Genomic DNA, 144,179 nt, shown 5'->3' on the forward strand with positions numbered 1-144,179 from the left:
ATTGCGAAAATCATAGCGGAGTCCCAGGGCGCACTATCGAGAATTACTCCACAATCAAGAGAATCATACATAAAATACGTAACAAGAATCGGATCGACTTCAACAACTTGGGGGCATCCAAGTGAGGAAGACCATTTCATCATTTAAGACATTTTGTTTGAATTTGTTTTTTCATTTTTTTGTAAGGACTTTTAAATAAATTTATGTTACTTTAAAGATGTTAAACAATGAATCACATTTGCAAACTTGCAATTCTTTGAATATCATCTGAATTAAGAAACTCTGAAATGGTTCAAAGTTACATATCTTTGACGAAGTAACATGATTTAAACCAATGAATTTGACTTTACCCAGAATATACACTCAAACACCGTACCCTGCTCTTGTAATTAACCAATATAACATTTTCCTTTAATAAGGTGCAGACAACATGGGGAATCGCATATGACATTATTATACTTTTTATTTAAGACGTTCAGTGATGATAATGATCTTCAAATATGGAATAGTCGAGTAAGTGAATCTAGTTTAGGTCAGTTGCTTGAAAATTGAACTCTAAAGATGAAATTTTTTACTTTCAACAAACACCTAGACTATAACAGGTTCTTCTTGACAATCTTAAGAAATTAAATCCGTAAAACTGAGCTATTCCAATAAGGCAATTGGTTACATAGGAAACTCGAAAGCCCTGGCTTTATGAATAGATTGTATTCAAACCATGACATTGCTCGGACACTTGGCAATTCGGTGTTTGCTCCACTGCTTTTGACAGGCCGAAGACTTTGTGATGATGAACCCTTCAGTTAACTTGATAAATGATTATAATGAAAGTTGTCCCTCTAAAGCAATTGGTTAAATGCCCCGGCTTTATGGATTCAGCTAGCCAGATAACGGTAAATTAAATCGAATTTATCTAAGCATAAAGTTTCGGTAAAATGGGCTAAGGGAATTAAGGAACACCTGTTATAGTCAATTTCACACGAGCACTCAAGAATTTCATTTTTAGACCGATATTTTTGCACTGCCTTCGTTAGAGGAGCCTACAAAGCTTGAACAAATGGAAGATTTCAGAGGACCGAAATAAAAGGTCTAGTAATTGATCATGCTAGTTGCGTCATTTTGTCCGCACCCAATTGAAATACCAAAGCATGTTGCGATATTTAAAAAATGACATTTTGGGTTACCAAAACCTTAGAAAGGAGGCCAACCTAAGGCCAACTCATCCATTTGAACATTTTTCAAAGCTGTGACTCTAAAAGCATTAAAAAAGCTCTTGATTCCTTTATTCTTTGAACTCACGTTTACAATTTGAGTCAATTGCCAACAATATTTTACAACATTTTTTCTCCTAAACCAAGAAAAAATAGAAAAACATTTTTCAAACAGAGTAGTCTCAGATTTGAAAAGTCTGTAAAGCCAAAGCTCGAGAAGATAGTGGGGCACGATCGATTCTAAGGACCTGATTGACAGACAAAGCACGAGACTCCATCCAGAAGATAACACATAATTCATTCATATTGCATGCATCTTAGGTGCATCACATTCATCATTTTAGCATACACGTTTTTGTAGCTTTTAGAGTCAAGTTTTGACTTCAGGATGAAGGATACTCGATTCTCAAGCGCCTTTAAAGAAGGATGGTGGTTGATTAACTCGGCAGTAAGAAGCTACACTTTGACCAACTCGACAGATTGAAAGTTTCTCTCGAAACAACACATTTTGCTCGAGAGCCAATTTCAACTTCAACGAAGGATATTGGACTCCAGACAACGCAAGTTCAACTTCATGACGAAGGGACCGCTACTTGTCAACAAACAACTTCTCAATTTCAGAGCCAATTTCAACTTCACAGCGAAGGATATTGGACTCAAGACAACGCAAGTTCAACTTCACGACGAAGGGACCGCTGGTTGTCAACAAATAACTTTCCAATTTCAGAGCCAATTTCAACTTCACAGTGAAGGATATTGGACTCCAGACAACGCATGTTCAACTTCACGACGAAGGGACCGCTGGTTGTCAACAAACAACTTCTCAATTTCATAGCCAATTTCAACTTCACAGTGAAGGATATTGGACTCCAGACAACACATGTTCAACTTCACGACGAAGGGACCGCTGGTTGTCAACAAACAACTTCTCAATTTCAGAGCCAATTTAAACTTCACAACGAAGGATATTGGACTCAGACAACGCATGTTCAACTTCACGACGAAGGGACCGCTGGTTGTCAACAAACAACTTCTCAATTTCAGAGCCAATTCAACTTCACAACGAAGGATATTGCCCCAGACAACGCAAGTTCAACTTCACGACGAAGGGACCGTTGGTTGTCAAAAACAACTTCCCAATTTCAGAGCCAATTTCAACTTCACAGCGAAGATATTGGACTCCAGACAACGCAGTTCAACTTCACGACGAAGGGACCGCTGGTTGTCAACAAACAACTTCTCAATTTCAGAGCCAATTTCAACTTCACAGCGGAGGATATTGGACTCGGAACAATATTTGGATTTCAACTCATGACGAAGGATATCCAATTCTTAGGCTCAACTTCCAACTTCACGACGAATGAGTCATCTATAACACAAAACACCAAAGTCCTCAGGTCAAGTTTCACCTTCACGACAAAGTATCTTGAGACAGAAGACGATTCAGAGGCCACTCACCAAAAGCTTTAAGTTCGGTTTCAACTTCACGACGAAGGATATCGTGCTCATAAGCTTTCAGTTCAACTCGACCTTACGATGAGGGAGTCATTTCATATGCACTCCACGTCAGGGATATTCAATAAGGACGAAATTTGTGTCTTTAATCTTTGCTCTATTTTCGTTACACGATAATGAGCAAAGAGGGGCAGCTGTAGACACCAAATTTCATCCCATTATAATATTTAATATAAAACAATTATATATATATTATGTGTTATATTTATTTATTATTGTTTTTTATTATTTTGCAGGCCCCACATGAAACCATCACAATTCAACAACCCCGATTCATAGGATTCAAAAACAAATAATGTATTTGAGTCCTATTGAAACACTAAAACTGAGGCATTTGAGTCCAAGTGGACACTAAAACGTCTCTAAAAATAACCAATCACTAGGCTATTTAAAGGCAAGCAAGAGAAGAAAAAAAAGGATCAAGGGTTTCATACCGGATCATTTACGAAATCGAGAGGAAACGGGGGAACGAAATGGAAAATGGGGGCTCGACACCTCAACATTGCTAAAAACCGAATTTTTCCCTCTTTCGGAACACATCTTGGCTTTTTCACTTCTTTTCTTCATCTTTCGTTGTTGGTTGATTTGTTTTGGGATCTTTGGGTGTTGTTAACCTGGGTATTGTTCTTGTTGCATATGATGTATGCAAAGAAGTGGGATGTGGAAAGGGAAAATGCAAGCCTTCTTCAGATGGAACACTCCCTTATTATCTATGAATGTGATGTTGACCAAGATGATGATTATCCCAAGTTCCACCCTTGCATTTTCCTCAACTGTAAAGTTTAATTTTTTCGTGTTTATTCTCTCTTTCAATTCATACAATTACTCTGTCTATTGGTTATGGTTTCTCTATGTGTATATATCACGAAATCCTCTCTGAACTTGGCATTAATTGATGTTGTACAAGGGAAATATTAATAGTTCATTATCTTAACTAGCTTACTGCTAGGATCCATGCTAATCAAGGTTGTGCACCGAACATCGGTCTATATGTGATGTTCCTAATCCAAATTGCAGAGCTTAATCTCTCTTTTAAGAAAAGTTCAATTGTTTGTATGTGTTATGATCGATTTACTTGAGGTATTGCGTGCAACAAGAAAACACCTCAGGACAAGTTGATTTCAAGATAAACAAATCTGCTACAGTTCAGCAAGATGAGACCTTTGATTCCAAATCCGACAAACAAGTTGATTATGGATCAGAAGATGAAAACAAGAAAACACATACTAAATAATAAAGATCTGAGATGGCGTTGCTGGTGGCGTTTCAAGAGAAGATCGTTTACGTTCCGGTTTTGCCTGGTCTAACCAAGTCTTGCCCGATAACGTCGGCCCGACTCCGACTCCACGAGGACGTTTGGCTCCGTCCTCCGAGGAATCAAACTCCATTATGGTTCATCAAGCTCTTTCCTGATTGCCGAGGTCCAACCATATTTTATTTTTCAAGAGAATGCTGGAAACATTGCTCACCGTCTGGAAATGGTTCGTATAATGCTACAGAGGTTACAATGTAATGTCTTCGTGCTTTTATATCGAGGTTATGGAGCAAGTGATGGTTATCCTTCTCAGCATGGAATTATTAACGATTGCATCAGACTGACATGGGGGAGTAAGTTTTTAAAATGCACGTGGAGGTGTGCAGCCATTTATGGCCATGCATTTGAGTATTTATTAAGTTATATTATATTACACACTTTTAACATTTGTTCTCTTAATTTATTTATTTTTCTCTTCAATTTATTTAGTATTGTTTTATCTAACATTTTTTACTTTCTTTTTAGGAAATTTTAACTAGTTAAAGGTAAATGATTTGAATCGAGTATTTTAATTCTAATTTAAATTTTCACAACTAAGCCGGCAAAATTAATGGTACCGAAAGGGCGGTTCAAGGGTGCTAATCCTTCCTTGGCCGTAACCGACTCCCGAACCGACACGTTTCTGGTACAACGCAGATCATGTAAGATGGTGTCTGACCCACCTAAATTCATTTTAAAGTGGTCGGTGGTGACTCCAATCCACATTTTTTAAGTCGAAGCCCAATTCCGGGGGGGCCAACCGAAAGACGGTTCCGACACGTACCATGGGAGTGATGACTGCCGTAGACAACATACACTCCGTATATAAAATAGGGTGCTGCTTTTTTTAGTATTCTGATTATTTAAAGTTATAAAATAGTCTTTCAATTATACGACATTGTTTTGTTAAGTCCCCGACTATTAAATGTTACAAAAAAATAATCCGAATATTTATATATTTTAAACTCATTATTTTCCATTAAAAACTTGACGACAGTATAAACTGAACGTTAACATACCAACTAAAATATGATAATTGCTTGAGATTCTATTAAAGTCTTTGTTACAGTTACGGTTGAAAATGAGAACAATAACAAATTTAGGATTAAAGTTTTAATTAAAGAGAATCGTGATTTACATGGCCATATTCTCTCGGATTATCAAATGTTTCGATAAGTGTATAAAAGTACTAAATTTTATACATTTTTTCCCATAATTATTGCTAGATTTAGGTTCATTTTATTTGCATTATTAGTATTTCATGCATAATTACATAATTTCCTTCACTACCGAGTTGATATTATATGTTTATTTCTTTTTATGAAAAAGATGTTGCTGGTGTGTGTTATTTTGTACAGCATAATGATGACTGGATAAATCCACCTCATTAGAGATAATCATGTCATAAGGAGATAATTCCTAAAAGTTTGGATTTTCAGGAAGAGATTAAAGATGGAAAGAAGTCTTAATTGCAAGGGATTTAAGGATAAAGATAAAAGATATTTAATTCTTTTATTAAAAGAGATTTATTATCTCTTTATTTAAAAGAGGTTAATAGCTCTTTTATTAGAATTAAAACTCTAATACAACAAGAACCAAACAGTCGTATCTCATATAAAAGAGAGAAGAATACACACAATAAAAGAATACGCCAGGAGAGGCGGCTAGACAGAGAAAATGGAGCACGATCTTCTTCTTCTTTATTTTTCTTTTCATGCAATTGAGAAATATTTATCTTCTAATCTTTTTGCACCCATCCATGAACTGAATTAATTTGCCTTGGGTTATTGGGATTTTATGGTTGTGAAACTTTTGGATTTGTTTAAATTCTTGATTGTTTTTTTAATTCAAAGTTTGTTCATTCTTGGTTCTTTAATTGACTTCGAGTGAATTGGGAGAGGATCTTGAGAGTTTATTCATTTATCTAATACCGAGAGAGTTAGATTCATGAAACGAATGAACATGATCTTCATTTGAACGAATGTTGGTGAATGTTAATCTATCTTAGGGATAGTATTTGGATTTCAATGGCTAAAATGAGCACAAGATCGGTTGTTGTTCACCCATTGTTAACACAGGGATATATCACCAAGGCATGCACAATTGACCAGTCCTTTGAAGTTAGGAATAACAAGAAGTCATTGAAGAATGCTCTGACGAGCTTTGAAGAGGAAAACCAATTGTTTCGGCAATTGAATTATTTTTAATTGCCACGTCAATCAGCTACTCAGACTTTCCAGACAATTGTCACACCACTAATCATGATAACCCGACCTGCTCTCTCACTTGATATCAGTATACTTTTATTTACTTGTTCATTTATTTTATTTGTTTATTCACTCTCCTACTATTACCAATTTATTCTTTCTTAATAGTGCAAGAAGTTAGAATACAGGGTTACACCAATCCCTGTGGAGACAATATCTTTTCTATACTATAACTTGCAACATGTACACTTACCAATTGTGAAGCACTTAAATCATGCAACAACGATAACTGCTTAAGGTCGTATAAATACTTCAGAAGCTTGCAAACTTGCCTTGTATTCGAAGTCAAATATAAGCCTTGTGGTTTCTTTATATATACTTTATCCTCTAGGGTACCATTGAAGAATGTGTTTTTAACATCAAGCTGATAAAGTGGCCAATCTAAATTTGCAACAAGGGATAACAGTATACGAGTGGTGTTGAGTTTTATAACAAGTGCAAATGTTTCTTGATAATTAATCTCGTACGACTTAATAAACCCTCTCGCCACCAGCCTAGCCTTGAATCCTTGAATGCCCCCATCCTTATTATATTTAACTATAAATAGCCATTTGCAACTTACTACCCTTTTTCCCTGAGGTAAATCAGTCATAATCCAAGTATTGTTATCCTCCAATGCCTTAAATCTTTAAAAACAACATTTCTCCACTTAGGATCCTTTAAGGCCTCATCAATAGTTTTAGGAATTTATTAGGTATCAACAGTGGCAGTAAAAGCCTTGAATGCATGCCATATGCCACATACTTTTGAATTAGATATTGTGTACAACTCTTGACATATTTTTTAAGCAATATATAAGTTAGAATAATCAATTAAAGGAGAAATAGTTCTATCATTCAAGTAAACCATACCTTCATCACCATTCAAGGAAATTGGAACCAGACCAGGCTGTTGAGCAGTTTTAGACTATGTAGTATACTGTAAAATAGGACGTCTCTTCCTCCTCGTATAGACACTTAGTTCTCTTGCTTCAGACTGATATGGTAATAGAGCAATTTCAGGTATAAAAGTAGGCTCGATTGATGGTTGTGGTAAATGGGACAGCGGGTTTGAAATGGAAGAGGTACCTAGAACTTCAAGAGGTAAAAGAGCATGTTGGGGCTGAAATTTATTAAAACTCTCCCTCTTAAACTTCAGAACTAAAAAATAAGGTTGGAACTCTTGAAAAGTGACATCCATGGAGATATAAAACTTGTGAGAAGTAGAGGAATAACATTTGTATCCTTTTTTAAGTGAGAAATAGCCAATTATAACAGTCTTAACAGCCCGATGATGCAACTTTCCTCGAAACTGCTTATGAAAATGTACAAAAATAGATGATCCAAGAACTTGAACAGGTAGAGTACCAGTCATGGGTTTAAAATATGGATAGGCTTGATGTAACATATCTCATGGAGTTTTAAACCCTAAAATTTAGCTAGGTATGAGGCTTATGAGGTAGGTTGCAGTAAGTAAGACCTCCCCACAAAATCGTTTAGGTACATTGGCTGAAAACAATCAAGAATGGGTTACTTCTAGGAGATGTTTGTTTTTCCTATTGCCACCATATTTTGTTTTGGGGTATCAACATATGAATTAATGTGGACTATACCTTCGCCGTTAAGAAAATAACCCAAAATTTTGGTAAAGAACTCGCTACCATTATCACTCTTAAGAAGTTTTATGTGGCTGTCAAATTGGATTCGAACCATATTATAAAATGTTGTAAAAAAGGTCCCCAGTTCCAGATTTGTCTTTCATTAAATAAGTCCAAGTTGTTCAAGTGTGATTATTAATGAAAGACATAAACTGTTGGGGAAAAATGTCAAGATTAAAACCACAAAAGGTTGCACAGCGGATAAACCTGTCAAACTATTGAATATTGAAACACAATGGAAAAGAACCGAATAAAAACAATAAAGGAGAGAACACACCAAATTTACGAGGTTCGACGAGAATATTGTCTACTCCTCGGGCACCACACTGGATGATAACTTCACTATATCGCCAATATTACAACAAATGGAATTCTTTGGAATTCCCAAAGTGGGAGAATGAAGAATACAAGAGGAAGAGAGAACTTGTTTTTGGGATGATTTCTAATGGAAATACTTATGCCTATTTATAGTTGAGTTTCAAGAACAATATGTTCAAAGTTTGGCCACCTACCAAAGAATTTTCCAATGTGTACAAGTTAGCCACCAAATATGAAATTCACATGTTCAAAGTTTGGCCACCAACCAAGATGAAATTTCCAATAAGTTAGCCACCAACCAAGATGAAATTTCCAACTTGTCAACTTAATTTCTAGACAAATCTAACAAATCTCCACCTTGGCTTGAAATTACCAAGCCTACTCAACTTCTTTAACTCCCAAATTTATAGTGCCTCTAATTGCGCTCACAAGCGCCACACACCCGAAGGTGTTCATACTTTCAGGATGTTAATCAAGTTCAAACAATGATTGAACTTGATTACTGTTACCACCTTGGTCATCATATCTGCAGGATTTTCTGATGTCGCAATTTTCTGAAGTAGAATCTTTCCTTCTTCAAAGATCTCCCGCACAAAGTGATACCTCACGTCGATATGCTTAGTCCTTGAATGGTAGACTTGATTTTTCGCTAAGTGAATAGCGCTCTGACTGTCACAATAGAGACTAATGTGACTTTGAACAACTCCCAAGTCTTCCATCAACCCGTTAAGCCAAATTGCTTCCTTTACAGCCTCTGAAACTGTCATGTATTCTGCCTCTGTAGTAGACAAGGCCACCGATTGCAATGTAGACTTCCAACTTACTGGGGCTTTAGCAAGAGTAAACAAATACCCAGTAGTTGATCGACGCTTATCCAAATCACCAGCATAATTGGAATCAACATATCCAACCATACATTGACCAAGTGCTTCATCTTGTTCAAAAACTAAACCAACATCCACTGTTTGTTGGAGATACCGTAGAATCCATTTCACAGCTTGTCAATGTCCTTCTCCAGGATCATGCATGTACCTGCTCACAACTCCAACTGCTTGTGAAATGTCAGGACGCGTACACACCATTGCATACATCAAGCTCCCAACTGCATTAGCATATGGAACTTTTGCCATATACACTCGTTCTTCGTTAGTTTTAGGAGATAATTGAGAACTAAGTTTCAAATGAGAAGCCAATGGGATACTTACATGTTTGATATTTTCATTCATGCCAAAACATTGTAATACCTTTCTCAGATACTGCTTCTTTGTTAAACAAAGCTTCCTCATAAAGCTATCAAATCGCTTGTACCACTGCCTCGGAGATTGCTTCAATCCATATAGCGATTTGTTCAGCTTACAAACCCATTTCTCACAACCACCATCTTTGTATCCTTCTGGCTGTGTCATATAGATCTCCTCTTCTAAATCACCGTGCAAGAAAGCCGTCTTTACATCAAGTTGAGCTAGCTCCAAATTTAACTGTTCTACCAAGGCCAACAATATTCTAATGGAGGAATGCTTCACAACAGGGGAAAATACTTCATTGTAGTCGATTCCCTCCTTTTGAGCGTAGCCTTTAGCTACCAACAGTGCCTTGTAGCGAACATCTTTCTTGTTATGAGATCCATCTTTCTTTACAAATACCCACTTGCATTCAATGGCTCTTTTACCTTTCGATAATTGTGCCAGTTTCCAAGTGTCGTTCTTTTGGAGAGATTGCATTTCTTCATCCATGGCACTTTTCCACTTATCACTTTCCAAGCTTTGTATTACTTCTTGGTAAGTGATAGGGATATCATCATCAATAACTGGAAGAGCATAGGCCACCATATCAATAAATCGAGCAGGTCTACGAATTTCTCTCCTTGGCCTTGTAACTGCAAGTGTTTCCGGTGTCTCCAATGGTTTTTGGGTTTGAACCTCTTCATCTTTTGATTCTTTTATTGGAGTTGAAGAATCAGCTGCATCAACTTCTGGGATCATCATCTGCTGAAACTCCACCTGTTTTGGAGTATGCTCCACCTGCTGCGGAGTACTACTTATCTGGACAGCTTCACTTGTTACCTTCTTTACTAGGGCAGATTCATCAAGGTAACATCTCTGCTACAATTATCTTCTTGGGTCTAAACACCAAAGGCGGATCCCTTCACTCCATGGGTGATTCCCATAACAGAGCCTTCTTTGCTCTCAGATCAAGCTTGGATTCCTTCACATGATAATAAGCAGTGGATCCAAATACATGTAAGGAATCATAATCAGTAGCAGGTTTTCCAGACCATACCTTCAATGGTGTTTTTCCTCCTATCGCTGATGACGGCAGACGATTAATGAGATGGCCAGCATATGTCACAACCTCAGCCCAAAATGCCTTGCCTAACCCAGCATTAGACAACATACATCAAACTTTCTCCAATAGTGTTTGATTCATATGCTCTGCCACCCCATTCTGTTGTGGTGTATGTCTAACAGTGAAGTGTCGAACAATACCATACTCATGGCAAACGTCAAAAAATGGGGTCACTTTATATTCCCTCTATTGTCCGTCTAAGATGTTTGATCTTTCTACCAGTCTGGTTCTCGATCATATTTTTCCATTTCAGGAAAATTTGAAGCACTTCATCTTTAGACTTCATCGGATACACCCAAACTCTTCTGGAAAAGTCATCTACAAAAGTACAAAATAATGGTTTCCCCCAAGACGATGTCTTTGAAGGACCCCATACATCTGAGTGAATATAATCTACAATACCTTTTGTATTATGTTATAGTGGTACCAAACTTCACTCTTCTGCTTTCCCAGAACACAATGCTCGTAACCTTGGTAGTAATACAAATTATTTTCCTGATGCCCTTCATCATCACAAGTGCGCCATATGTGACTTTTAAAACTCCATCTCTCATAGTGACTACTGAGCCTTGGATTCTAAGGCTCCCAACGAGATGAGATTTTTCTTCAAACTGGGCACGTATCGGACATTCGTCAGAACTCTGGTTGATCCATCTTGATTCTTCAATCGAATTGAACCTATCCCAATAGTTTTACAGGCATTGTCATTGCCCATATAAAAAACTCCTGCATTTAGTTCCACTAAATCGGAGAACCACTCCCGATTAGGGGACATATGATAGGTGCAACCGAATCTAATATCCACTCATCGGAATGGAATGTTGTTGATGAAGCAACAAATGATATGTCAGAGTCATGTACATCATGCTCTGCAACACATGCATCTGGAGCAGCTTTTCCTTTCTTCTTCAGCTTCGAACAATCTTTCTTCCAATGGCATTTCTCATGACAAAAGGCACATTCATCTTTTCCCACTCTGGACTTCGACTTTGATCTCCCTCTCCACTTTGGCTTTTGACTTTTCGAGCGACCTCTTGCCACCATGGCCTCTGCTGCTTCGTACTTGCTCTCCTTCTTGGTTTTCTTCCTGAGTTCATAACTATACAAAGTAGCAGTTACATCTTTAAGGGTAACATTATCCTTACCATGAAGTAACGTTGTCTCAAGGTGCTCAAATTCATCTGGAAGAGATGATAACAACATCAAAGCCAAATCTTCATCTTTGAAGTTTTCATCCATGCCCAATAAGTCTTCCACTAGCTCATTGAACGCAGTGATGTGTTCATTCATATTGGTGCCTGGTTGATAATCAAATCTGAACAATCTTTTCTTCATATGGAGACGATTTTGGGAGCTTTTCTTCAAGAATTTTTCCTCCAAAGCTTTCCACATCTTACTTGCAGAAGTCTCGTTCTTGTAGCCATACTTCTGCTCCCTGGAAAGACAAGATTCCCCATTCTTTCTCCTCCATATATTCGGGCTTTTCTTCCTCAATGGCGATGTCTAGACCTTGTTGGAATAAAGCGTCTAACACCTCGCCTTTCCACATGCCAAAATGACCGGATTCATCGAACAACTCCACCGAGAAATTTGCATTTGACATCACCCTCCTCACCGGTCCAAACGAAGAGCTTGATGTCTCAACTGATCCATATTTTGGCATTTTAATTCTAACAAACAATATTCAATATCACGAACTGTATCTTTTCAGCAACGGAACCACCAGGATAACCTCAACCGAAGCTCTGATGCCAATTGTTGGGGAAAACGGGTTATTTCCCACACGAACGTAGTTTTAAAATTGACCTAAAATGTCAAGATTAAAACCACCAAAGGTTTCACAGCGGATAAACCTGTCAAACTATTGAATATTAAAACACAATGGAAAAGAACCGAATAAAAAACAATAAAGGAGAGAACACACCAAATTTACGAGGTTCGACGAGAATATCGTCTACTCCTCGGGCACCACACCGGATGATAACTTCACTATATCGCCAATATTACAACAAATGGAATTCTTTGGAATTCCCAAAGTGGGAGAATGAAGAATACAAGAGGAAGAGAGAACTTGTTTTTGGGATGATTTCTAATGGAAATACTTAGGCCTATTTATAGTTGAGTTTCAAGAACAATATGTTCAAAGTTTGGCCACCTACCAAAGAATTTTCCAATGTGTACAAGTTAGCCACCAAATATGAAATTCACATGTTCAAAGTTTGGCCACCAACCAAGATGAAATTTTCAATAAGTTGGCCACCAACCAAGATGAAATTTCCAACTTGTCAACTTAATTTCTAGACAAATCTAACACAAACCATTTAACCCTTGTTACATTATGAATAGGTGAGGGACCCCAAATATCAGTGTAAATAAGAGAGAAAAGATGGGATGGTCGATACATAGATGGTGGAAAAGAGGTTCTTTTATGTTTTGCAAGTTGGCATACATCACAAGTAAAATGTAGTTACTTTTTAATTGATAAAAATGTAGGAAATGAAAATTTAGATGACCTAGGCGAAAATGCTTATTTCATTATAATTTAAGTACGATAAATTGGAAGAGAGACAAATAGAAGAAAGAACATAACTTGATTGAGCTTGTCGTGAAGGAACAACATTCAATAATGTAAAGACCACTACACAGTTCAACACTGCCAAACATATTCTCCAAGCCCATTTCTTGAAAAACACAACCATGATAATTGAAATTAATAAAACAGTGGAGATCATTGCACAATTTGTTAATAGACAACAAGTTTCAATGCAACCTAGAGACATACAAATCAGATTGGAGCAAAAGATACTTAGTAATGAAAACTGCGCCAATTCCTTTAATTACTGTTAAAGACCGATTATCAGTCTTCACAAACCACTGATCAGTAGGTTGTTTGAAATCAATAAATAATTGTTGGTTCCCTATCATATGATCAGTGGCACCCAAATCCACAATCCACGAAAACGGAGTACTGGTAAGAAGAAAAACACTACTAGACTGATTGATGGTTGTAGATGCTAGGTCAACAGCAGACAAGTTTTATCGAATTAGTTGTTAAAGTTCAACAACCTACTACTGATTGAAATTGAGGGTTGACGCTGACTACGTGGCATTGGAAGAAATATAATGTTGTGGTCGGGGGCGTTGAGGTTTCCAATCAGCAAGTCGACCATGTAATTTCTAATAATTTTTCTTGAGATGGACAACCCGACGAAAGTGGTTACACCACGATCGATCAGTCTTTTATTTCCTGGTATTGGCAGAGTGTGTGATCATGGCAGACGTATCCAAGGGCGAAGACTCAATCATCATCAGAGTCTGTTGACTCTCTTCACGACACACTTCATAAAACACCTCACCAATGGAAGAAAGAGGTTTGGTGCTGGTAATTCTACCACGAACAACATCCAAGGTTTTATGTAATCCATTAAAAAACTGAAAAATTCATTTTAGGTTCACCATTGTCTTGTAAAGAGCATCATCTATCACACAAGTCCATGCATTAATCTCATATAAATAAATTTTCTGCCAATACCTGTTTAACTTGTTATACTATTGAGTAACACTAATGTCATCTTGCTTGAGATCAGAGGCTTTACTATCGATCCCAAACAACTCAAATATGTTATCGGTGCTTGAATAAGTGTCATTGACAGCACACCAGATGTCATGGGGTGTGCCATATAGTAAAAGGTTTTCACTAATCCCAGGAGACATCGTGTTGATCAATCAGGACATCACTAGGATGTTGTCTTAAAGCCATCGTTCATAACCAGGATCAGTGTTATCAGGTTTGGCAGCCCCACTTGTCATGTAGCCAAGTTTGCCTCTACTTGTGATGTATATCTTAACTGATTGGGACCATTGAAAGTAATTATGGCCCATCAGTTTGAGAACGGTTACAGAGGTGGAAGATTCAGAAAAAACATTGCAAGTAAGATGATTGCTACACCCGGAATTGATTTCCGAGGATGATGAAGTAGCTATCGGAAATATAAAGTAATGATAAACTTATACTGATACCATGTGAGTTTTAAATAATCTAGAAATTATCTCTAGGACTTTTTATTTACTTCACACTTAACTTACAACTTAGAGAAATTCCTAACTTATAAAACCTTAGAAAACAAACTTTACAACATACTAGAGATAATCTAACAAACTAATTTTAAATTTAAATTTGAAACTTGAACTAACTGCTAATGTTTACGGATATATAACCAACACCTAATATTGTATTTGGGTCACACACTGTTAAAAAAATTAATACAATTGTTGATATGTTATTTTTTTGTAAGTTTCTTTAGTGATGAAGTGATATTATCTTATGGTGATACGTTAGCATCATCGTTGGTCTTTCAATAACAAGTGACCAAAATGAAATCGAAACGTAAATGGATTGTATTATCCTAACAAGTTTTGTGCAAGTGCAGTAGGTGTTGAGATAGAAGATGTTAATTAGTTTTTGAAAATTACTGTGGCCAAATTTAGCTCAACGAAAGGTTGAAGGCTTTGTATGAAAGGTTGTAATGCAAAGAATACCTTCATTAGTGGAATTATATAAGCGTGGAGTTTTGATATTAGAATCGTATATGTATGTCCTTTGTTACAAGAAGCAGGAGTCGATTAACCATCTATTTTACCATTATGAGGTTGTGTGGAGAATTTGACAAAGACGATGCTTGTTCTGGAAACTTAAGATTGTTTTCTTAAGTAACATAAATCTCTCCTAATTTTAAGTCAAATGATTCAAAATAAACTCAAGCTAATCTGGAACATGACTTTTTTTGGGATAATATGGACCATTTGGTTATGTAAAAATGATATTATGTTCAACAATAGAAGTTGCAGTGAAGAGCAAATTTTTTTATTTAACTATCTTTAGGATTGGGTTTTGATGCAAAAGCAAATGGCCCTCATCCATTTTAGATTTTTATTAGTTGTCTAAATGCTAATGCTATTAGAGTTATGTAGATTCAGAGACCTGTTGTGGGATCTTGGGTTGCCCCAACTGTAGGATCGTTGAAATTTGATGTGGACGCTACTGGAATAGGGGATTCTCAAGGACCGTTTTGGAAACATTTTGGTGAGGTTCTCTAAATTTATTAGTTTGTCTAATCAAATTTCTGCATAAGTGTGTGGAGTATTTGAAGATCGTTCAGTATTTTCTACATCAAAATTGTGTGCTACTCATTCTTTAGTGATTGAATTTGATAGTGCACTGGCAGTTAAAATGATTTCAATGCCCAAATTTAGTTTTTGCAGGTTTTTATGAGTTAGTAATGAGTACTTGTGTTAGTTATATTATATGGTTGGCTCTATAGCCTGATTGATATATATCGGTTATACCGCCTGATTGATATATGGTCAGCTCTGTTGCTTGAATGATGTATGATTAGCCTTGCCACCTAAGTATTATTCTGCACTAAGAATTTATAAGATAAAATGCTAACCAACGTTAAAAGTGTTAGTGTAGTTTGAGTGATATATCCTAGGTCCTCTATAGTGGGTGTGTTGAGCTCGTCGAAGTTTCCAACAATTGGTGTCAGAGCATGCGATCCAAGACTGTTTTTACTGGAGGAAAGCTTCGATAAGTGTTGGACACTTACATCGACTTGTTGAGACCAAGGCTCTAAGGGGAGATTCTTTTAGAGCACAGTTAAGATTGTTAGAAATAGTCATTGGAAGCGATTCAACTCCTCCACCAAAGGAATATGGTGAAGCCTTGAGAAAATGAAACATCGAGGCCTAGAAGACTTTATTTATATTAAATACTACAAACGAAGAGGACCTATTAGAGAACATCCATGACGAGAGAGACTGAAGGTAGCCTAGGAGACTTTAGAAAAAAAATATTTTCAAAGAAGAATAAAGCACTCATCTAACTCTTAGAAAATGAGCTTGCAGGTATCTCACAAGGCAACCTAACTATTTCTCAATATTTCACCAAGGTAAAATCTATTTGTCACGAGATATCTAAACTTGCCCATGGAGAAAAGGTGAGTAAGGTAAGGATGAAGAGAATTGTTATCCATGGTCTAAAGCCTGAGTATAACAGATTTATAATCGTTGTGAGGGGATGATCTATTCAACCATCACTTGTATAGTTAGAGAACCTATTGGCTAATCAAGAGGAATTAGCCAAACTAATGAATGGAGTAACCATAAATTACAAAGAAGAGACACTCTTCACTAACAATAAGAAAACCATGCCTTGAAGATAAGAAGTGACGAAAGAAAATTGGACACAAAAAGGTAAGAGTCATCCAAAAGCAAGAAAAATCGTTTTATGAGGAGCTCGACGAGGAAGAGAAGAACATCACCAACAAAATGAGTGAATAATAAAAGAAGAAATGATGAATGCCTCAACTTTGGTAACAAAGGCCATTTTTATCGAGATTGTAGATTACTCAGGAAGCAAACTTTCAAAGGAAACATGTCCACTACAAAATAGGAGAAGAAATATTTCATATTGAAAGCATTCATTAGTGAGGAAGAATGAGATACAAAAGTTGGATTTTCTATTAGAGTTTACTAAGAAGAGATAGAATAATGCATTGAGGAACAAGCTCTAATAGAAACCATGAAGTCAAAATAAACTACAACGATGATTGGATTGTCTATTTTGGGTGCTCCAATCATATGACCAATAACCAGAAGAAGCTGCAAGACAATGATGAATACAAAAGAAGAAGAGTAATGTTGACAACCAATAATTCAAGGTTCTCTATTTCTTATATATGAAAGATAACACTTCCAAAAGAATGCTCTCAGTAGCTCTAACTTAAGAAGGTATATATTATCCTGGCTTAAAGAAGACTTTATTGACGGTGCCATAATTAAAAGTAGAAGGGAATTATGTGCTCTTTGGGCCTAAATATATTATTACATTCAAGAGAATGAAGGTGGTTGGTAATCCAATTATGAAAGCAATAATAATAGAGTCGGTCTATGTATTGTCAGCAGAAATAACATATATGGACAAGACTCATAAAAATGAAATGAGTGATCTTTGGCATAAATGTCTTGGGCATGTGAGCTACAACAAGTTAAATGAGATGATGAAGAAACACATAGTAAAAGGGTTTCCTCAAGTATATATCTGAACAAATATAGTTTGTGTTGGATGTCAATTTGGCAAAGCTCACCAATGTTATTCTATGAGTAAGAGCATCAATCTATAGGACAATATGAGAATAGTATATAAATTAGGAGACATTGATATAAATGATTACATGAATGTGTAAGATAAGTTATATGAGGAGGTTTTATAGGCATGAATGAACCTATAATAAATAAGATATATGGTAAAGATCTATGAAGCCATAGGAAGATGTTATAGGAGTATTTGATGATAATTTATGAAAAGACATGTATATGTGAGAAGCTATGTGAAACTGAACTAAGTAAATATATGGAATTAGTATATAAATGATGTGAGATAAGTAATTATGTAAAACATGGAATTAAGTTTTATATATATATATATATACTATATGAAAATGTGTACATGAATACTTGCATAAGTGACATATATTTATATGTGTTATAATATATGTTACGTGATCTATGTGAGAATAAAAGTACAAACCATAATTTATATATAGATAAGTTTCTATATGCACATGATATATGATATGAGTACATGTACATGTGAATTATCTGGAAATGAACTACGTGTCTGGGTGTGATCTTATGAAAATTTATAATGAACTATGTGAAAGAGCTATGAGATTATGAGTAAATGTGATATGAATATGTGAATGTGTGATAACATAATATTAATTCCCATGTTATGTGTCATGAGAGCTAGAGGTATAGTTGGCATGCCAAGATTCGAGGGTCTACACGGTCCTTCGGGACATATATATATCCTTTGGAACACCTATGAGGTCCTTTGAGACATATACTTGGTCCTTAGAATATGTATATGATTCTTAAGGAATTTCTATATGGTCCTTATGGACATTTTATATGGCACTTTGGTGTATTTCTACGTGGCACTTTGGTGTAATTCTACGTGGCACTTAGGTGCATTTATACGAGCTGTGGTGACAGCATTAGTGCACAACCTCTATAGACTCACATATATATATTTCTCACATATATATAGTTCTCACATGTGTACATGGGCCATTAAAGATATAATATGAGAAAATTCTATTGGATGTGTATGTGTATGCGTATTAAATATAATAATATATGATAATGTTATGAACGTAAATGATGATATGTGTGCATAAGTGTAACTATTCCATAAAAGAATATATGAGTTGGTATGATAGGTACATGTATGTATTTATGTTTTTGATGCATAATGAGTTTGATAAATTAGTAGGATTATATGAAGTGTGCATAGTAGAAATTATAATTTAGATTTTATATTTAAGTTTATTAATGCCTCACTAAGTCATCGACTTAGCGTGTGAGTGTTTCACACGTATGTTTCGAGAAGAGGAAAAAGGGATCGAAGATGAGCATGTCAGGTCAGCTTCTCCTTCCTAAAGATCAGATCAGAAAAGTTTAAATTTTATGTATTTTGTTCTTTGAACTGTAGTTGGCATGTAAAATAAAAGATTTGTATTGGATACGCTCAGATAAGTTTGTAAAACCATATGTTTTTATATAATAGAAGTTATTTGGTTCATTTGAAATGTCAAACTAAATTGTTATTAGATTTTGTCAAATAAACGTTTTGAAAAGCCAATGTGACACCTCGTACTCGGATCTGGGTCGGATACGGGTTGGGGGTGTTACACATGCACTTGAAATAGCTACTTTCACACTAAATTGTGTTCCATCTAAATCGGTTCAAAAGATGCCATACGAGATATGGACCGGGAAGCGTCCTAGTATGTCTTTTATGAAGATTTGGGGGTTGTGAAGCTTATATAAAACATCTGATGTCTACAAATCTCGAACCTAAATCTCATAAGTGTATATTTGTTGGATATCCTAAAGAAAATAAGGGATAATATTTATTAAACCCTAACGAGAACAAAGTGTTTGTTTCTCGAATGAGAGTTTTTCTCGAAAGAGAATTTCTCTTAAAGAAAGAAAATGGTAGAAATATTGAACTTGGAGAAGTTCAAGAACAAAATATCAGTGAACCTGAAGTTGAACATGTATCACAAGTTATTGAGGAACATTCAATAGATTTAGAAACCCAACCACTACGCAGATCCACAAAAGAACGCCATGCACCAGAGAGATTTGAATTTCTCATTACCACACATGGAGATGTTATTCTTATGGATCAAGATGAGCCTATAACTTATCACTCTGAGAAATGGCTTAAAGCCATGAGATCTGGGATGGATTCCATGTCAGTAAACCAAGTGTGGACTTTGGTTGAACCACCTGAAAGGGTCAAACCTATAGAGTGTAAATGGGTTTTCAAGAAGAAAACTTACATGGATGGTAATGTACAAACATACAAGGGACGATTAGTCACTAAAGGTTTTCGACAAGCTCATGGTGTAGACTATGACGAAACATTCTCCCCTATAGCTATGTTTAAGTCCATCCTGATCTTGCTCGCAATAATTGCATTCTATGATTATGAAATTTGGCAAATGGATGTCAAAATCACTTTCCTTAATGGAAAACTTGAAGAGGATGTGTATATGACACAACCAGAAGGTTTTATCACTCCAAGAAATGCTAGAAAGGTTTGTAAGCTATAGAGGTCTATTTATGGACTAAAGCAAGCTTCTCAAAGCTGGAATTTTTGTTTCAATGATGCAATCAAAGAATTTGGTTTTATCAGAATTGAAGATGAGCCTTGTGTTTATAAGAAGGCTAGTGGGAGTATTATTTCTTTTCTAATCTTGTATGTATACGACATACTCATCATAGAAAATGATATACCTACTTTACAGTCTGTTAAGACTTAGTTAGGTAGTTGTTTTTCTATGAAATATTTAGGTGAGGCAGTGCAAAACTTAGGAGTTAAGATCTATAGACATGGATTAAGATGACTTCTAGGTCTGAGTCAAAGCACATATGTAGATAAAGTGATGAAAATGTTCAGTATGGAAAAATCCAAGAAATGATTTTGCCTATGAGACATGGTATTTCTCTTTCGAACGAAATGTGCCCTTCAACTCCACAAGAAAGAGAATGGATGAATAAGTTTCCATATGCATCAGCTATTAGTTATATCATGTATATTATGATATGTACTCAACCAGATGTATCGTATGTTTTAAGCATGACGAGTCGGTATCAAGCAAACCCTGGTGAAAATCACTGGGTTGCAATTAAAAATATCCTTAAGTACTTAAAAAGAACTAAGGATAAATTTCTTTTCTATGGAGGGGAGGAAGAGCTTAATGTAAAAGGTTATACTGATGCCAGCTTCTAAACTGACAAAGATGACTAACGATCGCAATCAGGTTTTATGTTTTGTCTTAATGGAGGTGTTGTGAGCTGGAAAAGTTCAAAGCAAGACACAGTAACTGATTCTACAACATAGATTGTATACATTGTAGCCAGTGAAACAACAAAAGAGGTTGTTTGGATCAAGGAGTTCATATCGAACTAGGGGTTGTTCCAGTATATCAGATGTTGTAGAACTCCGTAGTGACAATAATGGAGCCATTGCACAAGAAAAGGAACTCGGATCTCATCAACGATCCAAACATATTCTTGGGCGCTTTCATCTCATTCGAGAAATCATAGATCGAGGAGATGAGGAAATATGCAGAGTACACACGGATGACAACATTGCTAATCCCATGATGAAGCCTCTTACACAGCATAGGCATGATCGTCACACTGAGTCACTCAGTATTAGATATGAGTGATTGGTCTTAGCGCTAGTAGGAGATTATTAGAGTATGTCCAAAGACCAATCATATGATGATTGTAATAATACATTTATTTACCAATTTTATTGAATAAAGGCATTGCCACTATTATTTTCAGTTATATGTTTGTGTTTAACATAAACTAAAAGATAATAAAGTCCATATAATAACATTATTATTATTAAAAGATCTATAGTCAAGCATTATTATGGGCATGGACAATAATAATACGCTTAAGATTAACATGTTATTGATTGATGACAACGAGTTGTGATTGACATAGAGATGTCATAATTGATACATGATTATATTGTTAGAGAACAATGTATTAGATTGACCCACCATGAGCATATGTCTTGGATTATTATGATCCTCAGACTTGAGATCAATGTTATCCCAACATATATTGTTGTATGTTTTGATACAGTTAAACATGCTCTGTAACTGGTTGCACAATAAAGATTGTTATTGAATATATCTCGATATATGTAGTGGGATGTATGATTAAGATAGGATTTCTCATTCCTACATAATAGGAAAAATATCACAGGCCACTTGATTGAGTGAGACTAGAAATGCATGGTCATGCTAGAATAAGTTGATATGAGATATCACAAATTATTCGTTAATTACAGTCTACTCTAGATATCAAGAACCAATAGATGGGCTATACATGTGTGATTATTCCAAGACTTGTGTCTATTCTAGATATAAAGGACAAAAGGATATAATACATAAAAGAGTTAATCACGAAGATGATATGTCGAATCATAGTTTCTTGTAACTTAGGTGACAATGATATATTGCTAGATGTTACTCATTGTATGTAATATTAGAATTGTTCTAATAATTACTACTAACGTTACAAGAACCTACAAGGTCACACCCTAGGATTGAAATGAGCAAAGATGTACAACTTGTTGTATGTTATTAAAATATATCTAGAGTTAATATATATATATTTGATATACACATGATTTTAATTATCCCGAATATAGTAAGTAAACGTTAAAAGAATGTAATTTTAATTACAACTCTTTTAATCGATATTTAATTCGGAATAATTAAATAAGAGTTTAAATAAATGTTAAATATTGTAATTCAGATTATAAGTCTTTAAAGGATATTTAATTTGAATTAATTAAATAATATTTTTATTAATTCGAAATAACTTAAAATCCCTAATATGTTAGGGTAACTGATATATTTAAAGTGAGGTAAGGTCTAGCAGCCATGACTCTTCAACCTTTTTTTTCAAACCTATTTTTGGGAAAAGTAAATTTTGCTCTCAATCGAGTTAACTAAGTAGAGGTCGAGACGTGTTTTCGTGAAGGCTTACTATTCGAACCGTTCGTGGTCATCATTAGTTGCTATTGTCTTTGCTGTTTTTCAAGGAACCCATTGTATGTATTCGCATCCTTTCCTCACAATTTCGGTTTTACGTACTTGGATCGCTGGTGAGACCGTTGAGTTTTTGTTTTCACTGCGCCATGGGGTGCGTCGATGGTCCTAACAGTATCATGAGATAACCAACAGTATCCTTATCAAGCACCAAAGCAGAATATCGATTGACAACATCAGCAACACAATAAAGTACTTGGTTGAAGCAACTAATGAAATATCTTTATCAGCCAATAGATTATCAAGTAAGACTTTTTTGTGATAACTTATCAGCTATACGTCTAGCAGAGAATGCAACCTTTCATGCAAGGACAAAACATATAGAAGTGTACTATCACTATGTTAGCGAGAAGGTCATTAGTTTATGTATTAGAGGGAAATGTAGTTTAATTGATAATGGTTGTACCAATATGGTATAATAGTTAGGGATGGCAATTCAACCCAAATTTGTTGGGTTTTGACTCGATTTAATTCGATAGGGTCAAATTTTTAAAAAATATTTAGGTTTAGGGGTTCTGGTGGATGGTGAAAAACTCTGAACAGAACCGATCCGAGGATAATAATGTAACGTCCTTTAAAAAATTATTTTTAATTAAATCCTTATTTTATATTAGGTCGGGTTGGCTCAGATTTATACTCTAAAAATTTGGGTCGGGTCGGAGTCGAGTGGATGATATATATAATTTTCTGGTCATGTCATATTCAGATGGAAGATACGTATTTTCGGCTCGGGCCAAATTGACCAAAAACCCTACTTGCTACCATCTTTAATAATAGTGTGGCTTGGTGGGATGTTATGCTTGGTCTTGCTATTTTTAATGTTTGATATTTGTAGTGACTTTGATATGATGCACTATTTTCCCCCAACTAAGACTAGAAATGTTTTTTAACAAGGCTCATGTCCTTCTCCTGTTTTGTATGCATCACATTAATAATATCATATAAAACTTTCTTTTAAAAAAAGTATGTTTTTTTTGTTAAAAAAAAGTATGATTTTAATAAAGTAATTGAATGATTAAAGACTGTGAAAATAATTGAATGATTAAATATGTAGTTTCATAATCTTATGTAAAAAGAAAGTAACGCGTATGATTAAATTTAGTTTGAAGTGTAAGTTAGAATTAATTATCGAATTAGAAGACTAAAGTTATTATATTTATCGTCGATTTCTTTACAAATGTCTTGATTTTCAATGATGATTGTATTTGTTTGGAATTGAAATGTTGTAGTGTTACAAATTGGCTTAATACAAAAATAACTAAACTATGCCTTGAAAAATGTTTTAGTGTCTAAAGAATGTTTCTCTAAAATTAGGTGACTAATGTTTCAAACGTTATATTTTTAGGAGTTCGGGCGTTAATTGTCATTAAATATATCTCGTTAAGTGACGTTGACACATTCTGGTACTTTTGATAACTTTTTTTAAAAATATATATATATATTTAAAAAACCCCACCAAACAGTATCATCGTGTGCTCCCTTTCCCCCTTCCCCCTGCCCCTTCAATAGGTTGCCAGCCGGTCGGAGGAGACCATCACCGTCACTATCATCGGCATCGATGTCAACCCCCGATCAAACTCACGTTGACCTTTCATTTCAAAATGCCACCGTTTTCCATAGAGAAAGCATTCAAAGTTTCGTTAATTTTTAAATCACCGTCTTCGTTTTTCCTCGATTCTGACCGATTCCGGCGTCCACAAGCCACACTGCTGCCACCATTCGAACCACCATGCAATTTCCATCAAAATCTAACCGTTTGGCGACGGCGATGATGGCCGGCAACCGGTTGGATTAGAAAGTTGAAATTGGGAAATTAAGGATTTGAATTTTGGGGGGGTTAGATTTAGGGATTTTTTATCACGATAAGAATGACGATTGATCAATAGGGTGGGTGACCGTTCGATGATGGTGGTCGGAGATGGTTGACGACAGTTGCTAATGGGGTTGAAATGAGAGATTTTAGTTGGTAGGGGTTTTTTATAATTTCAAAAAAAGAAATGTGTTTTCTGTAAATAAATTAATTTTTTCTTTTTTAATTAAAAATAATATTTTTATTATTAAAAAATTAAAAAAAAAATAGATGATGGGCACTTAAAAGTATAATTGAGAAGACATTAGGCACATATTTTTAACAAAATATTCTTTAAACACTAAAATATTTTTTGATACATAATTTGAATACGTATTTTATATTAAGCCTTACATATTTACAAGAGACTTTGGTATCTTTTAATAGCCACCGAATAGGGGTCCAGAAATATAAAGTACAAGAAAATAATTGAACACTAAAAAATGTGAAAATGATTATGTACGGTAGCTTTAGTATACAGTTAAAAAATGCGCTATTGATTTTGTTATTATTTAAATAATAAAATCGGTAAAAATAATCGGAAATATTATTATTTTCATCGATTTTGTTATTATTGGGCGTTTTACCGAATTTAAAAAAGCGCTACCGGTTTTGTTATTTTTTCTATCGGTTTTATTATTGTTGGACACTTTTATCGAAAATATTAAAAAATTAATATTTTAGATAAAAATAATAATTTTTTAAACAAAATTTTATCAGTTTTGTTATTTAAATAATAACGAAACCAATAACTTCTTATTTTAACTTTATATTAAAATGCCCCACTAAAATGGCTGCTTGTTTGGCCTGTTGAATAATTCGTACTCTTTTTCAGTTTTTCATCTAAATTTAGGCAATTAAATTGACAATTAAGTCTAGAAGATTAGGATGCAAATTTCGTATTAATATTAATAACTTATTGAAATTACATATAAAAATCATTTACTGTTGAATTTATTAAACAATATTAATCATAAAAAAATTATTATTCTTCTTAAAAATTTTAAATAAATTAACTATATTTATAAGATGTGTGCATTATAAATGATTAAAAAAATCCTAAAGATAATTAGATTTTACCTTATAATCTCCCAATGTATTTAAAATGTTATTCATTATTTTTTTAAATTAAATAATTAAATAAAAAATAACTGAACTATATATATATATATATATATATATATATATATATATATATATATATATAAAAAGACAATACATAAATCTAAACCAAATCATACATTAATTTTTTTTAAATTAATTAAATTAAATAAAAAATAACTGAACTATATATATATATATATATATATAAGACAATACATAAATCTAAACCAAATCATATGAGAACATTAAAACTAGTAAAGCTGAAACTGGTTTGCTTGAATATTGTCAGATAACAATGGAATAAACAAACTGGCATTTGAAATTGTGAAAAAGTTCAGCAATGAACTTAAATGCATGTGGGATTTTACACTAAGCACCAAAGCAGGAAAAAGCAATGAAAAGAAAGGCGGCAAAGGTAACAGACCGAGAAACATGGAAAGTGAGAATAGATCATGAAACACAAGCTTACACATTGCACACTCTCTACACTAATCTGCCTTCTTTTTCCAATCCAATAATTTATCCACGTCACTGTGAAACAACCTGTTTGTTTGGGGATTCTCAGCCTGGAGAGTAAAGGGTGTTTCAGTTTTCTTCAATCTTCTTCATGTATTCTTATTTTCTTTTGCTTTTCGCAAATCTAGCTTCTCTATGAGAACCCTTTTTCTCTCTGTGTGTGTACAACAGTGACGAGAGCTATAGGTAGAGGAAAATAATTTCTGAGCTAAACTGTCGGTTTGTGGTATTTACAGGTCAGCATTTCGTTTACAAGTTTTTTTTTTTTTGAACACTTGTCACTTGCTGATCTTGGCTTGCATCATCAACCCAAAAGTGACACGGGTCTATAGGATCTAGAGGTTCATCACTGATTGTGTGGTTCATATGGTTCTTTCCCTTTGTTGTCAATGGTGATTTAAAAGAGTTGAAAGAGGAGACTTGTTAAAAAAAACTAAAGTGGGTATCAAATCCAAGTAGGAGGCTTCCATAATCCCAATCTGGTTTTAGTTACTTTTTGAGAGAGGTTTCTTGTTTTGGTTATTTTTGCGGATGTTCCCTGATGATCTTATGCATGTGAGGTTCAGTGATTGATAGTGACAAACTACAACATCCTTTTTCTGGGTTTTTCTGCATAATTTGGACAGTATTGTAAGATTGCATATTGTTTCGAGTTGAAGGTTTATCTGCAACTTATGCCACGTTTCTAGTACTTCAAAGCTTCTTTTGTTCTGTTCTGATTTTTGCCTAGTTTTGCTGCCCTATATGCTTCCAATGACCAAAAGATTCAGTCATCAGATTGTTCTTGTTCTTGTTCTTGTTCTTGCTATGATCTTACTTGTAATCAGTCAGTCAGAGCAGTTAAGAGTTGTCCCAGACTCGAACTCGTTTACGAGTTCGATCGCTATTGAATTATTCAGATATTTTGAGTAGCTGGAATAGCTCAATTGACTTCTGCAACACGGAACCGAAACCCAAGTGGCTGTGGTGTGCTATGAAGAAAGTATAACTCAGTTGCATATAATTGGATGTAAAGGAATTCCTTTGCTACCTAGAAACTTTTCCACGCATTCCTTTGTCAATGCACTTGTTAAGCTGCCGGACTTGAAAGTTTTGGCATTGGTTTCTCTTGGTTTATGGGGGCCAGTGCCTGGTAAAATTTCGAGTTTAGTCTCAATGGAAATACTTAACATGAGTTCGAATTCTCTATATGGGACCATACCTCGTGAGCTTTCAGCTGTCACTGGCCTTCAAACAGTCATCCTTGATGAATGATGATAACATGTTCTCCGGTCAGCTACCCGAATGGCTCAGTTCGTTTCGGATTCTGACAGTTCTGAGTTTGAGAAAAATTTGTTCAATGGATCTTTGCCAAATCGTTAACCAGTTTGGAGAATCTTCGGGTTCTTGCACTTTCACTTAACCACTTCTATGGGGAAGTGCCTGATCTTAGTAGTTTCGCTAATCTTCAAGAGCTTGATCTAGAAGATAATACTTTTGGACCTCGTTTTCCTCCGCTTGGAAACAAGTTGGTTCGCCTCGTTTTGGGAAAGAATAAGTTTCAATCTGGCATTCCTTCTGAATTGAGCTCATATTACCAATTTGAATGGCTGGACTTGTCATTCAATAGATTTGTTGGGCCATTTCCTCCATCATTGTTATCCTTACCTTCCATTACTTGAATATTGCAAACAACAAGCTCACCGGTATGCTATTTGAAAACACTTCTTGCAATGCGGAGCTCGAATTTGCAGATTTATCATCAAACCATTTGACTGGAAACTTGCCAAGCTGTCTCTAGGATTCCAAGGACCGAGTTTCCCTTTACGCTCGAAATTGCCTGGCAACCGTAAAGGAAAACCAACATCCGGTTTCCTTCTGTCACAATGAAGCCTTGGCTGTGGGAATCTTATCTCGTCATAACAAGTCCAAAACTTCTAAAGCAGCCCTTGCCATGGCCATAACAGGAGGAATTGTTGGTGGAATAGTAGTTCTCAGTCTTGTTTTCATTTTTGTTTGGAGGTCAAACGCGGATAAGACAATGAAAAAACCTACAACTAGATTGATTGCAGATTGTGTACACATCGAAGTTACGATCTGATGCAAATAAGACCCTATTCTATCTTTCTATAGTTAATGACAATGACTCCAGCTTTATTACTTGCAATCTGACTACATGACTTTCGGCTATTCGAAAGGTATTTGTTGCAAACAATGAATCTGGGAGCACTGGGACTTCCAGCTTATCGAACCTTTTCGTTGGAAGAACTTGAGGTTGCTACAAACAACTTTGACACAGCTGCTTTCATGGGTGAAGGTTCTCAGGGACAGGTATGTGATACGGTTAACATATACCAGATAATTTTGCCTTGTAGCAAGTTTAAGAAGAGCTTAATTAAAAGTTCACTGATTCTCCGATATGGTACCGAAGTTTTGTGTAGGCCGGTGATAGGATTTCGCAACCCATAGCCTTATCTTTGGTAAAACTGAATCTGATTTTTATGATTTCAGATGTATAGAGGTAGGCTGAAAGATTGAACATTTGTGGCCATTAGATGCCTGAAAATGAAGAAAAGCCATAGCACACAAAGCTTTATGCTCCATGTAGAGCTTATTTCGAAATTGAGAATTTGAGATATCGCCATTTAGTCAGAGCTCTTGGCCACTGCTTTGAATGCTACTTGGACGATTCAAGTGTCAGCAGAATTTTTCTGATCTTTGAATATGTACCAAATGGCACTCTCAAGAGCTGGATATCAGGTAATCCTTAATCTCTTTGTTGAATTTTTCTCGGCTGATATTTTCGAGGCCACACTATTTAACCCTTCTTCTCCACTGAGCCCGACTCGTTAGTTTCTTGAAGTATTCGTGTCTGACGCCCGTGTTTGACTCAGACTTGGGTTTAGGGATATGAAGGTCCTAGAGTCCTTAAAGCAATGTTTATTTTATCATATCTATGTGTTTGGATTGTTTGTTTACATTCTAGTTTGCAGAGGGCCGTGGCGGACGCTCGCTTACATGGGCACAACGCATATTGGCTGCGATCGGATAGCAAAGGGCTTCGAATTTTTGCACACATGGTTTGTGCCTGGTGTGTACCCAAATCATATGAAAATAACTGATGTTTTGATGGACCAGAACTTTGTTGCAAAGATTAGCAGCTACAGCCTGCCCTTATTAGCAGAGAATGCGGATAGGGTATGTACACCAAAGAACAGTTTCATTTTCGACAATTTTTTGCTTTGAATTTCTGTTGTGAGGTCATATTTACGGTTTACCGCCACTCGACCTTGCAGGTAGGCCATGGAACTTCATGTCCACCCAAGGATCCAAGTACAAGGTTTGTAATGAATAAGATGTTTGTCTTTTACATCTAAAACAAGATGTTTTATTAAAACTGTTTCGTTTGGCTGTTGTTCAATGACAGGGCAAGTTACGATGATAAGTCCAATGTTCATGATTTCGGAGTTATTTTACTCGAAATGATTCTTGGGAGGCCATCAAAGTCCAGGAATCAAGTTCAAATTCTTAAAAACCAGGTAAATCATAACTGATATGAACTTAGAACATCCAAAGGAACTCAATGCATACAAATCAGTAACTCACTATGCTTCAAACCTGCCCAGTTGGAAGCAATCATGGCAACTGATGATGCGACGAGAAGACTTATAGCTTATCCAACGGTCCGGACATCGTGTTCGGATCAGTCATTGAAGACAAGGATGGAAATTTGTGTTAGATGTCTGGTGAAGGACCCTGCAGGGAGGCCTTCTGTTGAGGATGTTCTGTGGAACTTGCAATTTGCAGCTCAAGTTCAAGTTGCATGGAAGGTAGATTCCCGGAGCAGCGAAGGATCGCCGGGGTCTCCTTTAGAACTGCCACACCTTCGTGTTGCATTCCATTAACAATATCTAGTTTAGTTATTTAGATACGTTGACAAAGTTGGCAAGTTCTGAACCAAGTTCCCTTGTTCATACTAGTTTTCTGAGAAGTGGAGAGATCTCTCCATACAATATAAACATGAACTTATAGCTCGTACTATTACACCAAATATCTTCCTTTGAACTCAAAGAACTGATTTATGTTATCAGGTTTTTTGTTAATTTGGATCAGAGTTCCCAAAATCAATGTATTTCTAGTTTGGTTCAAGTCAACTCCAGAATGATAGTGCAAATGATTACTATAAGTGGTGGTTAATACATCATTACGTGTATTTGGTTGCGTTGTATTTTTCACTTGTACGTGTCTAACATTCTCGATGTTATTTTTTAAGTATACATACTAATACCACAAATCATTATCTGACACGTGTTACATTTATATTTAAAAAAACTTAAAAATATAATTTTTTAAAACCCTAACCATATCTAATTTCAAACTTCAACATCGCCGATCGGCCGAAACTCCAACGTCATCGACAGGCTGAAAGCTACCAACGTCGCATAACCAAAGCTGCAACGCCGCATAACCAACGCTGCAATTTATTTCAAAAAGAAATTTCAAAAGCAAATTTCAACGATGCATTACAGTGGTTTAATTTGATGCATCATTGCATCATATATCTGATGCATCATTGCATCATATATCTGATGCATTATGATGCATTGCACTCTTCCTCGGTCTCTTGCAAATCTCGTCACTCCAAAACGGAGAATAATTTGATAAAATTAGGATTAGTATTAGGATTACGGATTTGAGTGTTAGGTTTAAGGATTTAAATTTTGAATTTATGAATTTAGGGGATTTGGGATGATGACAAGAGAAATGACCACAATAGATGTCGGACGATGGATGGATAATCGTTTGATAATGGTCGATGATATAATAGGTTTGGAATGATAGATTTTAAGGTTTTGAGAATTTTTTTAAAATTTTTAAAAATATGAGTTTTTTAAAATAATATTTTTATTTGTTAAAAAAATAAATTTTTTTAAAAAATATAAAGATGACATGTGTCATATAACAATTTTTTAATGGGCATTACTTTGTAGGTAGTTAAAACAATAATGTCGGAAACATTAGACACATATTTTGAACGAAAAAAATCTTTAAAAACCTAAAATTAATTTTAAATATAATTTTAACAAATTGTTTTTTACATTAAGCCTATTATAAAAGCACAATCGGAATACACAACTAAATTCAACACTAGTCTAAGAAGTATAATATGTTACAATCTGTCAAAATTTTGACATGTATACATACAAATTTTGAAATTCATTAAAAAATGAAACATATAAATGAAAGAGTCGCTGGCGTGGTAAGCGGAAGAATTTAGCTCTCTCTCTCTCTCTAAAATTCTAAAGTTCTATCTTTTTCTTTATTCTTGGTTGATAGGCGGTGTTTTATTGTTTTTCTTTTAATTTTTTATATCAAATCTTTGTTTCTTATTTGTTTCTTTAGTTTTTAATAAGTTTACCTTTATGAAATATTTTTAATTTTTATAGTATGTTTTTCTCTGTCTTTACGGCATATTTTTTGTCGTCTGTCCATTATTTTAGTTTATTTTTTTCTTAGGATTTGGATTTGAACACTACGACTTATCACGATGACGCTTATTTGTTATTATGTTGGTTTTCCCTGCTTAGGACCCTCGGATTTGATTTGAATATGCTATTTGCGTTCGTGGAAGGTTTTCTCACTTTGTTCAACTCTGGTTTACGGTTTGTTAGTAGTTTTTCAGTAGCTTTGTCCCCTTTTCACCTTCTTTTTCTTTTTTCTCAATTTCTATACTATTATTTTTAATTTTTTATACCTCTTTATAAGTCGTTTGCTGCTTCGGATTGACAAGTCTTCATACTTTTTCTTTTTCTTTTCTATTTTTATCTCCTATTCTCTTCTTCTAGTTTATTTTTCTTCTAATGTTCATCAATTATCGACTTTATTGCCTCCTTTAGCCACTTCTCATTTGAAAACAAGCTTGAATATGAATCGTCGGAGTCCGAATCGTCAAACCCAAAGAAATCGTTCGAGAAATCATAATTAAAATGTTCCCACAAATACATGATTTGATTCTAAAAAAATTTCCCTTCTCACTTTTCATATAAACTTCATCAACTCACTCCACCCCTATTTATACAAAAAAAATACGAATATGACCGTTGGAACTTATCATTCCACATGACGAGTTCCTTGTCAATTTAAAACTTGTCTATTACCCAACGACTATAAACGACTAGTTTTTTAAATCAAAAGGAACTCATCACGGTAACATGACAAGTTCCATAGTTTTTTAAAATAATTATTATGACTAAATATAATTTTTTAAATTTACAAAAAATAATATTTTAATGGAACTCGTCACATGGATATGGTGAGTTCCAAGAAATATAATAAAATATTAGACTCCACGAGGCCCACATACCTAGATCCATTAAAATATACTTTTTACAGGAACTCATAATGCGGGAGTGACGAGTTCTCCCAACACTATAACAATTGTTGTAGTTCCCAAAATAAAATTTATATTGCCCTATTGAACTAAATATTTATCTTGCCTACCAAATTGGGCTAATTTTACCCGATTTCACATGAAAGGCAAAAAATCAACTTCGCATAATTTTGGTTTTTTGGCCCAATACCCCAGGCAGGTGAAAAAATTAGGGTATTGGGCCTACCCAATGTTTATTTAGCAAATTATGACATTTGCTACAGTCGAGGTGACGAATTCCATCGGATATTATTTTTAATTGTCCTCACGTAGTGGGCCCCATGTGGGCCATTATTTAATTGGGTTTATAATTACTCATCACCTCAATGAGTCCATTAAAAAAATTTAAAAATAAAAAAGTAAATTTTATGAAAAAAAAGATTCGATTGAACTCGTCACGTAGAGTTCATAAGTCTGTTTGAATTAAAAAAATAGTCGTTAGCTAGCCGTTGTTCAACGACATGGGCAGCAACAGTCAGTGGAACTCGTCACCTTGAGGTGATGAGTTCATCCGGGCATTTTAAAAAACTAATCGTTTAAATCCATTGAGGGTGAGCCTGTAAATAGGGGTTTGGGGTTTAGGTATTTCACAAAAGCCTGAATCTGAAAAAAAAATTGAAAAAAAAAACATACGTTGTACGAAATTCCCGAAAAATGGTATCCTTATAGTATATGTTGCATCCGGATAATGTTCATATTTCGTCGATCCAACGTGGGTCGTGCAACGAATGAGGTATTCGTAGTCGGCAGATGACAACCAATGAGTTACATCAACGGATGATGACATATTAGCATCAATCTGGTCTAGTCCCGACAATATTTTTACGTGGCTTCAAGGTGTACTCGGTGTTGATCGAAGCTTTGATTTTACGTTGGTGTCCCGAGTCGCACACGTTCCATTCCCTAGTGATGAAGCGATGATTACCCTGGAAAACATCATTTATCAACTTGGTGTTCCAGTGAATAAAGCCCCCGTCGTGAGTCATAACATGTATGATCCCTCGACGTTGATCTTCCAAGACTTGGGAAGATAGCCGCCATCCAAGTTCATGAGGGGCTATCAGGTAATGATAACGTGGATGGAGTCTGAATTCCAAGTCACGGACGAGTCTACTGAGGCGGAGGTTATTTTCGCATCCTGAGCATTTATTCTCCAACTAATCAAAGGGATATTATTACCGGATAAATCTGGTAATTTGGCGCACACGCAATAATTACTATATTCGGGAGATTTCGCTATGGGTCGTAATTCCAGTTGGGGATCGATGATTTTGGCATTTCTTTACCGGGAGCTTTGCAAGGCGCACACTATTTAACGGGGTCAAAAATTCGATGTAGCAGGCGATTTTTACGCCGATTACATACGGCCTGATTGAGTTTTCGCTGGCGGCAAGGTAATTGTTCATTTATTTAACCCTTTTTTAATCTCAAATATTTATTTGTTTATAACATTTTTTATTTTTGAATATTTTAGATGGCGTCATACAATCATCGAGATGAAGTTGGCGGGTACCGATGCACGAGACGTACGGATGAGGATCGACATCGTTGGTCGACACGCGATATGACATAAGAAATTATTATTATTATTTTTAAATCTTTTTAACTTTATATATACTGTAACACCCCGACCCGTACCCGATTCGACTAAGACTCTGAGGTCTCACATTTACTTTTAAGACACTTTGACTCATTTAAAATGCAACGAAAACTTTACAAGGAAAACAAAACATAGTTACAAACATATCAGAGCATCTATGACTTGCACATTTTCGTACATGCCAATAATCAAATCATATACTATTTAGTTTACTCTGATCGGATATCCTTCAGAGCTATGTTGTCCTGCCCTTGCTTACTATGTTGATGTCTCCAAACTTACATGTGAAAACAATCATACGCTAAGTCTATGACTTAGTGAGGCAACATTGAGTATGGTAAAATAATAAAATAATTATGTAAAAGTTTCCAAAAGAATCATTAACTATTATAACACATACTCTTTACAATTTATAACATATATTATTACTCATTGATTAGTTTATGTACATTTGACACTTCATTAATATTAAAATATTGTTACTTATTGTTCAAATTATATCAAGTTTGTTTTATTAGCCCAACTTATATTGCTGAGAACTCAAGGTATGCGAGTACATTGAGGTTGTGCACTAATGTAGCCACCACTGCTCATATAATTTGCACCAAAGTGCAACGTAGAATTTACCCAAAGGATCGCATAGAATTTGTCCCGAAGGACCACGTAGAATTGTATCAAAGGACCACATAGATTTGTCCCGAAAGACCACATAGATTTGTCCCAAAGGACCACATAGAACCCTCGACTCTTGGCATGCCAACTATACCCCTAATTCTCATAAAATATACTTTGGGATTTAGTTTTATAATTAATTTTCAATACTTTATTCCCGTGTCTTTTATCCATATAGAACACTTTCACCTTTATTATTCATGTATCTTTTATTCACCTAAAAGATTTACTCATAGCATTCCTTTTACATTTCTCACTTATCATTTATGTTCCATAGAACATGTTCACTTAGCACGTATTCACATAACATTTCACGTAGAACATTGTCACATAGAATTATCAAATTTTATTATTTATTCACATTCAACCAATTACTCATAGTATTTCATTTCACATAGAATTATTCAATATTTTTTCATTTAATCACATATAACATGCACTCATAATGATTCACATAATTATTTCATGTTACATATCATTATTCAACTTATGCATTTACTTATATAGAACATATTCACATAGAAAAACTTCACATATACTCACATCATTTCATTTTATTCAAAAACAATTAAGGTTATCTCATCGCAAGCATCATCCAGTCATAAATAAAATAAGTAAATAGCACTCACCTTTGACTCACTTAAGTCTTAAGCAACTCTTTTTCACTTTAACTCCCCAACTTTATACGTCACTTCGCTCAGCACTTGCTTTCGATGGAATCTACACATTAACATGATCAATATAAATGTCGGAGCTCAATTAACATCTAACCAATTAACCTTTACTTAAGCGAAATGGAACACCTAATTAACATTTCCGACTGAATATTACGGTACTCTACCCACATTACCGATACTTCTCTCCTATGGTACCGATACCCACTTCAGTACAGATACCATTTTGACATTCTGGAAATCAGATTTCAATTACAGTATCGATTCCTTACTCTTGGTATCGATACCTCCATATCAGTATCGATACTACTTTAATCAGTATCGATATTGTTCATCGTATTCATACTTTCATTTACATTTTAACCTTATAGTATTGGTATTGTTCATCTATTTCACTTAAAAAAATTTACCCAACTTCACTTAAATCTCCTACTTTAAACTCTATCCATACCTTTAAACTCATTTACATTTATTACCACTAACGTATATCCATTAAAATCCCTTTTACATGTAAAATCTTCCATAAAACTCTTGAAACTAAAAATCACTCCAATTCTTCAAACATGTTCTCAATCATTTCTAACACTTATAACATCTTATTAAAACCCTTAACAAGTCAAATATTCATTTAGAATCCAAATATTCCTCATTTTCTAACAATTCCCTTAAAAACCCATTTTACTAATTCACCATTAATTTATTCATCTCTTAGTTTCAACTCATCTTTAAGCTTTATTAAGCTTCTATATTACCCAAAGAACCAAAACCAAATCAAAATGAAAGAATTAACCAACTTCAATTTACTTACCTTAGAAATGAGAAGCTTACGGTGGAGATGAAGAAGAGAAAGCCAAAGCTTCCAGACTTGTCCATTCCTTCTTTCTTTATTTCCCACATGCTTAAATAAAATTTAAAATGAATTTTAAATTCATTCATGCTAAATGACCTCTTTGCTCTTCCATTCTTCCATCTTTGATAATAAGTCCTAGACACAACTTTCAAAATCAGTCCTTGAACTTTCAATTTATTCAAATTAAACTACCAAATTTTAAGTCCTTACATTTCAGTCAATTACTTGATGTTTGGGGTATTAAAATTCTCCCTCTTAAGAAAATTTGTCCTCGAATTTTCACTGTACAAAGAGATGAGGAACTTTTCTCTTTATGTCCTCTACACGATTCTATATCATCTCTTCCTCTTTTTGATTACCCAAAGCACTCTTACTAATGAAATCATCTAAATTACAAATTATTTAACTTCATATAATAAAATATATACTAGTTCTACTTTATAGGTCAGGTCAGATTGAACTGGTGTTATGATATAAGAATGATCTGATTGATATCTCTTGAGCATTGAAATATGGAAGACATTGTGAATCTTTTCCATTCTGGTGACAACGCTCACTGATAGGCTACTAGTCCAACTCTTTTTAAGATATCATAGGGTACAATGAATCTAGGACTGAGCTTTCCTTTGCATCCAAAACAGAGAATCTTCTTCCAAGGCAAAACTTTGAAAAACACTTTATCACATTCTTAGAATTTGATTTCTTTTCTCTTCAAATCCATGTAGGACTTTTGTTGATCATAAGTTATCTTAAGATTATCTTAAATAATCTTCACTTTTTCTTTAATTTCTTTGATCAAATCTAGCCGCACTAAGTATCGATCTTTCAGTTCGAACCAACTTAATGGTGCCCGACATTTTTCTTATACGTAAAACTTCACTTAAAGTTATCTAGATATCTTTCTTAAACTTCCTGCCATACCAAACATTTAAAAACAAATTTAATGATAACTCTAACTATGGCATATAAACATTCATCCGACTTTAAGTCTTTAGTTCTCCTTTTTTTACCTATTTTATACTTAAGAAGTACGAAATTTTCATCTTTCTCTTAAGATCCTGAAATCGATCCAATAACCAAGGCTTTAATTTAATTAAACAATCAAAACACTATATATTTTTAAAGACAAGTACATATTCAGAACTCTCAAAATATAAATATCAGTCAGCTTTGTCATACCAACCACCACAACAATCTTTCATATTTGCAGTTTGAAAGAATATCTTCGATATCCAATGAATTCAATCCATTTCATGTATTTTCACTCCTTCGATTATACATCTACTTTTGACTTTTAGAAATCCGTATAGATATAACGTCATTCACTATGTAGATAGCGGTGATCAATCAACACAGCAACCCCAATCATTGCCAACTCAAGATCGTGAGTCAGTTGATTTCTTCCATAATTCTCTAATTGATTAGTAACATAAACAAAAACCTTTACTCTTTCACAACCCACATCCTAATTATGATACACATAATCTTTTCCAATTTCTACTTATACTGATCTTGAAGCTCATGTCAATATTCTTTTTATCATATCAAAATTTACTTGGTACTAAATAGTCCAAAAATAACATGCATATCCTTAAGAACTTGATCCGAGGGAATATAATAATTCGACTATATCTCAAGATTCCTTAATATATATATAAATTCTTATATCTTTGACAACTTCTACATGGCCAAGAAACACAACCTTATACAAAACCACATCATACTTAGTTAACTTATCTTGAAAATTTCTTCCGATCTTTAACTCTATCAGATATGATTGAGACATATACTTCATGAAATCAAACAATCTTTTAATATAACCACACGTACTTATCCATAGAATATTCACCTTGCTAAAATAAAAGATGCTAACTTAATCAATCTCTTCATAAACATCCAAATTTAGTCTCAAAAGCAAACCTGATACAAAGTTCATAACAACTCTTTCTCATTTTCACTGAGAATCTAAAATTGCTTACTTCCATACCAAACTTATAATGTACACCTCATTATACTCCTTGTCATACTTGATCCTTTAAACTCAATCACTTAAATGCCTTAAGTCTTAACTCTTTAATAAATCGAAACATCCTTGCAACATAGGTCATCTATTTTTTTTCTTCATGCTCTATTACTTTTCTCATATTGGTATGAGAAGCATTATCTCACCACTTATACTCATGACTGATTACATATTTTATTGCATCTTCGTAACTTTGATAATTAACACTACTTACACAAAACCTTATTCTTTATCATTTCTTATACTTATATGTTTTCCGCTTGATTCATCAAGGACTAGATTCAAATACTTACCTAACCATTTAAAATACTTCTCCTACTTCAAATTTCACAATATTTGACGGATCTTCTAACCCAATTCAAAAAATTTACATTTAAACCTAACTTCTTATCAATTAACCATTCCTATCTCTTTAAAAAATTTATTTATTTATTTGTTTGTTTATTTTTCTAAATAAGATTCTCTTTACTTGAACAAACCTCACTTACTTTATTTTCTGTACTACTTCAAAATAAATTTTCAATATTATTTGCTACATTGCACTTATTTGTCCGACTTACTTTTCCCTAATATCAATTTCCAATTGATAAGACATATCTTGCATTTCCTTGTTTCTTACTAATCCAAATGATTCTTGATTCATTACTAATAACTTACTAAGTGGGAAGGGGTCTTTGCGAGTTTCTTCATGAATCTTTTGAAAAATCAGGGAATTCCCACAATATTTCAAATTCAAAATAACTTTTTTCAAACTTCCCCTCAATCATAACTCGTACATATATTATATTTTTTACCATTTCACCATTAACGTTTTTGGAAAGTTTAAACCCTTAATCAAGATTCTACTTCATGTCCTTATTTTATCTAAGGAAATCTATTTGGCTTAACAATGACAATATCTAATCTACAATCAAAATTATTATAAATCCTTGATAACGACTTATATGGTATTTATCATCGCCTTTGTGGCCCTAAACATTTAACCATTACTCTATTTTGATATTCTTGTTTTTCTAATTGAGTGAACTATAGTCTCGCTTCAATTTACTCTTTACCCGATAACAGAACATTCCTTTTTCCAACCTAAAGAAAATTTAGAACATCACTAACCCTTTTAATTGATCAAAAGATTATAAATCCCCAAAATAGGATACTTGTTCTTTTTTGCTACTTTACTTAATGGACTATAATCCATCCATAATTTATAACCCATCTTTCTTTTCACAATAATACTAATGTTTCCTAGACAACACACAAAGTCCTTTAAATCCTTGGTCTTATTAACCCTATATCAATATCTTCATAATAATTACTTCCAAAAATCCTAGAAGGGAATATGTTCACCCTTTTTATCACACTTAATCCATTGTACCCATACTTGACCTCTTAGTAGTGAAACTATTCCATCCAACTCTTCTATTTCAAAACAATGGAGACCCCCAACATAATTTTCTTGTCATTTAATCAAAAATCCACAGAAATATGACCTTCCTCAGCTCAATCCTTAAACTCGGGTACTCTCAAACCTTTTCAACTCTATAACAACATCTATTCTAATAATACAGGAAGTAGATGATTAGAAACACTTCAGAATTGCGTTCAACGTCCAAAAAATACTCCCTGAGGCGTCTGTTATTATCTTTACCAAGTTACTACTCTTATCAACTCTATTTCCCATTTCACTTCGAAAAACCTCTTAGTCTTACATCTATTAAACTATAATCATTTAATTATACTAGCAAGGATATCATACTCATTACACTATCAAATCAGAGATACTTGTTATTTTGTTGGCTTGTACAAACCAAACATTTTTTACAGCCGACCGGCTAGTCTATTTCAAAAACTTGACTCAACCTAAGCTCTAATACCAATAAATGTAACACTCCGACCCGTACCCGATTCGAATACGGCTCTGGGGTGTCACATTGACTTTTAAAACACTTTGACTCATTTAAAATGCAACGAAAACTTTACAAGGAAAACAAAACTTTACAAAACAAAGTTACAAACATATCAGAGCATCTATGACTTACACATTTTCGTACATGCCAATGATCAATAACATACTATTTAGTTTACTCTGATATGATATCCTTCAGAGCTATGTTGTCTTGCCCTTGCTTATTATGTTGATGTCTCCAAACCTACATGTGAAAACAATCACACGCTAATCTATGACTTAGTGAGACAACACTGAGTATAGTAAAATAATAAAATAATTAGGTAAAAGTTTCCAAAAGAATCATTAACAATTATAACACCATACCCTTCACAATTTATAACATATACTATTACTCATTGATTAGTTTATGTGCATTTGGCACTTCATTAACATTATAATATTGTTACTCATTGTTCAAATTATATCAAGTTTTTTTCTAAGCCCAACGTATATCGCTGAGAACTTAAGGTATGTGAGTACATTGAGGTTGTGCACTAATTCACTCACCACTGCTCATATAATTTGCACTGAAGTGCCACGTAGAATTTTCCCAAAGGACCACGTAGAATTGTCTCGAATGACCATATAGATTTGTCTCGAAGAACAACATAGATTTTTCCCGAACAATCGCGTAGAACCCTCGACTCTTGGCATGACAACTATACCCCCTAATTCTCATAAAATATACTTTGGGCTTTAGTTTTATAATTAATTTTCAATACTTTATTCTCGTGTCTTTTATCCATATAGAACACTTTCACCTTTATTATTCTTGTTTCTTTTATTCACTTAAAAGATTTACTCATAGCATTCTTTTCAACATTTTTCACTTATCATTTATGTTCCATAGAACATGTTCACTTAGCATGTATTCACATATCATTTCACGTAGAACATTGTCACCTAGCATTATCAACTTTTATTATTTATTCACATTCAAACAATTACTCACAGTATTTCATTTCACATAGCATTATTCAATATTTTTTCATTTAATCACATATAGCATGCACTCATAATTATTCACATAATTATTTCATGTTACATATCATTATTCAACTTATCCATTTACTTATATAGAACATATTCACATAGAAAAACTTCACATATACTCATAGCATTTCATTTTATACAAAAACATTTAAGGTTGGCTCATCGCAAGCCATCCTCCAGTCATAAATAAAATAAGTAAATAGCACTCACATTTGCCTCACTTAAGCCTTAAGCAACTCTTTTTCACTTTAACTCCCCAACTTTATACGTCACTTCGCTCAGCACTTGCTTTCGATGGAATCTACACATTAATATGATCAATATAAATGTCGGAGCTCAATTAACATCAAACCAATTAACCTTTACTTAAGTAAAATGGAACACCTAATTAACATTTTTGAATGAATATTATCGATACTTTACCCACAGTACTGATACTTCTTTCCTATGGTACCGATACCCACTTCAGTACCAATACCATTTTGACATTCAAGAAATCATATTTGAATTACAATATCGATGCTTTACTCTTGGTATCGATACCTCCACATTAGTATCAATACTACTTCAATCAGCATCAATATTGTTCATCGTATTCATACTCTTCCCTTATATTTTAACCATATAGTATCGGTACTGTTCTTCCGATACCCTTACCCAGAATTCATCTATTTAACTTCAAAAATTTACCCAAATTCACTTAAATCTCCTACTTTAAACTATTTTCATACCTTTAAACTCATTTACACTTATTACCACTAACTTATATCCATTAAAATCCCTTTTACATGTAAAATCTTCCATAAAACTCTTGAAACTAAAAATAATACCAATTCTTCAAACATGTTCTCAATCCTTTCTAACTCTTCTAACATCTTATTAAAACCCTTGACAAGTCAAATATTCCTTTAGAATCCAAATATTCTATATTTTCTAACAATTCCCTTAAAAATCCATTTTACTAATTCACCATTAATTCATCCATCTCTTAGTTTCAACTCATCTTTAAGCTTTATTAAGCTTTTATATTACCCAAAGAACTAAAACCAAATCAAAATGAAAGAATTAACCATTTTCAATTTACTTACCTTAGAAATAAGAAGCTTACGGTGGAGAGGAAGAAGAGAAAGCCAAAGCTTCCAGACATTTCCTTTCTTTCTTTCTTTCTTTCTTTCTTTCCCACATGCTTAAATAACCTTTAAATTGAATTTTAAATTCATTCATGCTAAGTGACCTCTTTGCCCTTCCATTCTTCCATTTTTGATAATAAGTCCTATACACAACTTCTAAAACTAGTCCTTGAACTTTTCAATTTGTTAAAATTAAACTGCCAAATTTTAAATTCTTACATTTTAGTCACTAACTAGATGTTTGGGGTTTGAGGTTTAGGTTTTAGGGTTTTTTTAGGGGTGCCACTTATGGCATGTTGTGACGCCGTTATTGCACCAAGTGATCTTTTAGTGGCATGTAGTTGATAGAGTGATACGCCAGTTAACGGTGCACTAGCCTATTCCTACACCCCTTGAAGTTGATATAGAGAGCTCCATACAATCGATATGCATGGGAAATATGATGAAAATTAGCCAGTACGACACTCATACTACATCGACCTATGGAATCAGTGTGAACTATCGCTCCCCCGACGCCAGGACATCACATCATTTTATCTAGATTTAGATTATTCTCCCTATCTCTGGCTTTATGACCAAAATGGCAAACCATATTTCACGAGACCGAAATAGAGGTCAAAATGGCTACATCATCAAGCCATGCACGCCAAGTCCAAATTGAAGTCCAAGAAGAAAGCATTGTCATCTTCTGCTTCCGCTTCAGCATCTGCATGTCCAATATTTTCATTTTCAAATGCCATAAGATCACATTACCTGCATGTCCAATATTTTACTATAACCAAAACGATATGATATAAATATTATCATTTTTACCAATAACTATAGCCCATAAGTAAACTTATGAAGACCCTAGGTATTCGAGTAATATATGCACCGTAGTGCTTACACATAATATTGTTCCCACCATAATACACATAAGGTCGTGCCCACCATATACACTTAGTGCCCTTACACACTATAGTGCTAATATAAACATGCAACTGCTATACTCTATGGCATGCCAACTATACCCTGTCCTTCAACGACTTACTTGGGCATATAGTCTAATTCATTAAATCATGGTATCACATGGCGGCCATATCATTAACATTAGGGCAGTTCATACCCAAAATAACATTCATGGAAAAATATTACATTTATTCGTGATCAATGCATTATAATTTCACAATCTGACATATCAATTTCATGTCGAAGTTATGAAAAATGACATAATATCATGTTGATATAAACAAGGTAGACTTGTCGCAAGTCTTTCTCATTATGTATAAAACATCTATGTACAATGTCATGCATATATTGCACTCACCTTGACACTTTATATATCCAAAAGATGTGCCTCACAATGTTCCACAATAAGTCCTTTTATACTTGACTTACTTCGATCACAAAATCAATCATGATTTGTTCAAAATCACATATTGATATCGATACATATGTTAGTATTGAACTAACATAAACACATATCCAAAACAAAATCCATAATTATATTTGAAACATATTCTCTACCAAAACAATTCAACACTCAATAATTCTTTTAATATTGGCACTAACTTTTCCAATTATACTTGAAATTTTTACCATACAAGTGCATTTACAAAGGTACAATTACCTTTAAGCAACCCAACTATACGAGTATTGCATTTCAATCACCAAACTTTTCAACTTTCCAAAATGGTCATATTTCACATCTTATCACCGATTTCAATTCCAAAACAGTAATTTCCAGTATAGTACACAACTATTAAATAATTATACAAATATTCACAACTTTCAAAAATTACCAAATTGTTCCCCCAACTTTTCAAAAATTACAAGATGGTCCCTAAATGGATACTGGTATTCCATGCAGTCAAGTTATCTCATTTATATAAAACTTTGCATACTTATCCAATAAATAGTTCATTTGCACTGGAATGAAATGTACCGACTTCGTTAACCGGTAAACTATCACCCAAATGGAATCCTTCTTATTTGATGTCAAAGGTAGCTCTGCAACAAAATCCATAGTGACTCTTTCCCACATCCACTCTGGAATAGAAATTTGTTCCAACAATCCCGAAGGCACTTGATGCTCAACTTTTACTTGTTGACACATCAAACATGAAGCAACAAACTCAGAAATGGCTCTTTTCATACTCGGCCACCAAAATCGACTCTTTACATCCTGATACATCTTGTTCCCACCTTGATGCATAGCCAGTGAACTATAATGTGCCTCAGAAAGAATTTCTTTCTTCAATATATCATCATGTGGAATACAGATTCTTCCTCGGTAATACAGACACCCATCATACTTGACTTCAAAGTCTTTAGTCTCACCTTTTTCAACGAGTGCAAACTTTTTCAAGCATCTCTCGTCTTTTCTTTGTATCTCTTTTATCCGATCTAGAAGCATCGACTTTATCTTTAATTTGGACAACAGTGCGCAGTTTTCTTTCAACAATAATTGCACATCCATCGTAAAGATGCAAAAGTTTTCCGACTAAGTGCATCTACTACAACATTTGTCTTCCCAGGATGATAATCAATGATCAAACCATAATCTTTTAAAAGTTGTTTCAATCTCATATGTCTCAAGTTTAGCTCTTTTTGAATCAACAAGTACTTCAGACTCTTATGATCCGTGTAGATGTAGCATCGCTCACCATAAAAATAATGATGCCAAATCTTTAAAGCGAAACCCACTACTACTAACTCAAGATAATGAGTGGAATAATTTCTCTCATGCATCTTTAGTTGTCGGGAAGCATAAGCTACCACCTTACCTTCTTGCATAAGTACACAAACCAAACCATGATGAGATGTATCACTATACACCATATATTCTTTGCCAAACTTCGGTTGTACCAGCACTGGTGCTTCTGTTAAAATCTTCTTTAGAGCTTCAAAACTCTCTTAACACTTCTCAGTCCAAGCAAATGAAACATCCTTTCTCAAAAGTTTGGTCAAAGGATTAGCACTCATCGAAAAGTTCTTCACAAACCTTCGATAATAACCAGCAAGTCCAAAAAAGCTTCAAATCTCTGTAACATTCTTTGGGGGCCACTCCACTATTGCCTGAACCTTCTTAGGATCAACTCTTATGCCTTCTGCAGAAATCACATGACCAAGAAAAGAAACTTAAGACAGACAAAACTCACACTTTGACAGCTTGGCATATAACTTTTTATCCTTAAGTATCTCGAGTACAATACAGAGATGAGCATCATGCTCTATCTTTGTTTTCTAGTATACCAGAATATCAACAATAAATACCAGCACAAATTGATCCAAATAAGGATGAAATACTCGGTTCATCAAATCCATGAATGTTGTTGGGGCATTTTTCAAACCAAACGGTATTACTACAAACTCTTAGTGCCCATATCGTATTCTGAAAGCTATTTTTGTAATATCTTCCTCTTTAATCTTTAATTGGTGATATCCTAATTAAAGATCAATCTTAGAGAAAACTGTTACTCCATTAAGATGTAAACAAGTCATCAATCCTCGAAAGAGGATACTTGTTCTTGATAGTCACTTTAACTGCCGATAATTTATGCGTAAATGCATGGATCAATCTTTCTCTTTCACTAACAACACCAGTGCACCCCAAGGTGAAATTATCAGTCTAAAGAATCCTTGATCTAGTAGTTCTTGCCATTGAGCCTTTATTCTCTTAACTCAATCACGGTCATTTGATATGAAATCATATAAACAAGATCAATGTCGTGAGAACCATAATTCTTGAATTTCACCTCTCTATCTGGAGGTAACCCAGATAATTTATCTAAAAAAACATCTGGAAATTCCCTAGTTGTGGGAATATCATAGATAGTTGTGGGAATATCATAGATCTTACTTCAGATACTTGAGTATTTATCACCTTAGCTAGAAAAACTATGTATCCTTCTTATATCATTTTAATCATAACCATTGTTGATGTCACGTTAGTGATGATTTCATTTTTTTCATCAATCTCTAAAATTTCCAATTTCTCCGCATCTTTCTAAAATAATAGCTTCTTGCGACCATTAATTCAGCCTTAAAGCAGAGACAACCAACTCAGGTCAATAAAATATAAAACTCATTACATGGTAATCCCATTAAATTCATCAGGAACATAAGCTCCTAAATCTTTATTAGACATTTACTACCTGTCCGACTCACACTTGCATCATGACCTATAGGTCTTCCACTATAATATCACTCGATATCAAGTCAAAATAAATATCTCTACTTTAGAATTCCTTATTTCATTCTTAATGTAATTTATATAACTTTACCATAACCATAAAAATTATTCTCTAGCAGTTGAAACATTTTCCATCTCAAATGAAAGTCTAAATGTTCACGTCGTTCAATAAGAAAACTTGACAAATATGTAGTAATACTTCATAGAGGTTAATGCTAAAATCACACTATTAAATAAATTTACTCTTTTTCCTATCACTTCAAACTTGAAACTTTTCAAGTTCTTGATAATCAATCTCAATCTAAGCAATAATTCATTGTAGCATGGAATGGGTAGACGATCCATTTTTGTAACTTTACCTTAATAAGGTAAATCTATCAAGTCCATAAAACTTAACATCTACTCTCATTCAAACTCATAATCATTTGATTCACTAATAACACAGCTTTCTTTAAATTTTTAGCATACAACTTATTTACTGCTTACTCAAATCAATAATTCTTTAAACAATTTAATGTTTAACTTAAATATTCCTCAAATATTTAAGCTTACTTGATGAAACCTCAGAGTTGTCAATAGATTCAGTAATCTCCTTTGGATCCTCATCCGATTCAACTTCTCTTGTATTTCGGATTAAACTTTTTAATGGATTCCTCTAATGCAGAAACTTCATTAAAAGCTAGGTCATTCTTCTACATAATGGAAGAAAATCACTAACAACTTCGACTATTCTAAAGTGTGATACTAAAAAAATGTCGGATCCTTTTGGATCGGTTTCAATCTCGACATTCTTTTCAACATTATCGACTTTCTTACCTTTTTCCTTAGTTTCTAACGTCTGAACATAGTCAAAATCATCTTACATTAGTAAAGAGTAGCTTTACTCACTAATAAGCATCATAATATATATACAACTATTAGTAAACTTTTGACATCATAGTGGCATGTATAAAATTTTAACTTAATATATACTCATTTCATGTCTAGAAACGTCTAAACATGTAGCTCTGATACCAATAAATATAACATCTAAAACCCGTATAATTATACCAATATAGATTATAGATGTCACTTGAATTTATTAAAACATTTCTCAATTCAAAAGTGATTAAAAAATTATTTTCTTCAAATGATAACTGATAATATGAAAATATTATCTCAAGTAAAACTGTCACATGATATTTAAAACATATATATATCATAATCAAATGCATCTACTCAAATTAATAATATTGGTTCATATGATTCATATTTAAAATATCATAAAATGATTCAGTTTATCCATTACAAACCAGTTTTTAAAATAGTTAAACAGAGCTAATAGTACATTTGTAAGTACATGCCACTAACTACGTCAAAATTATATCATAGGATGTCTTATTGATATTGAAGTATATTCCTTGATGCTTGAAGTTTCTATGTACTCTTTAATTCTAATCCTGGTTTTTACCTACGCATGAAAATCATCACACGCTAAGTATATACTTAGTGAAGTAATTAAAATAATAAATAGTGCAATACAACTCATGCATGAAATTTAATGTCATTTTCAAATGTCATAAGATCACGTTACCTGTATTTCCAATATTTTACCATAACTAAAATGATATGATATAAATATTATCATTTTTACTAATAACTATAGTCAAGAAGTAAATCTATGAAGACCCTGGGTATTCGAGTAATATATGCACCGTAGTGCTTACACATAAGGTCATGCCCACCATAATACACATAAGGTCGTGCCTACCATAATACACATAAGGTCGTGTCCACCATAAACACTTAGTGCCCTTACACACTATAGTGCTAATATAATCCTGCAATTGCTATAATCTACGGCATGCCAACTATACCTTGTCCTTCAATGACTTACTTGGGCATATAGTCTAATTCATTCATCCATGGTATCATATGACCATATCATTAATATTAGGGTTGTTCATACCCAAAATAATATCCATGGAAAAATACTACATTTATCTGTGATCAATGAATTATAATTTCTCATTGTGACATATCAATTTCATGTCGAAGTTATGAAAAATGACATAATATCATGCTGATATAAACAAGGTAGACTTGTCGCAAGTCTTCCTCCTAATGTATAAAACATTTATGTACAATGTCATGCATGTTTTGCACTCACCTTGACACTTTATATATCCAAAAGATGTGCCTCACTATGTTCCACAATAAGTTATTTTATACTTGACTTACTTCAATGACAAAATCAATCACGATCTGTTCAAAATCACATATTGATATCGATACATATGCTAGTATTGTACTAACATAAACACATATCCAAAACAAAATCCATAATTATACTTGAAACATATTCTCTACCAAAATTCTTCAACACTCAATAATTCTTTTAATATTGGCACCAACTTTTCCAATTTACACAAAATGGTCATTCACCATCTTATCACTTAAATTTTTAATACCAAAATTCCAGCATTGAAATAATTACCATACAAGTGCTTTTACAGAGGCATGATTACCTTTAAGCAACCCAACTATACGAATATTGCATTTCAATCACCAAACTTTTCAAATTTCCAAAATGGTCATATTTCACATCTTAACACTCATTTCAATTCCAAAACAGTGATTTCCAGCATAGTACATCAACTATTAAACAATTATACAATCATTCAAAAACTTTTCCAAAATTACTGAATTGTTCCCATAACTTTTCAAAAATTACAAAATGGTCCCCAAATTTTTTAAGGCTTGTAGAATACTTCCTACATCATTTCCAGCCCTTACATAATTTTCCATAATTTTCCTCAGTCAAACATACCATGGCCAATTGCTTTAAACCTTTAAAACCAAGTTTTAATGATTTGCCTTGATTTTGATTCGATTCAAACATGAAATCAACTTCCAATCAACCTTACAACATATCTAAAATCAAAGCCCTAATCAACTGTCATCGAAACACAAATTTCTACAATTTCTTCATTTGGTCGAAAATCATAGAAGCATTTCTAGGAAGTTTGAACATGTTTTAATCATAAATCAAGCTTGAAAATGAATCTAGAGCCTCAAAAACATCAAGATTCGTCATAAATTTTATGAACCCTAGTGTGAACAAAAACCTTAAAATTTGGGATCTTTGAAATCAAGCAAGTTGAGCAAGCATAATTGGTACCAAAAGATAGCGGTTTCGAATATAACAATTTTCTATTTCACGGCATAACTTGAAATCCAAAGGAAATTGCTTAAAAATAGAAAAAAATTTCCCTTACCTTAGGATCGCTCACGACAATTTGGAGAAGAAGATGAATAAGTTGGCATGAATTTATATTAATTTCATGCTAATTTACCTTTAATTTAAACTTTAATGAATATTAAATTCATTTAATTGGGAAAAGACCAATTTACCCTTACTGAAACTTCATATTTACCATAAACCAAGACACCTCTACCTTATCATCTTCCTTAAGTCAAAGATGAACAAATAAAATCCTACTTTACAGATTTTCCCTTGTCTTTTTCCAAAAATCACAATCTTGCCACTTTAATCCACTGGTCCAAATTAAACATGGAATTAAATCCTCAAATCCAAAGATTTATATTATTTTCCAACATTTAAAAATGTGGAAATAATATTTTTAGGTCTAAATTATCATCCTTCAAATTTTCCTGAATTTTATATTCGATCTTATTTACCAAAATTTTCCTCAACTTCATTGTTTTATAACTTTTAATACAAAATCCGTATTAAAATTATGATTCCCACATAAACGTTATTCTTGAGATAAACTATTTATTTTCGGGGAAAATTTGTGACTTTTCAAAATTATAATTTTGGTCCTTAAACTTTTCCAGAGTTTATACTTTGGTCGCTAAACTTTCAAAATTTGTATTTTGGATGGCTAATATTTTAATTTATCTTTAGGGGGTATGCTTATTTGTTGTTTTCTTGCAAAAGTTGAATTTTCCAAGTTGGGGGAATGACACATGATATTTATTTATTTTAATTTTTTTTACTTCAGAAATATTTTATGAATCTAGAGCTAGGATTAACTTTATTAGTAACCTTAGTATAGATGAGTAGTAAAATATGTACATCTATATTATTCTTATTATTTACTTGAATTAGTATAAAGAAACTAGTAGTTTTAACCCTAAGTTTTCTAAAGTTCCACCGTTCTTACTCGTTTGTTCAGCCCTAATTTATTGATTCTTATTATTTTCTTTCTTGTTTATTTGCTTCATGTACATTTTGTACATTCTCCTTGATTGATTCATGTTGAAGTTGAACATTTAAAGAATTATATTATTCGTATCACACAATTTTATTGAATGTAAATAATTTTGAAATGATGTTTAATACATAAAATGTTGATGATGAATACTCTTTGATGTTTACATTGAAAGATCTATTCTTTTTGTTTGACTATACAATTGAAAAAAAATATGTATATATATTTTAATTTTCAAAAAATGCCTCACTTCAATAAGGCGGGCGTCTTGTGCCTTGCGCCTCGAATATAATACCCCTATCGTCTTGGTGCGCCTTGCGCCCTTTCTAACATTGTCACCGAGCCTTGACACCATAGTCATTGGTATATTAGATTTCTTGTTTCTAATTCCTGGATACTCTTTCTATTTACCATCTTATTGATATTTTAGTTTTCATGTTTTTAGGATAATAAATTCATTTTTTATTTCTCACGTGACATGAGTACTTTCTTGAAACTTCTCAGGTACGTTCAAGTTGTAACTCCCTAGACCCGGTCTGTGAGTTAGACCCAAACCTAAGTGGTCACATATCCCATTCAGAGGTTTTTTTTTTTTAATATCTTACAATACATTATATTAATAATACAGATATGTCCAAAATTATAGCAAATACATGTCACCAAACATAACTGAAAAACATATAGAAATATATGTTCGTACAAAATAAGTAGTTGATTTCCACTGATGCCAAATCTGCTAGCTTACTGTCTGCTACTATCTGAAAAAGGGTAAAAACTACAGAATGAGCTAAAAAGCTCAGTGTGCTCCATACAGTATATAAGAAAAATATACAGATAAAATCTTTCAATGAAATCGGTTTATGCAACATGTTTTTATTTTTTTTTAAAACATGAACACTACCCCCATTCGTTCACATCATAGTTGTGTAGGTTCCCCAGAACCATACACCCAACCGCACATGCCATTTAGACCCTGAGCACAAAGCCGAGAAGTCTGCAGATAATCTTCCTTCAACAATACCCCCCCAAATGACAATGAATGTATTCAATTGAAAACAATGATTAATCACTTAAAACATAACAAATATTTCATACTTAGAAACCATATGCAGAAATACGGAAATCAGAATTCAAATCAATAATTCAGATATCAGATAAGCAGATCTCAGAAATCGGTATGAAATACCTTAATTCAGAAATTATATCAGAATATACAGCAAATCAAAATATCAAATACTCGGTATTCAGATAAATTATTTAAATCAGTAATATAATACTGTTAGGAAACACACCTGTAACAGTCTGAGAAATCAGATAGGGAAGCCTATTACTGGGTCTGTCGATCACGTTCTGCTGCAGCGCTAGATCCTACGAATTGGAAAAATCCATATTGGAATCCTAATATAAATAATCTAAATATTATTTAAATAATATACGGAAACCTACGGGTAATTCTCGTAGTACGCGGTTCAGGCTGATCTAACGAACGGATAATACCGGACCTAATTGATCCTTGCTCAGGTGAAACACGAGTACCTTCATAAAATATTTTATTGAATAAATCCTTGACCAAATCTCATTTAAATAATCAAAATATTAAAATATTAAGCCTTTTGGGTTTACAAGCTCGATTCGGGAATTTCGGGTTAGAATTTGACAAAACGGACTTCGGAATCAAATTCAGGACGTCGAAAAATATAAAGTATGACCTTCCGAAATTTCGAATTCTTGGTCAAAATTAAAGTCAACGGGGTTGATTGACGATTTGGAGACTTTCAGGTTTGAATTTAGAAAAACAGACCCCAAAAACAGATTCGGGACGTCGAAAACTATTAGGATAGGTATTCTTGGTCGAAAACAAAGGTCGTTTAATAGCTGGTCAAAGCCGGTCAAAGTTTTGGTCAAATGAGGTCAACAAACTGTCAAACATTTTACACAAATAGCATTTTTTTATAATTACCAAAATAGCACCCTTTTCGAATTAATTCCCAAAATAGCACCAATTTCGAATTAATTCCCAGAATATCACCTTTTTCAAAAAATTTACCAAAATAGCACCCATTTCGAATTAATTCCCCAAATAGCACTAAACTGAATTAATTCCCAAAATAACACCGGTCAACGGTCAACGGGTCGGGTCAACGGGTCTGGTCGGGTCAACGGTCGGATCGGGTCAACGGTCGGGTCAACGGGTAAACGGGTCGTGACCGGTCAAACCGGTTAAACCGGTTTTCAGCGTTCACTCGCCTGCGGCAGCGCGTGTGGCGCGTGCGACGTCCTCCGGGGCTCTAAAAATCACGGAAAAATTTCTAAAAATTATTTTGAGCGATTTCGAGATACTTACAAAGATCGGTTCAAATTTTTGAACGGCGGAGAGCTCGATTTCGACTTGGCCGAATCTTTGACTGATCCACCTCCCCACGCGCCACTGTCCACGGAGATCGAGGATGACACCGGCGGACTCGGAACGGCACAAGGAACACGATGGTGCGGGAGGTGTCGTAAACGGAGCAACGATCGGCGATGAATTTAGGATTTTCTAAGCGATTGAGCTTAAAAAACGTCGATGCTTTGACTTGAAATTCACGACGTTTGGCAGCGTTTCGCTTCAATTAAATTGAAGGGTTTGTTCCTCGCTCGATGATGAACACGATGGTGGTTTTAAAATGACGATCGGAATTCGGACGGCGTCGGGATCGTCGTCGGAAGTTGAGGTTGGGAGAGGGAATTTGGGAGGAATTGGTTTCTGATTTTCAGAAACCAATTCACGTATATAACAACCCAAACCTAACATTTTAGGGTAAATTCAGGGCTTAGTCCCTGAATTTTCTTTAACTCTAAAACAAGCTTCAAGTTTTAAAAACTTCCAATTTAGTCCCCAAAAATCCACCAATTTTCATAATTAAAACCTCAATTCCCAATTAAATATTATTTTAAAATTTTCGGGTTGTTACAATTCTCCCCCTCTACAAGAAATTTCGTCCTCGAAATTATTATGAAAACAGATGAGGAAATTGAACCTCCATTGACTCCAATGTCTCCCAAGTAGCTTCTGAGGGGCTACGATTACTCCACTGAACTTTGACCATTGGAATACGCCTATTCCGAAGAACTCGCTCATCCCTCTCTAAAACCTGAACATGCTCTTCCTCATATGACAAATCAGGTCTTAGCTTTACCTCATCAACCTGAATGATGTGATCTGGATCTGGACGGTATCGCCTCAACATAGAAACATGAAAAACATCATGAATACGACTGAGCTGGGAAGGCAACTCAAGCTGATAAGCAACAGGTCCAACTTTCTTCAGAATACGATACGGCCCAATAAATCGCGGACTCAGTTTACCTTTACGTCCAAATCTCAATACCTTCTTCCATGGAGATACCTTGAGAAAAACCTGATCTCCAACCTCAAACTCGATATCCTTACGTCGCTTATCTGCGTATGACTTCTGCCTATCAAATGCCTCTCTTAAGCGATCACGGATCAGTCTGACAGTATCTTCAGTCTCTCGAATCAAGTCTGGACCCAAAGTTTTTCTATCATGCAACTCTGTCCAACATATAGGAGTATGACATCTACGTCCATACAGAGCCTCGTACGGTGCCATGCGAATACTCGCCTGATAACTATTATTGTAAGCAAACTCAGCTAACGGCAAGAAATCTTCCCAACTACCACGAAAATCAATCACACAACCCCGTAACATATCCTCCAACACCTGAATCACTCGCTCAGACTGTCCATCAGTTTGAGGATGAAAAGCTGTATTGAAATTCAAACGAGTACCCAGAGCCTCGTGCAAAGCTTTCCAGAACCTGGAGGTGAATCTCGGATCTCGATCAGATATGATAGACAACGGGACACCATGAAGTCTAACGATCTCAGAAATGTACAACTTAGCCAGTTTGCCTAGAGAATAATTAACCTGAATAGGAATAAAGTGCGCTGACTTGGTGAGTCGATCAACAATCACCCAGATAGAATCTTTTTTGGAAGGAGTTAGAGGAAGACTAGTAACGAAGTCCATCGTAATTCGCTCCCATTTCCACTCAGGAATCTTAATTGACTGTAACAATCCAGACGGATGCTGGTGCTCTGCCTTAACCTGCTGACAAGTCAAACACCTTGCCACAAAATCTGAAATAGTTTTCTTCATACCAGTCCAAAAGTAGCGCTCTTTGAGATTATTGTACATTTTGTCCCCACCAGGATGCATAGCATAAGGACTACTATGAGCCTCCTGAAGAATAACCCGTTTCAACTCATCATCTTTAGGGACGCAGTAATGACCGTGAAAACACAAAATACCATCCTAGTCCACAGTATACTCTGAACTCGATCCTTGCTTAACTTGTTCAATAATGGGAAGCAACGAGTTATCAAGGAGTTGTTTAGCCTTAATCTCCTCGGCCAAAGTAGGTTTAACCTGTAACTCTGCTAACAAACTATTATCATCAAATAAGCTCAATTTGGCAAATAAGGCTCTGAGATCTGATATCGCCTTACGGCTCAAGGCGTCTGCCACTACATTAGCCTTCCCTGAATGATATTCTATCTCAAAATCATAGTCCTTTAAAAGCTCCAACCAGCGACGCTGTCTCAAATTTAATTCTTTCTGAGTAAGCAGATACTTCTGACTCTTATGATCAGTATAGATATAACACTTTTCTCCGTAGAGGTAGTGTCTCCAGATCTTTAAAGCAAAAACCACAGCAGCTAATTCCAGATCGTGAGCAGGATAGTTACGCTCATGCGGCCTTAACTGACGTGACGCATAAGCGATAACCTTCCTATCTTGCATCAAAACACATCCTAATCCAGAATGAGAAGCATCACATTAGACAGAAAAATCCTTCCCAGATTCAGGCTGAATCAACACTAGGGCTTGAGTTAGAACAGTCTTTAATTTCTCAAAGCTAGCTTGTTGGTCCTCAGACTAGACAAATAGAACATCTTTCCTTAATAGTCTCGTCAGAGGAGCTGTAATAAGGGAGAACCCCTCAACGAAACGATGGTAGTAACCAGCAAAGCCCAAGAAACTACGGATCTCAGAGACATTTCTGGGTTGCTTCCAGTTCATAATAGCCTCCACCTTGCTCGGATCCACCTGAATACCATCAGCAGAGACGATATGTCCAAGAAAAGTCACTTCGCTGAGCCAGAATTCACACTTGCTCAACTTAGCGTATAGCTTATTCTCCCTTAGAGTCTGAAGAACAATCCTTAAATGCTCCTCATGTTCTGCTTCACTTCTAGAATACACCAGTATGTCATCAATGAATACAACTACAAACTGGTCCAAATAAGGTCGAAATACCCTATGCATCAGATCCATAAAAGCAGCAGGGGCATTAGTTAACCCGAATGACATCACTAAAAACTCATAGTGCCCATATCGAGTACGGAAAGCAGTCTTCGGAATATCTGAATCTTTCACTTTAAGTTGATAATAACCAGATCTCAAGTCTATCTTTAAAAAGATAGAAGCCCCTCGAAATTGGTCAAATAGATCGTCGATTCTGGGCAGAGGATATTTATTTTTCACCGTGAGCTTGTTCAGTTTCCTATAATCGATACAGAGTCTCAACGTCCCATCTTTCTTCTTGACAAAAAGAACTAGGGCTCCCCACGGTGATACACTGGGTCGGATAAATCCCCTGTCCAACAACTCCTGGAGTTGGATTTTCAGTTATTTAAGCTCCTTTGGGGCCATGCGATAAGGAGCCATTGAAACCGGGGTGGAACCAGAATAGACTTCAATCACAAACTCGACTTCTCTATCTGGAGGTAATCCAGGCAACTCCTCGGGAAAAACATCGGGAAATTCCTTGACAATTCGGATGTCTTCAATATCGGATTGCGATCTTCTAGTGTCCAAAATATAAGCAAGAAACGCCTCGGAACCCTTCCTGATCATCTTCTCCGCTACTAAAGCAGACACAACATTCATCAGAAATCCACGTCGTTCCCCGATCATTACAATCTTTCGATTATCTGAGGTCTTCAGAACAGCACTCTTAGTCTCAAAATCAATATTTACTCGATGTTTGTCCAACCAATCAACGCCGAGAATCAAATCAAACTCTTTAAAGGGTAACTCCATCAGGTCAGCCAGAAAAATCTCCCCATTGATCTCTATAGGGCACTCTCTAAAAATACGATCCAACACGATGGATTGGCCTAAGGGACTTTGAACTATCACTGAACGCTCAGTATTCTCAACAGGAATATTTAGACCCTCAGAAACGGAATGTGATACATAGGAATTTGTAGAGCCACTATCAAATAATGCAAAGTATGGAACTGAATAAATAGTAACAGTACCTGCAGTCACATTAGGCCCATCACGATCTTGTCGAAGTCTAGCAATGTAAACCAATGCAGGTTGTCTGGCCTCAGATCTGACTTGACCCCTACTCTGAGATGCTTGGCCCCTATTAACTGATCCAGGTGCTCTCTCCTGAGTACGACCACCCGTAGGAGTCTGAACAGTACTCTGAGTACGAGCGGGAGTACGAGCTGGTGTCTGAACTGTAGAAACTGACACTGTGCAATCCCTTATAATATGGTCACTAGAACCACATCTAAAACATGTGCCAAATTTTCTTCTGCATTCCCCAAGATGATATTTCCCACAGTAATCACATGTCTGCAAAGGTTGCAACCCAGAAGATCCACCATGTCTATTAGACTGAAAAGTTGAAGCACCAGATGCAACAGGTCTGACACTCGCACCGCCTCTCTGAAAGGAATCACCCTTGCCTCTCTTGCTAGGATGTGTAGAAGAATTAACAGAACCAAAAGGCCTCCTGAATCGGGTTTGAGCTCGATCACTATCTCTCCGGTGCTCCATACCCAGTCGCTCTATTTCCTCAGCAGTCTTGGTTATCTCAACCAAAGCATCAAAATTCCTCTCTCGGTGGGTAGCGACTCGACTCCTGATTTCATACCTGAGTCCATTCTCGAACCTCAAGCATCGATCTATCTCAGTATCCACAAGTCCAGGAGCATATCAGCTCAATCGGATGAACTCCACCTCGTAATCCATAACAGACATATTACCTTGCTCCAGGTTCTGAAACTCCTGGCGTCGCTCCTGCATATATCTCTCTCCGATGTAGCGACTCCGGAAGCGCGCGTCTTGAAAAGATCCCATGTTAATTGGTTCCTCGAAATACTACCAGAAATGGATTGCCACCATCTGAAGCTTTCTTTCTTCAACATAGTTAGGGCCCCCTTTAACTTTTGCTCAGGTCTGAGGTCCATCTCATCCATAATCCTCTCTGTGTCCTCCAGCCAATACTCAGCGTCTGTCGGAGGTCCACCAGTAATACCCTCAAATGGTACTACACCAACAGCAACCAGAGAATTTGAAATCTCCACTGCAGTCATGTTACTAGGGGCTCTAGCAGCTCTCTGAAACATGTGGAAGATAGCTCTATTAATGGCGTCTTCATTCATCTCAGTATCCTCATCTTCAGTGACGGGAGGGTCTCCCATAGGAGTAAACTGATCATCATGAGAAAGAGTCGGATCTACTTACGGAATAGGAGGATCACGTGCTGACATCGGATCGTCTATCGTAACAGAAGGTCGAGTGACTCGCCCTCTACCACGTCCACGTCCTGTCCTACGACCTCTAGCAGCATTCATCGTTGAATCTATAAAGCTCTACAGAAGAATTTGAAACATATGTCAGATTAGCATCAGGGATCTCGAGAAAACTTTAAATCATAACATAATGTGACATTTTTTTTATTTCTTAAAAATTCAAAGTTTAGGACCCATATACAGTCCGAGTGTTTAAAACCGAAAGCTCTGATACCACCAAATGTAACCCCCTAGACCCGGTCTGTGAGTTAGACCCAAACCTAAGTGGTCACATATCTCATTCAGAGGTTTTTTTTTTAATATCTTACAATACATTATATTAATAATACATATATGTCCAAAATTATAGCAAATACATGTCACCAAACATAACTGAAAAACATATAGAAATATATATGTTCATACAAAATAAGTAGTTGATTTCCACTGATGCCAAATCTGCTAGCTTACTGTCTGCTACTATCTGAAAAAGGGTAAAAACTACAGAATGAGCTAAAAAGCTCAGTGTGCTCCATACAGTATATAAGAAAAATATACAGATAAAATATTTCAATGAAATCAGTTTATGCAACATGTTTTTATTTTTTTTAAAAACATGAACACTACCCCCATCCGTTCACATCATAGTTGTGTAGGTTCCCCAGAACCATACACCCAACCGCACATGCCATTTAGACCCTGAGCACAAAGCCGAGAAGTCTGCAGATAATCTTCCTTCAACAATACCCCCCCAAATGACAATGAATGTATTCAATTGAAAACAATGATTAATCACTTAAAACATAACAAATATTTCATACTTAGAAACCATATGCAGAAATACGGAAATCAGAATTCAAATCAATAATTCAGATATCAGATAAGCAGATCTCAGAAATCGGTATAAAATACCTTAATTCAGAAATTATATCAGAATATGCAGCAAATCAAATATCAAATACTCGGTATTCAGATAAATTATTTAAATCAGTAATACAATACTGTTAGGAAACACACCTGTAACAGTCTGAGAAATCAGATAGGGAAGCCTATTACTGGGTCTGTCGATCACGTTCTGCTGCAGCGCTAGATCCTACGAATTGGAAAAATCCATATTGGAATCCTAATATAAATAATCTAAATATTATTTAAATAATATACGGAAACCTACGGGTAATTCTCGTAGTACGCGGTTCAGGCTGATCTAACGAACGGATAATACCGGACCTAATTGATCCTTGCTCAGGTGAAACACGAGTACCTTCATAAAATATTTTATTGAATAAATCCTTGACCAAATCTCATTTAAATAATCAAAATATTAAAATATTAAGCCTTTTGGGTTTACAAGCTCGATTCGGGAATTTCGGGTCAGAATTTGACAAAACGGACTTCGGAATCAAATTCAGGACGTCGAAAAATATAAAGTATGACCTTCCGAAATTTCGAATTCTTGGTCAAAATTAAAGTCAGCGGGGTTGACTGACGATTTGGAGACTTTCAGGTTTAAATTTAGCAAAACGGACCCCAAAAACGGATTCAGGACGATGAAAACTATCAGGATAGGTATTCTTGGTCGAAAACAAAGGTCGTTTAATAGCTGGTCAAAGCCGGTCAAAGTTTTGGTTAAATGAGGTCAACAAACTGTCAAACATTTTACACAAGCATTTTTTTTATAATTACCAAAATAGCACCCTTTTCGAATTAATTCCCAAAATAGCACCAATTTCGAATTAATTCCCAGAATATCACCTTTTTCAAAAAATTTACCAAAATAGCACCCATTTCGAATTAATTCCCCAAATAGCACTAAACCGAATTAATTCCCAAAATAACACCGATCAACGGACAACGGGTCGGGTTAACGGGTCGGGTCGGGTCAACGGTCGTGACCAGTCAAACCGGTTCAAAACCGGTTAAACCGGTCAAAACCGGTTTTCAGCGTTCACTCGCCTGCGGCGGCGCGTGTGGCGCGCGCGACGTCTTCCGGGGCTCTAAAAATCACGGAAAAATTTCTAAAAATTATTTTGAGCGATTTCGAGATACTTACAAAGATCGGTTCAAATTTTTGAACGGCAGAGAGCTCGATTTCGACTTGGCCGAATCTTTGACTGATCCACCTCCCCACGCGCCACCGTCCACGGAGATCGAGGATGACACCGGCGGACTCGGAACGGCACAAGGAACACGATGGTGCGAGAGGTGTCGTAAACGGAGCAACGATCGGCGATGAATTTAGGATTTTCTAAGAGATTGAGCTTAAAAAAAGTCGATGCTTTGACTTGAAATTCACGACGTTTGGCAGCGTTTCGCTTTAATTAAATTGAAGGGTTTGTTCCTCGCTCGATGATGAACACGATGGTGGTTTTAAAATGACGATCGGAATTCGGACGGCGTCGGAATCGTCGTCGGAAGTTGAGGTTGGGAGAGGGAATTTGGGAGGAATTGGTTTCTGATTTTCAGAAACCAATTAACGTATATAACAATCCATACCTAACATTTAGGGTAAATTCAGGGCTTAGTCCTTGAATTTTCTTTAACTCTAAAACAAGCTTCAAGTTTTAAAAACTTCCAATTTAGTCCCCAAAAATCCACCAATTTTCACAATTAAAACATCAATTCCCAATTAAATATTATTTTAAAATTTTCGGGTTGTTACACAAGTTAACTTTGCAGTTTACAGAGGATTATCCAAATAAGCCTCCGTTTCGTCTTACGAATGTTTCATCCAAATAGTATGTACAGAATATTCATTTAGTTTACTTGTAGTCTTGTGTGCTAATATTCCTGTTTCTGCTTCATTTCCCATAAAATGATCGGTTTTCGTTTGATCAGTCTATGCAGATGGGAGTATTTGTTTGGATATTTTACAAAACCAGTGGAGTCCTATATATGCTGCTGCTGCTATACTCACCTCCATCCAGGTGCAGCATTTTATGCCAATTTTACCTTCTTTTTTTTTCCTTTATGAAGAAACTTTGTTTCGTCAATGGTTTCCCCTAAACCATGATGGTATTCACAGTTTGCTGAATTTCAAATGAGTTATCCATGTCTTTACTTGAGTGATTGTTTTCCGTGGCGCATCTGTTTTCCTGCAACATAACATGTGGCTTTTGCTCAAGTCTATCACATCACTAACATCAATACGATAAGCATGCTTTGTTAAAAGTTTCAAAGTTTGGCAACCAACTTTGGAAAATGTTTTTTCAAAGTTTGATAAATGTTTCTTTGAAAAATGTTTTTCAAAGTTTGGTAAAATTTTGGTAGATGTTTGTTGAAAATAGGAATGGGTAAATTCACTTTAGTCATTGCACTTTAGGGTATTTTCAAAGATTAGTCCCTAAGTTTCTACTATAAATACCCTTACCCATTTAGCTTCAAAATCATCCCAAAACATTTCTTTCTTCCTATACTAGAGAGCTTTCTTGTGAGTAGTGAGTGTTTTGTAAACACCTGTAAATTTTCTCTCTTAGTAAAAGATCTGCAGCAGCCCGGAGACGTAAGCACAATTGGCTGAACTCCGTTATCAATTTTCGGGTATTATTTTTCCGCTTTTATTTCGCATTCTCACTAATCTGGTTATAGGGAAATTACTTGTACTCGGTTTATTTTCCTAACAACTGGTAATCAGAGCTTTTGGTTGTGAATTTTGTCAAATTTTCTGCGAGGTTACTATTCATTACTATTCACGTGAATAGTGAATTTCGTGAATAGTGAAATTCGGTCGGCGATACGAGTTTGTCGACGGTGGTGTTCTAATACACGGTGATTCGCAAGAATTGTCAGAAACGATCCAAACGAAGCCAGATTCGAGTGGGAGCGATGGCTGCAGACGAAGGGAAGGTGAAAATTGAAAAGTTCGATGGTGCGGACTTTGGCTTTTGGAAGATGCAGATTGAAGATTTTTTGTACCAGAAAAATCTATATCAACCTCTCTCAGGAAAGCAACCAGAGGGCATGAAGGATGAAGATTGGGCTCTTCTCGACAGACAAGCCCTCGGAGTTATCCGACTGACGTTATCCCGCAATGTTGCTTTTAACATAGCAAAGGAAAAGACCACGGCGGGTCTTATGGCGGCTCTCTCCAGTATGTACGAGAAGCCATCGGCCTCAAACAAAGTTCATTTGATGAGGCGATTATTCAATTTGCGGATGGCGGAAGGGGCATCGGTGGCACAACACCTAAATGAACTCAACACAATCACAACCCAGTTGAGTTCAGTGGAAATTGAGTTCGATGATGAAGTTCGAGCTTTAATTCTCTTATCATCTCTACCAGACAGTTGGAATGCTACTGTTACAGCAGTCAGCAGTTCGTCGGGAAACAGCAAATTAAAATTCGACGATGTTCGGGATCTGGTATTGAGTGAAGAAATTCGACGAAGAGAATCGGGTGAAGCATCAACCTCCTCAGCCTTACACACGGAGTCTAGAGGGAGAACTTCAGAAAGAAATTCAAATCGTGGCAGATCAAAATCTAGAAGGGGCAAATCAAGAACAGGAAATAAAGATTTTACCTGTTATAATTGCGGCAAAAAGGGTCACTTCAAAAGAGATTGCCGAGCACCGAAGAAAAATACCGGCACACAGGAATCTGCCAACATGACGGAGGAGACAGGTGATGCCATGATTTTAAGCGTCAACAGTCCGATTGAATCATGGATCTTGGATTCAGGGGCATCTTTCCACTCCACCCCATGCCGAGAAATCATGGAGAACTATGTCAGTGGTGATTTTGGGAAGGTTCATCTTGCTGATGATGAAACCTTAAAGATCGTCGGAAAAAGGAGACATCCGACTAAAGTTGCCAAACCAGACCACCTGGAAGCTGACAGGAGTGAGACATATTCCTGGCCTCAAAGAAATCTGATTTCTGTTGGACAGCTTGATGGAGAAGGATATAGCACAACCTTTTCAGGCTGTGAATGGAAGATTACCAAAGGAGCACTCGTCATTGCTCGTGGTAAGAAGACTGGTACTCTCTATGTAACCTCAAATTTAGAGAATATCATTGCAGTAGCAGATGCTGATGGAAAATCAAACCTATGGCACCAAAGGCTTGGCCATATGAGCGAGAAAGGGATGAAGACACTTTTGTCAAAAGGGAAGCTGCCGGATCTAAAAAATGTAGATGTCGGACTATGCGAGGATTGCATCTTTGGCAAACAAAAAAGTCAGTTTTGCAAAGATTGGCAAGACACCCAAGGCAGAAAGGTTAGAATTGGTTCATACTGATGTATGGGGACCATCCCCAGTTCCATCTCTTGCAGGCTCACTATATTATGTCACCTTCATCGATGATTCAACAAGGAAGGTGTGGGTTTATTTTCTGAAGAAGAAATCAGAAGTCTTCGATATCTTCAGAAAATGGAAGGCCATGGTGGAAAATGAGACTGGTTTGAAAGTCAAGCGGTTGAGGTCTGACAATGGAGGAGAGTACATAGACAGTAGATTCAGAGATTTCTGCGCAAACAATGGGATCAAGATGGAGACAACAGTTCCCAAGACACTGCAACATAATGGTGTAGCAGAGCGCATGAACAGAACTCTGAATGAACGTGCCAGAAGTATGAGGATACATGCCGGCTTGCCCAAATTTCTATGGGCTGAAGCAATCAACACTGCAGCTTACTTGATCAACCGTGGGCCCTCAGTTCCTTTGGATGGCAGAATACCAGAGGAAGTTTGGAGCAAGAAAGAAATAAACCTTTCACACTTAAGAGTGTTTGGTTGTATTTCTTATGTACACATAGACTCTGCTGAAAGAAGTAAGCTTGATGCTAAGTCCAACAAATGTGCCTTTGTTGGTTATGGCGGTGATGAGTTCGGTTACCGGTTTTGGGACTATGAAAATCGGAAGATCATCAGAAGCAGAGACGTCATTTTCAATGAAAATGTGATGTACAAAGATAGATCAACCGCAGAATCAAGTAATACCGAAGCTGAAACAAAGGAATTTGCTGAGTTCGAGGAGATTTCTGGAAATGATGTTCAGATCAATCCTGAAGCAGTTCAAGAAGAACCAGGCACACCAGAACTGAGACGCTCCTCCAGAATTCCTAAACCAACCCAACGGTATTCTCCTTCTTTACACTACTTGTTGCTGACTGACAATGGTGAACCAGAGTGCTATGATGAAGCAATGCAAGTGGAGGATTCAGTCAAGTGGGAGTCTTCCATGAAAGATGAGATGGACTCGCTTATGTCAAATCAGACATGGGAATTAGCTGAATTACCACCAGGCAAGAAAGCGCTCCACAACAAGTGGATTTACAGGATCAAAGAAGAGCACGATGGGAGCAAACGCTACAAAGCAAGATTGGTTGTCAAAGGCTTTCAGCAAAAAGAAGGTATTGACTACAATGAAATTTTCTCTCCAGTCGTAAAATGTCTACAATCAGACTGGTGTTGAAAATTGTAGCTGCAGAGAATTTACATCTTGAGCAGTTAGATGTAAAGACAGCTTCCTTCATGGTGATTTGGAGGAAGAAATCTATATGAGGCAGCCAGAAGGCTTCATAGAGGCAGACAAGAAAAACCTGGTATGCAGGTTGAAGAAGAGCTTGTATGGTTTAAAACAAGCTCCTAGACAGTGGTACAAGAAGTTCGATAGCTTCATGAGTAGCAGTGGTTTTATCAGATGCCAAGCAGATCATTGTTGCTACATCAAGAGGTTCGACAACAGCTTCATTATTTTATTATTGTACGTTGATGACATGCTCGTTGCAGGCTCAGACATGCAAGAGATTATACACTTGAAGCAAAAATTGTCGAAGCAGTTTGCTATGAAGGATCTGGGCGCTGTAAAGCAGATTCTTGGGATGAGGATCAAGAGAGACACAAAGTCGGGGACTTTGATGTTATCACAGGCTGAGTACATCAACAAAGTACTCTCCAGGTTCAACATGCAAGATGCTAAACCAGTAAGTACACCTTTAGGTGTTCATTTCAGACTCTCCAAAGACCAATCACCAAAGACGGAGGAAGAACGTGCACACATGGTGAAGGTGCCGTATGCCTCAGCAATTGGAAGTCTGATGTATGCCATGGTTTGTACCAGACCAGATATTGCTCATGCAGTGGGAGCTGTTAGCAGGTACATGAATAATCCGGGCAAGGTACACTGGGAAGCAGTCAAATGGATCCTCAGATATCTTCGGGGTACCACAAACAAAGCACTTTGTTTCAAAGGTGGAGATATGATACTGACAGGCTATGTAGATGCTGACTTAGCCGGAAATGTCGACATCAGAAGGAGCACTACAGGGTATGTCTAACTCTAGGAGGAACTGCAGTGAGTTGGGTTCTCACTACAGAAGATAGTTGCTCTCTCCACAACTGAAGCAGAATATGTCGCTGTTACGGAAGCCAGCAAGGAGATGGTTTGGCTCCAAAGTTTCTTGGAAGAGTTAGGCAAGAAACAAGAAAACAATATCTTGTATTGCGACAGTCAAAGTGCTATCCATCTAGCAAAGAATCCGTCTTTTCATTCCAGGACAAAGCACATACAATTGAGATATCATTTTATCCGGTCTCTTCTGGAAGATGGGATTTTGAAACTTGAAAAGATTAGTGGAGCTCAAAATCCGGCAGACATGTTGACAAAGACGGTGACTACGGACAAACTGAAGTTGTGTTCAGCTTCAGTTGGCATGCTAGAATAACAAGACCAGACATGCTGCTGCATTGATCGAGGTGTGAAGACATATTAAAATCAGTCTTCAAGTGGGAGATTGTTAAAAGTTTCAAAGTTTGGCAACCAACTTTGGAAAATGTTTTTTCAAAGTTTGATAAATGTTTCTTTGAAAAATGTTTTTCAAAGTTTGGTAAAATTTTGGTAGATGTTTGTTGAAAATAGGAATGGGTAAATTCACTTTAGTCATTGCACTTTAGGGTATTTTTCAAAGATTAGTCCCTAAGTTTCTACTATAAATACCCTTACCCATTTAGCTTCAAAATCATCCCAAAACATTTCTTTCTTCCTATACTAGAGAGCTTTCTTGTGAGTAGTGAGTGTTTTGTAAACACCTGTAAATTTTCTCTCTTAGTAAAAGATCTGCAGCAGCCCGGAGACGTAAGCACAATTGGATGAACTCCGTTATCAATTTTCGGGTATTATTTTTCCGCTTTTATTTCGCATTCTCACTAATCTGGTTATAGGGAAATTACTTGTACTCGGTTTATTTTCCTAACATGCTTCCCGTTGATATTACAGTCATCAGGATTAGCTTCTTAAAGCATATCCTTCTGAGAAGCCTTAATTGAATATTTTTCAGTTGTTAATATTAATGTTCACTGCACAACTCATTCATGTATTGCTGGTGTGTGTTTACATTTAGTTTTTATGTTTATTTGGACTATTTGTGTTTATGTTTAATCAAAAAGGGAAAAGATCAAGGGAAAGAAGATATGACATATGCAATACATGAAGATATTTTCACGCCATAGGCAATTGACAAACATAAACAGTTTCTAAAGCCAATAATCGGACTTCTTGAAAACAATTGAACCATGGAAGTGTCCAAATCAAACTTTTATAAAACAAAGACATTTGAATGGACTTGAGTGGCTGTGAGGATAATGCAGAATAAACTTCAAATAGAGGATGATGTATGTGTGGTTGAGATACATGCTGCATAAGCAAGCTATAGGTCTATGAATTATGATTCAGTGGTAGGCCAGTTTGCAAATGAGCAACCCGTTATATTTCTCATACCTTAACTTTCTTCTATTTCTCCTTTTTAGCTGCCCCTGTAGCTTTTGTCCATGCAGAAAAGTTGATAAGTAGCCATTGTTAATTTTTTTCATAGGTAAGAATATCTGTTCTTTAGCAAAGTTCTTATCTAGAGTGGACCACAATTAAGGGATGCAGGCTTTTTCCTCGTATGTGTGGAAATTTCTTATCTTTATAACTAAGTCCATAAAACAAGAGAGTGAAAAGAACATTAAACCCTGCATCCCTTATTGTGCTTCACTCTGGATAAGTTGATAATTGGGGGATGGTTCGGAGGAAACTTTGGCCCTAGATTTTGTTCTATTACTCTTCATCATTTTCTAATCAATGGAAGTAAAATTCATAATGTAGAGAAAGGGTGCCTATTTGTTATGCCTTCACATAGAAGGGAAATGTACAACAGTGCGCTGAAAACAGTCAACAATGAGACAATTAAACAAGTGTTATTCTGTAAATAAATAAATATAAAGTACATGTATAGAAGCCAGTTTCTAGGAGGATCTTTAATATCAGAGAAACAAGAATTAAAGTAGTTACATATTGTGGGAGCCATGTTACATATATAATCTTTGACTAAATCTAAACATGTGAATAACGTATTGTCCTTTGTCCATAGCTCGGTTTTAGAATTTATCGAATCTTCACATTTTTCCTTTTTTGTTGTTTCCTTAGTTGAATACCTTTCTTACCATACCTTGGCATCTTGATCATTACATCATATTGCCGCACGAATGTTTAGTGAGAATAAGCGGGAGTACAACAGAAGAGTCCGTGAAATTGTGGAGCAGAGCTGGACCGCCGATTAAGTACAGTGCAAGTGACTGTAAACCTGGCATCATTCCATGAAAAATGCTGATGGTGGTGTGGGGGGAACTCAAAAGATTATTGTGTGTTTTAGTTATGTTGATGATTTCTTTGAATTGGGTTTGATTTTCTGCATCTTAAAACGGCTCTGTTTTATTTAATGGTTTCTTGATGTTGATTTCTATTCTTTCATCTTCTCTTTATATTCTGTAATGTAGAACTGCAGCAATGTCGCTATCTTTTAGTCATTGACAAAGCACATGTTCTGCAAACCTGAAGCTTTTAGGAAAAATAACATTCTCTTTAATCACTAAGATCGTTTGATGGGTTCGATTGTGCTAGAATCTAGTTTGATTTGATGATGTTTTGCTTTGCTAATTTTTCTAAAAAGATACTTGAGCTCGATTTCATTTGGCAAGGAGGTAATCTCAATACCAGTTTTTAGGTAATATAATATTCTCATGGTAGTTTTTGGTAATATGTGGTAAAATGATAAATTTAGTTTTTAATATTTACACTTTTTATTAATTTAGTTTTTATTCAATTTATTTTGAATTAATTTCATCACATGTCCTCAAAGTATCACCCTTCATTTTAACTTGTCTCTAAACTTTTAAATATTTCAATTTCAGCCCTAAATTATGTATATCATTCTAAATTAGTTTTCAACTTTTGAACACTTAAATTTTATCCCTAAATTATGACCTTTCATTTTAAATTGGTATCTAATCTTTTAACATTCTAATTTAATCTCAAATTATATGTGTATACTAATCAGTTCACATGTCAATAAAATTGTTGGGCCAAGTTATATTATTATATGTTTTGAAATAAAATTAAAGCTAAATTGTGAAATTAATTATATATTTGAATGAATTTGGAGATGGAATTAGAATATTAAGAGTTTGTAGACTAACTTAGAGTGTCATAGTTTAGGGATGAAGTTAGAATGTTTAAAAGCTTAAGGACTAATCTAGAATGAGAGTCATAATTTGATGATGATATAGGAACATTCTAAAGTTTTTAACTATAATTTAAAATGATGGTTATAATTTGAGGAAATATGATGCAATTAACTTTCTTTCTTTCTTTTTTTTCCTCCCCATAAGTTCTCTCTTAATCTTTTGAAAGGAGACAAATGTGATCTTCAAGTTAAAAGAGAAAAAGAGATTGTTTTATTTTCAATAGAAATGTTGATTAAAATAATAATTTTCTTTTTTTTATTTTTTTAATATTTTATATTTTTTAAATTATCTTTTGACAAGGAAAAAGAAAAATAGTGTCATCACAATATAGACACGTGGATTACCATGCATGTTGTTACATCATCATGTTGAAAATTTAATATATTAGTTAGAGCTTTTGTTATCATAGGATTTTGTTATAAAGGATATGAATAATTATATGATACACAAATTGTGCGAAATTTATTTTACATAAACTATATATTTTAATTTCAAATCCTAGAATTTAAATTCTTAAAATTTATACTTTAAAACACTAACTATAAACTGAAAATCTAAAATCCTACACTCTAAACCTTAAAACGTAAAACCATAAAATCCTAATTCTAAACTCCAAAATCTAAAACCCTAACTATAATTTTATAGATCTAAAATTTGAATCTCAATTTTTAAAATCTAAATAAAAGATATGACATTAAAGATAAATTTATGGTTTAAGCATGCCTCGAGTTCGAATCTTTGTGTATGTAAAAAAATTCGTTGAGAGACTTATCTACCAAAACTAGGTATACCATGTGAGTCGATCCAGATTAATTAGGACGAAATCTTGGAATCGGAAACAACCAAAAACATTTATTGAAGTTTTAGTTTACACAAATGTATATCAGATAATTTTTCGAAGAATGTTATTAGCAATAATGTTTGCTTGATAAAATTGTGAAAATATCATTCACTTCCACGGTAAAATTTGTAGGATAATGATTTGAAAAATAATAATAACTCGAATAATACTAAACTGAAATTATTTACTCGAGTTGAACTCTAAGGCGCATGAACTACAATGCGACACCACCTGAGTAGTATGGATCACCATGCGACATCCACCTTGCTAATTGCTAAATTTTGAGATTTATACCAATTACGCAGCTGCTAATAGCTAAAGTTACTTAATTGAATTCAATTTTAGGGTAAATTATTGGAATGATCACTTTAGTTTCAGTGTTGTTCACTTTTGATAATCATTTTTTAAAACATTACTTTTGTATCATTTATATTATCGATTTATTAAATTTTAGTCACTTACGTTATCAATTGTTATATTTTGATCACTAGATTGTTACCTCCCTTTAGTATGATGATGTGGCATATTAGTAAAAGAGGTTAATTAATTTGACTCCTTAATTTTAGATAAAATAATAGTTTGAGCTTTGAACTTTAGATGAGAAAACATGTTAACCCCTTTTACTAATATGCCATATTATCTGACTAACGGGAAGTAAAATATAGTGATCAAAATATAACAATTGATAACATATGAGACTAAAATTTAATAAATCGGTGATATAAATGTTGGAAAATGGTGAATTTAATTGATGGATTTAATATTCATATTAAATTCATAGTCCTTTTGACTATTGCAAATTAAAAGATATTTTTTTTAATTTGAATATTAGTAGAATAATTACTCTTTTAATAAGTCAATTCAAAAAAGTATATGTTATCTTTTTAATTTTGAATATTAAAAGGTAATTACATACTTTTGTATATTTCAAATTAAAATAATATATGTTTAATTTTGAATAGTAAAAGGATTTTAACTTTTGACCATTGCAAATTAAATATACTATTTAATTTGAATATTAAATATAATTACTCTTTGAATATGTCAATTTAAAAAGGTATTTGTTATCTTTTTAACTTTGAATATTAAAGATAATTATATATATATATTTTATTTCAAATTAAAATAATATATATTTAAGTTTAAATGGTAAAAGGAGTTTTATATTTTGAATATTTCAAATTAAAAGATATTGTTATCTTTTTAATGTTGAATATTAAAAGATATTTGGTTGGATAAAATCTCTCTTGAAAATCCTCTATAAATAGTGAGCAAACCTGCTAGGTTTTCATATCTCACATCTCATAATTGAAGATATCTATTGTTGTGATACTATAGCTGATCATAAGTTGTTGAATCATGGGAGACAGAAGACCAACAAACTCGAGCACCAAAGGAGTGGCTGAAAATATGTCTTAAGAAAACTGTGTATCGACATGCCTCAACTGATGAAAATAAAAGAGTATTTTTTTTTCTATTTAACTTTGATTTACTTTAGGAAGTTTAACATCTTTGTTTGATTTTCTCAAGTTTGATTTCGTCGCAGATGTTATATTGGTCAACAATCTTAAGATAGTAAACTCGTTCACTCTATTTAAATTTTATAATTATTTTATTATCATTATTATTTTCTATATTATTCTCGGATTAATGCGATATTTTTCTAACATAAATGATACAAAACTTTTTAAAAATTGATTATCAAAAGTGAACAACACTGAAACTAAAGTGACCATTCCAATAATTTATACTAAAATTAAATTCAATTAATTAAAAATACAAATATAGTATAATATAATAGGAACTTTAGCAATTAGCGACTGTGTAATGGGTAAAAATCTCTAAACTTTCGCAATTAGGAATTAGCAAGGCGGGTTGGACAAAAATTAAATGCATTATTCGTGCAAATAATTTTGATTTAACATTATTCGATCAAAAAAAATTTGAGATCTTTATCTTAAAATTTTTGCACTTCACATCCGTTCATTAATTTTTTTAGTCAATGTCTATGATTTTTAGATAAAATTTCTCTCTTTCTCATATCCCTTCTTTCTATTCTTATTGTTGCTTCATTTTTATTTTATAATATATTTTATATTTATTGTCATTAATTTATTTAATGTTTGAATAATTTATAAATATTCTTACATCATATTCCTATAAATTATGATATTAATTCTATATTAATTAGTAAACTTTAAAATATTTTAATTACATTTTTGAATTATCCATTTATATCAATTAAATCATTTTATTATTAAAATAATAAATTCAATTATAAAATTTACCATTTTATAAAAACCTACTGAACTTCGGTGTTGATTTTTTTTTTTTTACAAGTTCCACTCCGTTTGGGAATGTTTCTCCAAACTAGCTTTTCTAACACAAAGTATTGATTTTTTAGTTTCTTGGTTTGAGTCAATAATCACTTTTCAAACTTTATTTTTTTACTAAAAATGAGGTGTTTAAGATTGTTTTTGTGTTTCAAACAGATTTTTTTAAGTCAAAAACACTGTCATAAGTATTCCTAGAAGGGAGGTGAAGGGAGGTGAAGGGAGACTCTAAATGAAGCAAGATAAACACTCTTAATAGGTCTAGAACTCATGACCTAAGAGAATATGAGGGAACAAAGATAAACAACTCAATCATTCGCTCAAATGTGTGTTGATGATTTTAAGTGTTATAGAATATCTATATTTGATATGACAATTTGATTCTAAAACTAATGCAAGGTAAATTACGCATTTAATATCTAAATTATCAGTTTTAGTTTATTTTAGTGGGTAAGTATCCCAACAAGGATCTTCTTCATACACAAAGACACAAACCAAATACCTTACTTAAGCGATATTAAGTTGTCTACCACTTGAATCAACACCATTGGTGACTATAGTTAAGTTTTGATTAATTAACGTGGTATTTTGTATTTATTTTTCTTATTAAATTAGGCTAAAAAAGAAAAAATAACAGAAAATACTAATTTTTATAGGGGTCCAAAATGATGTTATTTTTTATGTGAGTTTGAGTTTTTGTAGAGATTTAAAATGATATTATTTTGGCACGAACTAATTAACCTCAGTGGTTAAAGGAATCGTTGTTGTTCCTAAAGGTCATGGGTTCGAGCACCTGCGAATGCAGTAGGGTGATTGAGTGTTCATTGTTCCTAGAGATCTTGAGTTCGAGCACCGATATATGAGTGTCCATTGTAAAATGGTTGAAAATCTTTGAACAAATACTACTTATATTCATCTCAGATTTATCAAAAAATGATATCATTTTTATATGAATTAACATGTCAGCTCGCACCATTTGTGATTTAACTATGGAGTGACAGTAACATTTTATCTTCAAAGTTGAGTGATTAAAATGAATCTTTTTAAAATTGGGTGATCAAAGAATATTGCGAAAGTTAAGTGATGAAAAGCACAATTTACCCTTAATTTTAAAATTTTAGGGTAAACTATATAAAAGTCACTGAACTTTTAGGGCGCTTGCATTTTGGTCACCCAACATTTGAAACTTGCACCACAATCATCGAACTTTTAGTTCGTTTGCATTACGGCTACTATCGTTATCGGCTGTTAGCTACTGTTAGTAGAGAATGACTTTCATTTGGGACTAAATAAAAGCTCATTTATTCAGCATCGAACTCAAATTTCATCCCTAAATTAAAAAAACATAAACCCTAAATATCAAATTTTCTTTCCTTCTCTTTGTTTGATCATCAATTCGTAGTAATCGATACACCACCAACTGCAATCCCAACATGTTTTTGTGGAAGTTCAGTTAGCTTACGCACAACTTGGATGAATAATAATGCTGGAGGGAGATTCTTTGGGTACAATAACTATGGGAGTGGTAGGAGAAATTGCAATTTTTTTGTTTGCTATGATCCCTCATTGAATCCACGTTCATGCACTGTTATTGTTGGTTTGCTAATGAAGATTAGAACCATGGAGAGAGGAAAAAGGCTTGAGCGAGTGATTTGGGTGGGTTGTTTAGGGATTTTGTTGTTGTTGATTGTGTTGGGTTGATGAAGGGGTAATATTTGATTTAGGGCTTTATTTTTTGTATAGGGTTTAGGGTTTACTATTTCAAGTTCATATTGATAAGATATATTGATGTTTAGGGATTTTATGGGCTATTTTTTTAATTTTATTTAGGGTTTACTGCTTTAATATTCTGCCATTGATGGCCAAAACTTTAAGCAAATGTAATTGTCACATCAAATGTAATTGCCAATTGAAGATGAATTGTCATATCTTTTCGATTGAATGTTGTTTTACCAACCATAAAATATTCATTGAAAATCAATCACACAAGTGTCTTGAAAAAATGTAATATTTCAATTAACATGTCTAAGTAATAATTCAAATAACTTTTTCATTGATAAAACATTAAGAGAAAAATGGTATAAGTTATATAATATATGTAATGTTGTACCTTGTACCATTTCGTTTCTCAAAATACATGAAAAAATGTCACCATATATCATGGTATATCTTTTTTACAGCTTTACCATTATGACTAAGACACTAACCCATATACAAAAAATGGCCACTAAGGCATATACAAAAAATGACCAAGCCATAAAAAATACCAAGCCGTATACAAAAAATGACAACTAAGCCTTAACATCCATCAATTGTTCTGTGGTTTGAAACTTGAAAATGATTCTTGTGAATTTTGCATAATTTGAGAGGGAGAAGGTGATTGCAACATCCATATAACAACCTGATATGTAGTTGGTTGTTGTTGTGGTGGTGGGATTTTTCTTGTTGTTGTCTGCTTGATCTTCTTCCTTTGCTCAGTTGATGTGGATTGACTTGGCACTTGGGCAGTTGCTATAGCCTGCCTCCTAAACTGTTATGGGAATATTGAATACACTTGTAAGTTAAAGGAAAAGCAATAATATAGTGAAATGTAGATAATTAAATACTCACATGTATTTTTGGTACTATGCTAGCTGAAGATGATTGAAACCCTATAGGTGCACCAATTGAAGATGGTTGAAACCCTGGAGGTGCATCAATTGAAGATGATCAAAACAAATGAAGTGTTGGATTTGAAGCAGCTCGATTTGTTGTTATTAAAGGGGATGGAGGTGCACTTGATATATATGTAGCAGTAGGTGGTTTGTTAAGCTTGGAATTCCCTCTGACCTGACTTGACTTCTATAAGCCCTTATATTGTGGCCCACTTTACCATATTTATTGCACTTAATTTCTAGGTTTCTTTTTCCTCTACTAGGACCATTTTCTTGTTCATCAGCAGCCTTTTCTCTTTTTTTAGACCTACTAGGTGACCTCCTTTGAATTGAAGGAAGTATTAGCTCCATTGATGAGAATAGTTCCCACTGATTTGCTCATTCGATAGGGTAGATAAAGTTAGAGTAAAGTTGGATTTGAGTTGACCTATGGTAGTAGTTGTCAACATAGTTCTCTGGCCTTCTTGAGTCAATAGCATGACTGAAACAACATGTGCACATAGGATCCCTGTTGAGAAATATGAAGGTATTATATGCACCATATATAATACCATCCAACAACAATAACAGATGAATTCCCTAGCTATAAATCCAAAATCAGATACAGTCAATACCCATGCAATTACACATCAAACTCAATCAAACAGTAACACTAACTTATCAAAAGTTACAACTCAATCAAAATGCTTATCCTGGGATTTCAGATTCCATATTTCGGATTTCCCCAATTTAAACATAAATTTATGAAAACTAACAATAACTCAATTTCATATTTCAAAAGATTTCAAAGTGAAAAAGAAAATTTCAGAATATAATAAATTAAGCCCTTTAAAAACTTATGAATCAAAACATTCAAAGATTTTCAAATGAATCAAAACAGTCAAATATCCTTTAAAAACTTATGAATCAAAACATTCAAAGATTTTCAAATGAATCAAAACATTCAAAGATTTTCAAATGAATTAAAAAAAAACTTAATGTTCGTCATAATTGAACAAACCATCGATTGACTCATTCTCTTCCTCATTTCGATTGAATAACAATCAACAATCTTTAAAAAAAATCCCAAATCTAAAAACCCCAAATCAAACCAAACTTTTACTTATGCAATTTTTGGGAATTGTTTTAACCTGATAAGTTAATACTGAGTAAACCCATTTAACTTTAGGGTAAATGTAATACGGTGCCATTTCAGAATCTTTATTTTATGTTTTAAAATTCCCAAACGGCATACTAACGTGCCACATCATGCCACATAATGATCTACTAACGACTGATAACGACATGGACTGTGGTGCAAGTTTCAAATGTTGGGTGACCAAAATGCAAGCACCCTAAAATTTTGGTGACTTTTTATATAGTTTACCCAACATTTTATGATATTGTAAACTCAGCTTTCGTATTTTATTCGACGTTTCTATTTACAGGTCACAGATAAAAACAAAGAGAGGGGAAGAGGGGTGTCGATAATGGCTTCCTCTTCTTCCTTATAAAATTTTTCCCTCTTTTCATGTGCTTCTCAAGCCACCATAGAATTTAAAGGAATAACTTTCTTATAAATTAGCTGACCCTATTCCCATATGTAATGGGATAAGGGAGGTAGGGTAGTAGGCTGCCCCCAACGTCAGGTTGAGAGCAGCTTCCGTGGAAGACCTCCATTATGAATTGCCCTCAGTGTGACTCGATCCCACGACCACAAGGTTAAGAGCCTTGCGCTTTACCAACTGAGCAACTTTCTTATAATTTCCTTTTCTTTTTCTCATTGGATTTCAACTTTGTGTTTTTCATATGCTTAATATCGTTTTGTTTGCTTTTCTGAGAGAATAAGGAGAAAGGAGAAATTGGATTTTTCTCATTTCTTTTAATTGCCTGTTGTTCAATTGGTTTAGAACCCTTCATCGTAACTGCTTCACTTTGTTTGTTTCCAAAGAAATATGTACGGATCAATAAGAATATTTGCTTGTATTTTGAGTTTAGATGAATGGAAACCCTGTCTAGCACTTCCTCTCCACTCTTCTTTGGCTTCTTTAGGGAAGTGAATCTGAAATCTATACCTTCAAAATATAAAATCAGGTTGTTTTGTCAAAAGCAAAATGTGACTATATTGGGTAAACTACATATTTAATATCTAAACTATTATTTTGTTTTGTTTTGATACCCAAACATTGTTCTTATTTCAGAACCAAACATCACGTTTAGTTTAATTTTCAATTTGGTATCCTGATGTTAAAAATAATTGAACAACTAATATGACCTTTTTTTTTTTTTTTTCAATTATGATCTGCATTACCTTATGGTGACACGTCAATATCATCATTAAGTTTTTAACGTTGGGTATCAAAATGAAACATAAACTAAAAGTTAGGTATGGTTTTGTAAAAAATAAAGTTTGAGTACTAAAACAGAACAAAAGTAATAGTTCGAGTAGTAACGTGTAGTTTAACTTATTATATTAGCCTTAAAATATATTCTTCAAACGCTGGTAAAAAGTAAGACTAAAATCCTCGAGCACGCCTAGTAAGAAGTAATGATCTCTGATTTCATTTTTTATGGTATCCTTTGCTTCGTAGTAATCTTGTCATTGGCTTATTTTCTCATTTCGTATAAGTAATAATCAGTTTACCAGAGGTTTCTTTAGGCTTTCCAATAAAGATTGACAGCTAATATTTTTTTTTCTTTTGAAAAATAAATTACTAAGATTAGATGTGCCATACAGTAGATGCTATTTATTGTTCTAGACTTAGAGGTCTTCATAGCTATGGGGGGGAATTTTAGTGAGTAAATAAATGTTTGGATTGAATGATGACTTGAAGCTTCACAATCACTGTAATTTAAAAACTGAGCTCTATCATTGTATCATTTAGTTATATCCTATAGGAAGTATATTATGCAGTTTTTTAAATAAAGGCTAAGTTGGATTGTGTCAGCAACTTAATGGAATCTTACAATGTATCACCGTGTTTAATGTCTTTTGGTTCTCTCCCACGCCCTGCCATACACTTTTGTGGTGTTTTCAAAGGTTTTAAAATTGGAGGCATCGACTTGGGAAGTCCAGCAGTAGATGTCACCCCTACTCCCCTTTATGGTCATTCATCTGCCCATGGTTCAAAAGACGTTTTATCATGTGACCGAGTTCGAGTTTCTGGTCACTCAAGATTGAAACTTAGGAGTTATGCCAATTCTGTTCAGGTTACTTTGGCTCCATCTGTCTTAATTCCAGAAAGAATGCACAGCAAAATACAAGTTTGCTTTCATCAGTAAGTTTTGCTCTCAGCCTACTTACTTGTGTTCTGCATGAAATCACTTCAGAAGTTTGTTCTCACTTTTGGCGACTGAAAAAGTCTTGCAGGAATGCTTCACTTGGATTATGCAAGTGTGAGCATTAATATCGGAAGAATGTGGAAAACGGTTTATGGCATGCTGTCATGGCACCTTATGATGATAGATTTATAGATGTGAAGTTTACAGGTGACGTGTCTGGCTCTGTCACGGTTTCTGTTGAAGAAGGTATGATTATGCATTATTTACATTTCTGTTTTTCGTTTCTTTTGCTTGCAGCTTGTTATTGTTAGTTCATTGAAATCAAACTTTATTTTCAACCTTGATTTGTGATCTTTTTTTTTTCCGTAGATTTTCACCGATGGCGAATCGTGTTTCTAGCTTTAGGATTTGTTTTGTTGCTGTTGGCTCCAATTGTCAGCAAGTGGGTTCCTTTTTACTACAGCAGTTCAATGGCTATTGGCATTGTTCTTGTCATTTTGATCCTTCTCTTTCAGGTATTTTGGCGTTCTTCCCCAAATTTCTTATGCTTTAATTGCTTTTAAAATATCCCACATTCTTGCTCCGCTGTTTTCTCTCTCCAAATCTCAGTGCTATCATAAATATCTTACAAAATTCGAAGTACCTTACTCTGTTGACTACTGTGAAGATAGCTATTGTTTTCCATGTATTCTGAAGAACATGAATCTGTGTTGAATTTCCAGTTCTATGCAACTTTGTAACTGAAACCTGTCTGTTTGCTTTCTCACATAGTGCTTAAACTTAAATCAATTGATTTTTTATTTCCATGCTGTGTCATCGGATGTTCATCGTTCACATACTATGATTGGATGACTTGGGAGTTGGAAGCTAACAGATATTAGTTTCCTTTGTCAATACCTGAATTACCGTCTTATCTTCATCTTTTGATGTTACAGGGAATGAAATTGTTGCCGGCGGGAAGGAAAAATATCTTCTATCTTAACATATATGTCCCAGTGGTGAGTTTTTATTTTCATTTCTTTATCGGTTAATTAATGCTTCATCTACTTTGGGCTGCTGGCCAATAAACTCACTGTTCCATTAATTTTTCGGCTTGGGGTTGGATCTTTTCTTTTGCATCAATTGTCTGTGTTGGTAAATTCAATTCTTACCAATTATGGGCTTAGTGAAGAGAATGCACAATCCAGTAAGTTCGTAGCAACTGCCAATCAGATCTCCCTCATTTCCCCTCATTTGAGTTATTATTTTCAGCAAATGATATTTAATATGGTTCCCTTATCCACAATTTGCGTGCCATATGATTTATACGGTAATGACTTCTTTGTAGTTATGATCTTTTTCTCTTTAAAAGGAAGTATTATTTCAAAGTGAACCAAGTGGTTTATTTTTGTTACAGGTTGCTATATTTTTATTGATTGGAATTTTCCTGTTGGGAGCTGCATTAGGGTACTGGATGGTAAGAAAATTTGTGATCTCAAACGATGGAATCGTAGATGGTGGTGTTGCCGAGTTTGTAAAATGGTCCATGCGCATCATTGCAACTACGTTTATTTTCCAGGTATGCTTCTACCAATGGTGGTTGTATTACCTGTTATGCAACCTAGGTTACATGCCAAGTTTTCTCTTCTTTATTTGAAACTTCCAGGTGGTAGCTTCTGAAGTATTTCGAATACGGTAGATTATTTGTTATATGCACATTAATTGCTCGAGAGCGGCTACATGGATCAATTGGATCCCACTTTGAGAAAACCTCAATGCCTTTTCTTTTAATGGGAACCCCAAAAACTATAAATTAGATTATTGTTTTGCTTGGTTTCAAGTTGGACACATGATTTTGAGACCTTAATAGATATGTTAAGATGTTTTTCATGAGCTCTTCCATTTCTCACCTGCCCTGGTCTAGCTTCTCTTATAATTATATAAATAATTCCCCTGGGGAGAAAAAGTATTAATTTCTTTCAATCAAAGGTGCAGTGGTATCTTATGTTTTTGTCAACCACCATATGGCTTGTTGATAGAGTGCTAGATATTAGTTCCAATTATCAGGGGTCAAACCCTGTCAACCTCTGTTTCTCAAGCTCGGGTGTATCGGATACAAGTATGTGTCCGACACGAGTTTGTCCAATTTCCCCCCCTAAGTTTTACCATGTATTTGGAGGGTCCTTGTAGAGTCATTTCCCGGTGCCATGTATGAAATATGTATTGGAAATGGGTGTCAAACATGGATGCATAAAGAAAAAAATGAAAGATTCGAGGTTTTCTTTTTAAAAAGGATATCTTATGTTTATTTTTCCTATCTTGCACTCCTTTTCTGCTTTCTCTAGAGCACTCGTGATACTCGGCTGGCACTGGTGGTATTGGCTTTGTCTTCCGCTGTATGTTCTCTCGTCACATCAAGAAGGAATAGTCATATGTAAGTGAAACATAGCAGCTCCCTTCAATCCTTTTCTTGTTTATGATGCATGTTTTCCAGAAGAAGGTGATTGCGTTAGTCTGTGTTTGTTAATGTGTTTGCTGTGCAAAATTTATTCATTCCACTAACTAGTCGTGTAATAATACTGCCCCCCAGTTCGGTTTGATATCCATTAGTACACACATAAGCAGTCACACTTTATGTCGATTATCGTAACCAGTTCAACTTCTAGTAACACTAAGTCTTATTGAAAGCTAAATTCAACAAATGATTGTAGATCTCAGTTTTCGTTCATAACCTTGATTTATTCGAACCATGGATTCGACATTTTGGCTTATGTAGGCACCAACAACATTCTTGGGACAGGAGTCTTTGGGTACAGCAGTCGAGACAGGGAATAATAAACCAAGGTCGTGCCGGATTTTTAATCGGTCTCCAAAGCATGTATTCGGATAGAACAATGTGGAATAGACATACTCCAGTGCATTCACTTGCATGGACTAGATTTCCTGCAAGAGGTACTTTTGCTTTTCAAGGTACTTCACAGTTCAGACCAGTACATTTATTTTTCTTCCTTGGCTCGATTAATATCATCGACAAATATGCCATGGCAGAATTGGCAGCAACCCCAGAATTCACAGATTGGATGATTGAAAATGCTGACAGGATAAAACTCCTTCCATGTGATAGTTCAGAAGAATCATTCTGAAGCAAATTGTGTTCATCCAATTACGAAGAGGAAGGAAGCTCCGGCTTGTTCAGATTATTTAACTTGTAACAGCTGAGGTAGATTGATTGTAACTACTGAAACTCTTGCATGAAAAGGGTCAGCTTTTGAAATTTAGTCCCAGTCTAGTGTGAATGTCGGATACGAGGATAATTATATCTAGATATATGTCGTACACGAATACTTATAGAAAACGAAGAGTCGGAGTAATACAGTTAAACTGTTTCTTTTACATGTAAATTGGTTGATCCATGTTCAATTATTGGGAAATATTTTGTATCCATTTGAAGATAGGTTGTAGAAAACCCAGTATGATTTTCTGCGTCACGTACAGATGACACTGAAAAAACAAAATGAAGCTGTTTGCTTACTTTGATTTATTCATTTCTATTTTATTATCTTTGTTTCATATTTGGTTTATTGATTCTTTTGGAGTATTACGTGAGAGAAAACTAAGTACTATATTTTCATTTGTTTAATTTTTAATTTTTTTATATAATCGATATCAAATCTATTAATCGACTAATCTAGATTGAGTATTGCAGATGTCACACCTCAAAATAGGGCTTAAAATTTTCTTAATTTTTTTGAGGATAAATTGAATTTGGGGACCGAAGTGAAATTTTGATTAAATTTGGATTCAAATTCAGAAAGTAATTAAAGATGGAGGATCTATGTTATGATTTTGTCATTTTTTAAGGGTTTATATAACCCCAAATGGGAAAATAATAAAAATTTTCTCTCCTTAATATTTTTTTTTAGAAACAAATCTTTGATCGCCATTTCGTCGTCGAACGTTGCTCCGCTTTCGACACCTCTTGCACCCATCATGTTCTTATCTCTATTGTCACCGGCGTGTGAGGGGTGATGAATATCAAGTTTTCGACGTTTCGAAATCAAGTTCTCCGCCGTTCACCGTTGTGAACCGAGTTTGGTAAATGTCACAAAACCCCCAAAATAGTTGTACGTTTTTTTTCTGAAAACTTTCCGACCCTCTACGACCCTGCACGCGCCCCCACGTGCCACCCATGAGAGTGAGGAAAGTTCACCGCCTGGTGGACTGTTTGAAAGTGGGCTGATCCGACCCGACTCGTGTCCGACTAGACCCGCTGACCCGATCCGACCCGGTAATCCAACCCGCCTGCCCGACCCGATCTGACCCGGTCCAATGTTGACTGTTGATCGACCGTTGACCATTGACTTTGACAAAAAGTCAAAATTTTTGAAAAGTCATATTCATGTTTTTCGACATCCTGAGTCTGATTATGAAGTCTGTTTTGCCAAATTCTGACCCCGAAAGCCCCGAATTGAACTCGTTAGCCAAAAAATATTTTTAGCATTTTTGCTTATTTATTTGAGATTTGGTTATGAAATCGATCCAATAAGATATTTTTATGAAGGTACTCGTATTTCACCTGACTGATGGTCAGTTAGGTCCGATGTTTCCCTTCTGTTAGATCTGCTCGATCAGCGTTCTACGAGAATTACCCGTAGGTTTTCGTAAATCATTTAAATAAAGGTTAATATTATTCATATTAGGATTCCGATATGGATTTTCTGATTCGTAGGATCTAGCGCTACTGCTGATCGTGATTGACAGACTCAGTAGTAGGCTTCCCTATCTGACTACTCAGATCGATACATGTGTGTTTCCTTATGGTGTTACATTATTGTTTTAAACTACCTATTTGAAATGTTTCAGATTTTTTATAATTCTGAATATTTTTACGACATGATACCTGATTTCTTAATACTGCTTATCTGACATCTGATTTACCGTGTATTACTGATTTGATTTTTTATTACCGTATTTTTGTAAATGATTTCCAAGCATGAAACATTTTCATGTTTTAATGGATTAATTATCGTTTTCACTTGAATACATACATGTTTATTATTATTATTGGGGGTATTGTTGGAGGAATTTCTGAAGGCTCCTTTGTTATGTGCAAGGTAAGACCTTACTATTTATGAAGGCTCCTTTGCTACGTGCAAGGGTAAGACCTTACCATTTCTGAAGGCTCCTTTGCTATGTGTAAGGGTAAGACCTTGTCGTTTCTGAAGGCTCATTTGCTATGTGCAAGGGTAAGACCTTACCATTTCTGAAGGCTCCTTTGCTATGTGCAAGGGTAAGGCCTACCATTTATGAAGGCTCCTTTGCTATATCCAAGGGTAAGACCTTGCCATTTCTGAAGGCTCCTTTACAATGGCAAGGGTAAGACCTTACATTTCTGAAGGCTCATTTGCTATGTGCAAGGGTAAGACCTTAACATTTCTGAAGGCTCATTTGCTATGTGCAAGGGTAAGACCTTACCGTTTCTGAAGGCTCCTCTGCTATGTGCAAAGGTAAGACCTTACCGCTTTTCGCAGGCTCATCGGCTTTGTGCTCAGGGTAAGTCCTTACTGCATGCTCCTATGCTCTGTGCACAGGGTAAGTCCTTACTAGGTGTACAGGTGGGTGTATGGTTATGGGGAATCTACACATTTTGATGATCGGATGGGAGTAGTGTTCATGTTTTTAAAACATGTTTGATAAATCGATTTTACTGAAATATTTTATTTGTATGTTTTTATACATCGTAAGGAGCACATTGAGCTTTTTAGCTCATTCCCTAAATTTTAACCTTTTCAGATAATAGCAAACTAGACTAGCAGACTTGGCATCAGGAGGATCGACTAATCCTACTTTTGTAGTATTGTATATCTCTATATGCTTTTCAGTTATATTTTGGTGACATGTGTTTTGCTACCATCTTAATATATTTGTATTACAGATATTTTATTCCGTAAATGTTTTATATTGTTTTCGGTGTTATTTTGATATTTATATGTTTTATATAGTTTTCTGACATATGTATACATATATGTTTATCATATGAATATTTTATATGGATTTTAATGTTTGTTTAAATATGAAAAGAATCTTTGAATGTGATATGTGACCGCCTAGGTTTGGGCCTAACATCCAAGCCGGGTCTTGGGGGTTACACTTGGTGGTATCAGAGTTTTCAGTTTTAAACACTCAGACTGTGGATGAGTTTAAAAATCTGGATTTTCAAGATATTTTTTCAAAAACTGTGTCACCTTATTTATGAGTTTTAAATATATTAGAAATGCTTGATGCTATTCTGATTTAGGTTTAAAATATTTATGTAGAGCCTTATATATTTATGTGATGAGTGCTGCTAGATCGTAGGCCAGGCTATGGTCGTAGTCGAGGGCGAACGACTCGACCTTCTGTTGCGATAGACGATCCCATGTCACCTTCGAGATCCTTTTGTCCGGCATATAGATCCGTCTATTTCTAGAGATGACCTGATTACTTCTGCGAGAGACCCTCTTGTCACTGAGGACGAGGACACTGATATGGATGATGACACCATTAATAGAGTTGTCTTTCACATGTTCAGGAGAGCTGCTAGAGTCCCTGGTAATATGTCTGCTGTTGAGATTTCAAAGTCTTTGGTAGTTGCTGGAATAGTTCATTTTGAAGGCATTACTGGCGGACCTCTGACTGAAACTGAGTATTGGTTAGAGGATACAGAGAGGATTATGGATAAGAATTTGATGCCTAAACAAAAGTTAAAGGGGGCTCTAGCTATGCTGAAGAAGGAGAGTTTTCGGTGGTGGCAATCAATTTCTGGTAGTATTCCAGGAAATCGATTGACTTGGGATCTATTCAAGGCACGTTTTCGAAGTCGTTACATCGGAGAGAAATATCAGCAGGAGCGAGGTTTCAAGAGTTTCAGAATTTGGAGCAGAGTGATATGTCTGTTATGGACTATGATATTGAGTTCATCAGACTGAACCGCTATGCTACTGGACTTGTTGACACTGAATCGGATCGATGCTTGAGTTTCGATAATAGACTCAGGTATGAGATCAGGAGTCGAGTTGGTACCCAACAAGAAAGGAACTTTGATGCCTTGGTTGAGATAGCCAAGATCGCTGAGGAGATCTAACAAGTGGGTATGGAGCGCAAGAGAGATCGAGATCGTGACCGATTCAGAAGGCCTTCTTGTTCTGTTGATTCTTATGCACACCCCAGCAAGAGAGACATGGGTGAGTCTTTTCAGACAGGCGGTGCGAGTGCCAGGCCTGTGGCATCAGGTTCTTCAGCTGTTCCACCTTCTAGACATGGTGGTTCTTCTGGGTCGCAGCCTTTGCAGTCATGTGAGCATTGTTACTATTCATTCAGTTCCCTACTTTGTATTGTTTGATAATGGTTCTACCCATTCCTATGTACCACATTCCATTTCACAGACTCTTAATATTCCCATTGAGAATACTGAGAATTCGGTGACAATTCAAAGTCTCGTAGGTCAGTCCATAAAGTTAGATCGTATTTTTAGAGGGTGTCCTATAGAGATCCATGGGGAGATCTTTCTGGCCAACCTAATGGATTTACCTTTAGAGAAGTTTGATTTGATTATTGGCATGGATTGGTTGAACAAGCATCGAGTTAATCTCAATTGTGAGACCAAGAGAGCTGTTTTGAAGACCTAGATAACCGAAAGATTGTGATGATCGGGGAACGTCGTGGATTCCTGACGAATTTGTGTCTGTTTTGGTAGCTGAGAGGATGATTAGAAAGGGTTCTGAGGCGTTTCTTGCTTATATTCTGGGCAATAGGAGTACCCAATTGATATTGAATGCATCCAGATTGTTAAGGAATTTCTCAATGCTTTCCTGAAGAGTTGCATGGATTACCGTCGGATAGAGAAGTTGAGTTTGAGATTGAAGTCTATTCCAGTTCTACCCAGTTTCGATGGCTCCTTACCGTACTTAAGGATCTGAAAGTCCAAATCCAGGAGTTGTTGGATAGAGGAATTATTCGACCGGTGTATCACCGTGGGGAGCCCAGTTTTCTTTCTCAAGAACAAAGATGGGACATTGAGACTGTATTGATTATAGGAAACTGAAGAAGTTCACGGTTAAAAACAAATATCTCTTGCCCAGGATCGATGATCTATTTGAGCAATTTCGAGGGGCTTCTATCTTTTCGAAGATAGACTTGAGGTCTGGTTATTACCAACTAAAGGTGAAAGATTCTGATGTCTCAAAGACTGCTTTCCGTACTCGATATGGATATTACGAGTTTTTAGTGATGTCATTCGGATTTAACTAATGCCCCTACTACTTTTATGGATCTGATGAATCGGGTGTTTCGACCCTATCTGGACCAGTTCATGGTTGTGTTTATTGATGACATACTGGTGTATTCTCAAACTGAAGCAGAACATGATTAGCATTTAAGGATTGTTCTACAGACTCTAAGGGAAAATGAGTTATACACAAAGTTGAGCAAGTGTGAGTTCTGGCTCAGCGAAGTGACTTTTCTTGGACATATCATTTCTACTGAGGGTATCCGGGTGGATCCGAGTAAAGTGGAGGCTATTCTAAACTGGAAGTAACCCAAGAACATCTCAAAGATCCGTAGTTTCTTAGGCTTAGTTGGTTACTACCGTCGTGTTGAGGGGTTCTTCATTATTGCAGCTCCTCTAACGAAACTATTGAGGAGAGATGTTTCATTTGTCTGGTCTGAGAACCAACAAGCTAGCTTTGAGAAACTGAAGATTGTTCTTACTCAAGCCTAGTGCTGATTCAGCCTGAGTTTGTGAAATATTTTTTGTCTACAGTTATTGTAACATCCCTAACCCGTATCCGACCCGAATATGAGTCCGAGGTGTCACATTGACTTTTCAAACTTTGTCACTCAAAGAAACACAGGGAAATTTTAAACTTCCATTTAAAACAAAATACGTTAATTTACATAAAAGAGATCACGAAATACAAAATCGACCAGAGCATTCGTAATTAACAACTTATTACATGCCAACACTCTATACACAACCCAAAATACCTACTCTGCCAATTACTTCTGATCTGATCTTTTAGTAGTGATGCTATTCTTGCCACTTCTAGTACTGTTCTTCTTGTTTCCTGGTACCTACGTGTAAAATCACTTACACGCTAAGTCGTAGACTTAGTGAAGCAATAAATAAACATGTAGCTATAGATTCATGAATATGCATTCTTACCATTTGATCATGACATTTCAATATGCATGTATATATTTCACTATAACCAATATAATCATGTCATGTACATATGAAACTTATCTTCTTGTATCACTTTCACCTTAATTTATCTTTCAATTGCCCATGTACATTATTGAGAACAAAGGTATTTGAGTACATTGAGGTTGTGCACTAATGCTGTCACCATAACTCAATCTATTCCCTCATGGGGCACTGAACATTTATTCAGTATTTGTCCCGAATGACCACTATGTCCAGAATGACCACTGGATACGTCCTGAAGGACCACTGGATACGTCCCGAAGGACCACTGGATATGTCCGAATGACCACTGGATACGTCCCGAAGGACCACTGGATACGTCCCGAAGGACTAATATACCCTCGACTCTTGACATGTCAACTATACCTATGGCTCTCGTATCATATAACATGGGCTTTAATATGAATACATTTCTCATTTCATATCTCTTTCATTACTTTTCATATAAACCCATAATCTTTTCCATTATTTCACATACCTGGATTATATTCTCTGGCAATGACATTCGTTCATTCAATGTTATATGAACATATAATGAATTATGCATGCAATCACTATTACAATAGTATATGTATGCATATACATGGGTATGGAATCATTAATTCAACCATCAGAGATAGACTTATCACAATTCTTGTCTCTATACACTTTAACTATAAAATGCACTCACCTTAGCCTTGCTTTGATTCGATTCTAATCATTCGATTATTCTGGAATAATATTACGCTCTAAATCTACATAGTAATACATTGATATTTATCAACATACGAATTGATATATTCCAAACTATAAATCCTTAGGCTAAAAGAAAGCTATTTCCATCTCTTACTGAAGGTATGCATCGATGCACTACACCATGTATCGATGCATCTCTTGACGGGTGCATCGATGCACTACCCATGCATCGGTGCATAAATCCTATTCGATGTTTGTATTTTAAGCAGGTGCATTGATGCACTCCTTATGCATTGATGCACTAATAGCATTCGATGTTCATTTATTTTAAATGAGTGCATCGATACACTTCATGTGCATCGAAGCACCTTCAACAAATTATGGGATTTTCTCTTGATGTATCGGTACACGTTGAATATGCACCGATGTACTCTGCCTATAATTCATTTCTTGAACTCGAAAACTTATCCATTTCAGCTTAAATCTTTCATGTTTCACCCTTTTATATTCTTAACTCCAGTACACATACTTAAACCAATCTATACTTATTTATTTCATCTTAAACCTCAGAATCCTATCCTCCTTGTGAAATCCAAGAATTATACCAACTTTGCAACATGATTTAATTCACTTCTAACCCTTAATATGTCTTAACTAGATTGATGACAAGTCAAATTTAACTTCCAATTCTATATATGAACTCTATTCCAAGATTTCATTCAAGAGCCTCTAATCTTTAATCTCTTCTAATTCCATCATCTTTTGATTTTAAGATAACCTAAGCTTTACTTAAGCTTAGTTATCATCTAATAATCAAAACCCAATCTTAAATTTAACAAGAAACTCAATAATCAGAAAACTCACCTTTGTTTTACTTTACACGTACAAGGAAGAAAGAAGAAGAAAAGAACTCTCGAAGCCTTTGTGTTCTCCCCTCTTCAACCCACGTGGATACATATATAACCCTTCTTTTCTTATTTCCTTATAAATGACCTCTTTGCCCTTCTATTCCTTTTTTCTTTCAATTCAATACCATACAATAATTTACAAATAAATATTTATACTATTCAACCATTCTATTTTAAATCACCAAATTATGAGACTTTACAATTTAGTCACTAACCCGGTATTGAGGATGTTACAGTGATGCTTCTCACTATGGATTAGGATGTGTTTTGATGCAAGATGAGAAGGTTGTCGCTTATACGTCACGTCAATTAAAGCTGTATGAGCGTAATTATCCCATTCGCGATCTGGAGTTAGCTGCCGTGGTTTTTGCTTTGAAGATTTGGAGGCATTATCTTTACGGAGAAAATGTTATATCTATACCGATCATAAGAGTCTGAAGTATCTGCTTACTAAAAAAGAATTGAATTTGAGACAATGTCGCTGGTTGGAGCTTCTAAAGGACTATTATTGTGAGATAGAGTATCATCCAAGGAAGGCTAATGTAGTGGCCGGCGCCTTGAGCCATAAGGCGATATCTGACCTGAGAGCCTTGTCGCCATTTGAGTTTATTTGATGATGACATTATGTTAGCAGAGTTGCAAGTTAAACCCACTTTGGCCGAGGAGATTAAGGCCAAACAACTCCTTGATATCTCATTGATTCCCATTATTGAACAAGTTGAGCATGGATCAAGTTCAGAGTATAATTTGAATCAGGATGGTATTTTGTGCTTTCATGGTCGTTACTATGTCCCTTAAGATGATGAGTTAAGAAAATCTATTCTTCAATCAAGCTCATAGTAGTACTTATGCTATGCATCCTAGCAGGGTCAAAATGTACAAGAATGTCAAGGAGCGCTACTTTTGGACTGGTATGAAGAAGAATATTTCAGATTTTGTGGTGAGGTGTCTGACTTGTTAGCAGGTTAAGGCAGAACACAAGCATTCGTTTGGATTTTTCCAGTCAATTAAGATTCCTGAGTGGAAATGAAAGCGCATTACGATAGACTTCGTTACTGGTCTTTCTTTGACTCATTCAAAAAGGATTATGTTTGGGTGATTATTGATCAACTCATAAAGTCAACTCACTTTGATACTCAGGTTAATTACTCTTTGGATAAGCTAGTTAGATTGTATTTCTGAGATCGTTAGACTTCATGATGTTCGTTGTCTATCATATCTGACCTAGATCCGAGGTTCACTTTCAGGTTCTGAAAGACTTTGCACGAGGCTCTGGGTACTCGTTTGAATTTCAGTACAACTTTTCACCCGCAGACCGATGGTCAGTCTGAGCGATTGATTCAGGTGTTGGAGGATATGTTACGGGGCTGTGTAATTAACTTCCGTGGTAGTTGGGAAGATTGCTTGTCCTTAGACGAGTTTGCTTATAATAACAGTTACCAGACAAGTATTGACATGGCACTGTATGAGGCTCTGTATAGACATAGATGTCGTACTCCTATCTGTTGGACAGAGTAGCATGATAGAAAAACTTTGGGTCCAGAGTTAGTTCAAGAGACTGAGGATATGGTCTGATTGATCCGTTATCACCTGAGAGAGGCATTTGATAAGCAGAAATCATAACGTAGATTAGTGACGAAAGATATTGAGTTTGAGGTTGGGATCAAGTTTTTCTCAAGTTATCTCTGTGGAAGAAAGTTGAGATTTGAACGTAAGGGTAAATTGAGCCCGGATTTATTAGGTTGTATCGTATTCTGAAGAAAGTCAGATGTTGCTTATCAACTGGAGTTGCCTCCCCATCTCAGTCGCATTCATGGTGTTTTTCATGTATCCATGTTGAGGCGATACTGTACATATCCAGATCACATCATTCAGGTTGAGGGGGCAGAGTTGAAACCTAATTTGTCCTATGAGTAGGAGCCTATTCAGATTTTAGATCGGGATGAGAGAGTTCTTCAAAATAGGGGTATTCCGATGGTCAAAGTTCAATGGAGTAACTGTGGCCCCTCAGAAGCTACTTGGGAGAAATTGGAGCCAATGATGGCTCAATTTCTGCATCTGTTTACATCAGGTAAATTTCGAGGACGAAATTGCTTATAAGGGGGAGAGTTGTCACACCCCAAAATAGGGCATAAAATTCTCTTACTTTTTTTAGGATTAAATTGAATTTTAATTGAATTTGGGGACCAAAGTGAAAATTTGATTAAATTTAGATCCAAATTCAGAAAGTATTTAAAGATGTAGGACATGTGGTATGATTTTTCCATTTTTTTAAGGTTTATAAAACCCTAAATCTGGGGAAAATTAATTAAAATTTTTTCTCTTTAATATTTTCTTTTTTAGAAACAAATCTTTGATCGCCTTTTCGTCGCCGAACGTTGCTCCGTTTTTGACACTTCCCGCACCATCATATTCCTTGCATCGTCCCCAGTCCACCGGTGTCATTCTTATCTCCGTTGTCACTGGCGTGTAGGGGTGAGGAATATCAAGTTTCCAACCTTTCAAATCGAGCTCTTCGTCGTTCACCGTTTTGAACCGAGTTTGGTAAGTGTCTCAAAACCTCTTAAAATAGTTGTACGATTTTTTTCTGAAAATTTTCCGACCCTCTACGGCCATGAACGCACCCCCACGTGCCACCCTTGAGAGTGGGGAAAGTCTACCGCCTGGTGGACTATTTGAAAGTGTGCTTCTCCGACCCGACCCATATCCCCAACCGACCCTGTAATCCAACCCGCCTGTCCGACCCGATCCAACCCGGTCTACCGTTGACTGTTGATCGATCGTTGACCGTTGACTTTGACAAAAAAGTAAAAATTTTCGAAAAGTCATATTTTATGTTTTTCGACGTCGTGAGTCCGATTCCGAAGTCTGTTTTGCCAAACTGATCCGAAAGCCCTGAATCGAGCTCGTTAACCAAAAAATGTTTAGTATTTTTAGCATTTTTGCTTATTTATTTGAGATTTGGGTATGGAATTGATCTAATAAGATATTTTTATGAAGGTACTCGTGTTTCACTTAACCGATGGTTAGGGCTAGCAATTATCCATGGGTGAGTGGATTATCCACCCACCCGCCCCGAATAAATGGATGAAAACCCGCTATGAAACGGATGATTGGCGGGTGATGGATGGATCGGGTGATGGGTCGGGTCGGATATGGATGAATTTTTTTGACTCATCACCCGCAACATCCATCCACCCATTAATATATCCATCCATCCATCCATCTATATATATTTAAAAAAATAAACTAATGATTGTAAATATTCTTATTCTCTTAATTCTGACTTTTATCCCATTGAAAATATGTCTAATTTTTTAATATTGGTTTATCCCTATTGATATTAGGATGGAGAGGACTTTTGAGAAGTGATAGTTTGTTGATGAAGATTTGAAGATTATATTTGGTGTACAAGACTATACATGATGCATCTATTCACTTGAAAAATGTATCACAAGCATAGTGCACAAAACTATATAAATTGTGTTCCATTTTGTTTTTGTTTGAATTTGATGAAAATTTGTTGTTCATGTTTTGGTTTCTATGAATGTTTGAGTATCAATGTTTGGTTTCTATGAATGTTAAAAGAATTTGAGCTTATGATGTAAAAATAGGTTTTGTTCATAGTATCATCCATTTCTCACCCGCTCCACCCGCGGATGATGGATGGAGCGGATATGGATGAAATTTTTGGTGGGTGATGGATGGTGTGGATGGAGATTTGGAGCGCGGGGGATGGGGCGGATGAAGCTCCACCCGACCCATCTCCGATCCATTGCTAGCCCTACCGATGGTCAGTTAGGTCCGGTGTTTCCCGTCCGTCAGATCGCTCGATCAGCGTTCTACAAGAATTACCTGTAGTTTTCGTAAATTATTTAAATAAAGGTTAATATTATTCATATTAGGATTCGATATGGATTTTTCGATTCGTAGGATCTAGCGCTACCACTGATCGTGATCGACAGACTCAGTAGTAGGCTTCTCTATCAGACTACTCAGATTGATACATGTGTGTTTCCTGATGGTGTTACATTACTGGTTTAAACTACCTATTTGAAATGTTTCAGATTTTTGATAATTCTGAATATTTTTACGACATGATACTTGATTTCTGAAAACTGCTTATCCGACATCTGATTTATCGTATATTATTGATTTGATTTCTGATTACCGTATTTTTGTATATGATTTCCAAGCATGAAACATTTTCATGTTTTAATGAATTAATTATCGTTTTCACTTGAATATATACATGTTTATTACTGTTATTGGCGGTATTGTTGGAGGAAGTTTCTGAAGGCTCATTTGCTATGTGCAAGGGTAAGACCTTACCATTTCTGAAGGCTCATTTGTTATGTGCAAGGGTAAGACCTTACCATTTCTGAAGGCTACTTTGCTATGTGCAAGGGTAAGACCTTACCATTTCTGAAGGCTCCTTTGCTATGTGCAAGGGTAAGACCTTACCATTTCTGAAGGCTCCTCTGCTATGTGCATGGGTAAGACCTTACTGCAGGCTCCTATGCTTTGTGTACAGGGTAAATCCTTACTGTGTGTACAGGTGGGTGTATGGTTCTAGGGAACCTACACATTCTGATGATCGGACGGGGGTAGTGTTCATATTTTTAAAACATATTTGATAAACCGATTTTACTGAAATATTTTATATGTATGTTTTTATACATCGTAAGGAGCACACTGAGCTTTTTAGTTTATTCCGTAAATTTTAACCTTTTCAGATAATAACATACTAGACTAGTAGACTTGGCATCATGAGGATCGGCTACTTCTACTTTTGTACAACTGTATATCTATATATGTCTTTCAGTTATATTTTGATGACATGTGTTTTGCTACCGTCTTGATATATCTGTATTACCGATATTTTGTTCCGTAAATGTTTTATACGGTTTTCTGTGGTATTTTGATATGTATATGTTTTATACAATTTTCTGACATATGTATACATATATGTTTATCATATGAATATTTTATATGGATTTTAATGTTGGTTTAAATATGAAAAGAATATTTGAATGCGATATGTGACCGCCTAGGTTTGGGCCTAACATCCAGGCCGGATCTTGGGGTTATAACAGAGACAATGACGATCATTTTAATCCAGTTTACTCCATTTACAAATATTAAAATTTAAATATTTGACTTAAGAGATTTAACATCTCATTTCACTAAATCAATTAGTTAATTTTTAATTGATAAATAGACAATATACAATTACTTCAAAGCTTCTAGTTTAGAATTTCGACGAGCGGCAGCACAATTTTTGACCTCAAATATATCGATCCATTATTATATATTTGCAAAAGATTAATTTTATATATATTTAAAACTGTAAAAAAAGAAAGAAAGATGAAATTATTATTTTTTCAATAAATATTTTTTTTTATTTTTACTGTTAATTCGATCATCTAATTTTACTAATTTAATAATCTTGAAAATTGAAAATCGAATACAAATTGGAGTGACACTATTATTATTATTGTAGTATCAGAGGATGTGATATTCGATGGTTATGTATTTCACAAACAATTTTTTAGTTTAATCGGTCCTTTATAACCTCTAATCGATTGTTATTATTGCTATTGTAACTCAGAAATATATAATATCTAATTATTTTATGTATTTTTTACAACCAATATTTTATCATTGAACGGGTCATTTACAATATTTAATCAACAACTACGAGTCTCTCATAATTAATTAATATCATTGGCAATCGGTTGATTTAATTAGATAAGGTACTAATCCCTGAAATAAGGTTAGAAATTTAAATTCTTACGATTGTGAATGGAGCAAACTGCACTGAGAGGGTCGTCCTTACTTCTGCAATACCCGATCCAGTTTAATCAATCAATAGATCGGATACTAGTCGTTATATATAAAAATAATCAATTAATATCTAATTAAATAAATAAAATTAGAATCAAGTCAATATAATATACTAATAAAATTTATACTTATAACAAATCCTAAAAAATGCATACAACAATTATTATAATATGGCAAACTTGATTTATTATTTTACTTATTGCCTCGCATTTATCATTTAATTTTTTTAAACTTATAACATCTTTATTGATTGCTTTAGATTCTCTTATAAAAAATTAATATTTTTTAATAAAAATTTGGAAGAAGTTTTTAGTTTTAATTTCTAAGAATTTTTTTAACTTTTTAGAGGTACTTTTTTTCAATTTTCAGAACAAACAAGGATCTAAGTGATATTTGTACCATTTTTAAATTAATTAGAGTCGTTTAAATTTATCTCGAATCAAATAAAATAAAAAAATTAAAATTATTTATTCAAATTAATTTGGAAAATTCGAAGACTCAGTTTTAATAAATTTAATTATTATTTTTGAGCCGTCAATTATAACTAGTTGTTTTGTTAAGTCTCTCAACTATTAAGTTACAAAATATCATTCGATTATTCATATGTTCCAATGTGTTATTTTTCATTAAAAAGTGACGACGTCTAAGCTGAACGTTAACCTACTGATTGTGATATGATAAATTTAATATTAAAATCTCAAATAATTATCATATCTCAGTCATCATGTTAACTTCTAACTTCGACAAACTAATTTTTAATAAAAAATGATGAGTTTAAACATATGAATAGTCGAATAATTATTTTATAACTTTTAAATAGTTCAAGGATTTAATCAAGTAACGTATTATAGTCAATGTATTCAACAAAATATCACCTTATAGTTTGGGACAATTTGTGTATTTTACCCGGATATTTATTTGGCTATTCACACCTTTCGAGGCAGAGCCAATAATCTCCCCATCCCACACACAATTAATCATGAAGTGATAAAATTTCTTCCAAACAATCAAAATCAGTACCCGTTTTCCTTCACTTTCCCGAGAAAATCACCCAAATCCGGAAACCCTTAAAACTCCACCCCCAAACAAAAAAAGAAAAAAAACTCCATGCCCTCTTCTCCATTGGGCTCGCCCACTAGCTCCCGGTCCGTAACCCAGACCGTCAATGGCTCCCACCGGTTCACAATCAAGGGCTATTCCTTAGCAAAAGGCATGGGCGTAGGCAAACACATAGCCAGCGAGAGCTTCACCGTTGGAGGTTATCAATGGGCAGTTTACTTTTACCCCGATGGAAAAAACCCAGAGGATCACTCCACGTATGTCTCGGTTTTCGTGGCTTTAGCTAGCGAAGGCACCGATGTTAGAGCCCTTTTCGAGTTAACTCTTTTGGACCAAAGTGGGAAGGGGAAACACAAAATTCATAGCCATTTCGATCGAGCTCTTGAGAGCGGCCCTTATACGCTCAAGTATAGAGGAAGTATGTGGTAAGGAAATTGCTTCTTCGTTTTTAATTGTTTATCTTTTGTGTGTCCTTTTAATGGTCATGACCTTTGTTTCTTTTATTTTTTTGGGTAGGATTTTTTAATGTTTTAGGGAAATTAGGGTTGGAGAAATGTTATTGAAGAAAATAAGGAAATTGTTGATTTCATGTTTAAATTCTTAGCTAGATTTTAGGGTTTTTTGGGATTTTTCTGGTGGTGTTGGGTTTGAAGAAATTTGGAAGTGGGTTGAGGAATCAAGTTTTAGAAAAAAGGGGGGTAAATGAAAAATATTGATGCTTTTGAAGAATTAGACGTGGATGGGAAATGATGATTTGATGAAGAATGTTTGATTAATGCACTGGAAAATGATTATCATTTTTCTGCTTGGTCTCAGCTCAAATTCGAATGATGAATGGTATGAGTTCAAATTTTGGGTTCAAGTCGTAATGCCCCTTTTTTTACCGACCAAAATCAAAGATAATTTTGATAATTCATACTTTATTGGTTTGTGATTGTTGTTAAGTTTTTGTTTTTAAGCTTCGTGATGAATATTGTGCACAATTTTCTTAAATGACAAAAATAAATAATGGAAAAAAGCTAGTAATGATTAATGAATTGAAATTTGGATCCCTGTATGAGGGTATTCCGTGTTTTCATATGTATTGGGTGTTTTATTTAATGAAATATGAAGTACTCTTTTCTTCCTTCCAATGTTCGTTAACATACTTGTTAGTATGTGGACGAATACAAAGGTAGTTTTTAATGAGACCTCCAACTTTTATCAAAAAAATTAATTGAAATTTGGGATTGTTAGGTTAGGAATGATTAATAGATGGGATTAATTGGAATAGGTTGTAGTTAGTACGCTGATTGGTACTGATGGAAACTGTAAAGCTTGTAATTGCAAACCCAAGTGTGATATAACTTTTTACTGAGTTGCTGGTACAAATTTTAGAGTGAGTTCCATCATAAGTTTGCCAGTAAACATTCTTAAGAATTAAGATAAGCATCTGCCTTAAGTGTTAGATTAATGAAGATAGCCACGACATGCAAATTCTGTTAAAGCTTCTCGGTCGGAAATTAATTTTACTTGAAAGCTAAAGTGGACTTCATTTCTTTTTACAAAGGAGGGATAAAAAAGAAAAACAAAAGATAGTGAAGTTTAAGGAGATATAAATATAATAAGACACATAGGATAATAAATAAGAAATGTTCAACCAAAAGGAATAAGATAGTAGAAGAATTACTGGTGCAGATAAATACTTAACCAGCTTCATAGGTACACCACGTTGCATGGGATGTATGCATTTATTGGGATTATCTGTCACTGTCACCTTAGAGCAAATGAGAAATAAAAGGTCCTTTCATTTAAGAGATCCGCTTTCCGGTGTTACGCTTCCGTAACTGTTTCTGCATGTGTACTCTCTCTTTGCCTATACGTGAAAGTGGAAGGAGTAAGTTATCTCAATGCCTTTTTAGTTCTTTGGAGTTTCGCTACCATATCTATCTCTATGTGTCAGCTTGTTTGTGAGGAAGTCAAGGAAGGAGAGGAGTAGCAATTTCTGATTTTTTTAGTCCTTGCACCACTAGCATATCTCGAGTTAAATACTTGGTTGCTTCAAGTTAACATTTATTGTTTCTTCACAAGATGAAATCTTAATAGATTTTACTTTCTAAGTTATTTTTATGATCATTAGATTTCAACCATGTGGGAATCACTTCTCCTAATTCACCTTGATGTTACCTTGTTAACTTTTTAACTTTAATGCGTATTTTTTTTTGATAGGATTTAATGCATATTTATGGTACTCAGACTTGGGTTTAATGCCGGATTCATGCATCCGTTTGACAAGTTGCTCATTTTTTCTAAGTTTTCCCACTTATTTAGAGGGTTGTGCTACCCTGTTTATATTTGAATGTGTCCGCCACAAGTCCTTCAGCGAAAATGAAGTGTTGGAGCAACATGCAACATGACCATATAATTATTTTACATGGCTAGTAATCTTTTACGAAGAGTTTATTGCCTTAATTTGTTATTTATTGTTAAAAAAGCTAACTATAAAGTCAACTATGGATAATATTATTTTTTGTTTCCTATTTTACGAGCATTCTACTGGCTTTCAAATATGACAGATTCTTGTAATATTTACATTTGCTGTATTTATATTTTTTGAGAAAGGATACAAGTACACAAATACAAGATATCCAAATCAAAACAAGTAAAATTAATCAATATAAAGCACAAATCGGACAAACATAGACTAGAAAGTTCTGGATGAAATCCGTAATGACGGGATTTTAGTACATTTACAATATACACACAGCAAAAGTTAAATGTTCACACAACAATCGATACTTCTTTCGGAACCAGTTTTTTCCCCTCCTATCTTATTTGAAGCATACAATTTGAATGCAATTGCTCGTCTGAGTTTTGACACGCAACTCATTTTTACTTTCAATCCTACTTTATTTTCAGGGGATACAAGCGTTTCTTCAGGCGGGCTATGCTCGAAACATCTGATTTCCTCAAGGATGATTGCTTAAAGATAAATTGTACCGTTGGTGTTGTGGTTTCAGAAATAGACTGCCCAAGGTTGCACTCCATACAGGTCCCTGAGTCTGATATTGGCTCCCATTTTGGCATGTTATTGGAAAATGAAGAAGGTTCCGATATAACTTTTAATGTGTTTGGGGAGAAGTTTCATGCCCACAAGCTGGTGTTAACTGCTAGGTCTCCTGTGTTTGAAGCTGAATTTTCTGAGCGGATGGAAGTAGATGATAACGAAATAGTTGTTACAGATATGGAGCCCAGGGTTTTTAAGGTAGCATTTTCTACCCCATTTCACGTACCTTGGATTTGGTTGTAATTCTGCTAAATTCATGTTCTCTCTCTTTATAGGGCATTAAAATGTTGGTGTGCTTGTCTTATATTCCTGACACTCTCTGCAATTTTTCATTTGGGCAGGCTTTGCTGCACTTCATATACAGAGACAGTCTTATTGACGATGAGGGGTTTGTTGGGACTAGTTCATCTTCTATGCCGTCTATATCTGATGCATTAGCAGGAAAGTTGTTGGCAGCAGCAGACAAATATGACTTGCCTAGACTTAGATTGATGTGCGAGTCTGTACTCTGCAAGGACATATCCGTGAATTCAGTTGCAAATATTTTAGCGCTCGCTGACCGTCATCATGCTATGGAGCTAAAAGCTGTTTGCTTAAAATTTGCTGCAGAAAATCTTGTTGGTAATTCTTCAGTTCTTTTATTGCCTTTCCAAAATTTACATTATATAGACACGCTTGATGTTGCCATATTCTGGGTAAAGTCAGGAGGCCGTTTATGATAAACTACTTGTTTTTAAGATAAAATGTTTTGAGATGATGCTTAGCATTCACATTTATGATGACGTGGAAAAATATGATATTTCTCTTTCATAGCATGTTTGTGTATTCCAAGATGATGCGAAGCATTCAGATTTAGGTGAAACTTGGTTTTTGAGATGAGTCGTACTTTCAGTTTTTTGTTCTGTCTTGGTTCCGGCCTGCCTGCTGGCCTTGCCTGTTTGAGGTCAGGCTTTTGATGTGTTTTTCAAGCCTAAGCCAGCCTTTCCCAGCCTGTGGGTAAGGTCGACATCGAGTATTCTAGATAATAAAAAGATGTCGGCTATGATCTCTTGTGGGAGTTTTCTTCTGTTTATGAAATTTTTCGCTGTTCTAGGGTCCTGAAATTAGTGAAACACTTTTCTCTGAGGATCCTAACTTGCATTTATGACTGTTATATTCGATGCAGCTGTTATGCGCTCAGATGGTTTCGAGTATCTCAAAGAGAACTGCCCATCGCTGCAGTCAGAGCTGCTCAAGACAGTTGCAGGATGCGAGGAAGAATTTAGCGGCGGGGGAAAGAGCCGAAGCGTGTGGGCACAGTTTTCCGATGGCGATGATACGATTAACAGGAGTGTAAGGCAACAAACCTGGGAAAATGGAGGGGAACAAAATCAAGGTCTGTGGGTTCAGCTCGAAGGCGGTGGTGATGGCGGAGAGGGGAGTCCAAGGCAAGAAGAATGATGCTGCCACAGCCGCCGCCGCTGCTGGAAACAAGGTACATTGTTTTTACAACTAACATTTGAGGACATTATATGGGGAGGCATAGCAATAGAAAAGGACATGGTGGGAATGAAAATGAACATTATTATTAATTAGTGAGGGAAGCATTAGGCTTCTGCCTCTTTTTATCTTTGTCATCTGAATGTCTTTTCTTTTAAATGTTTTATGTTGTATCTTGTGTCTGTGACTAAGTTACCTTTGCAATGTACTTATGTTTGCTTATATGCTGTCACAGTGCATAAAATACAGTATAATTTGCTCTTTAGGTTGTATGAGAAAATTAAATAATCTGTGGTTTTTCAAAAATAAAAAATTACAAAACCTCTGGAAAACATGGTTATACCAACCATACAATACTATTAATCTGCAACTCTCTGCAATATATAAGTTGTTGCTCGTGTCTTTTTTCTTATATTGTTGTGTAATTGTATTTGTTATTACAAGATGAAAGACGTACAAATATTTAGTATTGTGAGCCTCAAAGTGAAAAAATGGGAACAACAGGCAAGGTAGCCCCGGAATCAACGATGAAAACGTTACCGGTTGCGTATTCCGAAGAATCATGGAATAAGTATTTGATTAGCGATGTTAATGCTGGGTCTACCCTACCAAGCCTTCTTAAAGGGACCGCTTTCATCACCACCTCTTTTAGCCACTCCTTCATAAGCTCTTTCGTGATCTCCGATTCGAGAAGCCCTGGTGATATCGAATTCACTCGGATTTTATGCATCCCTACTTCCATGGTCATGGTCTGCATAACAGTTGCATGAGTTTTCGCACAACAAAACCACCAAGACAACATGTTGAAACAACTAAAAAGTAAGTACTATTGTGAGGGTGTTTAGGGCAGCTTTGGAGGAAGCATAAGCCAAGGCTCCGGGAAATTGGGCACGGTTCAGATCGGCAATGGAAGAGATATTGAGAATGGACCCTCCTCGATTTACATCACGCATGTGTGCGCCAACATATTTGGACACCAACCATAACCCTCTTAAATTGGTTTTCATCCCACTCCTCCCACGACAATTCCAAAGGACCCTTCACTTTACCTGCCAATCCTTATTACATGCAAATCATGAACATATTTCCCACACAAACATCATGAATTCATTTAAAAAAACATGACCAGCAGTGGCGTCTGACGACAGATTGGTGGATATTTAACGACCTTGAAAACAATCGGAGGTAATAATAAACTCTGAGATTAGAGATTTTTTGGGATTGTAATATTTTAAAAAAAATTAGACGACAACAACAACAAAATCCAATTCCCATATGCAATTGGGTAAGGGGGAGGTAGGGTAGTAGGCTGCCCCCAACGCCAGGTTGAGAGTAGCTTCTGTGGAAGACCTCCGGCAGTCAGAAAATTAAAAATATAAATAAAGTGCAATGCATGTATAAATAAATACATAAATACAGAGTTGAACATTATTCATATGCAGACATTAATATCATTAATATCATATGCGCGTTTGTACTTGGGCAGTAATCCCTGCAAATAAATCCATACGAAAAAATCTCTGCATATAGACAGAAACGTAAGACCCGACTAAATTTAAAAGTGAAGAGAATGTTACACAGAAGTCAACGAAAGCAAGCCCAGTTCTAAGCCTTCATAAATACCAATAACAGAAACGTATAAAAAGTAGAAGTTACCTACACTACTCAACTACCCTAGTTTTGAGTCTCCATACTTTCCTATCAGAGGTCATGTCCTCGGTAAGGGCTAAATCCATCAAATCAGATCTCAAGCAGTCTTCCCACTTCCGCTTTGTCGTCCTCGCCTTCTGGCACCATCGACTGTAATCGACTCTACCCTTCTGACCGCATCCGACGGTAGTCGCCTAAGGACATGCCCAAACCACTGTAGTCTTCACTCCCTCAATTTTTCGGAAACAAGCACCACCCCAAGGACATCCTAATAGCAGAGTTTGTTGTCATATCCCACAGAGTCCTACCGCATGCATCGAAGCATTCTCATTTCTGCGGCCTCTATCCTCTTACATGATCCTTCTTGGTTGCCCAACATTCTGATCCATACAGCAGTGCTGGTCTTATTGACATTCTATAAAATTAGAATTATATATATATATATATATATTTTTTTTGGGTGTTTTATGAAAAATAAAACATGGCCAGCAGTGGCGTCTGACAACAGATGGATGGATATTCAACAACGGTGATAAAAATCGGTGGTAATAATAGACTTTGAGATTAGTGATTTTTTTGGGATTGTAGATATTTTTTTAATTAAATTAAGAGAAAATAACCTCAGTGACCGAAAATGTCTTATAATATTCGATTTTAACCAACTTTTTTTTGGATTTGCCAAAATGACCAACAAATTCGCGACGCGATCTCAAATTCGCAATGCGAACTCCAATTTCGCAACGCGAATATGTAAATCGCAACACAAAAGTCAAATTCTCAACGCGATAGTCAAATTCGCAACGAGATAGTCAAATTCGCAACGCGAATCTGTGAATCGCAACGCGAATCTGTGAATCGCAATGCGAATCTGTAAATCGCAACGCGAATTTGTAAATCGCAACACAGAAGTCAAATTCGCAACGCGATAGTCAAATTCGCAACGCGGAATTTCAAATTCGCAACTGAATTTCGAATTCGCAACTAGATTTTCGAATTCGCAACACGAATTTAATTTCGCAACAGGTTTTAGTTTCGCAACACAAATGTTTTGGGTATATAACAACGCAGCAGCAGCAACTCATAACCTAAATCCCTAAATCGCAACTCATTCCATATCCATTTATCACTCTCTCCGGCGACATCCGTTCCTATATCCAACGACATCCTTCCCCATCTCTAATTTTTTTACATAATTTTATTTCTATATAATTTTTTAATGATTTCTCTCCCAAATTATCAACTATCAACTTAATAAAGGTATGTTTTTCTCTAAGTTAGTGATGATATGTAGTTTATAGCTCGTTTGTTTAGTAAATTAATTTACAATTTGTAGAATGAAATCATCTAATGTTGATCATGTTTGGATAGATTTGTATTTTGGAGGGTCATGGGAGAATGCTCATGGTGTTTTACAATATGTGTCTTTACCCATGAATCTTCAACTAAAACTGTCATTAAAAAAGTTAACTTATGAAACTCTAATGTTACGTGTTGCAAAGAAATTGAATTTAGAGCCTCTAAGTGAATTTAGGCTATCTTATCAGAGAAAATGTAAAGTTTATTTGTTAACCGACAATGAAGATGTTGAACAATTCATTGCTTACATTAGTGTTTCGCAAGAAAATGATGTTACATTGTATGTTGTTGAACCTAGAAGTAGTGATGTTGGGTCAGTAGCGGGTAGTAATCAACTAAGTTCTTCAACCCCAGTTTATGGTACTCACAATGTACAACGTTGTTATCAACCTCAAAATTAATGGTTCCACCACAATTTCATCACCAAGAAAATTTTGTTTCACCACATTTCCAAAACCAAACACAATCTCAAAACCCACAACCTTTTCCTAATCCAAATCCCAATCAACTTTCAGCACCAAATTCTGATTTTCGTATTGACCAGTTAAACGATTATGAGCCAACAGAAAAAATTGTGAGTACTAATCAGTATTCGAAATTTGATCTTGGTCAATACCCGGACTTTGATCTTGGTCAATACTCGGATTTTGATGATGTGATGGAAGAAGAAACAGACCCTGCATGTAATGATTTTGATATTGGTCAATACCCGAATTTTGATGATGAAACAACCGCTGTCGAGGAAGATGTTGTTGATGATAATGAGGAGGAAGTTACGACTGTGAATGAACATGTTGAACATCCATTCTATAATTCATATAACCCTGAAGAAGAAAAAGAAAAAGAAGAAGTCCCCAAAGAAAAGAAAAAGAAGAAAATGCACGGGAGTATAACTGAAATATGCCAGAATTACTTCAGATATCGGAAGAAGAGTTGGTAAAGATAGCAGTTGATTGTTACACAAAAGTTATTTGTATCAAGAAAGATGATTGTTTTGATACAAAGGAAGACTTTAAGATAGCTTTGTATACGAAATATGTGGAAGATGGCTATCAACTAAAAGTTAACAAATCAAGCAAAGATCGTTTCGAAACAAAGTGTATGATTGACAAAAATTGTACGTGGCGTATGATTGCAAAGATGATAAAAGATTGCCTACCCATGTCCACATCCTTCTGAGTGGGACATACCAGATGACTTACAAACAGTTTTGCCACCAGTCATAGACAGCAGACTACCTGGCCGACCAAAAAATCACGATTGTATACCGTCTAAGGGTGAAGAGAATAGGATATCGACATGTAGTCGGTGCAAGGAAAGTGGTCATACAAGGTTGACCTGTGGATCACCAGTACCATTACAATCATCTTTTCCTCTACCAAAAGATGGATCCTCATCAAAATCCAAAGCTCATATGGTGTCAAGCAAAAGGAAATCAAAATCACAATCAAAATCAAAATCCCAATCACAACCGGCTTCACCTTTTGGGACTTATTAACTTAGGTGATTTTTAAATGAAAACGTTGTATTATGTGTATTTTATGTGTAAATGCATACATTTTCAGTTAGACATTCATTAGTAACTTGAGTTTGAACATTGCTATAATATGTTCAGTTGTTATCATGTTGGGATTTTCTCTTGTGTTTGATTGCTTGGATAGTTGTTCTCTTGCTTCTTCAAGTGTCCTTAGCTTGTATTTATAGCTTGGAATGTGTTTGATGTTGTATATAACTTGATGTTGTATGTTGCGATCAACGCGAAAGTCAAATTCGCAACGCGAAATCGCAAACCGAAAATCACAATGCAATGCGAATTTGACTTTCGCGTTGCGAATTTGACTATCGCAACGCTTATTTCGCGTTGCGAATTTGACTTTCGCATTGCGAATTTGACAAAATCGCAACGCGAATTTTACTTTCGCGTTGCGAATTTGTACCTTCAACAGGTCTTTTTTTTCCTTCAATATAATGCAGATTGAATTTAAAACAACAAATCAACTTTTACAAATCAATTAAACAAGTAAAAAAATAATTCTTATTTACACATCAAATTAAACAAATCAATTAAACATGCAAAAAATAATTGTTATTTCCTCTTCAATTAAACAAATCAACTTTCAATGTAAAATTCAATTAAACAAGCAAAAAAAGTGTACCCTAGACTGTTGTTTATGCACAAATACATCAATTTCACGCAGCTAACTTCAGGAATAACCTGCAGAAACCAAACATTTGCTCAAACAACACTTTCTACACATCTAAAACCAACAAACAACAAATTATTGAATTCTAGGTACTTAACCAAACATTTTCCAGAATGCAATATAAGAAGAATATAAGACTTACCAATTGCTCAAACTTGCTCAAACTTTCATCACGCGGATGCATGTAGGCAACGTCTCACATATATCGCTCGAGCCATAAAATGCTGAAACCATAAGTCTACTACACCTCTATCTCTATCTGTGGGAGGTAGAAGGTGTTTACTTCCTGTCGTCAAACGCTCCAAGCACATGCATACAAGAGGACCACAATCCCCTCTGGCTCCCTCCATTTATTGTGGCGTGGTATCGTCTCTGATCATTGTAACTTTGAACTTTTTTGGCTTCTTGTTTCCAGAATTAGTCCAATAATCAATCGCGTCCAAGTATTTCGCCAAATGAGCGTTCCATCCCTTACAAATAATATCTCTCAAATCAGACAATGGTATGTAATTCAATATGCTGTCGTATAACATTGTCTTCAGGGATAGGAGCTGAAGCTCGACGAGAAGCCAATGATGACGTTCCAAAACAGGGACAAACACCTGCAATCATAAATAATTGTGCGCATCAAATAAAATTTATGAAAACCTTTAAAATATTCAAAAAATAAATATTAACCTTATCGACCTCCCACCACGCAGGATAAAGTTTAGCTTTTCCATTACCCAACGTATATGAAGCATCTCTTGGATCCTTCAAGTGAGCTACGTGAAAAGACATCGGCATAATAGTTCATCGAGTATTTCTTATTTTCCTCAATTTCCTTATTATTAGAAGACGGTGACACCCATGCATCAATATGTTGTTTTATAAAAAAATACATATATTAGTGAATTTATTAATAATTAAAAAAATATTAATCAAAAATGCAATATAAGAAGAATATACGACTTACCACCCCTTCGAGATAGCCATTATCTTCAACCCCTAATAAAATACCCCACCAAGACCGATCAAGAAATAATGCATAACATCGTCGAGTTGGCATAGGTCGGAATAACACCCCTTGCTCCGCTCATGTAGATAAAAATCAAATGCGGTCTTAGCCCAAAGGGTATTATCCGTAATTGTGTCCGGTAGTGTTTCCCTCTCCTGCTGAGGAATAGTACTGGCCGGTAACACATACGAAAGCCAACTCGCATCCATCATATCGGGCACGGGAGGGGGTTTATCAATATGTCGACATATGACGCCATGTGAATCGGGCTCTTGAACGGCGGGCGAGACATCTTGAATGATGACAGGGGCCTCTTGAACTGTGGGAGGGGCCTCTTCGATGATGAGATGGGCCTCTTGAACGATAGGAGGTGCCTCTTGAACGATGATAGGTGCATCGGGCTTCTTCTTATGGAGTCTTGACACTAGTGGGGTGAACGGAGATGTAATGGCACGTGCACGACGTTTGATGCGTGAACCCCGTCATGCAAGAAAAAACCAACGTAAAGCATCTATCTTATCGGACCGTTGAAAATAAATTAATACATAAATCAGTAAATAAATAAATAATGCCGAAAAAAGGTTATTTGCATTTTTAGTATAGTATTAAACAAATTTACCTCATTGCGTAGAGTATGAACCTCATTCTACAACGATGAAACATTTCTCGCGTAGAGCGGCAACCTCATCACGTAAAGTAGATACCTCACCACGTAGCGCACCATTGTCATCGCGTAAAAAATCCACCTCACCACGTAAAGACCGAACCTCATCACACCATGCACCATTATCTTCACGTAAAGTACCGACCTCATGACGCAAAGCACCGACCTCATCACGTAACTCCCCTAACTCATCCTATGGAGGTGGAGAACATGGAGATAAATGTCGTGGCCTCTTTTCCGGTCGCCTATCATGAGGTGATGGTGGAGAAGAGGCTCGATGATGTGATGGAATAGGTGATGGTGGAGGTGGAGAAGAGGCTCGATCAGGTGATGGCTCCGGGTGTCGAGCTGTAGAATCGGCCCGATCAGGTGATGGCTCTCGAAGTGGGGGGTGCTCATCATCCGTCCCATCAAAAAACCACTTACTAGCTTGCCACCAATCAGTGGCAAGCTCAGCCTCTGTGGGTGTCAGCCTCTGTAATGGATAGTTGGCCTCCTAACAATATAAAAGCTCAAACAAAGTTAAACTTGTACTAGTAATAACTTGTTTATATGTGGTATTATTTATGTGTTAACTTACATCATTCATCGTCGTATATGGGAGTAACTCTTCCTAATCCAATATGCGGATCCTCTTCCACGTAATAGCCCTAGGAATATCATTTGATCTTTTTATCGCATATGTCCGCATGCTGGGGAAAGCCTCAAATATCCAAATCTACAAACAATATAATACACAAACATTAGTAATTGTTAAATAATTAATTATAATTTTTGAAACATTATATAGAAATTCTTACCTTAAAGGCCCAAGTAAAGCCTGCCAAAATGTATTTAGAACCATCTCCCCGCAAACTTTTTCGGTCCTCAAAGACAGACGACAACTTCTTCCATGTAGCTTTCCATAAATATGAATCCCACGGAAACAGGTTCCATGCATTTAGGTCCTCTACCAATAATATTAGGTCCTCAGAGATAGGTTGTCTGCCCTCTTTGCCTAAAAAGCCGGCATGCAAAAGTAATAAATGGCATACTCGGACAACATCAAGGTCATCCATCCGAGTAAAACCATCTTTAACAAATAATCTCTTCAAGTCGTCGACGTGTAAACTTGGCTTCGATTTTGCCAGCTCAGGAAAAACCCAAGACAACCATGATGGGCGGGAGATATGACTAGTGTACCGGGTTACTTCATCGTGTCCGAAGCGTAGACCAGTGATTAAGCAAAACTCCTCCCGCCCAAAACAAGTATACGCCAGTGCCGGAGGAAAATGAAACCATATCTCTTCATCACCACGTTGTATCCTCTCGGGTAGATCGTTAGTCATGGTCTGAAGAAACAAATGTTTCAACATAGCATCTCCACCCGTATGTTGTACTTTCAGCCATGGCCCGAAGCAAGTATCCTCAAACAATTTTCTTTGTAGAGGTGTAAGCGTCGACACAATTTTAGTGGCTAGGCTTAAGTTATTCCTTAAGGTCAATGCAGCCGAAAAAAATTCTACAAAAACAATAAACATACCAAGTTAGATATACCAAAAACTACAAATTATATACTATAAACAAACATGATATTAAACAGTGAAAACAAAGCCAAATATGTTTCAAACTAGCACGGTATTCACCCAAGTCATTATTCCATCATAGTTCACAAAATGTATCAAATAATATTCCAGAAGTAAGCACTTATATAAACATTTAAAAGGATAACATATAGGTTTAGTGCAGGTTCAAGGACAACATAAAGAGTAGTAGTTTATTCTTGAAACTTAAATTAGCAACACTGTGAAGTTAGTATTTGTCTTTGTTTTATCTTTTTGTTGAAGTAATGCAATTCATTCAAGTTTCAATTTGCAGAATAAGAGTAGTTTCTGAAACTTAAATTCGCAACGCGAAAATGAAAACCGCAACGCGAAACTAAAATCGCCTTGCGATTTTCATTTTTGCATTGCGATTTTGGTATTGCGATTTTCATTTTCGTGTTGCGAATTTAAGTTTCAAAAACTATTCTTCTACAAATTGAAACTTGAATGAATTGCATTTCTTCAACAAAAAGACAAAACAAAGACAAATACTAACTTCACAGGGTTAAAGACTAAACAGTTTAGTAGTATTGGCAGCAACCGAATGAATTTACTAAGCAATCTCAGTGAAATGGTTAATCTTTATATATATTGAAATTACCAGTAAATTTATCATCAATATAAGAAACATCTAATCATAATACAAAAATTTCAAAATAAAAATAAGAGATTAAAAAACTAACCCTCGGTGGTTGATTTTCCATTTCTGACCGTGAATGGTTGTGAGGGTTGCTCTGAGAGATGGAGATAGATGAATTTCGCTGGAGATGGGGACGGATTTCGTCGGAGATGGGGACAGATGTCGCCGTAGAGAGTGAGAGATGGAGATGGGATTGAGTTGTGATTTAGGGTTTTAGGTTATGATTTGCGATAATATTGTTTACATTTATGTTGCGAAATTAATATTGTGTTTCGCGTTGCGAATTTGACTATCGCATTGCGAATTTGACTTTTGTGTTGCGAATTTGACTTTTGTGTTGCGAATTTGATTTCTGTGTTGCGATTTACAAATTTGCGTTGCGATTTACAGATTCGCGTTGCGAAATTGGAAATTGGGTTGCGAAATTTGAGATCGCGTTGCGAATTTTTTGGTCATTTTGGAAAATCCAAAAAAAGTTGGTTAAAATCGTATATTATAAGGCATTTTCGGTCACTGAGGTTATTTTCTCTTAAATTAATCGTACCACGAACTTTTCATTCTGGATTAATAAAAAAATCACAAAGTCTAACATATCTTATAGGTCGAGTTTGAGTTAAATTATAATCCCTAAAAAATAATTGAATTTGAAATGAAATTTAACACAAATGATAAGATTTTTTTAAAAAAAGAACAAGTTTTTTTTACAAAAATTTTATATATATTTAATTTGACTCGTACCCAACTTAACCCGAATTGACTTGAAGATCTAAAGTTGACCCAAACTGAAAATAATTGATCGATACTGACCCGACCCGAAAATCAACCGATTTGATATTGACCCGACTCGATACCCGAATCAAATTGACTTACTATAGACTCAATTAAAACTGAAACCTGGAATGACCCGACCTATCCCGAACCCAACTCGACTCACTTTAGACTAGAATAAAATTGAAACCCAAAATAACTCGACCCAAACCAACTCAAATTAAGTCTAAACCCAAAATGACATGAACAAAACCCTTTCCGAATGACCCATTTGTCACCTTTAAAAATAATAGAGAAAACGTTATATACATATTTTGAAATAGTTTATTAATTTATTTTTCAATTAAGCTTAAAAAAGGGTAAAGTATACAAATCCCCCAACTATATGGTGTTACTTTGTTGAATCCTCTATGTATTAAAAAGTTATAAAATGGTCTATTAACTATATGACATTTCTTTATTGAATCCCTCGACTATTAAAAGTTATAAAATGGTCACTCGACTATTCACATGTTCAAAACTTTTCCTTTTCATTAAAAAAATTATGACAGTTTGATTTGGACGTTTGTCTGGTGACAGATATATGATAAAAGCATATTTTAACAATGTCTACTGGCATTGTCGTTGCTTTCAAGCAATAGCTCGATGACATAATGTAAACGAAGAGTTGATCCACAAAATATAACTCAAACAGTTCTGGAATCAAATTTTATCATATCTCAGTTAATAGGTTAACGTCTAGCTCAAATGGTTTCCAAATTTTTTAATGAAAAAAAGACAAGTTTAAACATATAAATAGTCGGGTAACTATTTTGTAAATTTAATAGTCGATGGACTATAAAGTAACATCCTATAGTTAAGGAAACATTTTATAATTATTAATGGTCAGGGGGACTCAACAAAGTAGCACCCTATAATCAGGGGACAATTTGTTTACTTTACCCAAAACAATTTATTTCGCTTACATACTTTTTTTCAATTCTGTTGAAAATGAACAATGGAGGAAGTAATTGAAACCCTGCTAATTTTACTACAAGTGTGATCGTGCAAAACTAATTAAAGAACATAAAAAATTTGAAAAAAAAATGGAGTACCTTTAATGCCAGCGTTATTTATTAAAGCATCGATCCTCCCGAAGGCATCCCAGCCGATATGTTGAGCTCGATGGCGACAACTACTGTGGTCATTGTACTAAATTGCGTCGGCAACGTGACATAACAGCTGCATCATAATGATTTTAGAGGTCATGAAACATTAGAGCAACGCGATAAAGGAATCACATCACAACTTTTGCAGTCTAAAATTGTTACGTAACACTGCAATAGGCAAAAAATTGTGTCGCGATACAGCAACAACGCTACAACGAACATCTAAATTGCCCGAAATATAAAATTACATAGACAAATACTTGAATATTTTAACTTAACAAAAAACTAATATCAAATATTAACAAACATTTAACTTATAATGCATCTTTATATAATAATTGAAGATTGACTATAAGAATATGCCATTAAACAATAGTTAATATTAGAATATTTAAATACGAATGTAAAATGTATAAATATAATGTTTCAGAAATAATGTGATTCTTTAGAAACAAATCACGCCGCAGCAGCCGTTGTGCGTTACACAACGTCCGTAGTGTCTTGCAATCGCATCCGCGACATACACTAAAACCACAATTTAATACTATGACTATGGTTCCAGAGAGCTGAGGCGATTGATATCATCACAGAGAGATTTAAGGCGATCGAAGTGGCACTATAGGAAAATAGAGTTTTAGTGGTGTTTTTTTAGTTCTACAGCGGCGTTTTTAAGCGTCGCTAAAAGCACTCACGGCGATAGTAAAAACACCGCCCATACCAGCACAGCTGATGTTGGTGGCGTTTGTGATATAAAAACGCCGTAAAAAGTCAAGATCTATAGAGGCGTTTTTGGAACAAACGTCGCAAAATGTCGAGATCTATAGCGGCGTTTTTGGATACAAACGCCGCAAAATGTCGAGTTCTCTAGCGGTGTTTTTTCCAAAAACGCCGCAAAAGGGTAGATATATAGTAGCGTTATTGGATACAAACGCCACAAAAGGTCAAGATCTATAGCGGGTTTTTGGAAAAAAATGCCGCAAAAGGTTAGTTATATAGTGGCATTTTTGGATACAAACGCCGCAAAAGGTCAGATATATAGCGGCGTTTATTGGATATAAACGCCTAATTACCATTCTTTAGCTAAAATTAATTGATATTTTGCATATTACATTCTTCCTATACATCACCTAAATTTAATATCATGTAACTTTATATAAATAACAACCACCATAAATTTTAACAACAAAATAAATTAAAATTTATAAACATTAAAATATATTCATTACTTCGAAAATATTGAGTTCAAGTCCACATATGGAAAGAAAAATAAATTAGTATGCATATAATATAAGCTAAAAATGCCATTTGGCTGGATTCCTGACCTAAAAGCCATTCCAAATTTTCTTGGAGATTTAACTTCTGCAACTCCTCCCATTTTTCTCCGTCTGCAACCATTTTCAAGGTTATTGGACATTTCTTAATGGAAAGCATAAGCAAATGATGATCTATTACAACCTCCCTCTATCTACTGGCCAAGTCTTCCAACATTTTTGAAATTTCAACGAATTCGGGTTTACAAGATGGATCCTGTTGCCAGCATCTCCCCAGCATCTCCATAAAATTTGGGTGAGTATGCGTAGGAATAAAAGGCATTAAACCCTGAAATTCACACAAGGAAGCTGGCATCAGTTACAAAAATTAGATTGATTTTTCCTAACCTAAACCATAAACTACTAGAAGAAAAGATAAACCATAATGAATCAAAAGAAAAGAGCCAGAGAACTTCAACGACAAGTTTTTCAAAATCTAAATACGACATCTATGCAAGAATGTCTTCTTCATCATCGAAGCTCAAATTCAATGTTTGTAACTTGAATCCTGCACCCTGTATGAGCTCCACCAAATTGGATGCCACTCCGGTAGCTTGGACCGTCGTCTTTTTAGTTAACTGAGAAAGAACGGAATAAAGACGGGAAAACTCTATGAATTAATAGAATGTAGAAAACTCGATGAATGAACCATGGATCAAAGTTAGGAGTCCTAGAGAAAAGGGTCTTGTAATAAAGACAAGAAAAGCAGACTGATTGTTTTGTTTAATTTTTGTTCGTTCAACTATGAATTTGAGTTTTATGACCCGATAGATCAAAGGTGCTCATGGGAAGTGATCTGAAAGCTTAAATACAAGACATATCAATCAACAACAAAAAGAACACTCACCTCAACAGTACCAATACCCTCAAGGACTTGAACCTTCAAGTTAGAAACGCCTTCGGCTCCCTGCAACAAACAAATAAATCATCCCATCAGATTTGTTGAATACATTTTAATAGTTCGATATAACAAATTAAGATTAAAACTTAATTTTACACTTGAGTAAGGATTAAAAATGACTTTTGAAAGATTTAGAGTAATGTTTTGATATTCGAATAATTATATCGAATATACTTAGAAAAACATTTGGAAAATCTTAAAATTCGTTTATCTTAATTTGTTATATTGAAATATTAAAATATATTCAACAATCTCCCCCTTTTTGATATAACAAAACATTTTAGTAATTTTAAGATTTTGAAATCAATTACTCCCCCTTACTCTCCTCATTTTTCGTTTCTTCCTTTGATGATGGTTCTCCAACGTCATGTCTAACACATCATTTGTATTTATAACACTACATCATCATTCACACAAGAATCCTTCCTCGGAAGGGGATTATCATCGAAAACAACATATATAGACTCTTCTACAACTAAAGTTATTTTATTAAATACTCGATAAGATTTAGAATTTAAGGAATAACCCAAAAAAATTCCTTCATCACTTTTAGCATCAAATTTGCCAAGGTTTTCTTTACCGTTGTTTAAAACAAAACATTTACATCCAAAAGGATAACAACTCGATCTTCTCTTAGAAATATTTGTAATTATGTTGCATTTATTTCAAGAATAGAGCCTAAGAATATTAAAGAAGCATTAAATGATGAATATTGGATTATGGCTATGCAAGAAGAATTAAATCAATTTGAGAGAAGTAAAGTATGGACATTAGTTGAAAGGCCTAGTAATAAATCTACTGTAGGTACTAGATGGGTATTTAGGAATAAGCTTGATGAGAGTGGTAATATAGTGAGAAACAAGGCTAGACTTGTTGCTCAAGGGTATACTCAAGAAGAGGGCATAGACTATGATGAAACATACGCTCCCATAGCTAGGATGGAAGCAATTAGAATGTTATTAGCATTTGCATGTTTTCATGAATTTAAATTATATCAAATGGATGTTAAAAGTGTATTTTTAAATGGTTTTATAAAGGAAGGAAGTGTATGTGGAACAACCTCCAGGTTTTGAAGATTCAAAATTTCCGGATCATGTTCTTAAATTGACAAAAGCTCTTTATGGTTTAAAACAAGCTCTTAGAGCTTGGTATGAAAGATTGTCAATTTTTTTAATTGAAAAAGGTTTTTCAAAAGGGAAGGTTGACACTACATTGTTTTTAAAGCATAAAGGTAAAGATTTATTAGTAGTTCAAATTTATGTTGATGATATAATATTTGGTTCTACTAATGATGTTCTTTGCCAAGAATTTTCTAAGCTAATGCAAAGTGAGTTTAAGATGAGCATGATGGGGGAGCTCTCATTTTTCTTGGGACTCCAAATCAAGCAAAGAAAAGATGGCATCTTCATCAATCAAGCTAAGTACGTCAAAGATATGCTCAAGAAATTTGGACTAGGTAAATAGGAAACCTCATGACACTCCAATGAGCTCTTCAACAAAGCTTGACTTAGATGAAGGAGGTAAATGTGTAGATGTTAAATTATATCGGTCAATGATTGGCTCTTTGCTTTATCTAACTGCAAGTAGACCCGGACATTATGTTTAGTGTCTGCTTATGTGCTAGATTTCAATCATGTCCTAAGGAATCACATTTACTAGCTGTTAAGAGAATCTTTAGATACCTTAAGGACACTCCTAGTTTAGGACTTTGGTATCCTAGAGACTCTAGCTTTAGCTTGCATGCTTTTTCTGATGCGGATTATGGAGGATGCAAATTAGATAGGAAAAGCACCTCCGGTACTTGCCAATTCCTTGGAAATATGCTGATTTCTTGGTTTTCAAAGAAACAAAATTGTGTTGCATTATCTACCACTGAAGCGGAATACATTTCAGCCGGTAGTTGTTGTGCATAAGTTTTATGGATGAAATAACTTTTTGATTATGGAATTGAAGTAGGTACTATTCCTATCAAGTGTGACAATACTAGTGCTATTTGTCTCACTAAAAATCCCATCCAACACTCTAGAACTAAGCACATTGAAATAAGACATCACTTCATTAGAGACCATGTCACTAAGGAAGATGTAGTTCTAGAATTTGTTGATACTTTGCACCAATTAGCGGATATCTTTACAAAACCTTTAGACAAAGAAAGATTTTGGACACTTAGGGAGAGAATTAGGTTTAACTGACCTATCTTCACTTAGTGTTTAAAATAGTTTTAGCACTTTTAAGACTAAATGAAAAAATGCTAATTTTTTATTGCATTCCTTGCTATTAGTTAGGGGGAGTTTATGATGAAAAATTAATTTTATGTTCAAATATCGTTTAAAGATTAATTTGATTGTTTGAACATGATTAATTTTCAATATATGAGTTACCAATACCACTAGAGAAAATTAATTTAGCATTTTGTGTGATTAAAATCGGATTTTAGCAATTTAGTACAGAGGGAATCGATACCCCATGAGGGAACCGATTCCCCCTTTGAAGGGGAACTGATTCCCCCCACAGGGGAATTGATACCCCCTGGGGTACTGGTTATAACACGGGCATAACCCTTGGTTTTGACTCAAAACCCTCTTCTTCTCTCTTTGCCGCCTATCACTCTCTCCATCTCTCAAATCTCCATTTTGCCTCAAATCAATGATTTTAATCGGAATTCACTTCAAATATCATCTTCTAAACCTGCTAGCATCATTAAAATCCTGCAAACAACATCAAAATCCACTCAATCTCATCTTTCAAGGTAAAATTTTCTAAACTCTCTTTTTCATTGATTTTGAACATAGGACTAGTTTTAATTAGTTCTAGATAGAAATAGTGATCGGACATTGATTGTTTAGTGATTAGAAACTAGATATTACAACTAATTTCATAAAAACATAAGGATTTTTCAAAAAATTTCGAAATAATAAAAAAAATTCAAATTATTGTGTTTTGATTGAATTATGTTGTTGTTATGAAAACTATACATATATTGTTTTTCAAAACCTTATTTTTTAATAGTTTTCAAAACTTTGCCCATTAGGATTAATTTAGAGAACCTTGAAATATTGAGGACTCAATTGAGTTTGGGATTGATTGAATTGCATACATTTGTTTTCTAAATTGCAGGTTATCCATTCTATTCAGTTTTACTAAACCATGTCCAATCCTAAACGTGCTAGGTCTTCATCTAGTCGCTCACACCGTCAACCAAATCCACCTCCAAATCCTCCTCCTATTCCTGAAAATCCAATTCCTAATCCTGATCCCAATATAACTATCCAAAATTCCTGCTTCAATCATCCTGGTCCTAGAAATCATCGTTTTTGGTATTATCAATATTTCGACTCTTACAAAATTAGAGAAGAACGTATCCCTTCTCGTCAAGCTATGTTAGATATTAATTTTAAATATCTTCCTCTTTTACAAGAGTGGAAATTTGACAAACTCTTTGAACTTGAACCCATTGTCTACCATCAACTCGTTCGTATCTTTTATTCTAATGCTGTTTGTGTTAAAAATCGAACTAAAACCGAAACCATAGGAGTTCGTTCCTACCTCCTAGGACAATTTTTATATATTGACTCGGCTTACATAGCCAATGCATTCGGATTAGATAATGATGGTATTTCAAATGAAAAACAAATTTTAGGTTCTCGTTATAAAAGAAGGGATAGTGCAAGTGTCTTAGACCTTCATGAACGTTTTCTTCATCTAATGATTTCTTGGTGGTTTCGACCATCCGGAGGTCGTTATTCTACGCTTAGAGCCTTGGATATTTGGTGGTTACGTTGTTTTGAAAACAATATTAAAATAAACCTACCTCAGATCATTTTTGCTGAAATTGTTGAAACCGTAAATCTTGTTCCTAACAAGAAACTCTGTTCATCTCTAGTTTACGGTTGCATTTTGAGTAATCATTTTTCTAAAGCCGGGCTTAGAGTTGGTCTAGATGCCTCCTTTCCTCTAAAGAGACAAATTAATCTTCTTTCCTTAACGAGAGCGGGATGGATTAAGGATAAGGAAACCGGTGAATGGGTTCGATCTTCTGAAAATACTCCGGGAGCTAGTTATTCACGAGCACAACCAGAAGCTGACGACGATCCCAAGCTTGAACAGTTAATGCGAGACATCGATGAAGCCGAAGATGAGCCTGAGCAGCCCGAGGAGCAAGAACAACAAACGCATCAAATGCCTCCATATTTTCAATCCTTTATGGAGACTTTTGATTTCCGATATGCTACAATGGATTCGCGCTTTACCTCTATAGAATCCCATTTATCCACAATGGGAGCTCAACTATTAGAAATTCTTCGGGAGATGCGTGCAAACAATGAAGCAACAAACGCTCGTATTAATGAACTCACTCACGAAATGGCCGCTATGCGAGCTCGTTTTCCTCCTCCTGATCTGGATATTTGATTATGTGCTTAGCTTTAAAAACTTTGAACTAAAAGATTATTGTTTCAACATTTTGAATATTTTGGATTATTTAACTTTGGATTTGTTTGGATGTTTGAATTTATATATTTGGTTTAGTTAAATTTATTGCATCATTTTAGCAATATGACCAATTTTGCCATGTCACATTACTTATGAATTGATTATGAAACTAATGGCTAACGTTTCTCTTGATTGTGATCTTAGCAGCTTAAACTATATTCAATTGGCTAAATGATTTCAAAACCTTGTTTATTTAACAAAAGGGGGAGAAGTATGTTTTAAAAGGGAGAAATGTTAGAGTAAGGGGGAGTAATTGATTTCAAAATCTTAAAATTACTAAAATGTTTTGTTATATCAAAAAGGGGGAGATTGTTGAATACATTTTAATATTTCGATATAACAAATTAAGATAAACAAATTTTAAGATTTTCCAAAAGTTTTTCTAAGTATATTCGATATATTATTCGAATATCAAAACATTACTCTAAATCATTCAAAAGTCATTTTTAATCCTTACTCAAGTGTAAAATTAAGTTTTAATCTTAAAACAATTTCAAAATAATTTTACAAAGTATTTCGAACCATTTCAAAGCCAAAAATTACAGCTTGCCCAGAGGGAACCGATTCCCCCTGAATGGTTTGGCTCCAAGATTTCTAGTATGCTCGGAGGGAACTGATTCCCCCCCAGGGGTATCGATTCCCCCCCTTTGTGTAACGGTCGAAATATTTGAATTTTACACTTAGGGAATCGATTCCCTGAGAGGGGTACCGATTCCCCCCACGCTCCAAGCTGTTTTATTAATTGATTTCACACTAAAACGGCTATATTATCTTCACTAATCATCCCCAATGTTCAGAAGTGATTCAAGGTGTATTTAAGCAATCTTAGGAGCCATTGATCAACAACAAGAAACATCAAGCAACTAGAATCAAGAGAGAATCAAATAGAAAGCATCAAACCTCAAGTTTGAGCATTTCAAGCCTATTTTTCATTCAATATTCATTTTGCTTTCAAGAACACTTATTGTGCTTAATTGTATTCATTCTTGAGTGTTCTTTTCTTTGTTCTAGAATTGTGCAAACAATCTACCTTGTGAGGATTTCCTTGTAAGTTTGCAAAATTTGTATTGTTCTATTTGGGAGAGAGTATTCTCAAGAATTTGGGGTATAATTCTTGAGGGTTTGTAAGGTTACTCTTTGTCCTCAAAAGAAAGACAAATTAGTGAATTTTTGGAAAATCCTTAGTGTGAATAGCTAAGGTAGTGGACGTAGACTTTGGTTAATAAAGTCGAACCCCTCTAAATCGATGTGCAATTACTTTCAATTTTCTTCAAAAGCTTCCACCAAAATTTTAATTACCAATTCACCCCCCTCTTGGCCAATTTCGTCGATCGATTAACTCAACAAGATTCAATTATAGTATATACTCTAAACAAAATCAAAGAACCTGCCATCAATAATATCGACAGAAACATAGTAGTACAATTAAACAGCAATATGATTATAGATTTTTCTCTTTTACTTTTCGGTGAGAGATAACACAAGGCAACCATGTGAAATCTTTTTCTCTGCAAGAAGCCATTTTCTAAGGGATCGAGTGAAACACTGGACTATGATCGGGACACCGAATAAAGTAAGAAGTTAGATTCATCCCCTTCATTTAATCTGAAGATAAATCTACCAAGTTGCCTGTCAAAATTATCATTTTTGTTTGCAAAACATAAATGTTGCTATAATTTGCTTGAAAGTCAAAAGGTTGATTATATACCTCTAATGCCTTACTCACCTTTGGAATTTCAGCTTCATTCAACATTACATCCGCCTTCAAACAATCAAGATTGATTGTCAGTGACCTATGAATGAATAGTTCCAAGGGAAAAAATTTGCAGACAAATATACAATTTCAAGCAAAAACTAGTCAATGGAACCGATTTTGCCTAATTTCAAGAATTCAAATTATATGCAATAAGTAATTGAAGATGCACCCCTAGTGGAGTTCTTTAAGCACTACTATGAAACATGATACATTTTTCCAGAATTCAGTAACAAATAGATAAACATCTAAGCAAAACTCAAAAAAAGAAGTTCAAAATCCAGCATTATCTAAAGCAACCTTTGACAAAGATGATGACAATTCCCCCTTAGTTAATGAAAAACAAATTGAACTTTTTTCATAATTAAGTAGCAAGTGAAAACAAAAACCCATACCTGGAAGTACATTCTGAGAGTGTCAGAGGGAGAGACAGGAACAGAAACAGAGTTTGTTCTCAGCAACATTTTTTTCTCCTTCTTCAACAGACTTGAGTTTCCAAGTCCCATGAAGAGTTTTGGTCGTTTTGGAGGACAAGGATAAGTTGTTGGACGAATAAGAATAAACTTAATATAAACAAGATCGAAAATAATTTCATGTTATTGATCAAAATTAATATTTTAGGGGATAAACTTATAATAATTCAGAAGAGATGAAAATAAGTTATTAATAAAAAATTATATAAAAATAGATAAAATATGAGAATTTAAAATTTTCATGAGAGACCGTTCCTATCTCTTAGCAGGTCAATAATACATTATTTCTCAAAAAATGAGAAAAATATACTCCATTTATAATATAATGATCCAAATATTAAATATTATTTAAATGATCAAACACTTAATTTTACTAATCAATTAATTGTTGATAAATATTTTACAATAATGAATAATAAAATGAATCCTTCAGTCATATTTAGTCTTAAAAAATTTATTAGAACTGGACGAAATGATAATTCTTTATTTTCTTTATTTTTATTTTTGAAAAATAATGAAAAATTAAAGTTTTCCGCCTAACTAATCACATTAATTACGCTAATTCATACAACTGCTTCTGTTCTATTAGAGGACGACTTTTGAATAAATCCAGCTTGACCCTTTAAAATTTTAATCCTTTATTACATAAGTTTACTCATTCACCTTCCATGGACCAAGAGCAGATAATATGTCAGAGAGTTGCATGAAACTGCTTAGGCAAATGATGTTAATCATAATATAATCATGGTCTGGAATGTCATCAAAAGTGTCATCCCTCATAAATTCATAGGTGCTTGCTCAATGAAATAGTTATAGTTTAAAACAAATTGAATAGGTTATGCAACTCCTATTTGTAGTACTGAATGAATTGTAATCAACTTCGAGTTTCAAGGTCTGCTTTGCCATACTTGTAAACAAGAATAAATACAAGAAACATAAGATCCACATTCTTTATCCAGAAAAAAAAAGTAAAAAAAGAAACATAAGATCATCTTAAAACTGAGCTCAAATTCAGAATATGCAAAATAAAGTTTGATTTTAGAAATAAAATTACGGTATGCTATTTGTTACACATCCTTTCGAGTCTCCTAGATACCTCTATGTACAGATAGCAAGTTAAAAAGTCGTAAAACGAAAATGACAGAAGCGTACCGAAAATCGGTTGATGGATTAACACCTTGCCCCATCTCTTTCTACTGTTCATAGATCAAGTCTGTTAGAAAAACATTGGGAAAGGCAATGTTCCACAATTTCATGAGAGCTTTCTGTCACACCAAAGGATCATGAGATCAATAGTCTTCTAATTTATATGGCATTTCAGCTCTGTATAACCATGTTTGCTCATATTTAGAAAAGATGGAAAACAATATGGATGTTAAAAGAATGAAGAAAGTGCATGATGGTCTCATATTTAGAAAAGATTGAGAATGAATAAAACTAAAACTTAAAGAATATTTGATAAATAGAATAGTAAAATTTGAAGAAAAAAGAAAAATACGATTAAATTTAATTTAAAATTAAACGAATAAATAAGAAAAATGGAAAAAAAAGGGTAAAAAACTAAACATTATATGAACTTACAAAAAGTATAGACCTTAATTATAATATAAAAAATTAGTTAAATCTAATTTAAAATTGGATGAATTAATAAGAGAAAAGGATCAAAAACTAAAATTTTATGAAATTATAGAAATTAGGGACCTCATTATAAATATAAAAAACTGGGGCCCTAATTATAAATACAAAAAATTAGGGCCCTGAGCGGTTGTTCATGGTGCTCCCTCTTAGAGCCGGCCTTGTTCCTCACCACCACTTTATCGACTTGATCCCTGATTTCATCTCTTACTTCCTTTTCGAAACCCAGAACAAATTCTCCCACTCGAACCGACTTGGCTTCCGGTCTTCAAACCCGGCGAGCAAGATTCCGTTGGATCTAAAATGGAAAGGTTTGAGAATCGTCGCGACGGGCGGAGCAGATTCCGACAGGAAGTCGTCGAGTCTCTGTTACTGGAAGTTGACCAGATCTACCACCTCGCTTGCCCGGCTTCTCCAGTTCATTACAAATTCAACCAGTCAAAACAATCATATCCTTTTTTCAAATCACATAGCTTTCGTTTTGATTATCAAAATGATGAAAATGAAGAAAAAGAATCAAATGAAGAGTTTTGAACCAAATGATACTTAGAAAGAGAAAAAAAAAGCCTAACTACTAATAATTTGACCAACTTATGATCTTATAATTTTAACCAAAATAATATATATGTTAAAACAATTTGATTTGTTTAATATATAATTTACAATATTTAATCGAAACAAATTTCTTAAATTACATTCAATCAAAACTTAGCTTAACAAACTATAATTTCTTGAATATCTAATATACAAGTGCACAAAAAAATAGAAAATAAAAAAAAGATGTGAAAGAAACCAAACAAACTCAAATTATATGTACAAAATTAATAAATAAAATTAATATTTTCATATTAAAAATAATTATATTTTTAAAAATAATTATATATATTAGTTATAAAGTTATATTATTAAATAAATTAATTAATATCATTGTAATATATTATAAAACTATTTTGTCAAAATTATAATTAGAATTTAAGTTGGCTTAGCGTTTAGATGTTAAACTTTTTATCTAATAATTATTTGTTCAAATCTCTTTAAATGCATTTGATATATTTCTCGATTTCCCTCTAACAAAAGAATGTCGTTTTGAATATTAAAATAGTCACACCGAAATGATAATTTTTGTTAGAATATTTACATTAGCAAATGTCATCATGTTATCGTGTCGTTATCAATTAATCATCCAACTATATAATTAAAAATTAAAATTTAATATTATAATTGAAGTAATTAAAATATAATTAAATAAGTGATATAATGTATAAAATTCAATGACATTTAGTACAATTCACCCTCTAGTTTTTTGTCAATTCCCTTATCCATTATGGCGGTGATTAATTCAGTGAACTTTAGTAGTTCAGCGAATAATGATTAGCATAAGTTTTAAATTTAATATTTGAATTTATATTTCTTTTTAATTTTAAGATTTCAGTTTGGTTTAAATAATACATAGATAATATGATTAAATTATAAAAAATTTGACTATAATTTAATCGTATTATCTATACAATGTCAAATTAGATTAAAACTTTAAAATTTTAAAAATATGAAAATTAAAATTAATTTGTATGAAATACAAAAACGAATGATTTTTTTTACCAAAAATTAAAAGTGGATAAAAAATAGACATAAGCCACATTACACAAAGGGATTAAAATGTACACTTTAATGTAACTATATAAAAAGAAAATACTTTAATGTACCGTATAAAAGTGTCCTTTAGCATTCCCGAATGACATTTTGCTCTCTTTATTAATAATATTGCTTAAATGATTGGTAACTACTAACTAGGAGTGAATTATAGGAACAAGATGAACACCTGATTTATAGACTAGGGCACCATGTGCATTTTTTAAAATTTACTATCATTTTATTTGTTTAATGTAATATTTCTGATTTTTTTTAATTTATATGATTTTTTATAAATTAAAACTCGGTTTATGTTATTAATGTATTTTTAAGTGAAGTTTATGCTTTTTTAATATATTATTTTATTAATACTTTATATATTTTAATTATGATATTGTATTTTAATTATGTTACATATGTTTGTATTACATAATTAATTTATTTAATATTTCATAGTACAATTTATTATTATAATGTGATTCTTTTCCAAAAACATCACATATCACCTGAAGCCCATCTAAGCTGGGGTAAGCGTTCGATCGAGTCGAGTCAAAAAATTTCGAGTTATTCGAATTAACGAGTCGTATTTTACAACTTGAACTTGACTTGAAATTTTTTCAAGTCAGGTCAAGTTTAAGAAGTTTGAGTCAAGTTATTCGAGTCGATTGATTTGAGTTTCTATATATTTTATATTCTTTTCACATTTTAACGTTATTTAATATATCAAATACAATATAAATTATAAATATATTCATAATATTATATTTTAAAGAAAGTATTTTGAGAGTAAAACATTAATGAGAGTAAAAAGGATCAAGGAATTGATGGGACGAAAGAATTTACAAACAATTGTAGTCAAAAGACCAAATTGAGTAAAATGTCAAGTTAAGGAATTAAATAAATAAAAAAGAGAGTATATTTTTAGTGAAAAAGTAAGAATTGAAATTACAAAGGTATTCTACTATGGTATATGAGCATGTGGTTCAAATTTGGTAAAAACGAACTTAAAATAAATCATGAATTGAAGAAATAAAGAAATTATGAAAAATTAAGGGACTAAATTGAAAAATAATTTTTTTATCAAAAAGAGGAATTGAAAGTACGTATATATTCTACGATGGTTTAGGAGAACATGGTTTAAATTTGGTAAAAATGGACTTAAAATTAAGGAAAATTGAATGAATAATGAAATCATGGACTAAATTGTAAAACTGTCAAAACACTTGGTCAAATTTTTAGTTTTTCTAGTAACTAATTTTAAAATTTCAACTCGACTCGAGCTAGAAAACCAGATTGTTAATTCAAGTTGACTCGAATAACTCGGCTCAAATAACTCAAAATTGAAAAAAAAAAGCATTTTTTCAAGTCGAGTCGAGTTTTACTCACCATTATCTAAGCCACCCCAAAAAATTTAGGCCCGTTTATTAAATTAATAACAAAAGTTATATATTTTATTATTACTTTTTATAAATTACAATATTTATAATTTTAATTTCAAATTAAAATTTGTATCTGAAACAAATTCAAATGGAAAAATGCTCCGATGGAACTTCGAAAATAAAAAACGGTTGAAATGGGGGAATGAAAATAATTAGGGGTTAACCATGATACTCTGGAACATCCCTTTCCGTATCCGTTATCGAACACGAGTTAGAGATGTCACATGAAATTTAAAAAACTTTTCTTATCGAAAATCGGTAAAATTTTATTTCTTTAAAACTATTATTACCAACGTAAACTAGTTTAAAACTTATTATGACTATGTCTAAGCAAAGTTTATACCAAATACTAATAACATATACATGCCAACTAGTAAAATCTAATAAATCAGATTAATGTTATTATTGATATCGTAAGCCTGCTTCTTGGTAGGTAAGATGCCAAGTACTCCTTACTCTGATCTTTAATTTTTACCTATGTGTGAAAATCATCATACACTAAGTATACACTTAGTAAGGCATAATCAATATTATAAAGTAAAGCACATCTATGATATGAAACAAATCATATAATATAAATACAAAACATATCATATGATATTATAGGAACATATAAAATGAACTTATACCAAATTCATTTTTAAATCAAGATACCTGAAATCATCAAATCAAATATAAAGCATTTTATGCTAAATCACTTATAATGAATGGAAAGTTTAACTTTTCCACTTATCTGTCATAACTTGTACTTTTCGAATCTTTTTTATGTCATAGCCCAATGTATATAAATGATAATGCAAGGTATGCGAGAAAGACGAGTATGCACAATTTACACCAATAATCATCAGGAATACCATAGTACCAAAATCACGTCGTACTATCTATTATATTCTTAATATCACAATAGTCCAAAATCGCATCGACTATGTACTCAATGCAACTACATACAATAGCTCCAAATCACGTCGTAATATGTACATAATGTAGCTGCTAATACTCTACCTCTATGGCAGTCAACTATACCAAAGACTCTTAATGTACATACAATGGGTATTTCCATTAACTATTACTTGTTCTTCAATCATCAAAGAATAACAGAATTTGTGCACTTGAATATATCATGGTGTGTTCACACTTGAATTTTTGCTTTAGAAAACATTCTAAAGCTTGTTCAACATTTAATCCTCCATGATAAGCATTAAAATAAGTTGGAATAATTTTCCCTAATTTTCTTTTTAATGGCCTAACCTTGTATATCAATTTATTCATAAAATTCATCTTGATTCAAGCATGGAAAAGCTATATAAACAATTAATCCTTCAAGTTCAAGCCTTAGTCCAATTTAATTCATAAACTGTAATATTTCTTTCTTCAAATCCCATAGCTCATACCAACCAAAACCATAAATTAATGGTACCAAATTGAAGAGAATTCAAAGAAGAACAAAATTGTATTTCATGGCTTCATCGTAAATCTTAACCACAAATACTTAAAAACCCAAATGAAAGTGTTTTCCACTTACCTTAACAATCCATGACAATGAAGAGAAAAGATGAAGAAAGTCTTTAAATTTCCAAAATAATTAATAAAGCCATTTGTCATCTTTTAGATAAAATGAATTTAAAATTCATTTGATTACAAAATGACCACTTTATGATTAAAATCCAATTCTCACCATTATGACACATGCAAAAATCTCCATCCAAGGGTTAAGATTAACCCATAGAGTTAGTAGTTACCAACTTTGTCCTCGTAAAATTCCATAATTACAATCTTGTCATTTTGTATCTAACAGCTTAGATTTAACATGAAAAATCAACTTAAATTCAATGACCCATATTAAAACTTATCATTTTAAAGCTTGGAAATGACATATTTGTCCTTGCTCTATCATCTCAATATCTTGGATTTTTTGATTTGATCTGATTATCCGAATTTTTCTCGAACTTTAACACTTTATAGACTTATACACAAATTTTGTACCGAAAATCGGAGTAAGACCAAAACGTCATCCTTGTGGGTAAACTATTTATTCAGGGGATAAAATACCTATTTTGGAAAAATTACCATTTTAGTCTCTAAACGTTTCCCAAATGTATACTTTGGTCACTAAAACTTTCAATTTATTCATTTTGGTCACTAACCAAAATTTTAGGGTATTACAACTCTCCCCCTAAAAATTCGGACGAATTTTTATACGTACTTGATCAAATAGATGAGGTTACAATAATCACATAACTTTCTCGTTTTCCCTAGTAGCTTCTTCTACTTGATGATTCCTCTAAAGAACTTTGACAAGTGAGATTGTCTTATTTCACAGTTCTTTGATTCCATAACTTAGAATCATTATCAGGTCTTCTTCATAAATCATATTTGATTATATTTCAATTTCTTTTGGAGTGATGGCATGAGAAGAATTTGAATAATACCTTCTAAGAATCGGCGCGTGAAAAATATTATAAAACTTATTCATCTCTAGAGGTAAAACTAGTTAATATGCTACATGACCAACTCTTTTCACAATCTCATAATGATCAACAAATATCAAACTCAGTTTTCCCTTTTCATCCAAAGCGTAATACCTTCTTTCAAGGTAATACTTTAAGAAATACCTTTCACCGACTTGATATTCAATATCTTTTCTCTTTAAATATGAATAAGACTTTTATCGATCAACTATCTTGAATAACCTTCACTTTATCTTTGACCTCTTTGATCTAGTCACGACTGATAATAACACTATCCTTAAGCTCAAGCCAATTTAATGGAGTTCGACACTTTTTTCCATAAAGTGCTTTATAAAGAGTTATCTTAATACTCACTTGATAACTATTGTAATAAACGAACACAATTAAAGGAAAATATTTTTCCCATAAACCTTTGAAATTGATTACACATTCCACAAGCACATGTTTCAAAATATGAATGGTTCGCTCAGACTGTCTATCCATTTAAAGATGAAAGACAATGCTAAAATTTAAGCCGAGTTCCTAAAGCTTTATGCAAAGACTTCCAAAATATTGAAACAAACCTCGGATCTCTATCACACACAATCGATAATAGTATCTCATGAAGTCGAACTATCTCTTGAATATACAACTCAACATACTTATCCATAGAATTATCAATTCAAACTGGAATAAAGTGTGTTGACTTATTCAATCTATCCACAATTACCCAAATCGAATCCTTTATACTTGGTGTCAGTGGTAAGTCCGATATAAAAACCATTATAACTTTTTCCCACATCCACCGAGGAATGAAAATCGGTTGTAACAATCCTAAAGGCACCTGATGTTTTGTTTTGACATGGTGGTAAGTTAAACACTTAGAAACAAATACAGTTATAACTTTTTTCATGCTAGTCCACCAATATCAACTCTTTAAGTCTTGATATATATTATTTCCTTCGGATGTATAGTCAAAGGACTACAATGTGCCTCTGTATGAAGCTCTCTCTTCAATTCATCATCATTTAGTATACATCTCTCTCTTGAAAAAACTAGCATCCATCTATCTTAACTTCAAAGTCTTTGGTTTAGACTTTTTTGTTTCAATTTGCTCCATTCTTGACTAAGATTTTTCATCTTTTGACTAAAGATCTTTGATTCGATCTAACAAGGTAGGTTTAAACTTAATTTAGCAACCAATACACCATCCTCTCTCTAAGACAAATGTGAAATCAATGTTCTTTAAGGAGAGAATCTATTCTGACTTAGTGCATCAACCAGAACATTAGCTTTACTTGAATGGTAATTGATAATAACATCATAATCTTTGAGAAGTTCTATCCATTTCACATGCCTCAAATTAAGCTCATTTTGAGTTAACACATATTTAAAACTTTTATGATCAGTATAAATATAGCATAATTCACTATATAAATAATATCATCGTATTTTTAAACCAAGCATAATCGTAGCTAATTTGAGATCATGAGTCAAATAATTTCTCTCATGAGTTTTTAGTTTCCTTGACACATACACGACATTTTTTCCTTCTTGCATTAATATATATCCTAAATCATTATGGGATGCATCACTATAAATTGTATAATCTTTTATCGAATCAGGTTTTACTAACACAAGAGCTTCTGTCAATATCTTCTTCAATCTTTCAGAACTTTCTTGACATTTTTCATTCCAAATAAATAGTACATCTATCTTTTTCACATATAATATCGGGGGGCCTAAGATGGTATGCTTGGTCTTATGAACCCCGATCTAATAGTTCTTGTAGCTATTCTTTTAACTCCCTAAGTTTAGTAAGAATCATTCTATACAAAACCATAGATTTTGGTGCATTTCTTGATAAAACTTCAATTCCAAAATGCTATTTCTCTATCTGTTAATAATCTAAACAATTCATCTGGAAACACATATGGATACTCACAAATAGTTGGGATACTTTCCAACTTTACTCTTATGAGGTCTGGATATCCACTAAACAAGCTGGATAAGCTTAACATCCTTGTATGAATAATTTCTTAGTAGTAACTACTAAGATCACACTAGATAAAGGATTTGATCTCTCATCAACTATTATAATTATGGTTTTTTTCAAAGTTTGTCGCTTGAAGCGATAATATATAAAAGCATGGTAAATAAATAATAATACCATTCAAAAGGTAATCACATAAAGCTTTGTAATACCCCAAAAATTGATTAGTGATTAAAATGTAAATTTGTGGAAGTTTAGTGATTAAAATAAAAATTTGGAAAAATTTAGGGACCAAAAGTGAATTTTTAAAAGTTATATATTTTGGTCCTGTAAATGGGTAGTTATATCCAAGGGTGACGTTTTCATGTCGCTTAGATTTTTTGTCCTGGATTTGTAGAAGAAGCTATTAAGTAATAAAATTCGGTAAAATATTTGGATAACCAGATCGAATAGAGGATTCAGTAAAAATTGGAGGATGATGAGAAAAGGTTAGAAATATTATTTCTATATTTTAGAATGGTAAAATTTGACATGAATCCTTGAAAATTAGATGAATTTTCTATGTTAATTTGAAATCATTAATTATTGTGACAAGTTTATAAATTTTAAAAATTGTAAGGGTAAAATGAGAAAGTATGAGATATTTTGTTCATATTTGACTTTTAAAAAGATGTAGGAAGATGATGTCACAAGAATGACAGTTGAAATTATCATGATTGTTAAAGGGCAAAATAGTAATTTTGTATTAAATGGATTTTTATTCATTAAATCATGGATAATAGGGAATTATCTAGAAGTTTTCCCCTTATTCTATATATATGCCGTGAGCTTTATGCAGAAAAGAAGGTAAGGTATGTTTCTTTCTTTTCTTTATTTTTTTAGTTTTTTTCTTTAATAGTTGAATTAAGTTTACATGAATTAAAACGAGGACAATGCAAGAATGTATATACTTCATTTTATTATGATGGAAGACCAGAATTATATAATTTTAATATTATAAAATTGAAATAAAATAAAATAAAATAAATAATAAGTTTTCATCCTCAAATTTTCTTTGAGTATTTATAAGTTTTAAAGGTTTAGTTTATCATATTAAGTGTTCAAAAGTTTACGTCATAATCAAAAAGCCACTAATAATATGTTATAATTTTGTTTAATGAAGATTCAATGCACTGTTAGATATCTTTAAACAAGGGGTTTGCTTCATGCTTTATTATAATGAAACGGTGAAAGAAACATTTTTAAACGGTAAGTTTTTTAATGGAATCCTTAATGGTTTTATTCCATCAAGCTTTCATAGTTTTTTTATGGGAGTTTCGTGACATTTAATTTATGCATTTGCAATGCATATTACATGATTTTTATGCTCGAGCCAATGGTTTGCTTGTTAGAATGGATGATGAACAAGTTGGAATTTATTAACATACTTTAATCAATTCGGCCTAAGGGAAGAACATAGAGAAAAATTATGGAAAAATTATACAAAGTTTAGAATTTATATAAGAATGATTCTACATGTTTAGAATGTAATTTGGGCCAACTTGTAAAATTGTGAAAATATAGGGACTATTTTCATAAATTGAAAAAAATAGTGATTAATGTGTAATTGCTTAATAATTGAAGTACTATGCTGGAATTTAGATGTTAGACTATTACATTCGATGTTAAAATGTGAAGTTGGACTAATTTGGAAAGTTGGTAAAGTTTGAGGATGAAATTGTAAACATGGAAAAGATAGGGGTTTAATTGAAAATTTTGTATTGTTGGGGTAATTTGTTTTAACTAAACACTGTAAATTTTGGTTATGTTAATTAAAGCTTGTGTTGAAGTTAATTTGTAAAATTTTGTTAAGATTGGGGACTAAATTATATATTTGTATAAAATGGAATTTGGAATAAAGTTGATGAGTAGAATTTGAATATGTTGTTGGAATGTTCGAATTTGTTATCTGATACTTGAATTTGGGATTAAATGTAAAAAGGACTATATTGAATAAAATGAAAAGTTGAGATGAAATTCTAAAAGAATTTATTCTATGGCTAAAATTATGGATTTCGAATCAATATTAAAATATTGATTTAATGTTGGAACATTGATTTTGGGCTAATTTATAAATTTGTTAAAATTTGGGAGCCAAAAATGTGAATTACATAAATGGTAAGTCTTAAATAAATATTGAATAAATATGAGTGTTAAAGTAATTGAGTAGTAAATAATATGACGGTGGTTTTAAAGTTAAATATTAAAATGGAACTGATTTAGAAATTTGAATAAGTTAAAAAGCTAAACTGAAAATATAGAGAAATTAAGGATTAAAATAAAATTTGAGTATAAGATCATTTGTGAAATTTAAAGTGAATATCAAGGGACTATTTGGAATAATTTTTAAATATTAGGGTATATTTAAAAAAGAAAAGTTTATTGGTAGTTAAATGTGAAATGTTGAATAAATAAGTAAATTATTATTAGAAATAAGTATTCATGGAACCTGGAAAATTTATTTGATAGAGTATTAGTATCGAACATACATTAATGATATTTTTAGAATAGCTATACGAATATGAATTTCTTTTATTAGTTGAAGTATTAGTATATGATTAAAATAGTATATGAATTTTATTATCTTTCTATCAATATTATGTATGAAAAATGATATAATATTTAAATAAAGCCCATTGTATAAGACTTGAGAGTCAATGGTACATGATTTTATATAAAGCCCATTGTATCAGTGCATTTGTTACACTCCTGTATTAGTATCGTTGGGTACTTCTGTATCAGTGTTTTATGCACTCTTGTATCAGTGCCATTGTGCACTCTTGAATCAGTGTAATTGTGGACTTCTGTATTAGTGCGAATGCACACTCCTGTATACTGCAACTGTGCACTCCTGTATTAGTGCAACTTTGCACTCCCGAAATTAGTGCATTCATGCACTCATGATTCTAGTACATTCGTGTACTCTGGTATTATGTGGGTGAATATGGGATTCATAAGTTTTGACATTATGAATTTTCATCCAAATAATTGGTATAATGATTGAAATATAAAGGTATGAATCTCGAACTCTAGTTTCAATATTTGAGAAATTATTTGATTTAAAAAGTATGAGTTAAATAGATTAAATACGAAAGTAACTTTTATGAGTATCAACAGTTTCTTTAAATATTATTGGCTGGAATAAAGAAGATTTGATAAAAGTATTATGGGATGAGGGTGGTGAGACTGATAATCATATGATCTAAAATTGTAGATTAAATTGAGAACAAACCATGTGTACTTAATACGAAACTATAATAATAGTTGTTAGCGGGGGACTATGTGGCAGTAGACAACAACTATAAAGGTTACGTTTTGAATAAATTAGATGATAGAAATATAGACGATTTATAAATAGTGAGAGAACGGATATTATAAGAGTTGTGTTAAAAGGTGAAATAAAATAATGATGTGAGAAGATTCAATAAAAGGACGTGAAAATACGATCAAGTTGCTAAGCGGTTATATATGAGCATAATAACAAATTATGTAAAAACCATAATCGGTTGAGTTTTAATTTAGGCAAATTAAATTGTGACATAAAATAGTATTAAAATGACGAGTTTTTTTTATATATATATTAAAATGCCGAGTTATTATTAAAAAATGGATTTCATTTAGAAATTAAAATTTATAATAAGAATTTATAAGAGTAAATAATTTGATAGTAAATGTTAAAATTGAAATTTTAAAAGAAACAAAAATTCTACTAGTTTCCAAACAAGAAATACTATACAGAATCTTTGTGACACCCTTAACTTGTATTCGGGTATGAATACTGGTTAAGGGTGTTACAAGCTTACTAGAAACTCGATCCCTTGGATATTTAATAGGAACTATGTACAAACTTGCTTTACTCTCATACTCAAATCTAATACAAATACAATCAATTTAAAATAGTAAGGAGGAGCATCAAATCATACAAACATCGTATTAGTAATCATGACATCCTAATAGCATGTATACATTTTCTGACTAAAAATAAACTCATTTTAGTTCGAGAATTGACTAAACATATAGGTCTAATTCCAATAAATGTAATACCCCCTTCTTTATTCAGTCATAAAAAATGAGTTAGAGATGTCACATGAAATTTACGAAACTTTCCTTATTGAGAATCGATAAAAAATTATTTTTTTAAAACTATTATTACCAACATAAGCAAACTTATTACAACCATGTCTAAGCAAAGTTTATACCAAATACTAATAATATATACATGCCAACTAGTAAAATCGAATAAATCATATGAATGTCATTACTAATACTGTAGGCTTGCTTTTTGATAGGTAAGATGCCAAGCACTCCATACTCCGATCTTTTCTCTTTATCTACGTGTAAAAATCATCGCACACTAAGTATACAATTAGTGAATCATAATCAATATTATAAAGTAAAACATATCGATGATACAATAAATCATATAATAGAAATACAAAACAAATCATATGATATTAGAGGAATATATAAAATGGACTTATAGCAAAGCCATTTCCAAATCAAGATACCTGAAATCATCAAATAAAATATAAAGCATTTTATGCTAAATCACTTATAACGAATGAAAAATTTAACTTTCCCACTTATCAGTCATAACTTGCAATTTTCGAATCTCTTTTATGTCATAGCCCAATGTATTTAAATGAGAATGCAAGGTATGCGAGTTAGACAAGTATGCACAATTTGCACTTTTATTGCAAGATAGACGTACTGATACCATAAACATAATATCAATGCACCAATAATCAGGAATACCATAGTACTAGAATCACATTGTACTATGTATTGTATTCTTAAGATCACAATAGTCCAAAATCACATCGACTATGTACTCAATACAATTGCATACAATAACACCAAAACCACATCGCACAATGTACATAATGCAGCTGCAAATACTCCATCACTATGACATGTAAACTATACCAAAGACTCTCAATGTACATACAATAGTGTTGAACCTATTTTAATATAAAATTTAAAGGCAAATGTCTTTGAACTTGATTGAATTTATTCAAAGTTTTCAAAAATAATTTAAAGTCCATAAAACTTGAATTTGATCACAAAATAAATTTTCTATGTAAGTATTATCGATATTGTTCTTATAGTATTGATACAACATAAATAGTACTGATACTATTTTTAAGATATTGATACCATATTTAAGAGAAATATTGACACTCTTTTGGTAGTATCGATACTACTTGTTGTTTTTTAAAGTGTTCAAATTCCAGTAAGAAAAATTGGTATCGATACTTAAACGAGTATTGATGCTACTTTACATCGTAGTATCGATGCCATAAACCTCGTATTGATACTTTATGAAAGCTTATTCTCACCATTCACAACCATTGTTTCCTTAGCATTCAAGGGAGTCCTCTTAAGCTTTATATTCTTTTACTTCTTTTATATTTTTCTTATCATCTTTACATTTATAATATATCTTTAAACATATAGTGAACAATTCATGTTTAGATTACTAATTATGTATTTTATAAATTAACTAGTTTATTTTAATCACATCTTTATATTACTTGATGCGTGATAATAATTCACATATTTGCTTAGTTTGTTATTGATTTGAATTAGTTTTGGATTCATTAGATTGAATTCATTGCATCATATTATGGCATCATGTTAATCCTTCATTCCCTGGCTCATTTCAATTCAATTCAGCTCACAAGTCATATATATTAGCTCCCTAATATAATATCATATTATACTTATCTCACGATGTCATTCTATAGCTCACAAGCATGTATTCACACATGGCAGGATGCATTTGCATTCATTCAAGCTCAATCACTTTGATTTTTGCACATGTAGGTACATGAAGGAACGACACACATTATAACAGCTTGTTGGAATGTTTGGCATCCTATGGCATCTCACAACTAGCTCACAATGTCTATGGAAACTCGTGGAACGTAATGGGGAGCTCAATTCAGCTGGAGGAGCTAAGGACGAGCTAAAGTCAGCTAGATGGACTATTTGAAGCTAAGTTGTTGAAAGTGACAATATAAGTAGCTGAACATAGCTGAAAGTAATGCTAAGGAGCTTGGGAGGTCACGACAAGAATGCTCACTCACAACCATCCTTACTTGCTTAGCTAGCTACACGCTTACACAAGCTTGAATGAAAACATCTCACGCCTAAAGCTGTTGCACATGACTGACCCTTCATCACATATTCAAGGCTACATCATAAGCATCTAATAACACCATGCGCAAGTCATATGACCAGCAGCCATGTACCATATGTGTGGACACTCTCTACGCGCACAAAACAACAAGGGGCATCACTATTCGACCAAGGCTTGTGATGCTTCATTTAGGCGCCAACTTGAAAAGATGCAATCACCATTCGACCAAGGGATATGTCCCTCCAATCCATCCGAAACATTACCTTATTATTCATGTATTTATTTAATTTATTTTTGAATTTTTCAAAGGACACAATTCTGGCCGAAAATGCTTGTAACCATTCAGCCATGCCCATTCATTTCCTATAAATAGACTAGGCCATTTTCATTGTAAACAAACAATTTTTATAAATTAATTCAAGTGAGATTTATCTCTTTCTCAAGTTCTTGTGACTTTTATCGGCTTATCAAGTATTTATATACTTGTGGCATCCATCATTTTCCATTTTGATACTTGTGGTTCCTAGATTGCTATCTAGTGGGTCCAAGTCCTTTTCTCCACCCCTTTTTAAAACATATTAAGGAAGGGTCTATGCTCTTTAGCATTGGTTCTCTTTAGAGTCTTTCTAATGACACTATCTCAACACCATAGCCATTCTTTCATAAATCACCACACTTCTATCATTTAACCAAACCTTTATTACCATCAAAATTAGCCTACCATCTTCATCTATATCAACTACTAAGCCATTCTGTTTGAGCCATTCACTTATTTGTAGGTTGTTTTGCTTCCTTCCTAGAACCACAATCAATTAAGGGTACATTACCCTTGCATCAATACTAGTACGCCCAAAGATCAAGAACGACTAGTTTATTTAAAAGCAGTATTGTTGAAAACATTTTGATATTTCGATATAACAAATTAAGTTAAATGAATTTTAAGATTTTCCAAAATGATTTTCTAAAGTATGTTCGATAAATTTATTCGAATATAAAAACATTACTCCAAATATTTCAAAAATCATTTTTAATCCTTACTTAAGTGTAAAATTAAGTTTTAATCTTAAAACAATTTCAAAATAATCTTTCAAAGTATTTCGAACCATTTCAAACCCAAAATTTCCAGATTGCTCAGAGGGAACCGATTCCCTCCCATAGGGGGTACCGATTCCCCCCTGAATGGTTTGACTCCGAGATTTCCAGAATGCTCGGAGGGAACCGATTCCCCCATAGGGGGTACTGATTCCCCCCTGTTCAACGGTCGAAATATTTGAATTTTACACTTAGGGAACCGATTCCCTATAAGGAGGAACCGATTCCCCCCACGCTCCAAGCTGTTTTATTAATTGTTTTCACACTAAAACGGCTATATTATCTTCATTAATTATCCCCAACGTTCAGAAGTGATTCAATGTGTATTTAAACAAGTTCTGAAGCCCTTGATCAGCAAGAAATCATAGAGAAACAAGAGAGAAAGCATCAAACACAAAGTTTGTGCAATTCAAGCCAATTTTCATTCAATATTCATTTTGCTTTCAAAGAACACTTATTGTGCTCATTTTTCTTTGAGTGTTCTTTTCTTGTTCTATAATTGTGCAAACATCTTACCTTGTGAGGTTTTCTTGTAAGTTTGCAAATTTGTAATCTTCTCTTTGGGAAAAAGAGTGTTCTCAAGAGTTGGGGTATACTCTTGAGGGAATTGTAAGGTTATCTCTTTGGCCTCAAAAGAAAGAACAAATTAGTGAATTTGTTGGAAAATCCTTAGTGTGGATAGCTAAGGTAGTGGACGTAGACTTTATTTGAGAAAGTCGAACCACTGTAAATCGCTGTGCAATTACTTTCAATTTTCTGCAAAAGTTTCCACAAAAAATTTAATTGCCAATTCACCCCCCTCTTGGCCAATTCCGTCAATCGATTAACTCAACAATTGGCATCAAAGCCTAACTCATTTGAAGGTTTTATCGCCTCTTGAGTCGATTCGGGAAGAGTTATATCGATTATTAAAGTCATCAATGGCCTCCGCTTCAAACTTTGACTCCGGTCTCGATTTTGATGCCCGTCAACAAGCCTCCTTTCTTCAATAGAGCTAACTATGCCTATTGGAAGAATAGAATGATGTACTTCATTCAAGCAAGTGACATGGGAGCATGGAATGCTGTAGAAGAAGGATACATCAAACCTCTCACTCATCCAAGGTTGTGGAGTGAAGGAGAGACAAGAATGTTCCAGCTCAACTCCAAAGCCATCCATATTATTTTTTGTGCTCTTGGACCAGATGAATACGGAAGAGTTTCATCGTGTACAACCGCCAAAGAAATATGGGACAAACTTCAAGTCACACATGAAGGTACAGATGAGGTAAAGAAATCAAAAATTAGTATTCTAACGCATAGCTATGAAAATTTCAGGATGAAACCAAATGAAGACATCAAAGCTATGACGGATAGATTTTCAACGATTGTCAATGGTCTCAAATCATATGGAGAGATCATCTCAAATGAAAAGCTTGTGAGGAAGTTAGTCTACTCCCTCCCAAAATCATGGCAATCAAAGAAGACGGCAATCATCGAGTCTAAGGACCTATCGTCCTTAACTCTTGAAGAACTTATCGGTTCACTCCTCACTCATGAGATGATGCTTGAAGATGAGGTGGACCTTGATAAAGTTGAAGAGACACCAAAGGAAAAGGAGAAGAAGAAAAATATTGGAGTTGCTCTCAAATCCACAAAAGATGAGAGTGATTCTAATAATGATGACGATGACGAGGAAATGGCATTGTTTGCCAAACGGTTCAGAAAAATGATGAGACCTTACCAAGGAAGAAAATTCAAACGAAACGAAGGCCTCAAAAATGAACCAAAAGAGAAGGACCCAATCATTTGCTATGAATGCAAAAAGCCAGGGCATGTCAAATATGATTGCCCACAATTGAAGAAAAAGGGTCAATCAAAGAATAAGCACAAGGCTCATGTGGCTACATGGAGCGATGAAGAAAGTTCCGATGAAGAGGAACAAGAAGTAGCAAACTTGTGCTTGATGGCATTCGGGGAAGATTCTAAGGTAACCTCTAACTCATCCGATTTTGATGATTTATCTTATGATGAGTTATTTGAGGAGTACAATGGGTTGGCTTCGGATTATGAGAAATTGTTTTTAAAATATAAAAATGATGTTTCAAAATTGAAAAATGAAAACAAACTCATATCCAAAACCAACAACGATCTTGAAAGTAAAATCAAAGATTTGCAAATCAAACTAGAAGAGTTTGAAAAGAAAAATTTAGATTTGCAAAATTTACTTTCAAAGATCAATGATGATCATCAAAAGAAAATTGATGATCTTAAAACTTCTTTTGATAAAGTTGGAACAAAACATTTTGAAAGAGGTGGAAATTCAAAATCCAACTTTGTTAGAAAAAGTTTTAGAAACTACAATCATAGAGGTCCCCAAAGAACCTCTAATGGAAAAATCATTAGAAGTATGTGGGTTCCTAAAGAAATCATTACTACTAAAGATAAAAATATCCTACACAAATGGATACCTAAGGGGACTAGGATTTTGGAAACTAATGAATATGGACCCAAAAGAATTTGGGTACCAAAAATTAATCTATGTTTGTAGGGAAAGAAGCATTGCTACAAGGCACGAGAAACAAATTCAAACTCATGGTACCTTGATAGTGGATGCTCAAGACATATGACCGGAGACAAAATCCGGTTCATTGAGCTTAACGCCAAAAATGAAGGAGAAGTGACTTTTGGAGACAATTCAAAAGGTCACATTGAAGGTATTGGTACAATAGGTAATACCTCTTCCATACAAATTAAGAATGTTTTATGTGAATGGATTAAAGCATAATCTTTTGAGTATTAGTCAATTATGCGATAAAGGATTCAATGTCTTATTTGAAATTAATGGTTGTAAAGTTATTGACATTGCATCTAATCGGATTATGCTTATTGGTCATAGAATATGAAACAATTACATGGTGCATTTAGATTCTATTGATATGACTAATTTATGCCTAGTTGCTAAGGATGAGCATGATAGTTGGTTATGGCATAGGAGACTAGGTCATGCTAGTATGAGTGTTTTGCAACGGTTAATTCAAGGAGACTTAGTAAGAGGGTTGCCTAAGCTTAAATTTGATAATGATAAAATCTGTGATGCTTGTGCTAAAGGAAAACAAAAACGAGTTTCTTTTAAATCTATTAATGATGTATCAACTAGTAGAGTATTACAATTGATCCATTTAGATCTTTTTGGGCCAACTAGAACTACTAGCTTGGGAGGAAAACAATATGCTTTTGTCTTGGTAGATGACTACTCTAGATACACTTGGGTTCTATTCTTAAGTACTAAAGATGAAGCATTAGAAAATTTCATCACATTTTCAAAAATAATCCAAAATGAAAAAGGTTACTCTATCACTAGTGTTAGAAGTGATCATGGAACTGAATTTGAAAATCTTGGATTCATTGAGTTTTGTAATTCTAATGGTATTAGCCATAATTTTTCAGCACCTAGAACCCCTCAACAAATGGAGTTGTTGAGAGGAAAAATCGAACTTTAGAAGAAATGGCTAGAACCATGCTTTGTGAAAATAATTTGCCAAAATATTTTTGGGCAGAAGCCACAATACCGCTTGTTATGTTGTAAATCGAGTAATGATTAGGCCAATTTTAAAGAAAAATCCATATGAAATTCTCAAAAATAAAAAGCCTAACATTAGATATTTTCATCCTTTTGGATGTAAATGTTTTGTTTTAAACAACGGTAAAGAAAATCTTGGCAAATTTGATGCTAAAAGTGATGAAGGAATTTTTCTGGGTTATTCCTTAAATTCTAAAGCTTATCGTGTATTTAATAAAAGAACTTTAGTTGTAGAAGAGTCTATACATGTTGTTTTCGATGATAATCCCCTTCCGAGGAAGGATTCTTCTGTTAATGATGATGTAGGTATTGTACAAGCAAATGACGTTAGACATGACGTTGGAGAATCATCATTAAAGGAAGAAACAAAGATGAGGAAACTCATGATCCCTCGAGAATCCAACCATTGAAGAAAGGGAAGTATCTTTTCCAAGAGAGTACAACTATGTCAAGGATGGTGAAATTATAGGTGATCCATCAAAAGGGGTAACTACTCGATCTTCTCTTAGAAATATCTGTAATTATGTTGCATTTATTTCATGCATAGAGCCTAAGAACATCAAAGAAGCATTAAAAGATGAACATTGGATTATGGCTATACAAGAAGAATTAAATCAATTTGAGAGAAGTAAAGTATGGACATTAGTTGAAAGACCTAGTAATAAATCTACTATAGGTACTAGATGGGTTTTTAGAAATAAACTTGATGAAAGTGGTATTATAGTGAGGAACAAGGCTAGACTTGTTGCTCAAGGCTATACTCAAGAAGAAGGCATAAACTATGATGAAACATACGCTCCCGTAGCTAGGATGGAAGCAATTAGAATGTTATTAGCATTTGCATGTTTCAATGAATTTAAATTATATCAAATGGATGTTAAAAGTGCATTTTTAAATGGTTTTATAAAAGAAGAAGTGTACGTGGAACAACCTCCAGGTTTTGAAGATTCAAATTTTCCAGATCATGTTTTAAAATTGACAAAAGCTCTTTATGGTTTAAAACAAGCTCCTAGAGCTTGGTATGAAAGATTGTCAAATTTTTTAATTGAAAAAGGTTTTTTAAAAGGAAAGGTTGACACTACATTGTTTTTAAAGAGAAAAGGTAAAGATTTATTAGTAGTTCAAATTTATGTAATATAATATTTGGTTCTACTAATGATGTTCTTTGCCAAGAATTTTCTAAGCTAATGCAAAGTGAGTTTGAGATGAGCATGATGGGGGAGCTCTCATTTTTCTTGGGACTCCAAATCAAGCAAAGAAAAGATGGCATCTTCATTAATCAAGCTAAGTACATCAAAGATATGCTCAAGAAGTTTGGACTGGAAAATGGGAAACCTCATAACACTCCAATGAGCTCTTCAACAAAGCTTGACTTAGATGAAGGAGGTAAATGTGTGGATGTTAAATTATATAGATCCATGATTGGCTCATTGCTTTATCTAACCGCAAGTAGACCGGATATTATGTTTAGTGTTTGCTTGTGTGCTAGGTTTCAATCATGTCCTAAAGAATCACATTTACTAGCTGTTAAGAGAATCTTTAGATACCTTAAGGAACTCCTAGTTTAGGACTTTGGTATCCTAGAGACTCTAGCTTTAGCTTGCATGCCTTTTCTGATGCGGATTATGGAGGATGCAAATTAGATAGGAAAAGCACCTCCGGTACTTGCCAATTCCTAGGAAATATGCTAATTTCTTGGTTTTCAAAGAAACAAATTGTGTTGCATTATCTACCCTGAAGCGGAATACATTTCAGCCGGTAGTTGTTGTGCACAAGTTTTATGGATGAAACAACAACTTTTGATTATGGAATTGAAGTAGGTACCATTCCTATCAAGTGTGAAAATACTAGTGCTATTTGTCTCACTAAAAATCCCATCCAACACTCTAGAACTAAGCACATTGAAATAAGACATCACTTCATTAGAGACCATGTCACTAAGGAAGATATAGTTTTAGAATATGTTGATACTTTGCATCAATTAGCGGATATCTTTACAAAACCCTTAGACAAGGAAAGGTTTGGACACTTAGAAGAGAATTAGGTTTAACTAACCTATCTTCACTTAGTGTTTAAAATAATTTAGCACTTTTAATAAATACTGAAAAATGCTTATAATAATAATTTTTGATTGCATTCTTGCTATTAGTTAGGGGGAGTTTATGATTCTTAATGAAAATTAATTTTATGTTCAAATAATGTTTAAAGATTAATTTAATTGTTTGAACATAATTAATTTTCAATATATGAGTTGCCTATACCACTAGAGAAGATTAATTTAGCATTTTATGTGCTTAAAGTCAGATTTAGCATTTTGTGCAGAGGGAATCGATCCCCCATGAGGGAACCGATTCCCCCTTTGAAGGGGAACCTATTCCCCCCATAGGGGAATCAATACCCCCTAGGGTTCTGTTAAATCGGGCAGAACACCCCAAAAACCCCAAAACCCTCATTTTTCTTCTTCTTCCGCCGTTTCTCACCCTCTAAGCACTCAAATCTCCATTCTTGCCTCAAATCATTGATTTTAATCGAAAATCACTTCAAATATCATCTCCTAAACTTGCAATCATCATTTAAATCGTGCAAACAACATCTAAATCCCCTCAATCTTCATCTTTCAAGGTAATTTTTCTAAACTCTCTATTTCATTGATTTTGAACATAGGATTAGTTTTAATTAGTTCTAGGTTGAAATAGTGATCGGGCATTGATTATTTAGTGATTAGAAACTAGATGTTACAACTAATTTCATCAAAAACACAAGAATTTTCCAAAAATTTTAATTTTTCGAAATAAAAAAAATGTTAATTTTCAAATTATTGTGTTTTGATTAAATTATGTTGTTGTTATAAAACTATACATATATTGTTTCTCAAAACCATATTTTTCAAAAGTTTTTCAAAACTTTACCCATTAGGATTGATTTAGAGAACCTTGAAATATTGAGGACTCATTTGAGTTTTGGGATTAATTGAATTGCATACATTTGTTTTTAAAATTGCAGGTTATCAATTCTATTCCGATTTCCTAAACCATGTCCAATCCTAAACGTGCTAGGTCTTCATCTAGTCATTCTAGTCGTCAACCAAATCCTCCTCCTATTCCTCAAAATCCTATTCCAAATCTTGATCCTAACTTGACTATCCAAAATTCTTGTTTCAATCAACCGGGTCCTAAAGATTATCGTTATTGGTTTTACCAATATTTGACTCGTATAAGATTAGGGAAGAACGTATCCCATCTCTTCAAACTATGGTTGATATTAACTTTAAATATCTCCCTATCTTGCACGAATGGAAATTTGATAAACTTTCGAACTTGAACCCATTGTCTATCATCAACTTGTTCGTATCTTCTACTGTAATGCCGTTTGTATCAAAAATCGTGACAAAACCAAACCATAGGAGTGCATTCCTACCTCCTAGGTCAATATTTCCATCTTGATCCGGATTACATAGCCAATGCCTTAGGCTTGGATAATGAAGGTTTATCAAACGAAAACAAGTTTTAGGCTCACGATATAAACGGAATGATAGTGCAAGTTTTTTAGATCTCCATGAGCGTTTTCTTCATCTTATGATCACTTGGTGGTTTCGACCATCCGGGGGTCGTTATTCTACTCTTAGAGCTTTAGACCTTTGATGGTTGCATTGTTTTGAAAACAATATAAAAATAAACCTTTCCGAGATTATCTTTGCTGAGATCGTTGAAACCGTTAACTTAGGCCAAATAAGAAACTCTGTTCTTCACTAGTTTACGGTTGTATCCTTAGTAATCTCTTTTCTAAAGCCGAACTCCGAGTTGGTCTAGATGCTCATTTCCTCTTAAGAAACAATCAATCTTTTTCTTTAACAAGAGCGGGATGGGTCAAAAATAAGGAAACCGGT

The 144,179-nt window shown here is 34.2% G+C and overlaps 2 protein-coding genes and 4 pseudogenes across 2 annotated transcripts; 4 read left to right on the forward strand and 2 right to left on the reverse strand.

The window, feature by feature from the left end:
* The first annotated feature begins 3,972 nt into the window (after nt 1–3,972).
* On the forward strand, nt 3,973–30,149 carry LOC120189837 (annotated as a pseudogene).
* A 3,604-nt stretch (nt 30,150–33,753) lies between these two features.
* Nucleotides 33,754–68,159, forward strand: LOC120189838 (annotated as a pseudogene).
* A 9,655-nt stretch (nt 68,160–77,814) lies between these two features.
* LOC120189839 lies at nt 77,815–81,263 on the forward strand (annotated as a pseudogene).
* A 14,516-nt stretch (nt 81,264–95,779) lies between these two features.
* Nucleotides 95,780–100,416, forward strand: LOC120189848 (BTB/POZ and MATH domain-containing protein 4-like). The gene is made up of 4 exons (XM_039193012.1): nt 95,780–96,278; nt 98,752–99,097; nt 99,241–99,520; nt 100,065–100,416. Exons 1-4 carry the CDS (start codon nt 95,902–95,904, stop codon nt 100,337–100,339), a joined length of 1,278 nt encoding a protein of 425 aa, XP_039048943.1. The 5' UTR covers nt 95,780–95,901; the 3' UTR covers nt 100,340–100,416.
* A 419-nt stretch (nt 100,417–100,835) lies between these two features.
* Nucleotides 100,836–112,783, reverse strand: LOC120189840 (annotated as a pseudogene).
* Nucleotides 112,784–113,089: 306 nt separating this feature from the next.
* On the reverse strand, nt 113,090–120,349 carry LOC120189841. The gene is made up of 4 exons (XM_039193006.1): nt 120,239–120,349; nt 119,799–119,852; nt 113,546–113,605; nt 113,090–113,276 (listed from the first exon to the last, which is right to left on the reverse strand). The coding sequence occupies exons 1-4, from the start codon at nt 120,347–120,349 to the stop codon at nt 113,148–113,150; spliced, it is 354 nt and encodes a 117-aa protein (XP_039048937.1). The 3' UTR covers nt 113,090–113,147.
* Between the last annotated feature and the right edge of the window lie 23,830 nt (nt 120,350–144,179).

This window comes from Hibiscus syriacus, unplaced genomic scaffold, assembly GCF_006381635.1.
Source record: "Hibiscus syriacus cultivar Baekdansim isolate YM2019G1 unplaced genomic scaffold, ASM638163v2 tig00116959_pilon, whole genome shotgun sequence".
Classification (NCBI taxonomy): Eukaryota; Viridiplantae; Streptophyta; class Magnoliopsida; order Malvales; family Malvaceae; genus Hibiscus; species Hibiscus syriacus.

Coding starts and splice junctions, on each gene's coding strand:
- LOC120189848 (XM_039193012.1), top strand. CDS start 95,902: ATGCCCTCTTCTCCATTGGGCTCGCCCACTAGCTCCCGGTCCGTAACC. Junction 96,279..98,751: donor AAGTATAGAGGAAGTATGTG/GTAAGGAAATTG, acceptor CTTTATTTTCAG/GGGATACAAGCGTTTCTTCA. Junction 99,098..99,240: donor TGGAGCCCAGGGTTTTTAAG/GTAGCATTTTCT, acceptor TCATTTGGGCAG/GCTTTGCTGCACTTCATATA.
- LOC120189841 (XM_039193006.1), bottom strand. CDS start 120,349: ATGGGACTTGGAAACTCAAGTCTGTTGAAGAAGGAGAAAAAAATGTTG. Junction 119,853..120,238: donor CTCTCAGAATGTACTTCCAG/GTATGGGTTTTT, acceptor GATTGTTTGAAG/GCGGATGTAATGTTGAATGA. Junction 113,606..119,798: donor AGGTGAGTAAGGCATTAGAG/GTATATAATCAA, acceptor TGTTTGTTGCAG/GGAGCCGAAGGCGTTTCTAA.